Raw genomic sequence first — 121,896 nt, 5'->3', positions numbered from 1 at the left:
CTGGTGGAAAGTAGACCCTATTCACCTGTAGATAAGCAAGCAACTCCACTAGACCAAGTTACAGGTCAGATCTGTAGAGAGGAGGCACTGCACTCAGTAAGGATGCATGTTTTTTGAGGTATTTTCAAACAATAAAACCCTTGTTAACTGCCATACTGTGGAATATTCTAGGCAAAGCATGGCATTCCCAGTATCACATGCAGGTTTCCCTGCATCATAAACGTTACATAGTGCACCTTTAAGGAAATCAACAAAAAATATATAGTTTTACATATAAATTCTTTATTCTAAATCTTTGAAAAAATGTGCCATGACTCAAAATGACAGACCCACAGTAATAAACCGGAAACACTGGTTGCCATGGTGTCATTGATATCATACAAAAATGTAAGATTTTGGACACAATAAAATAAACACTCAAAGTAGCATGCAAACTTTTCAAATGTGCTTGTGCGCATTTTTGTACGGGTAGACTATGAGGGGAACATACATTTTAGTCAGATACTAAAATGTACTGAAAATAGACTTTGGTCATAACATTGATGCACATTTAAACAAGACATTGAATAACACAATTAGACATTAGTCTTATTGATGCAATACTTTCAACTTCACTGTGTATGATCATAGTCAGCCATACTGACTATAAGCACCTACCATTTTATTTATCCTTCAACACAGTTCAAATAAAGTCATGTTATATATGAAATTGCAATTCATTTGACAAACTGCACAGTGATGAGTTGTGTTGTGGCGCTGTCAATCTATTTAGCCACAATTAAGTTTAATTTGGTTTAGTTTATTCATTTATTCAAGCAGGGACCATGTGAAAGCCAGCTGTAGGCCTATTTATGGACAAACATCTTATCTATGTGAGCAGAGCATGCAGCTGAATTTGAGGCATATTAATTGCTGCAATCATGAAAAAAAAAAAAGATAAAAAATAATGTGTTAATATATGTCTATTTGTGACATTTTCTCAACATAACATCTTGTTTTGTTTAGGTGATTAAAAGTCTGGCCACATTCGTTCATACCCTTTGAGCTAATTACCCTCATCTTTGCATCTATAATTTATAAACACATTGAATCGAAGTGTCATACATTCATAATGAGGCCTGTCTGTGGTGATATAAATAAATACATTCAACATGCTTGAGATGTGGATTCTGAAGAATACACTTCATTGAAACAAGGACAGGGGAATGCCATGTAGTTGTGTAGGCAGAATGAAACCACCCACACACTTTCACAAACTCATTTCTTTGCTTTATGTTTTCTAATGGATTGCTGCAAAACAAACATCGACAGCTGTCCGTCACTTTAATATATACTGACAGATAGCCTTTAGTGGCTGTCACTCAAATGAGGACTGGAGAAAAAAACAACTAAAGTGATGTAGAGGTCCGCAATGAGCATCATCTATGTCATATAATCAATATAATAATAAAGAAGATTTTTATATTCCTGTCATTAAAAATGGTATTTCACTTTGTCACTTTTTGAGATAATCATTTGATAAGCTGAGCAGACATGACAAAAATATATGCAATGACACAGCAACGATATGGATTAATGGCATATGTTGGGAGTTTTTTGAAGAACCAAAGCACAAACAAAGCACAAGTAATGACTCCCCTCGTCTATTATGGATAAACAGTTAACATCCTTAACCAGAAAATTATACAGGCAGCCATTTCCATTCACATTTCAAAATGACTTCTATAAATACATTTGTAAAATGCATGAGACATTACACTACCTGAAATATATGGTGTACTCTCAACATGTGCCTGTATATTTACTTGTTTCAGGCCTGATCTTTACTGTCCTTTGAGAGGTGAACATTATAGGAAAAGAAACTGATTAAAATTACATTTACCACATGTATTGTCATAATTATAGTAGCATACATTTTAGTACAATCACATTCAGATTCAAGTTGAATTTTCAACCTGCAGTTCCTTTAAAATATTCTGTAAAATATGTTAGCATACTGATTGTTATTGCAATGATGTGTAACTGAATTATTGTTGTATAGTTTGATTTAGGTAGAAATTATACCATGAAGTTTTTCCTGCCTTATCATTCTCACAGGCATTTAGAATGTTATGAAATCAGATGAATGTAAGCCTTGTTTAAGCCAAGTTTTCAGTCATTTTGAAAGAAAAGTGAAACCATTCCTATAAAAACAACATTGTCCTCTTTTGTGTTCCATCTCCCACTATGCTCAGAGCTCCGTCATGAACTCCATTTTAGATTCAGTAAGGCACTATTGTAATATTCCTTAGGGTGAAAGAGGCAAACCTTCTCTGAATACTCACATCTTAAGAGCAGCAGTACAAATGCAAGGCCTGACACATTTACAGTGTAAACACAAAAAAAACATCACATTCATGGTGTGAGTGACAAACTGTTGTTGTTTAGGAGGAGGATGCTTTTATCTGATGCAGATTTCAAGACCTCAGAACACAATGATAAGAAATGTATTGCTTTCTAAGTTCAGCTATATGATCAACTATTACACACAGATCAGGCATAACACTATGAGTATTATTAGTAATGAATAGACCTCTCTCGATAATTACTACATCGACTCAGTGTATGTTAGATGGAACAATGTTTTTGGGGTTAAGATTTATTGTGTGTATATTTACTTTGCTTACTATTGGCTTATTTTTGGCACTATGATAAGATTTGAGCTGTAGAAGGTTGAATAACTAACTTGACTGATTACAGATACAAACTAAGTACTTAAGTGTTTAATTACATTATTTATTTATTGCCGCTCTAGCATTTTAGTGGCATGAATTATCGTCTATATTTACTTCAGCAATATATCGCACTTGAAAATGTGTTATTGTGACAGGCCTAGTAATGAAACAATCTTTCATTTCCACCTCAAGAGGATCGGAGCACCCAAGCTACTCCCAATTTGCAATCCAGTAAAGGGTGTATTGTATATTTGACAACCAATAAGCTAAATATATCAACTGTAAAACATTACTTAAAGTTATAGTATGTAACTTTCTTTGTGTGAAGGTGAATGAAACAAAATACAATCCTAGATATGTTTCCAAATACTAAAAAGTAAATTTTGCATGGCACCTCTTTAACAGGTTCACCACTTTCTCCCTGGGACCACCACATCAGAGCTGCATTTTAATATCTCTCTAACCCACTCCTCCAGCCAACCACTCGACCATGTGCGTGCTCATTATCCCCGGCTCCACCACAACCTCCGAGGACAAAATGTTCACTTGTTCTTAGATTTATCCCAACCACTAAAAGAATGGAGAAAGAAACTATTATTCACCATTGAACTGTCACAGTGTTACGCCTGATCTATGATGTTGTTGCTACATTTTATCATTGAGAAGCTTTTATGTTTCAGTTCTTTAATACAATCTTGAGTCCAGTATCAAAGTGTTCATTTGATATAGTTGGCACATAAACCATTCATGTAAGGTAATGGCTTTGATAGTTCCTCGTGATCATACGTCTTTTCCCCTTATGTTCCAGCTAGCAAATGTCTTGAGACGCTTAGTCAATCAAACAAAACTCCCAACAGTTTATATGTTTCTCTTTTCTTATTTGAGATTGTCCATGCCAGGAATCTCCCGGCGTTCCACTGCGTAGTCTGGGCTGAGTCCGTTCAGATAGAGGCTCCCGTTCCTGGTCAGTGCTCCAGGGACTGGGGTGAGGGGCAGAGTTAGGTTGGGGTAACAGTCACGCTCATCCCCCAGGTTAACCGACAGGGTCCTTTTGCCTGGAGTCATTTCCTGGTTGAGTGTTGCGTTGATGCCCAGTTCAGATGACAGTTTGCGCTTGATGGACGCCGCGCGCTGGAACTTGTCATAAATGTCCACACTGAGGCGCCTCCGGGTCTCCTTGAACTCAGCCGACACGTTGGCGGTCCATTCTGCAGCGTGTGCCCGGAACTCCCCCACCTGACCACCAACAAGAGGGAAAGAATGATAGTACTACTTTCACTTGATTAATTAAAAAAAAGTATTGTTTTTATTTTGAAAATTACATTCTACTCCTTGTGGTAAACTGACAAAAAATGGCCATGAGTGAAGTTGCTCAAATTGCAAACACAAATTTTACATTAATATTTATTTATTATTTATTACTTATTTATGATTCTCTGTCCAGCATGTTCAAGTTTTACAAAGGCAGCTTGATTGTGACCAATGTTAGACCTGCATCTTTTAATCACGCTGAGAAAACATGACTTTGTTATCATTTCCCCAGAACTTTTGGAGGGAAAATTCAAACATACACATGACAGTTGCACTGTGCAGGTAGGTGGATTATAAGAGCTGCTTTGGAGGTACGACTTATTCAAGATTTTACACACTTTCCATGTGTAATAAGACCTATGTGCATGAAACAAGCAAATGTTTAGTGATTTTGTGCAGCACCATTCTGCAAACAGTATCAATTAAAATAAAAAGTGAGAGCCAATAAAATCTCTGTACCTCTTTCAGAAAAGGCAGGACTTTGAAGAACTATCATAACACAGGCCGCAGATAAACAAAGTATGTCAACAAAGGCAAACTATTTAACCGGTCTATTTTTTACAAAATATACTTCCTAGTAAAAATGTATCATCACTTGTATCCACAGGTTGGTGTAGGAGTAGGAGGACTTTGTACCTGATGCCCTACCTGTTACTGAATGCATATTGAGAAAGTTAAAGACAGTCACATGGTGAGTATTCTTTCTGCATATTCTGTATTGCGATTCTGTCCTGGACTGGTCTGTTATTGTATTAGAGAGTAATAAGTGCTATCAGTATATTTAAACGTGCACGACACAAGAGAGATGGTAATGATTTGTGGGTTTGATTCATTTTAGACAATACAGGACTCTGGAAAACTAAAGACTTTTTTGTGTACTTTATTGTTACCTTAAATCTTTTAAGGACATTTGGTGTTGCATGTAGGCCTAGATGTAATTGTGTAGACTGAATTAAAGTATTAACAATCACCATAAAAAAACAAAAAAACAAAAAACAAAACATGATTAGGCAACATAACAAATCTGCACATTCAAAATGATTTGATCACATTTCATTAACATGAAAAAGTAATTTGTGTTCTGAAAAAATATGTGTAGATGGTATTGAATAGGTTTCAAAGCCTAGACATAATTTTATTGCACAAAACCACTTTCCACATTATTTTTAAGCAAATCCAGCAACTTATTTCTTACAATGTAGCAAGTATCAGTTTATCAGTATCAAAATCAAGTTTATAGTTTTTTGTATTGGAACAACAGTAGTTGTAATGAATAACAAAAACAATGTTAGCTACAGTTTGAAATGTCAGGATTCATTCTCATGTTTTTACAGAATAACTAACCGTGCCCCTGGTTGCAGTCCTGTAGTAGTACCACTATGAGGCAACTTTCTACTTTAAGAATCTCAATATCTTTTCTCCATTGTGTTTTTGTTGGCTCTGATTCCAGCTTGTACCACCTACTCAATATTCAGAAATATGCTTAGATACAGCACTCTCTGCAAGTCCCTTTAGCAGTAACTTTGTTCATAGTTTCTACTTCCCCATGAAAGTGTAGTTTACACAACCTAAGGCTCAGAAGCAGATTTCAGACATCACAATTAGGGTAAAGGCAATTCAGCAAGATGAGAAAGCCCAACAGCATTAAAACATAAAAACACATAAAGATAACACTCAGATCTATGTCTCAGTGGCAGCAGGTGAATATGGACCAGTGGATTCATTCTGCCACTGCATCCAAGAGATCAGAGTGTGGATGCAAAACAACTTTCTCCAGCTAAACTCAGACAAGACTGAAGTCATAGTCTTTCACCCATAGAAACAAAGAGAAAGTGTTAGTAGTCACCCCCAGTCTCTCTGTCTAAAACTTTCATAACTCGCAAGAAATCTAGGGGCAATAATGGACTCAGACTTGAACTTTAACAGCCACATCAAATCAATAACCTCTGCAGCTTTTCACCATCTAAAAACATTGCAAAAATCAAAGGTATACTGTCAAAACCAGACTTAGAGAGACTTATCCATGCATTTGTCTCCAGTAGATTCGACGACTGTAACGGCCCGCTCACTGGCCTCTCCAAAAGAGCGTTAAGACAGGTGCAGTACATCCAGAATGCTGCTGCTCAAGACGTGACTAGAACTAGGAAGTACGAGCACATAAGTTCTGTGCTCAGGTCTCTGCATTGGCTTCCTGAAGCTCAGAAAATAGATTTAAAAGCAGCTCTGCTTGTGAACAAGTCTCTCCATGGCCTAGCAAAGTACATGTCCGACATGTTAGTGTCATATGAACCATCATCACACTTCAGGGACCCGCCTCCTGCTGGTGCCCAGAGTCAGCACTAAACATGGGGAATCAGCATTTGAGTTTTATGCAGCAGATTTTTGCTGCATAAAACTCAAATGCTGATTCCCCATGGAACAATCTTACTGAACATGTGCAAGACGTCTCTACTTTCACAATGTTCCAGACTCAAAACAGTTCAGTTTAGCCGTGCATATGACTGAAAGGGTTTTATTCTGCACTGTTAATTTTATGATGATTATTTGTGATTATTTATCACAAATAATCACAAATAATTTATTTATTTTATTAATTTGTTATATTGTGATTTTAATGTCTTTCTTATTCTGGAAAGTACTTTGAATGACCTTATGTATGAATTGTTCTATACAAATAAACCAAAAATAAATAAATAAATAAATAAAGAACCTTAAGTAATTGAGCTTTTAGAGAATCACTCAACTAGTCCCTCCATATTCTAATTTCAGAGGACAAAAGGGAATAAATCAGCCAAGCTCTTTCTAAATCTGAGCCACAATGAACTTAAAATATTAACTCCAACAGAACAGGTAGTGTAGCTCAACTTGACTTCTCTAAAACAGACTTCTCAGTACTGTGCAGTGTTTCAGTAGTACTAGCCCTTAAATCCCACTGAAACACAGGCAGAGCAACATCATTGATCTCACCTTCATGATGCATTAGGCCTCCTTCTGTTCCTCAGGGCTGTTTATTTATTCATTAACATCTGAAGGGTTCAAAGTCGACCTTTACCACGGCCCTCTCTCCTTTTTTTACACTCTGTTCTTTCTTAAATCTTTACCTCAGACTGACACATTCTCTGTATGGATCCTGGAGCACAGGACTAATGAGGATTTCTGCCACTGCACCTTCTCTGGCTGTTCGGGTCAGGAGATGGAGGCTGAGTTTGCTCTTGCTTTGTTTAAGAAAATAATGACTGGACCACCTCAGCTTTGGCATAAAGGTCATTTACCTAAATAACAATTGTAATAATCCCAAAAATGGCCAATTATATCCTATTACAGTTTCAAACTCCATGTGCATATTGTCCAGTTTGGGAAGGAAAACACATTATTAATCACAAATTGTAGACTAAATTAATTGTAGACTAAATTAAGGTTACGGTACACTGTATTGTCACTGTGGGGAAATCTGTCCTCTGCATTTGACCCATCCAATGCCCCCGTGGTAACTCCTCAGGAGCAGTGAGTACCTCAGCGCAGTGTTTGGGGACATATTTCCATGATATTGTTGCTAGGCTTGGTCAGGATTATCTTAGCTGGAGGATTTTACCTACTGTGCATGTTTTGGTTGCATATGAGTTACGTAGGCGCTAGCATCTTGATCTTTTCTTGTTGTCAATATATATGATGACAGTAAAATAGCATATGTTACATGGCACATTAGCCTCAAAACTGATGTGGTTTGTGCAGTTTTAGAAATATCTGTTGTTCCAATATACAGACCAAAGTAAATAGTAATCACAAGCAGTGTGACAAAAGATTTTAATTAAATTGTATGTAAGTGTTCACATAACATGCTGCCTAGAAGGTGCAATGCATTTATGACAAACCGTTTTTTTGCATTTAAAACTCTGTATGTTCCTGTTACAATCCTTCACTTCTCCCACTCACTCCTTGTACTGTATTATGTAACATTTGTATTCACGTCACGCACCTCTTCTTTAGTTTTCTTGGAGATGACTCTGAACCAGTCTCCAATCATACTGAGCACAGCAGCGAAATACGCCAGGCCCACCAGTATCCAGAACCAGACGACAGGCTTGTAATAGTCCAGGTAAACATGGCTCTCCGCTGACCCTCCAGAGGGACTCTCTGACCCGCCTAAACAGGGAAAAACACAGGACAAGTGGGTTATGCAACATGGTTATGTCAAACACAATTGGTACTTTACACCTGACATCAGCAAAAAGAAGAAAAGGTGTGGGTCAGCATTACCTGCAACAGTTTTGCCAGTTTAGGCTATAGTCAACATGGATTCAAGTTGGTAATAATGTCATAATATTAGCTATTGTTTGGGGGAAATGTAGAGGTAGAAGTTGATTCATTATCCTAACTATTCAATATCTACAGGCATTTTAAGCAGGGAGATGGTTGAATCCAAAGTGAATTTGCAGACACTGCCTTTACCAGAGAACATAATTTGGCCAGCATTGTTATACATTATAGGTGTACAGCGTAACGTTTCTGGTGGAGTGTCTGCTACCTGCTTGTCCCCATGGATATGTTAGGTGTTGCTTGAAATGTTCCACGGTATGACACTATCAACTTTTCTACTGCTAACTTTGCATGGAAGAGTCCACCAGAAAAGTTGCATAGTGAACATTTAAGTATCAAATGATTTGTCCCATTTTAGTCTGGTCTGTACCCATTTATAGACCACATTCCACATTCAGTGCAATTATGGGCCTTAAGTGAGTAACACCAACAACAACAACAAATTGCAAAGGCCTATCATCAATGATACTTTCCACTTCAAGCCAATAATACGACAGTTATCTTCACAAATCTCCACACATGTTAATCCTTGACTCCCATGACAGACGATATGTTTGTGAAATCGCCAGCACACCGTACTGCAGTGGTGCTGAGATAATAGGCCAGTTTAACTAACAGGCCCTGATTAGTTTACTGTAGCAGCGGTGTTGACGCAGGTGCACTAATCTGATCTATAATCATTAGGGTTACCCAGGGAAATTTAATCTACCCACTTATGTTTGTGAATTTTACCATCTGTCTTCCCACTGTTGCTTATCAGGTGGAGTCCAGCTGCTTCCATGTACATCATGATAATATGCTACAACATATGAAACAAATAGGACAGCAGTGGCAGGTGGGAATATTGTTTATGCGTGTCATGCTAATTTTGCAGTCTATGATAACATTACTTTTTTTAAAAATTCAACAGATGGCGGCGTTAAACATATTTCGAGATTGGAGAAGCATTTGGAAAATCTGTCGGAGCACATAATGTAATGTCTCATCACAGCAGTGCCCAACAGCTGATTCAGTCCAAGATATATAGAATAGAGGAGGGAGGATTGGACAAAGTTGTTATTTCCACATGAATATATTGAGAGAGCAAACTGATTAAAAATACTGACAATGCAGTGTCTCAACATAAACATCTTTGCTGAAAACTTCACTGATACTGGTACCTTTCTCTCCGGCCACAAAGTCTCCAAAGCCAATGGTAGTGAGCGTGATGACCACAAAGTAAATGGACTCCAGCGCACTCCAGCCCTCGATGTGTTTGAAGATAACAGCTGGCAGAGCGACGAAGAGGAGGCACCCAAACAGGATGAAGATCAGAGTGGAGATTACACGGATCTTGGTCTGACTCACCTTCCACTTCTGAAAACAACAAAGGAAAATCATGTGAAACACAGCTGCCGCTAGTGTCCAAAACACTTACTGACAGGTTGGCAGAGATGTCAGTCAAAATGATCAGTAAATAGTGAATGTTAAAAATAACCACAATTCGCCATGTACAGGGGAGAAAAGGGCATCTGGAAATACATCAACATTTTACCAGGACAGGTTTAAGTCAATTGTTCTTTGACAAAAACATATCAATACCGTAAAGTTTACTTGACACTAACAAAGATTTCCCTCCTCTCATCCACTCACATTGACAAGCATCATTCATACACCAGAGTGATCAAAGCAGGTTTGTCAAGTGTCTTGCCCAAGGACACAATGCTGGTATTCAAATCATATAGATTTTTTATTTGTGTTAGAATATGTTTTCAACTATACTATACTATACTATACTATACTATACTATACTATACTATACTATACTATACTATACTATACTGTACTATACTATACTGTACTGTACTGTACTGTACTATACTATACTATACTATACTATACTGTACTATACTATACTATACTATACTGTACTGTACTGTACTGTACTGTACTGTACTGTACTGTACTGTACTGTACTATACTGTACTATACTATACTATACTATACTATACTATACTATACTGTACTGTACTGTACTGTACTGTACTGTACTGTACTGTACTGTACTGTACTGTACTGTACTATACTGTACTATACTATACTATACTATACTATACTATACTATATATATAATAACTACTATGTACTGCCAGTTACTGTTGTTGTTGTTGTTGTTAATAAAATTTACTTTTAGATATTAATACTGTCCCACTGAACACCTACACAGATCTTTGTAGACAAACAGTCACTTTTGAGCTCTGGAAATAACTGTAAATTAAAACTTTCAACAAAGTAATTCTATGGCAATCCCATTAGGAAGTATAATCATTGTTTTCAAGTGGCCAATTTATTTCTGTCTCATCTGCCGCTGTAATGGTGCTTGTGGAAATTGCCACTTGATTGCACAATGTCTATTTTCTCCTCTGTGATTTCCCTCAAGATTGTTCATATAGGTCTGAGTCGGTTATTTTCACCTTAGAGGAGTATTTAACTGCTGTCTCTTCTCATCACTGTCAGATGGATCCCAACCAAACATGTACATTTCTCCACATATAATTCTACTTTGTTACATGTACTTGGTCTTGTGGCTATGGGTCTGATCGCGTGCATGCTGCTGCCTCCAAGTGCTCTCACCTGCCTCCCTTTTGCCTTCTGCCCTTCTCTGCTTATGTAAGGCCTCAGAGGGAAAGCTTAAAGATCACAATCTTCACTCTAAGCACTGAACTCCAGTGGCATTTCACTGTACATCAGCAGTGTGGAAGACTCGCTCCTTAGCTGTCAGCAACTAAACATGGAAACTTTTTGTATGTATACACACAAACACACACTTATAAATATATTTATAATTACAGAATAAACATGGGTGCTGGTTCTTTTTAGGCTAAAATTGTACTGATTGTTTCAGTACTAATAGCACAGTTAGTAACATAAAATATTGTACAAGAATAAGAAGGTGTAAAAATTGCAGTCGTGATTTACGGTTAGTAGTAATAATAAATGTGAAAATAATAATAGTAGTAGTCACAAAAACAACTTTTGATCGTAAGTCGATAATAATAATAATGATGCATTGGTCTTATATAGCACTTTTGTGTTTCCAAGTACAAACCAAACCCAGCCCTGCTTCTGTTTAGCATTAATCATTCACTCCAAACACTTGGTCATACTGTATAATACTTCTGTAGCCCCAGCTGCCATGGGGCTACCAATCTGTAACATGGGCCTCCCCCAACAATCAACTGTTAGTCAGTAGGCGAGGTGGGTGACATGTTTTGGCTCATGCACAACTACACTCTTGAGTGGTTGAAGCGGGAATTGTACTGCCAAGCTTTGAGTTTGTGGGTGAACACTCATAACCACTGCCTAAGCATTATTATTTGGAAGTAACAGCACTTCCACAGTACAATACAGTAGCTGTGCAGTAATTGGATGGAGGTTGTATAAGCATTAATATATTCCACTGGGACGTCTACTGCCACATCTTCACTACGCAGTCTCCCCTTTAGCTGAGACCACACTTCATTTGTTGGACCACTTGAACCAGATGCCCCCCTCCATCTCATCCCCCGAGACGCTCAACACAAAGGCAGTAATACATCACTATGATCATTCACCTGTTGTTAGCCCAATGCCAGATTGTTTCAGCTCCACTGGAGCGGGAAACAGAAAAGTCAGATGCAGTATTTTAAGACTGCTTTTTAGTTGACTACAGAAGATATATGCAGTGAAAATTTGTCACACGAATAGGCATCTTCTCCATTTCAAAATGCATTCATGTCTTCATAAATCAAGGTTTCATATAACACAATATACAGTACTAAATAATGGTTTGGTGGCAGAGTCCAGTTCTAGCAGCCAGATTTAGCATGATAAATGGGATAGGAGGTCAAAAGTATTAAAGAAACAAGCTTCAAACCAAAACCTCTGCCACTGTGCGTTATTTGTGGTTAAGCTGAGCTCTTACCTGAATGTGAATGTAAAATGCTCATTATTATTGCCACGACTGTTATTTCTTTGTATGAACTACTACGCTAAAACAACCCTATGCATTTCAGAACAGATGTGTTGTAAACTACAGGCTGAGCAGGCTTGATACACAAGAGGACAGGGTATTTACTTTGCAGAGGAAACTAATCTTTGCAATTTGCTAGTTGCGCTCATTCAGTTATAATAATATATAATTATAATTATAAATGAAAAAAAACTGTAACCCATGGATATTTAACAAAAGAAATACAGAATAGTTGTACCTGCCTAAATGTAGTTCTCTGTGAAATTTTACATGTGCAATAAAGAATGAAACTGAAATCAGTTTGAACACTGGAGCTATAGCATCATGCCCCTTGTGTCAATGGTTTGATTACAGCTCCTGTGTAGCCAGGTGGAGACAACAGACTGAAATGACTGCAAGCAGAAAAACAACAACAAAACTATGCCTTGTAATCAACTCCCAACCTCAGATAGCCCTGACAGAGAAACATCATCTGTCATTCTCTGCCACATAAATGCACAGTTTGAAATCAAGGCTGTGAAAAATCGTTGTCTTTGCACAAACAGTAAACAGTAAAAAACACAAACTGATTGGGAAATTACCTTGTGACAATTTTGAGGGACTATTTTATATTTAGAGTACCTTTTTGTATGTTTAAACTGTTTTTGTTTTTTTCTGTTTAAAGGTACAGGAGGTACAGAACTTTTCTGGTGGAGGGTCTGCGATCTGCTTGTCTCCATGAAGATGAAATTGCTTTGGGTGAAATGTTGCACTTACATAGCATTAAATTACAGGTAACATCTGTGGAGAGCCATCCACGTTCACAGTGAGAATGCATGTTTTTACACTTGTAACTGAATAAATATAACACTGATTTAATATAGACTTTAAGAAGAATATAACTACTTAGTATATGACTCATAAAAAATGGAAAATGTGGCAATGTAATGTGATATATGTGATAAGCTATAGCATCAACTCCTTGACTTGTCTGTAGTGGCTCTGAACAAAAGGCTAGCTCTATAGAGTACATTTATTGAGTTTAAATGGGGCGTTGTAGATTGGATAGTTGGAGGCAGCCGTTTCTCTTGTCAAATGTTAGCTTTACAGAGCTGTGTGGAGTGTAGCCACTGGATTGAGCTGACATTTTATTAGCCCCAATGTACTGGGCCCAGGCTTCCTATATGTCTTTATAAAGTCAGAATGAATTGTGTTCATCTCAACCGCAGCCTGTGTTACCACTGTGTGTTTTAGAAAAGCTGTTATTGTCCCGCTACATGACAACCTAATTAGCTTTAGAGCAAAATGAAATTAAAAACAAATGGCATTTACACAACAATTGGAGCTCTCCATCTAGTTGTTTATACAGCAAAAACTTTTAGAAATAATCACGTTACTTGTGGTTAAAAACACACATGCACAAATTCACATTTTTAAGCTGTTTTTTTCTCAGATTGTGGCCAATTAGACACATTTATTATTCGATTTTCAGGTCATAAATAAGGGAAAAAAACAGAAAGGCACTGAAACTTCTGCTGGTGCCCAGAGTCAGGACTAAACATGTGGAATCAGCATTTCAGTTTTATGCAGCTCAAACCTGGAACAGTCTTAATGAAGATGTGAGACAGGCCTCTACTTTGATAATGTTCAAATCCAGGCTCAAAATGGTTCTGTTTATCTGTGCATATGACTAAAAGGGTATTATTCTGCACTCTTCTCTTTCAATGTTCATTTTATAATGATTATTTATGTTTACATTTGTTTTATTGTGATTTTAATGCATATTTCGTTCTGTAAAGCACTTTGAATTACTTTGTGTACAAACTGTGCTATACAAATAAACTTGCCTTGCCGTATCATGGAAACCCGAAATACTAACCACTCTGCCACCAGAGCTTAGTGCTTATGTTCATGTCCTTGCACTTCCCTTCATATTAATTTTGTGGGCACTGTCACATCTTGCAGGTTTGTATTATGTATTATAATGCATATAATTAAGCTGTCAAACAAGACTACAGTAATTACACCACTTCACTGGGCTCATGAAACTAAACAGGAAAGGTAGAAGGATTTTTTATCATTCAACCAATATACAAATGAGACTTACCACGATCATCTTCTCCACTTTGGCGATGCCCTTCCCAAAGATGGTCCCCAACTGATCTCCCACTCCAGCCAGAAGAAAGCCAAAGAGCGGGATGCCCAGCAGAGCATAGATGATACAAAAGATCCGCCCGCCTTCTGTGTGAGGGGAGATGTTTCCGAATCCTGCATCAAAGGAGAGAAGATAAACCCAGTTATAAATACTATGCCTATGTTTCCTCATTAGTTGTGTTTTGTTTCAGTAATCCTAAATAAGTATATATCTCCAGAGCTAAAAACATGGCTCCACTGCATGATGTCACAAGGTGGTAATAAAGAAGGTGCGCCACTGTGTTTTAAAGTCCATACACTTTCACCAGTTTGGATCATTTCTATGGTCAAAATGCCGCCACATAAGCAGCTAAGCCCTCTTCACCATGATCTAGCGGCTGATACTTTTAGTCTTATTTCCACTGCTCTCCTCATTGAACAACTAAAATCAAGGCCTTCCTTTTACTTGTTTTCATCTTTATAAATTATTTTATGTTGTATGTAATGTGATCTAAAAGTCTGATGCAGATGACAAGCCTATTTCAAATAAAGGGACAAAATACCTGAACGAGAACAGTGTCTATGTAGTTTTTAACCAGAACAAACTTTCCATCTAATCATTATTGAGTTATCTTTTTTTTTGTGTGTGTTTAAATGCTCAGGACATTTTTCAGGCATCACCCCTGTCTGGTCTGTGGGGAGCAGCTCTAGTCAGTCTCAAGCCACATGTTTGCAACCAACATGTTTCTCTATGAGTAAACCCTCAATCAAGCCCCTCATTTCATGATTAGTTTAATGAGCGTCAGGAAACTGGAGTGGTTCAACACATCCTGCCATCACATCACACTTATTATATTACTAATGCAAAATAACAACATGAGCTGCTTAGCTGAATCACTGAGGTCAACTGTATAAAAATGAACTCCAAACATAAATACTGTATTTCAAAAGTTCAATTTCAATAAATATACCCCAGATTGGTTCAAGTTGAGTCTGCTAATTGCTGTGTCAAATGGCAACAAACAATTACTATAACTAGGTCTCTGAGCTGTTGTTGCAAAAACTATCTAGCTAACATCATGGTGGTTAATGCTAATTTATTCATAGAGAGTGGATTATTCTATATTTAGCTTCATGGAAAAATGGTTGCTAACACAGCAATTTCTTTACTGGCATTAAATTGACATTGGCCCATTCACTTTGGCAGAGATGATTACCCCTGACCATACTTATGTACTGTGACCACACTGTGTACTAGACTAGACTTCATTATCGCAAAACACTATTTCATTGGCTCTTTCTAAATCCAACCATCAAACATTTATTTTTCTTCTAACACTAAAAGCCCTTCACAAATTGTTCTTGAACTCATTTAATTCATGTTTTTCACAGAGCCTGATGTAGTAATTATTGTGCGTGCAGAGGACTTGGTTGTGTCTCTAAGGTGACCGATAAAAGCTCAACAATTATGTCTCAACTCATTAGCAGTGACTGCATTAATGTGTACATTATAGTCATTTCATTTCATGTATTTAATTATTCACAAATGAAGAACAATCACGTGGGATGCAAAGCTCATAATATATGCAAGGCACAAGGGTTTTGCACAGATGAAGAGAAGTGTGCAGAAGAGTAATTGAACTTGACAGTATCCACTCACAAAGATGGATACCTTTGCACAATAGATTTTAATAATACATGTGGACCAGAGGAGAACCAAAGACAGCAATGGGCCTGTTCATTATTTACTTTTAAGTAAGGTGTGTTTAAAGAGATACACACAGATTTATAATGCAGATATGCTTTGATCCCCTTAGCTGCCTTCAATTCATCTTTAAGTGGCTTTTTTCATACTGTTTTATAGAGATGTAATGTTTTATCTGTATGTTTATCTTGTATAGTCTACATTGTCACTTTGCATATTGTGCTACTGCCTCTTGACCAGGTTGCTGTAGTAATTAGTTGTTAATCAACCTACCTGAATCAACCTACCTCTTAATCAACCTGAAACTGGTTCTTAATCAATCTGAATAGGTCATGGTTAAAGGTTAAAGAAAAATATTCCAGTTTAGGGTTACTACTATCTGATGAGCTAGGATGCAGCTGATAGTCCATCAAATAAATGAAATAAAGTCATAGTTTTGAACGGAAATGCTGTACAAAATCATTCCCTGTGGCTTTATGTTATGAGCCCTTTTTACCAGTCAAAATCTCTACATTGCATTAATCATTCACTCCTACACACTCCTGTAGCTTCTTCTGTAGTCACAGTAGCCCTGGGGCAGACTGAAACATTTCTGCCAATCTATGCCAATGATCCACCTCAACAGTCAGTCACTCATACCCCATCTGTACTGTGGCAAGGTACAGTGCCCAAGGACAACGACAATATGCAATACAGTTGGTATCTAGCTCATTCCTAAAAAAAAATAATTCTTGTTTAATCAAAATGAGTGATGATATGACTAACTGTCTGATTTGAGATGTGTGTAGGACCTTTCTCATCTTTTCAATAATACATCTGTTTCCCTAGACGGCAGACTTCCAGTGTTCCGGTTCATTATTTACTTAAGTGCAAGCTTGTGTTGTTTACTTTGTGTCTCCTGTATCTAATTATTCATTTCCACTTGTGCAACTCCTCAGTGCAGCAGGTGAATGGGCTGAAGCCTGAGTGGAACTGACAGGTCTGACACCATGTAGCTACAGTAATGGCTGACATGTCTCTCTGTTGTTTTGCTTCAATGCTTTTCCTCTATCTAATTTTAACCCTGAAGACACTATGATTGTTGGCACAACAGAGGTGGCAGGAAGTGAACATTTTGTACCAAGCAGTAAAGGTATTTGCTCGGATCACCATCTGGCAGCGGAAAAAGCCCTCTGCTCTCTTTTGGCTTTGTGCTAAAATAAGACTTTTTCATTTCACATCACAAATGCTTTCTGGGTGAAATTTGCAGACAGGCAACCTGTGCCAACTGAACTGTACAAGAGAAGCTGAATCATTTTTAAAGCAGTTTTTTACCCTGTTCAGCAGTCCTTACTTAATAAAAACATCAGAGGTAGAGTACAATCAATAATGCTTTTAGTCTGTAAGAGTCACATAAAGTCACAGAAGCATAAAGTTAATGTCTCCCATAGTGCTCATAATTACATTTAATATGAAGACTGCACTAAGCTCTTGCTGCATCTTTACAAAGTGATGTTGATTTTGACCTTTGTGGTTTAATCATGGGTAACTCAATAAAACAATGTAACTTCAGGTTTATTTCTGAATCATACACCCGATTAGCCTAAATTTTGCTGTTAAAATCTCAATATTTGAACTTGAATTGTAACTGAATAATAAATCAATGGGAACTTTCAGAACCAGAACTCCCTGTCCATGGATTCACAAAAGAAATTAGTGGCCGTGTAAAGACTGTGCATCAATCAGTCAAATAATCTCTCATAACAACTGAGATTAAACCCATGATTCATCCCCAAAACTCCAGCTAACTCACTCCATCACTCCATACCTTCTCTTTACGGCTGTGGTTTATGTAAAGCTTTTTAAATCTAAATCATATAATTAATCGACTAAGACACCATCACCCCATTATTTCACTAAATGATTAAAGACTTTACACTCTGAGTAGTACTTGGATTTTCTTTCTACTTAAGAATTGCCATTTTTGAAGTCCAGCTTTTAAAATTGGAAATGAATCAAGTTGACATCTGATTTTAGCGTGCAGTGACTGTGGCCAATGCATTTTGCACTGCCCCTGCCTACAGGATGTGTTCAAGGTAAGTAAGTACATGTTTATCAGCTACCCCAAGGACATTTCTATATACTGTATACACTTTGGTGTAGACAAAAAATGTGGATATGTTTTTGTAAAGCCATATGAATTGTTACTGTGTGAGAATATATTGTTTAAAATGGCCATTTCTTATAAGCTTCTACAGAAATGGTGTTAGAACTGGCGCTGTGCTGCAGTCTCACACTGAATAATAAACAGATGATATAACATATGATGACAGCACGTTCATTAAACAGAAACAAACCCAGAGAAAAACACTAATGTCAATCTAGCACAGTTATAGTCTCCATCACTGACGCACAATGCACTTGTCATAAGCACAAGAAAGTCTTAAAGGGATATGGTCATCATGTTGCATTCAAGTGGCACCAGCCCTGATAGGAGCATTAAGAGCCATCTACAAAAGTAGAACAAAATCATGTGCTAAGACTGAACTGAACAGGACTTGAACCGTTTGAACAGCTGAAAAAATAGACACTAGACAATATTGATACTGAAAAATATATAAATAGTATGAAGTTGAACCCTTCCTAAGTAGTTTGATGATGGTCTCAGTCTATAGCAGAACTATTATAAGACCATAATGAAAGTGTTTTTATTGTCATTTATTGTATTGTAATTGGTATAGAGTGTTTTTGTTGTGAACACATATATGGCCTGGCAATATGGTACGGACAAGCTTTGAATGCATGAAAAATAAAACCCTAAAATACTTTGTGCAGCAGCAACTGTAGTGGTAGTAGTGGAAGCAGGGCCGACCATGCCTATAAGCAGACGAAACAGCTGCTTAGAGCCCCAAAGGCCACCAGAGGGACACATACATTTATATTAATATGATTGGAAAGTGTGTTCTTTTTTTGGAAACTAAATGGCACTCAGGAGTTTATACTAGTGTAAAAATCTAAAACGATAAGATGTGTTTTATTCCCAGTAGCTGCCTTGTTTTGTTGAAGTTAAGTTTATCTAAAGTACGGGACAATGCATGAAGAGCCTCAGAAGATAGTTTTGGGGAAAGAGGGACTTTTCAGAGAGAACTCGAATATGTCACCACTTTACATCACTGGACATACAGGATAAAACTGTGAAGCTGTACGTTTATAAATATGCATGCAGGACATACATCTGAGTGGGACAAAGATAGCAGGTGAGTCCATTTATTACATTGGCTGTTTTTGGTTACAGCTGATCCTTTTGTGATCTGTGAACTGTAAGATGATGTGAGTGGAGGCTAAAGCAGGTTACTGCTCCTGTTGTCAGATTAACAATGTTGATTATGGCAGAATCCTCCCTTTGTCACATCTGCTGGGCGAATGAGTAACTTGTGAACGACTAATGAATGTGTTCTAAATACTCATTAATATGCGCATTTACGCGAAATCTCCGCAAATTTCATATGCAAATGTATGTCATGTAACTCAACTCTGGTTTCAAAGCCTAACGATAAACATCAAAATAACATGGTCCTACAAACCTTAAGTCTTTTTGTGGTCTGTTCTTTGAAGATTTTAATGCTCAGTCCATCCAAATGACCTGATGTTTATAAATCTGATGTTATGCCCAGACTATTTCTCTAATGCAGCTTTAAGTTGGATCATTACTTTGTTCTTTTTGAATAATATGTTTTTGAAGTGAGTGTACCCTTTCTTAAGTTCATTTTTTAGCTACTCTATCCAATTCATCATTTTATAACATAAAAATTGGATGTAAGCCCACTTTAACCAAACGGAACACATTAAAATGCACCAGAAATTAAAAAAAAATGTCTAGAATTTAAAAAAGTCTCCTGGGAAGGGCCTCCTTACATGTTTTTATACTGTTATACTTGAGGATATTGCTTTTGTGAGCCAGACAATATTCTTTTTACAACTGGTTAAGATGATGTCTTATTTGGTCAAATATCAATATGTGGCCCTGAAGCGGTGAGATTCCCAACAGAAAATTCTGCTTGGAGCCCCCTAAAGGTCAGGGGGGCTCTAAGCAGGCCTGAATGGAAGTAGTATTAAAAAGAGGCCTGTGTGCATTTTCAACATCAGCAAATAGGTGGATGTATACAACTTGTTATTGGAAAGTCATGAGGCAACTGAGCTGTTTGATTTCCTTTGGCTCTGCTCCCAAACAACAAACAACAGGAGCACACTGCAGGCCAAAAGTGAGTGGAGCAAGAGTAATGATTGTGCTGGGGCTTGGAGCACTCTCACCAATGGTCGTGATGACTGTTCCAGCGAAGAAGAACGAGGAGCTCAGGTCCCACAGGCTCGACTGGTTCACAGAATTTCCTGAAGGATTGACTCCTGAACGTACCGCTGACACCACCTGCTGCAAAGGAAGAGAGATAAACTCAAGTCAACACAACATCCAGGTTACGAAGGACAAATTCAGAGGTAAATCCTTTGGAGACAAAGGCAAAAACTGTGCATAGATATCGCTGTTCAATACTGACAAAATACCTCAACTGTCTTTATTTTTATGATCACAATGATGATCAGACAATATTTTAGCAATCCATCGAAAAAATTGCTTAAATGTGCCTACAGATGTGTCACAAAACATGAACGGGCCATAAAATGAACCATTAATGTGCATAATTTTCACTTAATGCCTTTGTTTGGAATTTTAAACTATATTTTTATATGTACAATATATTTTATATTCTAATATTGTATATCTCCATTTTGTATATACACACATGAAGTATTAGGTGGGGAATAAAAAGTATTTGTCAGTATCCATTCACTCATTTTGTTTTATTCTATAGGAGACCTTGTATTTGAACTTACAACATCAATGATGCAAAGCCACAACAGCTTTACCCCTGAGCCTCACAACAACCCGGAGAAAAGTATACACTGGTCTGTCAGTGAATATCTGCTCTGGCCCTTCTCCACTGTACCAACACAGCACAACACAACACAGCTCTGTTTGATGGGCTACTTCTATAGACAGGCTTCACAGCAGAAAAGCTCCACACATTAAAATAACATCAGCGGCCTGGCAGGTGATGTGTTTGCTGCTTTCTGGCAGAAAAACCTTTTGGAAAAATACTGAAGTACCAGTACCAATGTGTAGACAAGAGACTAAGAGCTTACTAAACCATCATTGGTGAGTGCACAACAATACAACACTTTAGAATAACTACACCTTACAAGACAGACTTCATCACAATGAACACATCAGGCTTTGTAAGTACTTAATTAATAACCTAATCCTAACTTCTACCCTAACCCCTTAATCAAGCTGTTACTAAACCTGGCTGTTCTTAATGAACTATTTGTTCATTTTGAATTAATTCTCACACATTAAGGCTGTAAATAGTGTAGCTACGTCTTCCTTTACACACTACTATGAATAATAGACCAACCAACAAACCAATGCCACCGTGAACTTTTAAAGTTCTCAGGGAAGTAATCATGCAATTCAAAAACAATCATGGAGGAAACATAGGAGCCAGGTGAGGACACTGTGCTGATGTGATCTACAGCTGTTTAGTTTGAAATCCTGTCTAGTCCTACGTAAAGACTCATTAGCATCTATTGTTTTGTGTAGTATTGTATACATCTTTAGCATAGAGCAGAACAGGTGGCTAACAACAAGCAAACTGTGTAAAATGAGTGAAGCTGCCCAATTAGAGTGCAACTAAGTTAACAGGATAGACCACACTGTTTTTCATTCAAGGCTTCTCTGTCCCGACACTGAAAGTAGAGATACTGAACAACTTAACTGGTTTAATGTCAAATATATCAGAGAGATGCTTAAATCGAAGTTGTAGTTTTTCAAGGTCTGAGACTAAAATGTGGCTTTTGGTTTATCAGAATGAAACGTCTTAGAAAACTTACACCTGGGAAGTTGTACAAACAGAACTCGGGAAAGTTGAAAGCCACAAATCATGAATATTTATATTTTCTTGCCACAGAGACCAAGAAGATTGTTTAATATTACAAAAGTCTAAGCTAAGTCTATTACGTAGACTTAGCAAAAGAACTCTTAGTGTAAAACCTCCCCAGCAAATATCATCTACTAATCCCCTAACTGAACTTTATTAATAATTCATACACACATAAATATAATTACCACACACATACTGTACACTGCTGTATTAAAGGAACACTTTGCAACGTATGGGAGTTGTCAACCACCTGATTGTCTCCAAGGAAGTGTTGTTGTTTTGCTTGAAATGTTCCACAGTGTAGCAGTACATCTATCAATCTTACTTTTCGTTAATTACAGGTAGTTTTATTGCAGTTTAACACATTCTTATTGTAAGCGGGGTCCCCTCTCAATTCGTCTGAACTGTAACTCGAGCTATTGAAATTACCTGCTCGTCACCATGGAAATAGATAAGTTTAATGTCAGACTATGGAAAATTTCAGACAAAGCACTTTACTAACTGTCTCCATGGAGACAAGCAAGTGGTGAACTCTCCAACCAAAAAGTTAAATCGTAAACTTTGAACTACATATGCTATTTATCTTTTTACATTTAAATTGGCCCTCAAATTGATTAATTATTCTCATCATTGTATGTCTTAAAAACGCCTTAATGCAAAAGAAGTGATTAACTGGATCAGAGCCCCCATTGTTGGAAGAGCGCTGTCAGCTTTTTACCGTGACTACACTTGAGCACACTGAGACAGAACCAGGGTCAGTCCAATGTGAGGAGTTTGTCTTTGCTCATCTGTCTTCCTTAGTGACAGTGTGGGGAGCTCTTCATTAACGCAGTGAGATAACAGAGAGGCACAGACCCACAGCTTAAGCGGGAATGGATGGTACACCAGAGGAACACGAAAACTGCTCACACTCAATATTTTTCTTCTTGTGTTGCCAAAAAATCCATACACAAACAATCAATGTGGAACTAGATACTCATTTGAGAAGGTACATCTTTAATAGGACCAACCTGGACCTTTTCTGGATCGTTTTAGAGTGGTTCTGATTTCAGAACTAGTAAACAGCCATATGCTTAAACTGAATAAACAGCTCTTATTTTGTGTTGAAAAATTACATTGTATTGTATGACAAATAGTGTTTTAGTTATTATTACTGTACTGAAATTGGCATCAAGTGTCAAACCTATTCCTTAATATTGAAATTAAGTTTGAAATTCAAATGTTTTGTTAGGTTTGTACGAAATCTAATTGGAGGAGGATCTGTAGTGTCGAAAGAGAACATACTAAGATATACAGTGAATGGATGCTTCTTTAAAATTGAGAGTTTTGTCATTTTTATCTAAAATTGAGAAAGTAACCAGCAGGAGTACAACAGGGAAAGTCAACTCGTATAGATGATTGACATTGGAATTGAACCAGCAACTTCCTTGTTCTGAGGCAGTTGGTCAGTGGACAGTAACTATCAATTAAGTATGGACTTAACAATTATTCTGGTTTAAATCCTGGTAACTCCTACTTAATGCTTATTTTAATGGGCAAATAGACAAGTGATTTCATATGGCGGCCATTACAGCAAAGTATCTGATAATCAAATCTTGGCTCAGGTTCATTTGCGTCACAACCCTCTGTCGCCTTCATTTCCTGTCTGATTAATGTCGGTCTTTATCTAATAGAGAAAATCCAAAAATAACAAACTCTGATGAACTATTCATAATTCAGAAACATTTTCATTCTCGAAAGCTTGATTCAAAATAGAAAGTGAATGTACTGTTTTGGCCCTAATGTGTTGTTAATCCAATTGGCAATTAAAGCCAAGTCACATAAAATACAGCTTTTCATTGTTTTTTCTTTTAAACTGGAGCATATGTGAGAATTGGCAATCAAAATCACAGGAGAAATTAATGACTCCTCTTGAATTTGAGTAACAATCGTTTTGAGTACTAAGTCAACAACAAGCAACTGGCGCCCAACAACCAAAAAGCACTTTCAGCAATCATGAGAAAATGCACCTACATTGATGAGGATATAATGAGGATAAATGAAAAGCAAACTGTATTCATTATTCTGGTCAAGCAGAACATCTCAGAAATAACAACCTGGTCTAGAAACAATGCCACATATTGACTTTTATAGGGGTCAGAAACCAGGTAAAATAACCTTTTCACTAGAAACTGCCATAGTGGCCACAAACAACTAATAGGTACAAAGTCGAGTTTTGGAGAGCATAAAAATCGATATTTGTTGCTGACGATAAATTGGGGTTTTGCTATGGAACTTGTGCATTGTTCACCATTTTCTGCATTTCACTATTGCGTTTGTCCAACAAATTCCTTGCCACAATATTACATCATATACACACATTCCAGCGATAGCCTGTACCATCCAAAAATATATATTAGTATAGTCTCACACACACACACACACACACACACACACAAATACAATGTACTGCACAGATCTCTGACTCCTTTTTGATACAACTTTCCACTGAATGGACAATTCATCTTTAAGGGATTCTTCTTTACTTTAAGCTTTCAGTACTGCCTGAGGTGTGTAGCGATTTTGTATCTCCTTGTGCCATAAAGAGCACATTACAACAATGAACTAGTCAACCCCCAACAGTAGCCCATTCACGCACCATAGACTCCTGATTCACTGTGGGTGAAGTGCCTTGTCCAAATAATACACAGTCTTTGTGTCAATGGATAATCGCATTTACTTCTGGTGCCTTCTCAGCCTACCTTGACCAGGTTCTCCAGCTCGCTGGTGTTGACACAGGAGTGCATGGCGAGGAACTGCAGTTTTTTCCCTAGAATGGCCAGTTTCTGATCGCTCTCGTGGGGCTGCTCCAGGGCTTTGAACACTGTGGCTCCAATGATGAGGTACAGCACCACCAGGAAGAAGATGGCTGACACAGTTTTCCACCTCATGACTGTGATCCTGGTGTCACACTCATCGTCCTCAGGGGGGGTCAGCACCACTGGTTTGGTTGAGAAAGACAGGCGCGGCTTGGAGTTGTTGGCAGCAGACTTCGGATCAAGGAGATCAGGTGCGGCCACTGCACAGGACAATGTCAGACATGTCGAAGTGATCATTTCAGTAGATGTATTTTGGCTGATTACACCTGAAGTACCCATCCATTTCAAATACATTATCATTTTTTCCCCCGAAAGTGTAGGGTAAAACCCCCACTCGGTACAAAAATAAGACCATTACACGCAGTCTTCATCTTTTTAGATTTTATATATTGTAAACTTGTAAGAAAGAACCATGTGAATCATTATGGGTGAGAACTGTGCAAGGGTGGTCCACCCTGCTTCACTTCTCAGTCTGAAAAAGCTGCTCCAAAGCTGTGCTCATGGTCATGGATATACTAGCAATGTGTCAAAGGTCAGAGATAGTAACAAGTTAAATAGAAAAAAATAAATAAATAAAATATTGTGATTGTTTATAGCACTCCTGTACATTTGAAATAGGCCGTGGCTCCTCAAATCCACACTCCCCCTCTGTGCGATTTAAATGTCTTTAAATCCATTTTGATTCGCAACACTCTCAACCCAGAACTATCATATCCATTGACTGTCCCACTTGAGTCTTCTGTTCTAAAGAAACGACCCCGGGGCCAGGACTCAGCTGCCACAGAGCACACTTAGGTTCATTCTTTACTCTTCGTTGTACTAAGATGGTATTATTTAAATATAAAATCTACATAATCGGTCTAAACGTGCAACTAAATGCGTAATTGAAACGCAGTGCACGCTGTTTTTTGACTCGGGGGCACAAAATAAATAGGCAAAGGCACTAAGGCGCATTAAATATTCAACAGTGTTTCGCACTCCGCAAACAGCCTGCCCTGCTACACTAGATGCAATTACATAACCGCCCCACGAGGTCTTAATTGTTAGAAATGTATTGTCAACAACTTATGGAGACAGCATGAGGCACACTCATTATATTACTCTATTTATCACTGGCTTTGAAGGTTATATGACAACATGTCACACTCCTTTCTAAACGTTCTGCATCCTTAACCTGAAAACAAATTATAATAAAATTGGAGGTATACAGGCAGATGCAGTTGGCTTATGCGCAAGAATGCAAAACAAATAGGCTATGTGTACTTCCACATGTAAGTTATTAGATTAAGTGATATAAAAGTTAACAAGAACAAAAATATTGTCTTAGATGCACTCCTTCTGAAATATAAAAATGTAGGCTAACCATTGTGCGCACTTACTTCTCTACCATCTCCTCTTTCTTTGTTTTCCCATCGACGAAGCTTCTTCAAGTAAAAAACAAAATCCTTCACAAATCAACGTTGTTTTGCGTCTCCCATTTGCCCGCGAAGAGATGCTCCTGAGCGACACATGGTCCGACTCACAGTGCGCCCGTGCCGCGCTCCCATCTCTGCAGAAAATACATTCAGAACACGGCGTTCCGACCTCGACTAGTGTGAAAACAATCAAATCTTTTTTGACAGCTTCGTACAAGGAATAAGCAAAAACATTGAGCCCAGAATGATGCCTTTGTTTGTCCGCGTGGTTCAGATGAGCAGTGAGAGCGAACTGAGTGGATGAACGCTTTGCGCAGAGCCCTCTCCAAGAGGTGGAGACAGTGATGGTAGAGAGAGGTGCCTGCTACCTTCTCCAAACTTCATCAGTGGTGTAAAGAGTAACTTAACGAAATACCCCGTGTCTGTAGACCAAGGTCGCTGTGACATGATAGTACACAGAGCCTATTGAAATAAAGAGTCAAAATGTGTCAAAAATGTGATTGCTTGGTTGATTAGCTACTGTAAGCCCCAAATACAAGACCAGGACATAGCTCGATTCATTTGTAGATCATTACTAAAGGAGACATTTTGAAGACTGAAAATAAAATCACTCCCTCACTGTTATATTTGCACACTTGTATAAGAGAACTAGTCCTAAGTACTTCAAATGTCAAAAGTCTGTTCCAGTTGGACTAGATATACAATATATTTGAGACATAGGCTTGAGAGTTGTCTTATTAAAGAGATAAAAACACATAAACAACTGGAACATAAATGCTACATGTCATCCTGAAGTATAAATCCAAAGACATGCATCAATGTCACAGTAGAGAAAAGATTTATCCAATACAGTAATGCAGCCAGTGTATTTTATGGACACATTCACCTTGAGGCTTGATGCCTGATGAGGCCCTTCCACTAATTTGATTGTCCACTGACTTCCTGTCCTGTGTGAGTGTGTGAGTGTGTGGGTGTGTGTGTGTGTGTGTGTGTGTGTGTGTGAGGGTGGGGGTGTGTGTGTGGGGGTGTGTGTGTGGTGTGTGTGTGAGTCAGATGTATTGATTCCATTTGCATGAGCTAATACTCCTAATTGAAGAAGCTCAGTCAGCTGGTCCTCCTCACTGCCACCACAATCTGAAATGCCCAAGGGAGACAGCAACAACATACGAATAAGAGCAGAACAACATGTAAAAAAAAAAAAAAAACTTCTGGAAGTTTGAGTTATAAGAAACATGCTCAAAGGAGAGTAGTCATTTATATGTAGTTGAAACCACCCTTTAAAGCTGCTCTAGGTCACTTCGGTGGTGGAGGTTCAGACTTCTGCTGCTCTCCATGTTATTGCTTTTCCTTGAACATTCCTATATGGCATTTACAGAACAAAAATCTCCATGGAGACAAGCAGGACACGCAGGCCAATTAAGTTACAGGTCAGATCTGTATAAAGACATGCCTGCTCATGCGGTAAGAAGGCATGTTTTCACTTCATATATAATAAAAATAGTTGACTTTTCACTTGAAATGGAAAGAATGGCTACAATTTTTGAAGGTACCAGGTCCGACAGTGGTCGTAGTGTTAGGTCCGACTGTGTAAAGTGTTATACAGTATCAAAACATCAGTGCACGATATTTAAATGCCGACATCTTTACAAAGAAATATTTGTCTCCTGTCTCTGTGAACTGTATCTTATTACATCTGAAATTCACCCAGGCCCCAGTGGTGGGTGGGACAGAGCGGGCCACATTTGGTTCAAGACTAATTGGGTGAGTGCTCCACTGAACACCACTGAAATACTGCCATCAAACTTTAATAAGTCTCCTTCCTGCCTTCCCTTGTTTCTGAAAAAATATGTTTCCTATGCTTTTTCTCCAATCAAGTGTAACAGAGTACTGAGGAGTGCAGCTGTTTAAATTAGGGTAAAAACATCAGCTGCCTGTGCTAGCTTCAAATTTGAAATGCGTATTTGTGGGGCAGAGTTGATGGACTTTATAAACATGATGGTACTTCTTACGTCCATTACTATCGAAAAACATAAGGTTGAATTAGGCGGAAGTATTTTAATCTCTGGAGAGGGTCTGACTATTCAAATATAAAAGAAAACAACCAAAAACAACTCCAGGTTTGTTGTTGATGCATGCTTTAATAACATGAAAAATATCTGAAAAGTTGCTGTTGAAAGACACAAGAAATGAGAACTGGAGCTGTTGTTGTGTGCTTTTGTATCAGAGCATCTTCAGAGCTGCAGTTTTTGACCTCTTTTCAGCCTGTACAGTATTTTTATTTGCTTATTCATTTACTGACCCTGTAAATCCTGGCTATTCACAAAGATGATCCCACTAGCATTAATAAGTTCATATTTACTGTTATTATAACCTGCAATTTCTACAATCTTTCTGACAATCATCTGTGCAAATAAGATCAATTCAAAAGCAAACCGTATTTAAATGAACAAGGACTTATCTTTAATTGGCCGCTCAAGTTCACACTTTATCTCATATTCCGCTTGTTGCACACCATTACCCACAAGGTAATTTGCACAAATATGAAAGAAGCCAAACTTCTACTGCTTCTTATCAACACTACAGTACAGTAGACGAGAAGCAGAGCAAAATAAATTAAAGTTAGTCATGCAAAACCTTCGGAGAACATAGCCTCCATGCCCTATTCCCTTGACACGCATATATATTGGTGTTTGCCTTGCCCCCAACATCACTACAAACCGCTGGTGAGACGCTGCTTGACAGTTTAGATCTCATTAATTTTCTCATAAAGACCCATTAACTTGTATTTTTTGCAGATATGGAGAATGATGCCTGCAGCTTAATGTACCATAAGCAACACAAGTGTATTCCATAGTGAGCACTCACCTGCATGTGACCTTTTGATTGATCGTTACTTGTCAGGCTTTGTTCATGAAAGCGTAAGTCAACTGTTTTTGGTTGGACATTTAAAAACAATAAGGTTTGTGCCAAAATACTGAATATTTTAAAGGGCCCATATTACGCTATTGTCTACTCTTTTTTAGAATGTTGTCTCCTCATCACAAACATACCTGGAGTTGTGTTTTGTTTCATTCACACATGTTTAACACACAAAGTTTCATATTTAGGAAAACACTCGGTTCCACCTTGTGATGTCATGTGGTAATACAGGAAAGTGCTCCCCTGTGTTTTTAAACTTGGAGACACTAATGATAAAGGATTACTCAAACAAAACACAACTCCAGGTATGTTTTAGATGAGATAACAACATTATAACATGGCTTAAAGCTCACAAGTCAAATTGTATAATATAGGACCTTTAAGGCTAAGGTGTGGATCCCTAAATCAGAAACATGGCAAAAAGAAAAATGTCTGGCAGCAGAAGACCAAGCCTGAAAAATAGAGATCATAAGAGGGAGAAAGAACCAGGAAACATACACAAATGCACATTGGACATCTGAACTGTAACATCATTCATCATAAACATATGCAATTCTTTACATATAGAGAGAGTAGATTAAATTAAAAAGTAGAAATAATGAATGAATGAATTAAGGGTCACACTGTCTCACATTAAAAAATATTGTCTTCAGTCAACATTCAAAACTATCAATGGATTGCTTTTGACATGGGTATAGGGAGTACATTTCAGTCTGGGTTACTTCACAAATGCACTGTAGCTCTATGATGGAGTCACCCAACACCACAAAAATACACAGAATAGAGACCTTCACTTATATAGTCCTGACCAAACTTACAATAGAAAGATCCCAGGCAATGAAGTATGCCTTTTACATGAATCTTTGGGAGGTCATTGTAGGCCTCTGGACATGCAAATAAGTCAATTGCTCTATATCTGCATTTTGCAGGAGCTTGCTGGTTCAATGGGGATAATTCAATCACCTCACTGCACTATAGAAACCATATCAACCCTTATGGGAGTGGGGACGGGCAACTTTACCTGACTTCACCTTATTTTTTATCAAACAGTAAGTTGACATGGAATTTTAGATTTTAGAGTCAGAACTCCAAACTTTTCTTGAGGCTGTCAAAGCTGAGTCGACTACATTTTCCTGGAATTGTGCATGTCTCCTAATTATAGCATTTATCATGTTATCAAGATGGTTTGACAGTAGGGAAACTTTGTAATGGTGTGAAGTTACTTTACTTTAAATTTTTCAGCAGCACAAAAGGCAGTTTTTTCCAGACAGATTTAATCCTGTGTCAATTTCTACATTGACAGACTGTGGTGAATGAAAGAAAAAAGCTTGTGAACTTTTGTCTGAAGTCTGATTATACCAGGGAGGTATAATTAGAAATTTAAACATGTCAAGTTGTTCCATTCCTTGCTTTATAGACTTAAAAGTGAGAAGAAAGCAGGGAGAGGCAAATCTGCATGAACCAGACTTAATCCACCAAGTATTAGCATATGTGCTGCTGCTCTACTGATGACTCACAGAACTACACCCCCTTTTGTAGTCACACAATCCTCTATTTTTTAATTAATTTTTTCATTTATTTTTTACCTTTGTCATGGGTTACCAGAGCGAATTGCAAGTTGTATTTTGATTTAATAAGTTAACCACAGGAGCAGACAATGTTCAAACCTCTGTCCATCAACTTGACAAGTAAACAACCACCCATTACTCAGGATTTATACACATGGAGATCAAGATGTATTTTTCAATCAATTCCACCCTAATGCATGTGTTTGTGTTTGAGTCTCCCCTTGCTCTAATGCATTGTCAGTGATTTACCTGTGCACAGACTGCCAATTCAATTACACTGAAATATAAAGCCGTGAGTGGTGCTTTGAAGATACCACTTGCTGCAGGGACAGAAAATGAGTTTGGAGTGAAAGACACGTTATCACAAAAAGATCATTATTTACAAGGCCTTTCAGACGTTTGAGCTGTGTTTTAATGTGCAAGAATGCTGAATAAGAATACTTAACGTCTGTGGGTTGGTTCTTAGTCTCAGTGTAAATATGGATTCTTAAAGATGCACTATATAATGTATGTCATTTTCAGGTGTCTCCTAGCCTCCTTGGAGTTGTTTTCTTTGCCTAGAATGTGCACAGAATGGCAATACAGGTCAGTTATAGGTCAGATCTGGAGCAAGGACACTTCCAGTAAGATGTATGTGTTTAATGCCATACAAGGGAACATTTCAGGAAAAGCAACAACATCTCCATTGAGACAAGCAGTTCACAAGTGATAGTGCAAAAATGTCTGTTCATAAATAAGGTAACAGTCTCAAGAAGATGATGTAATTTATAGAAAGTCTGTATTCTAGTTATACTGTTTTTTTTTTCTTGGTAAAAGAACGTTTGGATCAAAGGGTTCAGCTACAATTCATTTTTACTTTTGATTTGTTGGCTATGTTCTTCAGGCCTGGTACCGTTCTTTGAAAAGTAAGGAATTGTTTTCCTAAAATGAGCATGGTATGTTTTGCTCAATCTCAAGTCTTGCCTCTTTACACACAGTATCTTTACCATTACCTTATGTTGTTGGAGGTTTAAACAGTACATCTGCTGTTTTGCTTCTAGTTTGTACCATAATCACCTCAGAGTATACTGTTTAAAGCCCTTGGTCACTTGACGATTTCAAGTGAACTGAAAATAAAAATGACATCCCTTCAGAAAAGACAGAGAGAAAGAAATGTTCTGTCCCCGACTTATAGATGGAAATCCTGTACACCAGCTTTTGTTTGAGTGGATCAATTCAAATCTAAGAGCTGGGTGCATCTGAGCTTTGAGAGTGAGAACAGATTGTTATTTGGTCCGGCTTCAAACTGAAAAATGAATATGAGAATACGTGTCACTGAGCAGAGTACATCTTGCCTCTACTGTCACCTCTCCCACTTTGTCACATAGCTGAGAGTTAATGCAAATACATCTGAGGTGGAGGGTGGACTGCTGACTGAGGCTATTTCACTAAAGTATGAGCATATTGCTACTCACTGGATATAGTGAGGCTAGAAAACTGCATGTGGGAGCAGCCGGCCCTGTCTTGTGATTCGTTTGTGACAGTGGATTAATTCAGTGCAGAACTGAAGAATGAGGAGGCTCTCAGGGGACTCTTAGGTGTGATGGAACACACATTTATCTGCTACAACCTGAGATGAGAGAAGCTTTTAAAGCAACAGAAAGCAACAGTAGACAACACAACACTGTGGATGTGTCACAGTACTACATATACTGACTCCAGCCACCAGGGGTCAGTGTAGAGAGAAAAGATCAACATAACATTTGCCTTTTATTGCAGGTATATTTCGGACATTGCCACAGGTGCTGCCATTACCATTCTGGCTGTATGATTTTGCACAGGGCTACTATATTCTCCACAGCAAATACGTTATGTACAACGCTGTTTAAATACTTCGCCCAGTGAGAGGGTGCATTGTTGACTTGTTGGTGCACATGACACAAATGAATCTACTGTATGTAATATTTTAGCTGTGAGACTTTTCTCTTGTCCATTTAAATGAATGGGATCTCCACTTAACCAGAAGCACCAACCTCAATTGTGGGTTGTTTATTCTTTTCCTCTCATAGTGTATTGGCTCTGCTCTTGCTGGTCTTTCTTCTACATGAACATGTCAGTACTGTGCCATTTGCGTTCACGAGACAGAAGCAGAGGCGCTGGTCCCTTTGGAGTGATATGGAGTGTGTTAGCGAGGTGAGAAAATTAAAGAGAAAAATCCTCCCGAAGGCACGGACAAACAAGGCTTTTCCACTGCAGTGTCCCACAGATAGGACAAGGCTAAAATAAATAGACTAACAACAACATAATGAGTATTTTACACAGAGATCTGTTGGTTAAGACTAAGCCAAAGAGCCAAGATTAAGCCAAAATGTAGCCATCTTGTTTCCTAGGTTACGCAACAAATGTTAGACCTTAACTTGAATTCAGGATTCAAGAGTCAAGATTTGATTGCCACTGTCATGGAAAACAACTAAATTAAGCTCAGAGCGTCCGACATGCATAGTTTTGATGTAAAATATCAAAGGTGCAAGACCCCAGCCAATAACCCCACAAATGAACTCCACTTGTCTACCAAGACTGGCTTACAGAAAACTGACAATTTTCATTTTAATCAGTCTGACCAATGTTGGCTTGACAATTGTTAGAGAAATAAGAGAATCTAGAAATGCATCTTTAATGAGGTTGTCCAAGGTGACAATATGGAAGTCATGGCAACTTGGACAGTCTAATATACAGCATGGAGCTGTATATTAGACAGTGCTTTACACAGCCATTAGAATAATCTTATATTGAATACTATTGAATACTTTTAATCTCATTATGTGTCTTACATTTACACTATATTGTCCAAGCCTTTTTGCACCAAGGGACCTTTACCCAACACTCCTCTGTCTCATCCACCACATGACAATCAGTACAGCCCAATCAATACACATCTCCCATTGAGAAAAATCCATACAATTGAACTGAACTCTGATATTTAACTCTACGCCGCCACATCCTTCAACACCAACAGCCTAAACGACCTCTTGATATTTTTCCTACAAATGCTGATGACATTGAATGCACCATTTACAGCCTGCTTTAGCCTAGGGATGTTATTATGTGGTGGGGGTTTTGATCACGAAGTCCTCCCTCTCCTATCGCAGAGACTTTGTAGTTGCAGTTTTCCCTCTGCACACTCTAGCTGTTCATTATGTAGCCTAGTGGATCAGGCTTGTGTCATACTTGCATCGGCGGCTTTTGTATAGAGCTATATCTTCCATGCCGACATAATACAAGAGCTGATTAGTGTGTTTTTCCCTTCAGGATAACACACACACAATGCTCTCTAAACCCTCAATCAGCAAATCAAGTGTTGCATAATAAAGGCACTGTTCGTTTGCAATAAAAGCTACGTTACCCACAATGCAATGGAGCAGACAGTTTTATTTATGGCTTTTAAAGGGACTGTTGGCTTGAGTGAGATTGATGATGCGCAGCTGCCAATCACCGAGTAGAAAAGGAATCAGTTATTTTGGTGCGCTTTGACTTCAAAACTATCTTGCTTCATAGCCCATTGCTAGAAGAAGTCACAGGGATTGAACCATCAACCTCATGTTTGGAATCTACATCTCTTGAATATCCCTTGTCCTGCTCTGCAATAGTTCCTTTATATGTTGCTGTTGATATGCTTTTTGTCTGCAGGTTTGAAACGGGGTAAAGAGTGGTGAGAGACATTCAGCTTGGGCCTACTTCAAGATCTAAGAGGTAATATGTGTTTTTTGTCCGGTTTTACCTAATTTATAATGTCAAATGTGTTTTTGTTTCTTTTCGTAAGCTGCTAAATAAGATTCTGAACTTTTGATCTCCATAATGCTGATGCTCCATATAAACAAAAACAACAACTCTTGATGATTCTTTTCTGACATTGTCATGTTCGTATTTCTCTAAGAACAATATACAGTTTGAAGAATATGCTGCAGTGTGGGGCTTATTCTGTCAGTGTCAGCTTTAAATCAGCTTATAGGTCGGGACTGAAAAATGGAGCATCAGGCTGCACCATGTCCTTTATGTAAGATACCTTCATAATTACATCATCAATATCAGCACTGACAGATTACATGACAACAACACAAAATCTACTGATGAATCATAAACTGTCAAACTGACCTTTCAGAGAAGGAAACTCTTGATTTATGTTAAGCCGTCTTGACTTTACCATAGCCTAGTTTGCATATTCATTTTTCAGATGTTTTAAATCAGATGCTCTTCTTCATGAAACTTGCACTCTGCACTGTGAACCTACTGTGTGCATGAACAGGGTTTTGAAATAATTATATTTACTGATTGATAGTGTTGTCCAATGTTCTTTGATTTGAAATATCCACAAAATAATGCTTTAAAGTTGTTTCTATTACTAAAACAGCATCAAATCAATCAATCAGTCACTCGGTCATGGCTCTATGTGTATAGTAAGGATAAACGTATAGTATAAATGTGTTGAGGACAAGCAGCCAATGTATGAACAGTGTAAGATATCTCTTGGTTAGAATATGTGTTGGGATGAGTTGCAGCTAACAGACAGAAGCTAACGGTGCTATCATGGTTAATCCCTGACATATTGAACTGTTAACATCTGGTGCTATGGACAATGTGTGCACAGCATTATAGTGGAAAGGCAGACACTGATGAGACTGTGGCTTACTTGCACAGAGAACAATATCCTCAAGCATTCACTGTATGGTTGACATATTGCAATGGCTTGCAAAATGTTTTGCATAATCTGTGATGGTGTAAATCTAGAAGCTGGACTTGTTTCTACTCCAGATCTATATACCTCATTATTGTTCTTGTGGACTTATTATTACAAATGTGTTATGTTGTTTGCAACCACCAGAAAACTGACCTACATTTACATAAAAATTATGTAAAAGAGAAGCAGACAGAAGCAACATTATCCTCCCTGACACATTGTAATTTATATCTACTGCAGAGAGACTATTTCTGCCCAAGGGGAACATAGAAAAGCTCTGTAATAAAATGGCATGGAAACAAAAGTGCTAAAATGGATAAGATTTGAGTCCAACTACAGTGAAAATCATTTTAAAATCCATCATGTCTGCTTCACAGAAAATATATTAAAATACAGTACAGCTCTCGCCCACAGTTTCGCCACAGTAGAGGAGCATAAGTGCTTCATGTGGGCAGGCCATTCTCTTTAAGGGTCATTCAGCTGAGCAAGATCACAACACACATTTGAAGTCTGAGTTGAGACATATTTTGACAATAAATCTATGATTTTAATAGTTCCACATCAAAAAACCTGTACATGACTTTAATTTCTTCTAGCTCAGAAAACCACCTTACCAAACATTATATTATAAAAACAGCTATTTGTGAAAAAAGAGAATGGTATTACTTTTATTTAAAAAAATGTTGGATGAGAACCATATGGAAGCAACTGCAAGAGACAGACAATTTTATCCAATCAGAAATGAGAACTACGAGGAAATAACTGCTCTCTCTCATGGTTCAACATCAAAGTGAGCAGAGCTCAGGCTAACAGTTTGAAACATGTTCTTCACTCCTGGTTCAAAATGGATCGTCTCATGACCATGAGCGCAGAGGCAGTAAAAAAATAAAAAATTAAAAAAGGTTATTTGATGCTGTGAGAAATGTGACACGGACGTAAAAACTTTAGGATATGTAGGTTGCTGACGGTCACATACTATATAGAACCTAAAAGCCTGAGTTGTGAGACACAACATACTGTGAGGCTCAGGTGGAGAAGTCTCTCACAGTGCTTCTATTTCCTTTTCAAGTGCCCTTGGTCAAAACACTAATGCTTCTCTTTCTATGTTTTTGAGTGAAGGAGGGCCTGTAAGAACAAACCATAAATATATAGTGCATGCCAAGCACACTCAGACATGCACTATAGTGTACTATAATAATAGTCTCCTCTGATTTGTCTTTCAGTGTGGGAAGACTTCTGGTCAAAGGCAACTCACTGGCATTTGCTGACATTTAAGTCTATTTTAAAGAATTTATTAAAAAAAAAAAAGACAAATCTAAGAATAACCATTTTTGTGTTTTAGTTTACTGCCCAAAATAATCTTTTTGTTGCTAATGTGATAAGAAATTATGAAAATTCTAATCTAAAAATGAACTACTGTATTGTTATTATTGGTAATACTACACTAGATCGATGAAAGCAGGAGATGATGGCCAATGGCATGCTGACTTGGTGTAAATGTGGGAACGCTGATACTTCTGGTGCTGGTTTGGTCCTGGTTTAGTCACAGTTAAGTCCCAATTTTGATATGATGTTTGTTACTTTGAAAGCCTCTTACATTGGTTGGGCTAAAGGATAACAAGAAGAAACATTTAAAATTCCACAAAAAGTTTAGAATTTGAATGCAGGTGAGCTAGAAAACTAAATATGGGAGGATCAATTTATGAATAAGTTTAAGCCCAAAACCTGTATAAGGCAGTGAATGAAAAGGCAACTGCATTTTGCTCAAATCCATTTTACAATTTACATTGTTCTATTTGTATTGTGTATGTGTGTATATGTGTACGGTGACCTTGAGAGCCTTGAAAGGCGCCTAACAAATAAAATGTATTATTATTATTATTATTAAATCCAACATTATGTGCCATTAACAGACCACTTTTCTCTTGTAAGATCAAGTGGTAATTCCTGTCAACCATTTTATACTGAAAAGCTGAACAATTTCTGCTTCTAAAAATACTAGCCCCGTAATTACTTTGACTTTGCCAGGAAAGAGAGTCCCCAGTTCACAAGAGCTTAACTACACAACTCATTACCACATACATAAATAATAGTCAATATGCAAATGTTGAGAGTGGTAGACTACTAATTAACATGTGGATTAAGTGAGGGAAAACTGGTCAAATAAGCATTGGTGTGTGCTTTTACTTCAATGGAATTATAATGTTATGACTAATTTTGTGCTGTCAGTCAAAAAGAAGGGACTCAGAAGAAGCACTTTCAAGGATTGCCTTTCATCACGATATTCTTTCTTCATCACTGCAGGAAAACTCGGATTTTCCCTACCCACGGATGTTGTTGTCATGGTGATCAGGTCACACTGGGAGACATGTGCGGTGGAGCGTGGCTATTTCATGTATGTTTGTGCGTCCCATCTTACAGTAAGCCGGGGCATTCCAAAACATATACATTTTTAAAGATAACATTGAAGTTTGAATGTTTAATGTTAACTTGTTTGGATAATAGCCATATTATATCATCGTCTGCCCGTTCTTTGCGTTTAAAAGTGTCCTAAACTTTTTAAATTAGTTCATTATTAATTATTATTATAACAGCTGGGGTGATACACAGTTTGTTCCAATGAGACATCAGTTAACATCTAAATGTGGTTAGCAGTTGTGCTGGCTGCTCAAGTAGTTATATTAATTTATATTTTATACTTATATACTATATGCTGTACTTATACTTTCTATATTACACAGAACATGTTTTTTTAGTGTAAAGAAAAAAGAGGTGGAAAAAGCTACAGCTATAACTTATTTATACAGTGGCACATAATTTATGGGAAGCAGGGAACACAGCATACCTTCTTGTGAGTTCACTGATGGGTGAGGGATTCAGTCATGAGGTTGGGATGTGACATGTGGAATATTACACAGACCTTTTTAATAACAGCTATAGGCTAAGATTCAAATTCAGTGCAGTTTTACATAGACAACAATATTTAGACAGAAGTTTTATATTTGATAAAAAAAAAAAAGAAATTGTTGGCAAATTAAAAAAGAAAAACATCACAAGATCATCCTTGTGAAGATCTTGTGGCGTAAGAGCCCTACAGCAATTTTATGTATAAGTAAAGTGCATTTACAGAGGACTCCAGATCGAGGGTACATCACATTTGGACCAGTTTTCACAGCTGTATTATCCTCTCATCTGATTTTGACCATAATTACCTGGCAGCTCTCCCATGTCTGCCCCATTCATTGCACATTTGTTATGTCTCCATCCTTATCAAAGCGCCTCATCTGCTCCGTCAGCCTGAACACCACCATAAAACACACACACAGTCCCATTACACTGGCATTGGGCCTGTAGCACAGTCTGTGTACTCCCAAATCCTCCTGCTTTATGTCCATGCTGTGCCCTTCATCAGCTCCAGAGATCAGGCGACCCGCAGCAGAGGAGGAGAGAGAGCAAGCGGCCCCTCCTGTGTCACTGCACTGAGGTAAAAGAGCAGTATTTATAGGACTTACAATGTGATATAAGACTAGAAGAATGCAAGTGTAGCCTTGTACAGGTTATGGCAGGGCGATATGACCACAAATTTTTAAGAAAAAAAAATTGTGATAAGGATATAGACTAAGTGGTGATATACTTAAGGCTACTTAACTGTGATGTCTATATTTGTGGTTTCTTGTTTTGGACAATTTAAGTCTCATTCTTGGTTTTTAGCCTCAGCAGAGTGTCCACTGGCAGTTTTTGAGTATTTAAAGAGGACTTTTTGAAGCTTTCTACCATGTTATTACCATAGACTGTATATGTAAATGGACATTGCTAAACTGCTAGCTGCCGCGTTCCAAATAGGAAATGATCACGTGCGCACTTCCGGCTCTGGCTTCAATTCACTTTTCACAGAAACCTGTCGCCTCTCTCTCTGTAACTGCTGTCATTTTGGTCTTAAAATGTTTGTACTAACCCATTCTAGATGATCGTGGTGTTTTTATTTATCTATTTTGTCCATGATTCACATATGAACATTAAAAACAAACCTGTCAGGGGAAAGAAGGCGCTAAGCTTTGCAAAGCATCTACTGCTAAATTGTGGGGTGGGCTTTAAGGGACGTTACTTTATTTGACTGGACGCTTTGGGTGACGTCACCCTGACTTAGTCCTCTTCTTTATACAGTCTATTGTTATTACGTTCCCTCATCACATGTATATTTGATTAATATAGTGATCTCTCCTAAGACACTTTGATGAAAAAAATGAATCAGTAATCAAATACTGTGAATCTGTCTATTTATTTAAAAGTCAATATTCTGGTATTCTGGGTGTTGGATGTGTGAGATATGAAATGGTCCAATGATACTCGTGGCGTCTGTGAATCATGTCAAATCATCGTCTTTTGTTTACAAATTTTTGGCTGCTTGTACTGTTGTGTCCTTGTGGTCCCTCCTGTAAGACTGTGTTAAGGTGGCCCAAGGCACAACCAGCTGGGGTCATTCAATTACCTCCCCAAATTAGATTCTGTCTGTAAAAATAGTCACAGGAATGGTGAACATAAACATGAGGTCCAGGAGGTTACATTTGTTGTTGTTGTTGTTGTTGTTGTTTTCCACAGTTTGTGCTGCATAATTTATTGAACTCTGGAGTAAAATATGTATATATATATATATATATATATATATATATATATATATATATATATATATATAAATGGGTATACACCAGTGTACTTGGACTCTGGGGGTGAGCTGGGTTATTTGTCTTGCCCAAGGACACAAACATCATTCATTTGTGGGAGATGAAAGTGCCAGCCTGTGGTTCAATGGATCTGACTGCTTTACCAATTATGTTTTTATGTCGAAAGCAGGAATCGAACTGCCAACCTTCAGTTAAGTGAACAAACTCTCTGCGAACTGTCGCCCCAGTAGCTGTTCTGCTGAGGGGCCTGTCTACCATCTGCTTCTCTTTATGGAGATACAGCAAGGTCTGAAATTTTCCATGGCATTACATTAAACTTATCTGTCTTTTATTTATTCAGTAACAAGTGTTTTAGCTGCTTAAAAATACTTTGAAAAACCTTCATTCTTATCGCGAGCTTCTGAGTGAAAGCATTTTGAGTTCTCAAGAGGGACTTAATACGCAAGAAACAAAACACATTTCCAAGTATGTTTTTGACAAGGAAACGTTATATGGTTATACACATTTGCATTAGAACCTTAATGAGATGCACATTTACTATTGTCTCTCTAAATTGATTCAGATTTTCCTTCAACATGAAAACATTTTATTTATTATTTTCTGTGGAGGGGGTGTGTCTTAACTTATTGATCAACTGCCAACAGTGCTGACTTGTGTCTCATGTCTTGTCATTCTAAATCCACTACTTCCTCTCCCTCCATGTGACCTCTTCACCCTTCAACTCCCATATGACCATCCCTTTGCTGTCTGCTCCTCCTCTGCTCTCTCCTGTCAGAATTACCACGTGTGAAACGCCAGCTGCTGTTCTGTGAAGGACATGTCGGCCCGGTTCACGTCTCCAGAGCCCAACTCAAGAGAAAACAAATGACTTCACAATCTTCATGTTCTATAGTCAGCCAGGTGGTGATGGGCATGGGCACTGCAACGTGATCCAGACGCAGCTAGAATGAACACAGGTGAGGTTATTAAGAGCACTTGTACAATCTCCCTCAAAAGGCCAGAAAAAGACTTTTAAATGGTGCAGGCCACTGTTATTCTAAATTACCTTTACAACTGAAATGGCACTGACGTCGCAGCTGCTGTAAGTGCAATTTCCTCTGCCTACAAACAACTTTCCAATTTAGTGCTTTGCTAAAAAAAAAAAAAAAAAAGAGAATAACAAACACGTTTTTGCCAGCAAGGTTTTGTTTATAAGTGCTTTTTTTCCCCCCTGTCTCACAAAATGATTAAAGTCTTTGCAAAAACCGCCAATAGCACCTAATAGAAACATAAACCATTTGAAAACAGACACTTCAAAAAAATCGAATCTTTAAATTGATCTTTAAATCAAAAGTCAAACACTTCACTGCTACTTGAACTACTTCCATCTATGTACATGTAAAATCTGATTGTTGAGTGTTTTTTTTTTTATTTCCACTGTGACTTTACCTGAATGTTGCTTTTTAATATTGCTTATTGTATCTCTTATATTTTTTACATTTTCAACAAACAGGCTGCAAGTGCAAATTCCCCTGCACACACTAAAATGACATTCCCATAGACTTTTGCAGGTATGATGCTTCCTAAGTGATATTGATTGATCCACTGCTACACGTCATTGTGCAGCATGAGGAGCTAATCCATGTCAAATCAAAGTGATGACCCGCAGGTTAAGTGTTCTCATGGAGTAGCTGTCGACTACAACCAAATCCACTCATAACATGCACTGACAGAGCTACTCCTGACTTCACAGAGGATCAATCAAAACAGTGACACGTGAGCAGTTTCCTTTCACTGGAACCAAAAGAAATGGGTTTTCCTCACTTCTTCTATATGACTCATGAGTTAAAGGTGTACTATGTAACTTTTCTAGGGAGATTAGAAGCTATATTGTTTTGAATCAAATGTTCCACAGTATGGAATCAATATCAAACTTGTAAATCTTGCAATTATTCAGTTGTGTTTACAAACAATGTAAAATTTTAAAACTTGGGCTGGAGGCATTACCTGCTTGTTTCCACGGAGATAGATAAGTTTAATTTAAATTTTCAGGCATTGAAGGTCATATACATATGCCTTTACCTAAAATTGATTCTTAAGCTATGTTATAATGTTGTTACCTCCTCAAAAACATACCTGGAGTTGTGTTTTGTTTCAGTCACACATTTGAGTATTTCTGCATTATTAGTGTGTCTACATCGCCAAAACTCAAAATGCTCTGTTCCACATTATGATGTCATGAAGCAGTAATTTTCATGCTAACAGCTCCTTTTACCTTTAGTTCAATAGAGATTGGAAAATCCAGAGCAGAAATTATCCATTGATTCTAGTGAAGGTGTATGGAGTTTAAAAACACTTCCTGTGTGTTTTCTGTTTTCTGTTTTCTGAGAAGAACTCCTAAATATGCAGTTGTGTGTTAAACATTTGTTAGTGAAATACAATTACCTGTATGTTTTTGATGAGGAAACATTACATCATACATAAAAAAAATTTGATATGGGGCCTTTAATGGAGACAAACATATATACATAGTATATTGTATATATTGTTTTTTTTCCCCTTTCTCTTTGTCATTTTGGATCACTGCAAACCTTGGCATATCTGCTATTCAAAATCAAAAGGGTCAATGATCACAATACGATTACATTAGACTCTGAGTCTCTGCTTACAGACCAACATGGTCTGGTAGAAATTGTACTGGATGAAAACAATGTTGGCAGATTTGCTAAAGACCAGTCATATTTTAAGGATGAACAACACAGTGAACAAATTGGGAGATGGGAAATTGAAAGAAAGTAAATGAAATGTTGATCAGTATTGAAAATATGTCAGCGGGTGGAATAGAAAAGTGTAAAAAATGAAATAATGATCAATAGTGTAAAAAGTACATTTCAAAGTAAAGCCAAGTAAAGTGCACACTAATCAAATCAGTGTAAAATGGATTAACAGAGTGTAACAAGACAACAGTATCTGAGAGCTAAAAGAGTGCATCCCAACACTCTGCAGAGCTCCCAACATCTAAGAAGTAAAAATATCCAAGAACTTTGAATAAACCTTGAAATAGTTATTTAAGGACAATTATCAATGTGCTTGTGGATCTGAAACCTAAAAGCTAAAAAAGCTCTTTTGCAAGAAAATTTAATCAAGGTTGTAAAAATGGAAATCATTGTCCGATCTCCACTGAGGCCTTTTTGGCCATTTTAAAGAGTCAGCTGGACAAACTGAATCAGTAAATGACTTCACGCAGTCTGACCCCAACTGTGACACTATTAAATGAACATTTGACAGAAGATTAAATTAAATGGGTAATACAAAAGCTTAAATCAGGAAAGGCAGCAGGAGCAGACTGAGTAATCAGTGAGTACATCAACAACACAACAGAGATGTTCTTGCCCATCTATGTCATTTTATGTAATGGGATTTTGGACAGTTATTCCTGAGAACTGGCTGTTGGACTTAATTGTCTCTATATATAAGAAAGGGGAAACTGACAAACAATTACAGAGGAATTGTGTTCTTGAGTTGTCTTGGAAAATTGTTTACAAATGTGTTTAATAAAAGATTATGCAAATTCTGCAAACATTAAGCAGGGTTTAGAAAAAAATACTAAACAGGTGATTCATTTGTTTTGCTCTTGGAAGAAGAGAATGTTTTGTGCCTTCAGAGATTACAGCAAGGCTTTTGATAGTGAATGGCAAGATCCTTCTGGTACAAACTAGCTAAAGTAAATATTAGAGGAAAATTACAAACGGTAGTAAAAGCATGCATAATAATATAAAGTCATGTGTAGGTGTAAATGGTATCAATCACTATTATTGATTATTCTGTGATCTTAACTGGAATCAGAATGCAATTGCTCTTTGTTTTGTTTGTTAATGACTTAAAATTCAGTTTCTTTCAAAATGGCTGCAAGGCAGTTAAAATTGACACCTATATTATACTCTGATCATGCTCTGATCTATGCAGATGACACTGACGTTATGCCTACATCAAAGACAGGACTGCAAAACACCATGATTACATGTGTGAATACTCTGGCAAATGGAGATAAAAAGTGAATAGCAAAAAATAAATAAATAAATAAATCACAGTATTTGGCAGAAGATAAACAAACAGTAAAAGACTTCATTTAGTGTGTAAACAAAATGCTTTAGAAATTGTACCCTTTTGTACCTACCTTTCAATTACTAAAAGCAGAAACCTCAAAATATCACTGGATGTCACCCTTGATTTATTTGACAAGTTGATAATGCCAGTTATATTTTATGCTTGTGAAGTGTGAGGATTTGAAAAAAAATATATTTTAGAAAAGTTACAACAGTCTTCAATTTTTAAAATATATTTAGAAAGTGAGAACACTCACTTGCAACAGTCTGGTGTATGGTGGACAAGGCAGATTCCCCATCAACATAACTGTTAAAGAGTATTATTGCCTGGGGGAGATTTTTAGAAAATAATCACAACGAACTGGCACCTGCTCCACCTGTACCGTGAGGGACAGTTCAACTGTGCTCTGTCCTATGTCTGGACCTCACAGTCATTCAGCAGTGTTCACTGGCTTAAACTAACAGTGAAACACACCTTAAAAGATCAGCACATTCAAAAGTGGCAAGGCGAAATCAGGGAAATGTCATCCTGTGATGTTTATGTAGAACTGACAAGAGAGTATAAATTTGAAAAATATTTATTTTGTGAAATTCTTAACTACAGGCAGGCCATGTGTCATTTCAGGACTAATAACATCAGGATTCCCAAGGTCACTGTCAGATGTCTGGAGAGATCAATGAGGATTTGTAATTTATGTCCAAGTAAATCAATGGGAGATGAATTTCATGTTTTGCTTGAGTGTCACATTGTGAGGTGATGAAACTCAGAAAGAAGTACATCCCACAGTTTTCTTCAGAGCACTCATCAGAATATAAACTTCTATAATATAAGCTTTAAGCTGGAAAAAAGAAAATGATGTGTAAACCTGGAGCCTATTTGAAATCCATCCATTTTCTTCCACTTATCCGGGGCCTGGTCGCAGGCGCTGCAGGCTAAGCAGGGACTCCCAGACTTCCCTCACCCCAGACACTTCTTCCAGCATCCTACATGGGACTCCAAGGAGTTCCCAGGCCAGCTGAGAGACATAGTGCCTTCAGCTGCCTCTTCCCTGGGGACATGAATGGAACACCTCCCCAGGGAAGCATTCTGGAGGCATCCGGAACAGATGGCAAGCCACCTCAGCTGGCTCCTCTCAACATGGAAGAGCAGAGGCTGTACTTTGAGCTCCTCCTGTGTGTCTGAGCTCCTCACTCTATCTCTAAGGGAGCACTCATTTTGATTGCTATCAACGATCCTTGTCCCTTCGATTATTACCCAAAGCTTATGACTACAGGTGAGGGTGGGAACATAGATTGATTTTGAAATCAAGAGCTTTGCCTTTCAACTCAGCTCCTTCTTTAAGACAGCAGTCTGATACAGCGACCACATCCCTGCAGACACTGCACCGATCCGCCTGTCAATCTCACGCTCCACCCGTCCCTCACTCGTGAGCAAGACCCCGAGATACTTGAACTCCCCCACTTGAGGCAAGGACTCACCATCCACCCAAAGAGGGCAAGCCATCTTTTTCCGGTCGAGAACCATGACCTCGGATTTGGAGGAGCTGATTCTCATCCCAGTCGCTTCACACCACACCGCTGCATGCCCCCTCCCCTCAGTGCATGTTGTCCTGGCTTGATGAAGCCATCAGGTCAAGATCATCTCCTGCAGCAGAGATGAGATCCTGTTGTCCCTGAACTGGATGCCCTCTGGTTCCTGACTGCTCCTAGAAATTCTGTTCATAAATACAATGAACAGAACCTGAAATGCGAACACAGCCCTTAACAACGGGCCCCGGACCCCATATTCCCGGAGCACCCCCCAAAGGACACCATGGACACGGTCAAATACCTTGTTCAGATCCACAAAACACATATGGACTAGTTGGGCAAACTCCCATAAACCCTTGAGCACCCGATGGAGAGTGTAGAGGTGGTTCAGTGTTTCATGAATCCAAGGTTCAACTATCGGTCTATTATTCTCCTCTCTAGTACCGTGGAATAGACCTTACCAGGGAGGCTAAGGAGTGTGAGACTTGGGTTATATTGATGGAAAAACAATAATATTTTTAGTGTATGTTATTTGGTCATAAAGTGATGTTTATGTTTGTGTTCCATACCAAACCATGAGCTAATTACTAAGTGTTGGGGGAAAAAAACGAATAAATAAATTATCCTAAATAAATGTAATGTAATGTACAATAAAGTGTAAAAATACTTTGGTATAATATTTGTAGATGTTGACATACATTCTCCTTAGATTGGACTCTCAGTTCTCACAGGCACTATAGCTTTATTGAGTGCAGGCTCACATTTTCTTGAAACAGACAGATTTGCATTAAAAACATGATGTTAACTGTGCTTCCTCATTCTACTGAATGACTCTGCTCTTATAACACACAGAGAGATGACCTAAGCCCTAGAGACGCAGACTACACAGAAGAACTATGATAAACCTGTGCCAATATGGAGCCTATAGTAAAGAAATATAAGGTGTAACAATAGCTGGAGAGCCAGGTTTGGAGCAGTTTTGCAGTATTACTACTAATAAATGATATCATGAAAAAGATATCATAAAAAGACACTGCACTAACGTGTCCTGCATTGTTAAATTGTTTTTTATATCCTGTTTTCCCATTTTGAAAACCTTGTGTATTGATAACATTGTTCTAACTACATTAAAACTAAAAGAGCATCCTCTTATGTTGTTATGCATGTACATATTTCCACATAGAGGCTACTAAATGAAGTCCTCTCCCACATGGTTTACAGTTTATGTTCTCGCCCACTGTCACATCCTTGAACATGCTTTTAGTTTCATGTCACTGCGCCTGGAAAAGCCACTCTGTATGCTGACAAATGCTTGTACCTGTCTCCTGTCCATGAATAATTCAGTAATGTGTCGTATTTTAAATCCAAATTCACTGTTTCAACAAGTGGAGGAGCTTACATCAAAATCAGATCAAGTTACTGATATGATGGACTGACAACTAGTGCCACAGATCACTGTAGACAGGTTCTCTGTTCACATCAAGTGCCACCTAAGAGAATATTTAGCTCAGCTGAACCAGATCTAAAATGATGCGAAACCATGGATAAAATAGTTCTAAATAGTAATTAACTCAAAGGATGACAAAAACATTGTTAGGCTAGATGTGTCTCTAAATTGATCAGATACTGGGAGGGGCCCTAGCACCACCAGAGGCAGCCCAGGGAGCCTACAACAGCTTGAGAAACACTGAATCATTAGCCTAGATTTCTTTTAAATTAATCACCAATGACTAATGTTGTTTTTGTTAACACAATGACATGTAATGAAGTAAAACAGCAAGTGGCGTCACGCTGTTATCCTCACATGGATGATTATTAAGCTAATTGAATTTTGTAATTGAACCCATTAGGCTAAATGTGGCCCATTGCCAGGTGTAGCCAACGGGGATTATATTTCATTATGAGATATGAAACTGTCAGGTTTAAAATTAGCCTTCCCCCTTTTTTTACTCTCAATTCCTGAGTTCAACAAAGGCCCTATCTTGTCATGATGTGTGTAATTTAGAGCTGTTTTTGCTGAAAGACTGCCTAAGCCTAATATGAAGAGCCCATGTACCATAGACTGTTGGATGGTTTAAGTAATTTACAGTATGTTGGTGCCCCCTTGTGGAATAGTTAAGTAATGACACTTAATAACTCCCGAGCTACTTGAGTCTATTATTGTCACTTGCAGTCACAATGATACCCCCTTTTGCTTTTTTTTTTTTAAAATCCAGGCCTATGTATGTGTATGGGAAATGTAACTAGACTCCTGTAGGACTAAAGAACAATTAAGTAAGAAAGGTGCAGATAAATGGTAGGGCTAAACTCTTTAAGAGGATCACCCCTTTGCTCCCACTCACTACAGTGGCACTGATGGATAGGGATTACTGTGAATAGTAAGTGAAGTGGGAAATGATTGTAAACCTATATTTTTAAAAACTAAATAAGTGTCTCATAACGCTAAGGGCTAAAAACTGTTATTAGTTTGGATTGAGAGGTGCACATGGTCACAGGCTCCAGTCATCTAGGCTAGTCTGCTTGAGTAAAATAATGCTCCTAAGCTACATGATCTTTAAATCTCTGGGTTAATGAGTATGGCATATAGTATTTTCCAACATTGGGGCATAAATAGGCTATTAGATTTGGATCAAGTATTTTCATCATTGTAGTCTAAAATAGTTAGATCTATCTGTTGTAGGCAATACTTGCTATAAAGACAGTGTAGGTTTTTAGGTTATTGTAAAGAAGTGCCCCTTGTTATTTAGTTAATCCTGAGTCACTTGTAAATAAAACACAAGCATGTGATAGTTGTGTATTCCCTTTTCTGCCTTCATCTCTGGTTGAATCCTCTTACAGGTGGATTATGGCTCTATGTCTACAGTGAGAGTGAGCGAGGACAGTCTTACATCTCACAGTTACACTTAAAACTGAAATTCATTCAGTTTTGTACAGTAAATGGACAAAAGACTGCGCCTGAAATGATTGTAGTCTGGACCTACCAGAAGATGAGCTCTGTCTGAGGTGAGTAGTGGCATGGCCTACACGGAAGGTGAACCTACCTAGTGCCACATGTAGTGTATGTTACACAGAAGGGAATGAAGTAGGACCAGGGCAAAAAGTAACACGATATTTTATTAGTTATACTGCAGTCTGTCTATTTATATATTTATTGTTTTTTAGTTGACTGTATACAGTTATATCCGAGGAAAGAAAATGAACTTTTGGTTTTGTTCTCAAGGCTATACTGCTGATTTAAATGAAAGTGGAGCTTGTTTAGAAAGAGGCTGATAGAGAACAGTGTTAAGCAGGTGTCTGAGCCTGAAGGCACTAATGTAATATACTAAATGGGATCTTGGTTGGTCGTAATTAGCCAAGTCCATGCCCTTTCATCGTACTGAAACCAAACAAACATGTAACATAGATATTATTTACATTTGACAGAGCCACAGATGAATCTGACATGGGATTGCTGCACCTGCTTCTAGACAGAGGGCTTTAGTTTAAAACAGTGGAGCAGAGTCAACCATGTCTCCCTATCCCCTCTGGAGCATACTTTCTGGGCTGTGTGTGTGGATGGGAATGGTGCTGGAGACTGAGGTGGACGCTTTTAACACAACTGGATTCAATGGCGGAGGAACACAGTGTGGAGAGTATACAAACCAAGTAAGAACTTAAACAAAATATGATTATTCAAGAGACGCTTGAGGAGATGTTTAGCACTCTTTTGTTGTGTGTTCAATCTCCTCAAGTTAAAATTGTAATCATAGTACTACTCAAAGTATTCTGGCCTCCTTTCAAAACATCTTAAGACATTGATGTGTACCGTATTGTCTCTATAATCGCTACTAACTGCCTCCATTATCTTCAGATTTTGCAATAAAAAATAAAACTGTTCATTTTAATGTTTAGACCAAAGAAACTTTTTGTTTTTTTTTGTTTATTATTATTTGGAGTGTGTAGATTTAAGAATAAAATAAAAATATATAGCTGCCTTTGTTTAATAGTGCTCTAAGTGCCATTTCTTATTTATTCCATTTGTAACTGTTTTGTTTGATTTCTCCCCCACAGTTGACAGAGAATGGTATGTGTCGTATTGTGGCCTCTTTGCCCCAGCTGAGGGGACAGAGGTGCCCTGACATGTTCCGCTGCACAGATGAAGTGTCGTTTTGGCTCCATGAGAACGAGCAGCTGAAGAGGCAGCTGCAGACCCTCAGAGAGACCGTGTCTGAGATGCAGGAAGAGCTCAGGAACCACCGGTATCGCTTAAAGGTCCTGGAGCTACAGGTCATTATGCTGTATCAGTATGCTGGAAAACTGCAGCCTGTATAAATGAATTTGATCCCCATCATCAAACTGAACATGTGATTATGGCCCAAGTTAGTGTTACACATGTGTCTTGAGCAATGATAAATGGAAAGGTTGTTTTAGGAAGCACTTCCAACAAAATATTTGTCAAATCAGTAGGCCTATGTAAACCACTGCTTGTTAGCAGGTAGAGGAAAACACATTATTAACAAAATTCATCAATATATATTTAAATTTTGTGCAATAGCAGAAGGCATCCACAAATGACACTGCATAATAAACTGAATTGACATTTGACAGCTACATCAATCTGACACTTCACTCCCAAAGTGCCTTGTCATAGCTCATGTCTTAACAGCAGGGTACAGTAACAGTCTCTGCACCTTGTCCTTGACCTTACCTGCTAACAGGATTAGCCATGTTACTCCTACATGTAGCTACATGCGTCTTAGTGCTACACAAACAATAACTCAAACACAGGCCACAGGTGGTCAGGGCTCCTGTTCATCATCTGTGACCACATATGTCTCAGTTGTTAAGTTTGGGAATTTTATGATACCTTCTTTTGTTGTTATATTTGATTCATATAATAGACTAAGTCAAAAGCAAAACCATTTAGTCTCTCTCTTATTAAAGCATGTGATGGTGTGCTGACAGAGTGAAGAGAGGACTCACCTGAACATGTCCCTTGAACAGAGACTTCATGATTTGGAGATGCACTACACTGAGGCCACCAGTCTGCTGCACATACAAGGCACCCTCATACTCGACCTGCAGGTGAAAACTCACATTCAGTCTTATCTTAATTTTTTTTAAATGATTTTAGTGATACCATTACCAATTATCATTTCTATTTCTATTTAATAGCAACTTTATTACAAGTTTAGATTTGGTTAAATTATAATTTTTGGGCCCCTCTGGTGGATTCTAGTTTGATTTAAGTCCACACAGGGCTTGATATCAACTTCTTTACTCACTGTGAATTTTCAGTTACTAGCCAGACTTTTTATAGTGACAATGACATAAATTGTACTGTTTATGCAATGCAATGTTTATTTAATGTTTATGCGTTAAATTGAACTACCCAAATGTGACTAAAAATCTTTAAAGTCACGCCCTGCTCCATCTGACAGTGCACCTCTCTTCAGAACCAGGTCCATAATCTAACAGAAGTGGTGGACCGTGTTAAAAGAAGTCCTGGGTGTTTGGTCAATGTCCCTCACCCCAACTCTCTGATGAGTTCTCATGAGTCTCAGCACCATCCAGGTTAGTGCACTTTGCAACCAGGAGAGGGCGCAGGACACGTAACCTATTGTCTTTATTCTTACCTTGCAGAAACACAGCACATTAGGAACTGTCCAACAGACTGTGCCTCTATTTACTACAATGGAGTGAGGAGATCAGGTCTCTACACAGTGGTGCTGGCAGGAGCTCCAGTGGAAGTCTTCTGTGATATGGATACAGATGGTGAGTGACGCGTCACACAAACTTATTAAAAGTTAATTACAACCTGGTTGTCTCGTCGTTGCCCCATCTGTCTTTGAGCTCTCACTAGACCTGCCATATGGTAAACGGTCACAATTTGTATTAAGGCTAGTTCACTTCAGGGAAAGGAGAGTACTGGTAATCTGTGGTTTTGTTTGACACAATATTTCTACTTCTGTGAGTAACATTTCTATTTAAATCATTTGACTCCTGTTAGTTTCAGTTACTCTTTCCACTGTAAGTAGATCTATTGATAAGAAATCTTTATGTTGACAATGAACATATAATTTTGACATGCACTTTTTGCACCTTATCTTTACTGTAGGTGTTTTTAATGTTGCATTAATGTTTAATGTTTTCAAGATATTTTTGAGCAATACAACTGAATAAAAGCTAGATAGATAAGTCGAAATAGATAGTGAAACATTTCAGGTGAGGCAATAACATCTCCATGAAGACAAGCAGATGAAAGTTAGAGCTTTAATAATCAGTACCTGTTTTAAAGTAATAGTAGATTTACACTTAGGTATAATTTGTGGCTACTTCACCCACCTCTGCAGCGTTTCTCCACAGGTCCCTCAAAGTGCTTGTTCTTACTGCCATATCCCTGTGTGCTTCAGGTGGGGGCTGGGCAGTGATTCAGAGGAGAGTGGATGGAACAGTGACCTTTGACCGGACCTGGGGGGACTACAGGGATGGGTTTGGAGATCTGCACTCGGAGTTCTGGTTGGGGAACGACCACATTCATGACCTCACCTCTCAGGGGGAGTACTTGCTGCGTATAGACCTGGAGGACTGGAGCAATAAACACAAACATGCTATCTACCAGAGCTTCAGGTGATGCACAACCAAGCAGCACTACTAACAAACTGACATAAAAAGATTGTCAACTTCAGATTAGTTTTGAATGGTCTTGATCTATATCAGAATTAGCATAAGACGACAAGAAGGTATTAAAAAGCTGAGCCTTTTCCCTAGTTTATTTTGACTTTGAATATGCTGGTATTGTAACGACACTAACAAAAATTCTTTCCCTTGCATGTTGGTGTTCTATAGAGTGGAGGATGAGGAGCACCAGTACCGCCTCCATGTCTCGGGCTTCAGTGGCTCTGTGCCTGACTCGTTTGGATGGTACCACGACAAACAGAGCTTCAGTACTCCAGACAGTGGCAACATCTGTGCGGAGATCTCCCACGGGGGATGGTGGTACAACCAGTGCTTTTATGCCCACCTGAATGGAATTTACTACAGGGTAAAGTATAAAATACATAGGCTTTTATAAAACTCCTGCGAAAAACACAATAATAATGTTTATCACTTGCAGGGAGGCCATTACAGCCCTCGAGGCCGTGGTCCTCTGGGTCCAGATGGGATCGTGTGGCACTCATGGAAAGACTCAGACTATTATTCTCTGCGTAAAGTCACGATGATGGTTCGGCCGCGCTCCTTCAGAAGCCATGTGTCTCCTTAAAGCACTAAGGCAGTAAAGAGCATTTTGATATTTTACACATGTGGATCAAGGATTGAACTTCATTTGTAGAAGGAAGTGACTGATGAGGAATGCACCTATGATAAAGACATGGAGGAGACATGAGTCATGTCAATTATATAACCTCAAAATGCATAATGTAGCAGTATTTAACTACACTATTTCAGAGAATGAAATGTTTTTATATTTTGTGTGCATTTTTTTTTTTAGAAAATGTAATACATGAAAGAACATACTGGTATTTGGTATTTTCAATGTCAATCTTACCAGTGAATGTACATTAGACATACTGTGTATGCAGCTTATGCTTAACACTTTTTAATCTGGATTGAATCTTTGATAAACTCTAAATTGGTGTTATTCATTTAAGAGAGTATAAAGTTATGACATTCCAGTCTGAGTACAGTGTCAGTTCTAAATGGAAGTACATTAAAAAGGTCTATGAGGTCCACATCCAGCTGCATCTAAAGCCTTCCACAGAAAAGTGAGCGCTAAAAGAGCCCTTTGAGTGAGAGAGTGAACAAACACACTCTTTGACCTGCACAGTCAGACCCCTCTGTGTCTCTGAGCCCAGCGTTTAAAGGAGGAGTCCATTTGGGCAACAGGAAAGACACTGTAAGACCAGTGTATAGTACAGGCCATGCATAAGACACTAACAAAGGATAATACACAACATGTAAACATTGACCAGCACAAGTACAAATCATTGTTTAATAAATCAAACAGAATTTCGTTACATATGGTATAGCTCTATACATAAAACATTTATGGAGCAACTGATGGGCTCAAAGTATATAGTTACATTTCTAGTTTTCTTATTACTTACTCAGAATGTCTTATAAGAAGTCATAAGAAAGTAAAAAGTGTACAAGATTAGACTGATTGCAAGCTGGTGAAAGCAGAAGTAAAATTGCATACATCACATATTTTCCGGCTGTGACCAGAGCTTATAATACATTGTTACATTTATTAGTGCTTAATACACCTTCATATAAAACAACTATTTCTAGGGACACGTTTCACCAAAATCTAATCTTTCTTCATTGGGACATTTTCATTTTTTTCACTTTTATTGTGAGCAAAATTAAAAATTAAGTGTAAAATGTAAACTGCAGTATCACAGTATGCTGGTCAGGGCAGACAATTCAAGCACTTTTGTTTTGTTCAATAATATAAGGCACGTGAGGAGGCACTGGAGGAAGGAGATGGGAGTTTCCTGCTATATTTGGAGGAAGTGCAAAGCTGAACAAGACAAGGCTGGGTCAGCAGAAGGCGTGAGCTAATGTACACAAACTTATACTACAACAAACTACAATACTTAACTTTTCAATTTTATTGTAGAGTAATGTGCAAAGGCGCGCGCAATGTGATGAACTAAAACGTGATTTACCGGTACATAGATTTAGAACACACAATTTTAGCAATGCAAGAAAGGACCAGTGCCTTGACAGAGGTGTTATACTTATTCATAGGTTTCAACATCCTGCTACATGCAACATTTTTACTTTAAAACACTATATTATGGAATGGAAAAATTGTTAATTGCTATACCAGGTTCCTAATTTTTTATCATTCTAAAACCTATGGATAATCAGGTGTGGGCAATATTGACCAAAATGATTTATTTAAAAAAAAATGTATTAACTGAACAGACCATCAAATTAATCATAAAGGGAAGACTACACTCATAGTTTCTGTCTCTTTTTGAGTTGACTTTCATTGTAATTATAGATTATATACTTGATATTCTAATTTTATGTATTTTCGAAACAGCAATTGTGATGTTATTTTGTACTTTTTTGAAACATGTGCAACCTCTGCTTATTGCTTTTCTTAAAAATTTGCCTCAGACCTTTGCACAGTACTATTTGCCTAATTACTTTGAAATTATAGCATATTTTACACTGACTTTGGGTCAAAAAATTACGGTCATCTTCTGCTGCTAGAGCCCTGCTGCTAATTCAATTGCTACACATTGTTATATTTTCTAAGGCACAGGTGAATGAAAGTAAAAATTAAATAAAACATGGCCAGAAAAACATAGTACAAACAGGAATATTGGAGGGGTTCTTGTAGTGTGACAGCCGGGCTTCTCACATAGTGGTGAACTGACTGTGTGCATGTCTCAGTTTTGCTGCGATCTAGAAATGTAGAAAAAAATTGTAGAATGCAATGGTTAAATATACAGAATTGCAATGGTTAAATATACAGAATTCTGTTACTACATTAAAAAAAAGTACACATTAGTTTGTTTTTTCTTATGATAAAAAAAGAAAAGATTTTATGAAGGCCAAATTCCTAGAATTTCTATACCAATATGCCAGGGATATTCAAGCCGTTATTGTTCATAAATAGTCTAGTATGCAATCTCTAAAAGGTGCACTAAGCAACTTCTCTGGGTGAGGGCCTGTCACCTGTTTGTTTCCAGGGAGATGATGTTGCTTTGCAAGGAATGTTACACAATATGATATTAAACTGATCCATCTCTGTGGAAACAAGTAGGCGACTCACTCAACCAGGCCATGTTACAGGTAAGATCTGAGACGAGTCTGCTCACAATAAGAATGAATGTTTTTCAAGGTATTTGAATAAATGCACATCCCAGCAAAGCAACATCTCCACAGAGGCAGGCAGGTGAGGGAGCCTTCGCCCAAAAAAATAGTGCACATTTAATTATTAATATAGTCCATTTATGTTACATAGAGCATAGTATTGTGTCTTGCATCTAGAAGAGCCCATAGACATTTAGTGAACCACAGTTGATGAAAATGTTCCTACCGTCTCGTAAAACTTGATTTGCTCCTCGAGGTACTGCTGCATGACCCGGTTGTAGTCATAGATACGGTTACTATGGAAGTGGTTCATTTCAGCTAAAAAAAACAAAACAAACATAAATTAGACATTACTTTGCCAAACAAAATTCCCCTGTAACTATTATTTTGATTGTAATACCTTGTAATGCATAAGACATGGTGCTGACACGTTTGGCCATGGTCACTTTATCCTGAGTGGTGATTTTACCAGCTGCAACCAGTTTGTCACCTTCCTTTACTTTATCTATTGCAGCCTATAATGAATTACAAAGCATTAGAAACAGATGACAGCATAATTAGGAGATTACAGAAATTACAGTGTACCTTATGAACGCCAATGGTGTCAGGGAAGCAGCCCAACAGACCCTTGTATTCATTGTTTGTTTCCATGACAAAGTGGAGATCTTTTTTAGGCTGAAAAACATTGAAGCATTGTATCACTGTCATATCATTATCTAAATAAGACATATGGGTAAAAGAAAATGGCAGCAGGTTCTCAAAGGGAAACTCTATCACTGGTGATACTTCCTGCTTTTACATTTCAATGATTAAACCAAGATTATACTAAGTGGTCTGTCAATACTAAACTTAAATGTGGAACTAGACTGATAAACAAGCTTGACTGAGCAGTTTCACAGGTTCGATAATGCCCACTATGCACAAATTTATTATAGGTCTACTATATTTGTGCTTGAATTCTTTGGCACCTCTATCACTATTACAAAAGGGTTCTGGAGTAGCACAAACTAACCAGGACAACTCCTCAGTTAGCTGCTGAGACACCAAAAGAAACACACGCCATGCCAAAATGACTATCTGAAGTGAAAACACTTATTAGTTCTAAATTATGATTCCCTTCCAATAATTTAATAACGTTAAATGAAATATCTACATCGAACACAGGTGACAATATTACTCTGTTGATGGGGCACTAATATTCAAAAAGGAAATCCACAAATATCTTAATATTGTGTCATAACTGGCCATTAGACAAATTTAATATATTTTACAAGAGTAATTTATTTTTTGCCCTGACGGAAGTCACTGAACTTTGTCCGTTATATGCATTGACCCGGTGATGACCGCATCATAATTGTATAAATCATGTCAAGACTGTTCTTTAGCATGTATGACAGCACAATTACTAGAAATAAATTCAGCCTTGGGATCTTCCTGTTCAGATTAGACAGGCAGGACAAGAGGTCACGACGTAACACAATGTGATGGTCTGAACCGGAAAAACTTGAAAGATGAGCTATGGCACATGATAAAACAACACAACAACAATTTGTTGTTTAGGAATAAACAAAGTGATTACAGTATTGTGGTGTTGCATGCTGTTGCAATACACAGTACCAAACATCACATACTTGTTCTGCAACCAACTGGGCAATCTCCTCATAGGTTTTTCCTGCCTCTGTCATAGCGTCTGTGAGGGTGGCTTCACCTAAACACAAGTTTTGTAATCAGAATGTTTCTTAAGTGCAGTCAGTTTCAACATAACAGTTCACAAATAGCATTATAATTACAACAGCTACCTCAGCTACAGGTACAGAGCAGATATTGTGTTTTCAAAATTTGAAAAGGGTGTTTAATAATAATAATAATAATAACAGCTTTTAATATGAAAGTTTCTAGACTAAAATGGACTGGACTGCTTAGATTCTGGGGCATTTGGAGACTACTGTATCTTTTATAAACATAATTTACACCTGAATATGTATAATTAGGTAATAACTGAATACCAACAACCGAAAGAGCATTTATAGCAAAAAAAAAAAAAAAAGTAAAATAACTCATACTGGTATTTACCCTGGTAACCGCTGCTGGTGAAAACAGATGACAGGTTTTGGAAAGCCTTGCCGATTCTCTGATACTCCTTAGGCAATGCTATGATGGGACACAAACACAACAGTCAATGTGTTGGGTTTACAAAATAATACGTGTTATGGTAAATAGTAATTAGGAGGCAGAGTGTAAGAAAGGGTGAGAGAACAGAAAACATGCATTAAATAACATACGGCCTGTGCATCTCTTCCAGTGCTCATGGCCCACAGTGAGGATCTCCTTCACACCATCGTCCATGGCTTTCGTAAACCTGCTGAACTGCTCACACTTCTGCTCCCTGAGGGGAAACAGCAAATCAACCCATTTTTATTTAATAATTATGTATTTTAGTTTTTAAATTTTGGTTGTTGTTGAAAGAAGGTTGGACTTACACTTCCAGTGTGTCCAGGTCTGGAGCTTCAGGCTCTATTGTGGAAAAAATCATGACCCCAACAGTCTCATCTTTCTCTGCTTTTCTCTTGCCCATTTTCCAATCCTAAGGAAATAATAATGACAAAAGTACTAAGACAAATTTTCAAATAATTACATTCTGCACAAGAAAATTTGAAGAAAAACATGTTTCACAAATGTGAATTAAAAAGCATCATCAAGAATACTACATGACAGCTATTCCTATATTATGTCAAAATATAAAAGTAGCATCTGAAAATCAGCTCTCGTTTCTGAGTAGATTCTGCAGACCTGACTGGGTGACAGGGACCGAAAAGTTGTACTAATAAAAGTCAGTCAAGAGTGAGACAGTGTGCGGAGTCTTCTTAAAAAAGCTTTCAGTTAAGTGTCTAAAAATTAGGTATTTCAAACCTGATCTATTTGAAAAACAGTGATTTGCAGAACTTTAAGGATTAAGCTGTGTTTCTTTAATGTAAACATGTTAAAATCTAGTACACACCTTCTCATCTTTGTAGGTGAGAAAAAGTTGAAACACTTCACTATTTGAAACAACCGGGTGCCGACACATTCTGGTCATCCAGCCCTGCAACCGCTCCATACGCATTTTAATAAACTCCTCTTCAAAACGTCCTAGACACACACAGGAATTGGATTTTCAACACTTCTCTAAGCATGTTAAAAATGTAAGTATTTCATGTAAGGTACCTGTCACTTGCTTGTCTGGTAAAGATGGGATGGGAATGGCTGACCCAAATTTGTCCAGAAGTCTCTCGTAAAGCCAATCAAAGTGCTTGTATCTGTGATTGACAGGTCTATTTGTGGTCTATAAAACATGAATGATTACCAAAAAAAATGCTTTTGTATACATAATATAATTTAAATATTGTAATTATTTATCTATTAGATTTGAGCCTTTATTTGAATACTTACATTGGGTGTTATTTGATATTCAATGTAACTCTTGAGGCCATACATCTTTGAGCCTTTTTTAGGGTCAGCTACAACACAGTCTAGCTGTGTGTCTGGGTAAGACCAAACTGCGCCAACTTCTCCCATCTGAACATAAATTAAAAGATAACAGATGTTATTACAATAACACTAAAGAGCTTGTTGGGTTTGAAGAGCATACTTACATAAATTGGTAGCCTCTCTTTGCCTTTAGTAAGTTGTTTGCAAAGGAGGTATAGCTCTGGACCAGACTTTGAGAAGGGAAACCTGCCCGGACACAGAATATATGTATATGTAAAAATATGTATGTATTTTCTTACAAAGTCACATGATCATTGTTCTGTTGGTGCGCTCTTACTTATTGAGGGATATTTTCATTGTGTGAGCTCTCTGCATGGCTCCGCCCTCTCCAGCTTCAGACTCCGCATAACCTCCAGATCTGTCGTCCCACTCATCATCCCACTCATCATCTTCTGCTCCTATCACACATTACATATATACTGTTTAAATAAAGCAAGGAACAGTATTACAAGACATGGGACCAGTGCATGCCATAGGACAAACTTAAAACATACTGAACATGTGTTTTTGCCATGTGTCACACTGAGAAAACATTTAGTGGCAAAAGAAGTCTGAACATGTCCACGATTGTACAAGCACATGCTGTTATTTGTTCACACAGATCAAACATTTGTTACTATATGCTCAAAACTTCTAACAGACAAGATACAGGATACCTGTGTAATCAATCAAATAAGGATATGGGCCTTTGGAGAGAAAGAAAAGGCAGGTTTTTAATAGATGTCTTTTGAGTTAACTCTTAGCATGTGTGGATGTCTCATATGTTTTACATTTCCTTTTCGTACAGTGGCAAAAAAAACTACAGTTGTTTTTATGTCATGTATATTGTGCATGATGATAATAATACAGTTAAAATATGTCTTACCTGGCCCTTGATAAGCCTGAGGATGACCATGGGACCCAGAGCTCCAAGGGTCCGGCGCCGCACTCCTTCCAGTCTGAGTGCCCTCTGGGTTGGACGCCCAGTTGTTGGAAGATCCTCCCGAAGGATCGGCATTCCAAGTTGACCAGGGATCATTACCATTACTTGCCTGAGGGAAATAGAGTATGACAATGTTATAACTGGCAGATTACATATTAGTAATCCTTTTTATGGATGGGGCATAAAGGAACTGAAAAAGTCTATTGTTTTTTCGTTTAACTTCTGTGTATCCAATGAAGATTTCAGAATACAGTAACAGCAAACAGTACCAGCAAGTGTCATGTATTAGGAGAAATTTCTATCATGCAGTTAACTTAAGTAAAGGAAAAAAAACTTTATGGCACTGTTGTACACTCTACAACTAAAGAAAATGTTATGGTTTATATGCAGAATAGGCAATGATACAAAACCAATACCAAAATTGCACTTCCTAATACTGAAAAAAAAACAACAAGCCTTGCAACACACATCACTTGTTAGAGTAAAAAATAAGTTATTTATGCAAAAACAACAATATAAATGGAGGTACAGAATTTAAACTTTAATTTAATTCATAAGTAATACCAGTCAAAAGTTTGTACAACTTTCGATATCAAAACGGTTTCCAAACCTTTGCCTGGTATGAAATTAATACTTAATAATAATAAGTAATACAACAAGTAATAATATTATTGATTAAAGTAAGAATAGAATAGTGACATTTTAACTGGTGCTGATTTGAAAACTGTGTGTGCTTGTTAATCAGTAATAAGTGACAACATGCCAAGGCAAACTGATCAAAGGAAGGGTAGCAGAGTCATTTTGGGCTCATTCTTTGGCTCTGCTTTCCACCTTTTACAGGTAGTTACCTCGCCTGGGAAAGAAAAGAAGGGAGAGAGTGGGGTGTCTGGGGTATCAGGCTGGGGACTCAAACCCCCAGTGTCCACCTTGAGAGGAAGAAAACGTGATGGTGATGTTATAGTTAGGAGAAGTAAAAATCCATCTACTCTGTGAGGGGAAGAGTGACTCAATTGCTGATGCGTTTCCTTCTGTACTCTAGAACTTGATGACCTCAAAACATTGGACGAGTCACAATTGTTCCCAATTCTGTCTAAGTTCTGCTTACAATTACTGCCAATGATTAAAAAAACAATGTTACTCAAAACTAAGTGACACCTGGTTTCTTTTCTGCAAAATGTTACAACATAGATAAAAATAAATTAGCTGATAGAAATTCACTTCTGCTTTTTAACTTTTAATAAAACCAACATGAACACAGACCACATACTGACAAATGTAAAGGAGTAAAAGTGAACCTGATTTGGAGGCGGTGCAGAAGCCGGAGCAAAGGCGTCAAAGAAGGACAGGTCTGGAGCGGCTACATTTCCTGGATTGGGAGCAGGAGGTGCTGCAGCGGGAAAAGACGGTAATGATGCAGTCACCTGGGCATGGAGAAGGACGAGCATTAAAACACCAAAGCAGGCAGAACAGATTTAACAGTAAAAACAGACTTCTAGGCAGACTTTTCATCAATGTCATTTAACATAAAAGTAAAATAGTGTATTCATCCAAAACTGGCTCCAAACCATGTGCTATTACTGACAGAGGATTATATGTACTAGACCCCTAAGATATCACTGATGAATTGAAACAATTCAATCTCAATATGATTAAAAACTGATATACTGCACAGAGCTAGCATAACTGCATTAAATGTAGGTCCCATGTAGGTCTATGACATGCATTTGTGCTTTACAAGCCTTTCATGTGCAACACTGGACATTATTCATTCAGCTGGTGATGGTAAGCTACTTTTGTGTCCACAGCTTCCTTTTGGTAGGTAGATTAACAGAAGCAAGATTATGATCACCATTCATTCACTTCACTCGCACATAAGCAAGCTGAGTGAAGTGAAATTTATGCATTCAAATCTCCACTACTATTCTTGAGTTTCAATATTTACTATTTGTATATGACACTACCGGGCATTTTCAAATACACTACTTCTTAATTATCTGTCAGACATATAGGCTGCATTGTATAATGTTGGGCTGAACTAACAGTGTCCGTTTTAAAATAAACCTTAAGTGTATTATGACAGTGAATCACATCCACATGATGAAGTTACTGAAAAAAATTGTCACAAATGCAAACATCGGCAAAACATAAATGGTCCAGTGTTAGAACTTTCAGGGTAAACAAATCTATTTGAATGTCTTGGCATTGCTAATATGTTTAAGAAGCATTGCTTCCTGTAGACAGAAAGTCTGTTCTTACCTCAATATAGTCTTCTGGTACTAGTCCTACTTCCCCTCTGGAGTTTTGTGCTTCCACCCAACCACCTCCAATACTCTACAAAGGGCAGGTGATGTCACAAATAAGTATTTCTTGTAGCAACCCATTTTTCCATGGCAACAACTGTTTGTCTACGGTACGACTGTTTATTTTAGCTGAGAAAAACAAGTCTTGAAACAGTAGCTACAGATTGGATGTACTTTGATTAGAAAACTATGTAGGTCAACAGACATGGGGTGACCTTTGAACTCTCATAGAGCAGCAAGAATGACATCATAGATTTCCTGTTTATACACTGTACCAGTACAGTGTTTTCAAGTGTGAGCATGTAGCCACTATCAGGTTGACTCAATGTCAACACAAGGCCTACCTGATTGGTAATTGTGATTGTCTCATTTTCTTTAACTGTCAACTCATTGTTGCCAGGTTCTGCAGAGAAGTCGTATAAAACTTTTGCCTGAAAAGAGAAATGCAGTATTTTACATATTATTTAAATCTGAGGTCAAACTCAAACAAGTAGAGCAGGTTTTTTTCTGTTTTTGCTGACTCTTGAAATTCCTTTTCATTAGTATCAACAACAAACACAGACAAACACTGTGGTTCAAATTGCAACTCAGTTGCAAAATATAGTATAATATAACTGTAGAAACTCTTGTATTATGGACTACTACCAATACTCTATAACTTAATGTGAGTGATAAGCACATAATATATAGGCTATAGGACTACTGATCGTTGAAATTTAGCTGTCAGTTATTAAAGGTATTAAGATGTATGGTGTAGCTTTGCAGCTTCAGTTTATTTTAAAAGTTGTGTCATTAATATTTCTCATTGATAAAATGTACACCTCCCTTTCTCTAAAAGACTCAATAAGCAAAAATCTGAAATGGACTACAATTCCCAGGATTCACCGGGAGCACAAATGACCCACACTGGAAAGGTAGTAAAATGTCACAAGACACTGCTGGAGAACGCACATTTTCCATGTCGTTAGCATAACTTAAAAAAAAAAAAGATGTGTATGTGCATCCGTGACACGTCTCTACACCAAAGCAATCAAAAGAGAAACTTTCAAGAAGCAACAGACAAATTCTGACTAATAGCTAAACAATCTTGAAAAGCTGCAGAAGTCGGTGCCTCCGCGAGCCTGGCCAGCAGGCGGGTTGCTACAGTCCCTAAAAACAGCAGCCAACTAAAAGCTAAAGCCACACAACACAATTTTTAAACTCTTTATCTGTCTTTACAACACAAATTACCAACCTTTACTGCCATTGTCGAAACAGTTGACCAATCATTACCAAAACAGGCCCAGAGCTCTTAGGATTTCCGCTCCTCAGCTGGACATTTTCCCCGCTGCTTTTGAGCTGAAAAGGAAGAAGCTACCACACTTTTCCTACGAGACAACGGCTCCAGAACAAACTTTAACACATTACAAAACGCGTAAAATCCTCCTGAACATAAAAAACAACTCTAAATCGAGAAATATAGGGCTGATTGTGCCAGCAAGTTGTTTGAACGCGTATGGAAGCACTGACAGCAACGGGGAGGGAGTGACCTGAGAAAAAACCGGAAAAAGTATCACAAGTGACTCATTTGAACGATACAGCGGTGACAAAAGCACAAATGTGTTTCTTATTTTCCACAATCTTTTGAAATATCAATCAACAAGTAACACTATTATTGCAGACATATATATTGTGATATGTAGCCTGTAATGGACATTTTTTTAGTTAGTAGTTACCAATAGTTACCAATGCCAACTGTACATTTTTATCATTATAATTTCTAGTTATTTTCATAGTTAGCTCAAGAAATTTTGTCAAAGCAATTGCTTCTGTAATTCTGATTAATTGCCTGCATGTTGTTGACATCTGGTACAAAAGCCAAAGGGAGGAACCACACGGGGAGGGCCCTTTTGTGTAAGACAATAGCGACCTCTGTTGGTTTAAATATGGCATTACACTAACTGATTATCTGATCTCAACCCAACCTACCTGTCCTGAACTTTCTGGGTTCATTATTATTTAGTTAGTTAAATACCTTTTTGTTCCAGTATTAAGCTATAGTTAGATAAATTTGGTTACAATGATTACATCATAATCATAGATTGTATATATTCAATATACATGACCCCAATCCATGTCATACTGTGGAAGTGTCATGCAGTGGTAATTTCAGTACTTCAGTAGTTTTTGACATCATTTTTTTTTTTTTTTTTGTAATAATTATGAGTGCAGCTACGTAGTCTCTCCTGTAGTGGGCGCTCGACTCTCCTCCAGTAAATGCTGTGAATGAATGTGCACAGCTAGCTTTGGAAATGTTGTCACTCTCAGAATGATATCTCAGCGGGAGAAAGGAGAACTGGCTCGTTTTTATACTGTCACGGACCCCAAAAAGCACAAGAAAGGCTATACAGTGTACAAAGTGACTGCAAGGGTAAGTATAGATAAATATGATAGTGATAAGGCAATGCTAGTGCTTTGGGGTTTTGTTGTTAGCGTTAAGCTAGCTGGATGTTTAGCTAATGATGATGCAAAGATAAGGAATCTGCTATCACGACTTTGTTCTTTTGGATAAAGACCACTTTATTACAGTGCAATAAGACAATTGCGTTGAAGTCATACGCCATGATAAGCCCATAGTTAAAGCGTTGATTTCATATTGATGTAAGTCTGATTGATGTTGCCAATACATGTCCCTTCTTAAGTTAACACAACCTTGTGTTGTCCGTCAATCAGTTCAGGTTGAAATTCTATCCTAGTCTCAGTCTTCTACAGCGGACAAATTGCATTTGTTTATCACATAGCTCTAATTGTATAATGGGATCTGGCAAAATGAAACTTAAAGAATAATGCTTTGGCTAACCACCAGGGCTTCTGATCACTTGACCACTCAGGACAGGAAATGAGCTAAGTGTCAGTAAAAGCCTATGTCTGCTTGTTGTTGGTGATGTCTCCTACACACCCGTGGTATTCCTTATAATGAAGAGCTTTGTCACAGCGAGAGGCTACACTCACATACTCAGTCTTCAAGGCAGAGGTCATAGACAGGGCTGATGGACCAAGACCAAGAGTTTTATTCTGTATTTTTCTGTACAGATTATCTCAAGAAAGAATCCAGAGGATGTCCAAGAGGTAAAATATACTTTCGACCACGCATAAACACCATGTAATGTATATAATGTGTTTCAAAGGAATGTTCTCAGAGCTGAAGGCAAACAGGTAGTTCTGGTGAAACTGTAAAACAGGATAAACCACTGGCTTTCAATTTACTATTGAAAAAATATTGCTCTTTTCTGAACCATATTTTATTTATATAAAAACGCATATATAGAGGTACTGTGGGAGATGCACTGCAGTCTGACTTGAAACCAGCACTAATTTTTAAAGCATGATGCCAATTACTGTTGTTGAGATGGTACATACCTCCGGAGCTTAGCAAGGCTTCAGTTAAGGAGTGGTGATCCATTGCTGTTTCCTCACTCTTGTGGATAGATGCCATTTAACATGAGTATATAGTAATTAACATGTGTTGCCATTTTACATGGATTAAGGAAGAGCTGCTTTCAAGTAAGTCTTTTAGTGTGGCTATACTGTGAAAACTGCATTAGTAACTTGACAGCAAAGACTGTAGTTTTTTGCATTAGTATTGCTAAACAAATCAAAATATTCTTCCAGATAACAGTTTGGAAAAGATATAATGATTTTCGCAAACTTCATCAAAACCTGTGGCAGCTGCACAAGAATGTTTGTAGCCAGTCGGAGCTGTTTCCTCCATTCGCCAAAGCAAAAGTGTTTGGTAACATCTTTTATTATTGTATTCACGTTACTGAGTCTGAGTAGTTTTTGACTATTTCTTATTTTGTAAAATCTTTTTCTGTAGGACGTTTTGATGATTCAGTGATAGAGGAGCGAAGACAATGCTCAGAGGATTTGCTTCAGTTTTCTGCTAATATCCCTGCTCTCTACAACAGTCAGCACATTCAGGAGTTCTTCAAGGTCTGTAAAGCTGAACAACATATTGTTTCAAAGACTTTCGTAGCTAACACATTCTTTCTCCTTAGGGAGGAGAGGTCCACGATGGCTCAGAGCTAATAGGACCTGCAGAACCGCTGTCTGACCTTCTAGCAGACACTTTGTCAGACTGCAGCTCTGATGGTAGGCCTGTACTCTATATCAGTGGTCCCCAACCTTTTTTGCACCATGGACCAGAATAATGTAGGTTTTATTTTCACGGACCGGCCTTCTACGTGTGGCAGAGAAAAATGGCAAAAATATGTTAGGTGCATAAAAAATACAACTCACCATACCGCTGCATCAGTGGGAGCCCTGTACTTGTTTCTTCTTTCCTTCTTGCTCACATTTGTTTCTTTCAAAAAACTCTAAATCTTATCTTTTAATCCCAGGTGCTTAGTCTCCATGTGCCAAAGCAGTTTTGAAGGTTTCATTTGCTTTTCCCGCATATTACGCAGAGTGGACTCAGCGCGTGAGAGTTACCTGTAGTGACAAACCCATATTTTAAGTAGGACTCCTGGTATTGTCTGTTAAATTTAGCTTTCTTTTTCTTGGAGGTCGTAGTCTCCTCTTCTGGCTCCAAGAGCAGATAATATACTTGCCACTACATCCAATAGATTTCTGTGGCGATTTCCTATCAGGATTTTCTTTATATATCTATGGACGAGCTTATTAGCACGTCATGAGGGACGGGTGAAAGTTACGTTGGAGAAGATGCGGTCGCTGATAAATTATTTACTGTTTTTGTGTGGCCCGGTAGCAAATGCGTAATGGACCGGTACCGGTCCCCAGCCCAGTGGTTGGGGACCACTGCTTTACATGATATCATATGTATGTATGTGTGTGTATATATATATATATATATATATATATATATATATATATATATATATATATATATATATATATATATATATATATATATATATATATATATATATATATATATATGTTAGTATATGTATGCATGTTAGTGTTTCTTACTACTTAACCAAATGCCTGTTTTACAGTACAAAGAGACATTAGTGGTGCAGAGGATTTGACTCTCACGTCGGATTATGGAGGTACAGTTCAAAACAAAATGAAATGTGTAACACATTTATGTATGGTTGTATATTACTAACTGTTTAACACTGTTCCTTAGGCCCATCTAGTGACAGTGATCTGACCTCCCTTGCTGTAGATACTGACTCTTTGGCTGAGATTGATGATGGCATGGCCTCAGGTCGCACTTCCCCAAATATACCACAAGGGGGAGCCATTAACGTTAGCAGCAGTTGTAGTCCTCGCTTGCCCTCCTTGCGTGACCGTCGAAGCCCATCTCCTGCCCCTGTGCCAGCTTCTTCTGCCCCTAACCTAGAGGTCACCTGGGCAACCAAAGCTCAACTTTTTTCAGGAAGTGTGAAAGGAACAAACAGTGGAAACTCTAAAGACATAAAGTCTGATTATCTGGACAAAGCCAGTGAGCTCATCTCCCTGGCTGTGCAGAGGGAGATAGAGCAGGACTACCAGGCTGCTTTCTCCTATTATCGAAGTGGAGTGGACCTGCTTCTTCAGGGAGTACAAGGTCAGTTATGGCTGCTCAGGTTTAATCCTATGTCAAAATTAACTTCTAAAAACACTTGCATGACATGTGAAATGTCACTATGAAGAGGCAGGGCCTATCAGCTCTATAGTTTTGAACAGGAAGTCAATGGACCTATTTCTATTACTAAGATATTTTAGATCAATATTTCATTTTACCATTGACAACATTTAAAACTGTGATTTACTTATGTAATACATAATGCCAGATAAATTGCATGACAAGTCTTCTTTAGAGAAAATAGTGGCAAACAATAAACAAACTGTGATCCTTTTTTATCCTTATATGTTGACACTGATCACATATAGTTTTCTTCCCACAGGTGAACCAAGTGCCACACGGCGTGAGGCAGTAAAGAAGAAGACTGCAGAGTACCTGATGCGAGCTGAACAAATCTCCTGTCAGCATCTGAAAAGCAATATGGGGCAAGGATCAACACAAACTGTGGTAAGTGGAACTCTGCAGTTTCGTTCATCTTAAGTCAGTGCCACAGACTCTATGTCTATGGTCAGTGCCAAACATAACTCACAGATGTTTCGATAACCGTTTTAGGCCATGGCAGCTCAGTGCTGCCCATCCTCTAGTAGAGATATTCCACATCCTTCATCAGAAGAGCTCAGAGTCTACAGAGTGTTGGGGATTATTGATAAGGTCAGTATGTACACATCTGCAGCTGTTCTTTTCTGTGTCCTTTCTTTTTTTGGCCATAGCTTTAATTCAAGCTATAAACGTAGATTTTGTGATCATTTTATAAATGATGAATGTGTTTAGAGTAAGTCATGATGACCACAAGGTCAGTTTAGGTTGCTGGTCTCCTCAACCAGCTGCCAACAAAGCAACTTCACCACTCAGCCATGAAATGACTTGGCAAGCAGCTCAGAAAGAGCCACACAACATTGAGTCAATGATGCTCATCCTATACACACACGCACCCCAAGGAAAATGTTGATACAACCCTGCATGAGTTAATGTGCATTTGTTGACATCAAATCAGTGTCAAGTAATTTCATGGAAACACAACTGAAATGTAATATTTTTTATTTGTTAAATGCTTCGTGCCTTTACACTTTTAATGGGGACAGAGGGGACAGATGGAGAGAAGTCCTCACCCTCCTGCTCCCCTGTCCTCCCCTTCCCTGATGTTTGTGTCTTAATTATATTAGCGCCTGGCTAGCACTGCCGCTCTGTTTACTCACAGCTCCATTCATATCCATTTAGCCTGCACCTGTTTGGTCCCAGCCGGGGTCACAATGAGAGCGCGCACCTCACAGCGACACACCACAGCTCGTCCACATATGCTCGTGCTCTCCCAGCGGGAAGGAGGAATAGAGATGTTACAGAAATGAGGAAGAAAATGCATATTATTTACTGTGTTGTATTATTACATTGTTTTAACTAACCTGTTATGTTTAATATTACAATATAGGCTATGCTATATTTTAAGCTGAGACTTTTTGTCCAGCACAGTGGGATTTTTCCTACCACTGCCATCCTTTCAAGCTCCACATTTATCTTGCAGTGCCCTCTGTATAGGTCTTGACCCAGTGTTTGAAAAACACTACATTGAGGAGCTTCAGCACTACATCATCTGAGTATGTTGCAATTAATGGCACTCCTCTGTTACAGGTTCTTCTGGTCATGGACAAGCGAACACAGGAGACGTTTATTTTGAAAGTAAGTTTGGTGCATGTGTGTGTACAGTAGGACTGTGTGTGCCGGCGCCCCCCTCTGTGTGACCGCTGTAATTGATTCTAATGGGCCTCTCCCTGTCAGCTCCTCTGCTCTCAGGTGTGAGACGTGTGCCAGATGCCAGCACACCGCATGGCACAGATCACTACACAACCATATGCACACATACATGCACTACATATGCACACTTACAGGCACTACGTACACACACATACATGCACTACATATGCACACATACAATGTGAACTTTCCGCGTGGTGCTGATAGATTTAAAGTCACGCGCTGTGTGTGGTCTGATGAATCCAGTGACTTTGGGACACACATGGGGCAAAGCTGGCACTTGGTTAATGTGAGCTTTCTCCTTTGCCTCTCTGCCTTCTGCTTATTCTTAACACAACCTGCAGCCCTGCCTCTGTACACTGTATGCCCTTTATATTTGGGGTATCTTTACTTTACCTCTTTGTCCTTTTATGTCCTCCCTGTAGTTTAATCGTTCTGTCCACTCACCCACAGGGACTGAGAAGAAGCAGCGACTGTGGGAGGTCCAAACGGATCATCATGCCTCACTCTGTTCCTCACATGGTGCAGCTTAAAACGTTTATTGTTTCTGAAGACACAGTTTTTCTTTTACTGCAGTATGCTGAAGGTAACCACCCCCTCACATAATCTAGTCAAATCTACTGATACCATATGTTTCCATAAATGCTGTTGAGTATGGACCAGGCCTTAAAGGTGCACTATGTTACATTTATGGTGAAGGGCCCACCACCTACATGTCTCCAAAATGTTAATGCTTTGCTTGGAATGTTTCATAATATGACATTAATCACATCTATACAGCATTTATTTCATGTTTTATTGCTCCAAATACATTTAACCTCCTAGGACCTGGCGTCCACATATGTGGACAACACATTTTGGGTTGTCTAGGCCACAATGCAAATTTTTACAAGAATAACAGTATACAAGAACAGCAACAATGTAAAAAAAAAAATCAATTTAGAATATTTTTAACAATTTAGAATGTTCAGAATATTTTTATTTTTTAATTTTTTTGTAAAGGCATATGTCTTCCTGCTCCTGTCAGCAGCACTTCACATGAGACACATTGTTCCAAGAGGCACAGTTGTTGTTTCTCATTTAGTTTTTACATTCAGGACAAATGTTGCTGTGTTGAGGCATCATTATTCAAATGTTTTATCAAAATGATTAAAATGTCCACATATGAGGATATTTGTTTTACATCACTTTTCTCAGAGACTACATAATGTAAAAAGATAATTCTTTGTTTTTACACTCATCAGGTCCCAATCAGCCTAAATAACAAAGAGAAATTGATAAAGCATGTGATGCAAGAGCTCGGGTCTTAGGAGGTTAAAACATTTTGAATGGGGTCACTTCTCCACAGATTTGACCTTTATCTTGGTCTGGTGGCCTTACCTGCTCATGTCTGTGGGGAAAACAAGACAATATTATCTCCATGGCAGAAGTAGGTTGCGGACCCCGATTGGTAAAGTTACATGGTACATCTATAAATCAGACAAATATATTTTTTAATCAAGTCCCATTAGTCCCTACTTTAGCCTGTCTATTGCTTTGTTTCTAATCCTGTGCCCTTGCTCCTCGCAGATGTGTGATTGTGATTGTTGCGAGTCACAGGTCATTATTTTGAAAAGCAGGTGGTGCTTGGCTTCATTAGCAGCGCCACCACCTGGGCCTCCATATATCCCACTTAGATCGTGTGAGGCCCTTATGTGTAGACGAGTGAGTTAGTATTTGCAATGCTCTCTGACCTGTTCAATCTGGTGGACCCCCATAGCCACCATGTGCAATATCAGTGGACAGTTACTCAATATTATACTTTAAGGGTTATTACAATATACCTGATTGTTTTATTAAAGAGCGGTTCATAATTGCCTAACTGATCCAAAAGCTGGCCTGGTCCCACCTCCCAGTGTTTTGCTTTTAACAGTTTATCAAGGACAGAGGACGGCAGTGACCTGAGTAACATTGGACAAACGTGGGACTAGTTTTACTTTGAAACCCATTGAGTTAAATCATTATCATCATAGTGAGCTCACTATCCATTCTCATCACAGACAACAGATGCTAGCTTCCAATTGTTCATACTACAGCTGTGGACATTTACTCTAAGTTTGCCCTTGCAAAGAAAGTCAAGATGAAATGTATCTTTAGTTAGTGCTATGTTAATATAGCCTCACCTAATAACAATATTTATTGAATGTCCTATAATAGGTCTTGTCATTCTGTCTACCTCACTTTGAACTGAACTAAAGAGAGGACCTTTGGATTGCATTTTGTGTGGTTAAAGGAGACATGTGATTCTTTTGGTCAATGATAAAACAGGTCCACTGACTTTCTGTCAAAAACTGCAGAATTGACAGCATCATAGTACCATTTCACCATAGCAAGCAGCAGATTTTCATTTCCTTTTTTATTGTTGAAAAAATGACTATATGACATTTCTGAACCCAACATGTTTGACCAAGAGTCAGTAAAGTGGGTCAATCAAAACATGGTGAAAAGCTCATCAAAGTCGATTTTACATACATACCATTTTAATTTAGGATTAGGGGAGAGATAGTCAATATTCAGATTGATTATTGATTTTTCATATTTTTCAACAACATTTTCATTTGATTAGTAGAGACCTTAAACTCTTGTCATGGCAATTGTCTCCATGCTTTATGTGTGCAGGTGGTAAGCTGTGGTCTCATGTTGGAAAGTACCTGCGCACCTCCAGCCCAGAGGAAAGTTTTGATATTCCTTTCATCCAGAAAAGCCACATAACGGCTGTGCATTCCCCCCAGCATGCATCAGCTCAGACAGGGGAGGCCAGTTCAGACTCTGGGACTATAGCAGGACTCCCTAAAGAAGGAGAGACTATCTTTACATGTCCTCTTAAAAGTGCGCTCCCACCACGAGTCGAGGAGCTGACCGGAGCCCATTCTGACTCTGCAGCTACTTCTGAAGATGAGTGCACCAAGGACACACAAGAGGACAGGGTCACCAACAGTTATTTAGCTCTGTGTATTGAATATGAACAGGAGAAGGTAGAAGTAGATGCCCTGGTGGAGGAAGAGGAAAGGAGTGAGCAGGAGATCTTATCACTGGAGGTGCCTAATGCGACCACTTCATCTCGTTCTCGCTCCCTGCTCAGTAATGACAGTCTGTCATCACCCATCAGTTCTCAGGAGCTGGGTTTCTTCACAGAGTCATCCGACAGGAGCGCTCTGACACAGGACACTGAGGGCCCGGACCACAACGACGTGTTCAGCCCTCTGCCCTCTCCAGCTGTACCTCTGTCTTTAGACCAGTCCAAGCACACACCCATGGAGTTCTTCCGCATTGACAGTAAAGACAGTGGCAGTGAGGTGCCCTGCGTGGAGATGTCGCACAAACAGCGGGCCCTGTTGTCCACCTCAGATCTTGGCTCTGAGGCCACAGAGGAGCTTCCCGAGCTGGCTCAGGAAGTGCAGCCTCGCTCTGAGCTGTGGGGCCTGGAAGAGAGTGACAAAGACTCCCATGAGTCCATCCCTGTCATCTCCTTTAAAGAAGCCATAGTGCAGGAGGAGGGCCATCCCCCCGACCTTCTGGTCAACCTGCCTTTAGTGACTGGAGCTGTGGACTGTTCTCAGGAGGAGGTCGACTCCTCTGGGGTTTTTCTGGGTCTAGAGGTCTCAGTTTCTCCTCAAACGTCCATTCAGCCTGATGTTTTACAGCGCCATAGCCAGCCCGAGGAAGAGGAGGAGGTTTTGTCCTTCTGCACAGCTTCTGCCACTGGAGACACCACATCCTCATCCCCCTTCATGTCCTTATGGGACAACTTTAACTTAGCGTATGGCGAAGAGGCCTCAGAGAGAATGGACGCCACAGGCCAAAACGACTCCACTCTGTCAGTGAGTGACTCTCTGAGAGAAACCCTGGAGTCTTGTTCATTGAACCAGGACAGTCCTGACCCTAGTGTGAGCTCTGTGCCCCCAAGGACTGACCCTGAGGTGTCAGAGGCCACAGAGAGTGAGCTGGGCCCAGACCACAGCTCTCTCTGCGCTCAGGAGACTGAGGTCAGTGAGTTTGATGGACACGTTTCACGGCTGTTTGCGGAGCTGCAGGAGATGTCTGAGGCAGCGTCTAAAGCGCTCATTCCAGAGGAGTTTGTGAGGCGCTGGGCCTCAGAGCTGGTCACAGCCCTAGACTCTCTGCACCGGGAGGGCATCCTCTGCAGAGACCTCAACCCCAACAACATTCTACTCGACCATCAAGGTATTACTTTTTTGTCTGAAAAGAAAATATTTACAGCTTACTTTTACAGAGCAACAACAGTGCATCCATCTACTTCTGATTGTACAGAGCTAATAACTCTTAATAGCTGTGTCTAAAAGCAGGATGTGCATTCAGCAAAGTGCAGTTAACTTTTGTCCGCTACTCATTTAATCTATTTACACAAATATGAACTGTGCTCAAAAGGAAAGTGTTGTTTTAGCGAAGGTCACAGAATCCTCCTCGACGTCTTCTTTTGTGCTCCTACAATCATCTCACTCCGCCTCGTTATCAACAAGCGCCTAATTAGCTGAGTGGCTGTTTTCCTCTGCCTGCTGGTAATTATTGTTCTAAAGGGCCCATCACCGATGTAGTGTGGTGCATCTGTCTGGCTAGCCTAGGCTAATGGCCACAGTTACCTAATGACACCATTAGTTCTAATGATAGCGTTAACGGGTAGCGGCTAAACAGGAGTAATCGCCAGGGCTGTGTGCTAGAAAAGTAATGTAGAGACCAGGCCCAGAGGATCCCAGCAAGGAAGGGCTCTTGAGAAATGTGCTCTGCAGTTTGAACAAGATCGACTCAAAGTGACCCTCCACTTTCTATCATACAATATACAGAAGGTTCTCTATAACTTTATTGTAACTCCATAAATTTAAACATCCTCGTATCCTTGTCTTCAGGTCATATTCAGCTGACATACTTCTGCAGCTGGACCGATGTGGAGGAGTCATGTGACAAAGATGCTGTGGCCAACATGTACTGCGCACCAGGTGAGTATCCACATAGAGAGTTTAATCTAACTATATATATATATATATATATATATATATATATATATATATATATATATATATATATATAATTTATTATTACTTTGCAGTATCTAAAAGTTTTATCCCTTTTTATCTTTAATAGTAATATTAATGGTGTAAATGAATATAGTTATTTTTCAACAACAATGAAACATGTAAGACAAACTTCAAGTACAGAAATGCATTCTTCTTGGCTAATCTGAAAGATTGAAGCTCTTGTGCTGTCCTGTAGAGGGTGCTGTTGTGCAACATTGTGCTTGTGTTATTGTAACCCTTTTGTGTTGCCTGGAGGGAGCGCGTGGCATGCTGTTTAAAAGCTGCCTAAAACCAACTGCTGCTACAACTTCAACCCTCTGACCCCTTCGAGCTCTTCTGTGTTTGTGTGTGGGTAAATATGAGCTTGGTTAAATCTACTCTAGACTTAATATGGGTTTCTTTTGTGACATTTAATAAGACTTAACAAGGTCAAAATGTGCTTGGATTCTACATACGTTAGCCCTTACTTCACTAAAACCATCCTCTCACATTCGCCCTCTCCACTGAGCCAAAAAGGTCGCTCTTAGATTCAAATCCTCCTTGTCTGTATGTATGCCCCCTTGTAATAAATCTGAAAGCGGTGAACACTGCATCTAATATTCAAAGTATGCATTTTATCCCTAGAGCCACAGTGTAAAAAACTACCTCCTAATGGACGTAGAGGCAGGGACATGCAGGAGTTCGACAGGAGTGGCAAGTGACCTAAAGACGCTTCAATAGAGAGAATATTTACCACTCTACTTGGTGACCAACTGTGATTCTCCTTAAAGAATATTTGATTTGTTTATTTTTACATACATTTTATTATGTATTAAAAGTCACAGTTTTCATAATTAACTAAATGGTCCTTTTAAGTTCTATAGAAGATAACAATTTTTATTATTAATTCTATATTTGCTGGCATATTTTAAGCAGTACAAGTCAACTGACTAAAATGAATTATTTAAGTTAACATTTTAAGTTAAATGTATATTTTTTCCAGAATGAGTTGACTCCAGTGACCATTAGAATATTTGATTATATTGCCCAGCTAACAGTGTAGTGTTTGTGTTTTCTCAGTCCAGATGTGAGGGCTCTTGTTAGTTAAACGACTGTTAATCCCCTGTGGCTTTCTAATGCAATACACTTATTCCCCAGTAGGAGGTGTGTACTGCCTCTGATCAACACAAGTAAAACTCTACCAGTATTAGATGAACATTTTAAAATTCACATTTTTGTGTGTGTATTGTGAAGAGCCCAAAGCCTATGGCAGCAGTTGGAGTCAGTGTTTCTCTACCCTTTACTACTGCTGCAGATATACACTACTTACTGCACATACAGAACTGAGGATAATGTATATCTGCAGCAGTAGTAGTAGTAGTAGTAGTAGTAGTGTGTGTATGTGTGTGTGTGTGTGTGTGTGTATATATGTATATATGTATATATATGTATATATATATATATATATATATATATATATATATATATATATATATATATATATATATATATGTGTGTGTAGTAGTAGCATGTATGTGCAGTGGTAGTGTATATATGTGCAGTAGTATATATGGTGCTATATGTAAGTGATCATTCCACGCACATGCACTCTAGCGTGTGCACTGCCCTTGTTCTGTGTGGCTGTTTATCCAGACAGGGTCAGCTCCTGTGATGGCTTCATTCCTGATGACAGATTTATGAGTGTTTGCCAGAGAGCCAGCAGGGGGTCTACACTGACCGTATGTGTGTGTGCATGTGAGCAGAAGACACTAAACATGTTTTTAAGCACATTCACCAAAACAGGAGAGGGGCCGGAAAATGTGCTATTTACTCTGATCTGAACAGCAGATATTTTTTGTTTTACTTAACAGACAGACAGTGTTTTTCAAACGCCTGATAGATTCTGGTCCATGTCAAAACTGAATAAAACTGAGAAACGAAAATGTTTAAATTGGGAGATTTTGAATCTGTAGGCAAAAGCCTCAAAAGACCCCAAATTTATATATTTTTTATCTGAAAATAGTATTTCTTCCTATAACTAAACAACTTTTTAATAGTTAGAGATTTTAATATTTGTTTGTATGACAATATTTGGGTATACCTATCGAGCCTAATGTTTAATTTAAGATTAAAATTTTGTATAGCTTTAGTATAACTTGTATTTTGAGTTTAATCTGTCCAATTTCCGCACAGTAAATTACTACTACTGTACCACACTTCGAGTAAGACTACTCAACCTCAGAGAACAAAGTCTTCTTCTTCTTCCTATCAATGTGTAGTTGACTTCCTCTGAGAACAATACCTGTGGCTTCAGCATTTAGGGAAGTGTATCTAAGAGGAGAAGAGAGAGAGTTCCTTATCGTGCCCAGAGGAGCAGAGCTGTTACTAAGATTCACATGTGGAGAGGGAAGTTTGTTTTTCGATGTAAAAGAAGATGTCATAACAACAAGTGCAGCATTGTTTCACCAGGCTGAGTTTCCTCAGTAGAACAGGACTGTAAGATTGAAGTGCATATGACAGGTTAGAACATGCATCAAAACATAGTAAGCATAATTATACGTTATAAGATTTTGCTAAAGATCTTGTCTAGTTTCCCCTAGTTTGACAATTTTTTTTTTTAACTCTATCACTTTATCTCATGATTGTACAGATATGGTAGGAGATAGCATCCATAGCTGTTACCTAGCAGCTACGATGTTAACAAGGGCCAAACCTGTCTAAATTACACAATAGTTATGATTAGCCCAATACAAATAAATGACAATGGCTTTATTTTGTTAAACGAAGGTTTAAATTGCCCCAGAATTTTGGATGAAATTTTGTGTATTTATGACATAGGTAGAGGGATTCTATTTTAGAACTCAGCTTTGCTTTCTGTAATTTTCAACTTTTCTTTAACAGGAATCTTCACAAACTGACACTTGACTGGTGTAAAACTATGATACATATTTATCACATGTACTACCCCACCAAAAAAATCATAACTGTAAAAACCTGTCATATACACTTTAAAGGAATAGTGTAACAGTGTGGTTGGAGCGTCCCATGGCCTGTGGACTTGGTTAACTCCTTGTCGCCCTCCTCGTGCGTTGTGCCCGACACCCGTACATTGCTCTGACAGAGTGGTAAGTGAAGCCAGCTCTCTCCGCTGCTCTCTCCCTGCAGCTCCTCAGACATTAATCTATTGTGATGACATCGACCTTGCTCTGAGACGTGTGCGCTTCTGTGTGAGTCCGGCATCCTCCCTGCAGCCCATAACCAACGCAGGTATCACTAGTGCGCTCAATGACGATCTGCTCTCCTTGGCTGTCAAAACACGGGTGCTGGGGAGCCCTGAAGACCGGTTGCTCAGTTAGTTTTTGTGTGTGTGCGTTCGGCCCTAGCGTAGCCGTGCGCTAACCTTGGCTGAAAGAGAGCCGCACAGGCCTGTGGAGTTCCCAGGAGCCGAAACAAGACAAGGGTGGCTTTAGTGCGACCCTAGCTGAGGAGGCTGATCTGGGGCAACGCATGGCTGTGACCCAGGATGCCTCCGGGTGACACCCCCACACCCGTTTTAGAAATAATAAGACTGAAAGGGAAGAGGACATCTGGGATACAGTGGTTGAGCTGGGCAATAGTGCAATGTGATTTGTCCCTTATCATATTATATTTGTTTATTTAGTAATAAACATATTGTAAATTTAAAGTAGGGCTCATTACTCAATTATAGAGGAAAAATATATTACAGTTATGAGGGCCATAATTGAAATCACATTATTTGAAACGGTTATTAATGAACTGTCAAAAGTCAGATGTAGAGGAAAATAGAACAAGTAAGGACCAATAGGAAACAGTAAATAAATAAGGCTTATGTTAATTCGTCAGGGACAAAATTGTGAGCAATATACTTGCCCAAAAGTGATGCTTTTGAACTCCAAACACACCACGTTGATACAAGTTTATATGCAAATCAGTGCTTAGAGACAAACATTTGCTGTGGTCTCTTGGTGAAGATGAACAGTTGAAAGAAAGAACAGTTATTATTGCTTATTTTTGGTTGTTTATAAATAAAGCAATATGTTATAAGAGATCTCATGATATAATGTGGTATTAATAGACAGCTGGATATCAGTGATTCACATGATGTTGCTGTTTCTTGGAGAGTTGTGTGTGTTTGAGGTCGGGTCATGCAGATGGTGTGAAGTTGTAGTGCAGACGGTTTTCTCAGTGGAACAGGTTTTATTATGCAAATCACCTTTTATGAGACGCACATTTGGGTTTATGTGAGTGACAAGAGAGTGGCAGCATGTTGTCTTTTTTTGTCTTTTTAAGAATTTATTTTATTTATATAAAGTTGATACACAAGAGAAATTACTTATGCACTTAACGCACAACAAAAATTGAATAAATACTATTAAAAAGTAAAAGAATCTAGATTGTAAAATAAATAAAGATCTCAGATGTGTCAGATTTGTTGATTTTTAGTTTTGATGTGTTTTGAGACATTTGTACAATAAATACATTTGTGTGTTGTTTCAGAGGTTGGAGGCATCAGCGAGGAGACGCCAGCCTGTGATTGGTGGAGTTTGGGTGCCATTCTGTTTGAACTTCTAACAGGCATGGTGAGTAGAAAGTTTGACAAAATATTGGTTGGTCTCTGTCGCTAAGGTGTTGTGGGACATCTCTGGGTATCTCCGCTCTGCTGCTTTATAATGGTGCCAGCTAGTGTGTGATTTTGTATTTCGTTTGTAAGTGTAGTTGTGAATAAGGTTCGTCTTGGCTGCTGTTTCTTACTCTGGTTCTCGGGGAGTGCCAGGGGTGTTGGTGTGACTTTCTCACCCAGCCTGAGCTCCATCTGCTGGGCCAGGAGGTCAGCCCTCGCGGGTCTCTGTGCTGGCTCTTGGAGCTGCTCTGAGCTCTCAGCACACGCCAACCTCAGGAAAGGCGTGGACAGCAGTGACCACCAGGGCAGGCCTCTAGACACCACAACTCGTCCTCAATCAGGGACCGTCTTCTTCATTAGACTGTAAAGGAACGGCACCAACTTTTGTCCTTTTGTTTGAATTCAACAGTTGGATCTGCAGCTGCTAGACTTTACTAATTATACCTTAGTGCTGTCTTGGAGGTCGCACAATAGCACACACCTGGCTCGATCTCATTGTATATTACATTTGAATACTGTGTAGCTGATTGCCAGTGGGCATAACCACATATCAGGCATCAGTAGTTCCCATCAATGGCCCAGACAAGAGCAGGGGGTGTTAGGTTAGCGTTTTTACATTCAATCAAACACACCCAGTTACCTGGAATAAAACCTGCGCGACACAGATGTCTCCTTTGATGATTATGTCCTGGCAGCGAAACACTCACTGCGGCTCTCACTGCGCTCTTGATCCTTGCAGGATAAGATCTTGCCTGGAGCAGTCTTGACTAAAGCTCGGATACCAGCCAGAAGTCCTGCAGCACGTAGCAGGCGGGAGACACACAGAGGGGCAACTGACTAAAAAACAAACACTCTTTTTTCATTTAAAAGAGGCGCACTGCTCCAGACCAGCTCAAGGATGCACTGGATACATGTATATTCAGCAATTACGCTCTTTATTGTCAATTAGTCCTACAATAGAGCAACAGACTGTGGACAAAATTGCACTTAAAGCTAATTTTTGTGATTTTAAATGGAGCTGTGTGAATGAAATGGCAGTTTGACCTGACCAGTAAACTTGCTCTGTAAAAACAAGGCACATAATAATTAGATAATCCTTTTCTGCTTTATTACATTTTTTCCGATTGTTGTGTTGAGAAAGCAAGCGAATGACGTCTTTTGTTATAGTTGATGGCATCAGTGTTGTTTCAGGTGCCTGGACCCTCCTATTTTGACTCAGTTTGCATAGAGTTGTTTTGATCGGCTTTGTTTTCATTCATGGACTGTTTCTTTGCTCCCTCCAGTCTCTGCTGAGGTGCCATCCCACTGGCATCGGTCGCCACACAGCGCTCAATATTCCCGAGTTTGTCTCCAAGGAAGCCAGATCTCTGCTGGAACAGGTAAGGACCAAGAGGAAAGTCATGGTATTTAAAGGTGCACTCTGTAACTTTTGTGCTAGAGGGTCTGCATCCTCCTTTTCTCCATGGAACTGTTATTGCTTTGCCTGGAGTGATCCACACTGCAGCATTAAATGTGTTTATCTATGAAGACAAGTAGGGGACAGCACTAGGTCAAGTTACTGGTCAGATCTGTAGAAAGGTGAGCTTGCTTACAGTAAGAATGCATGTTTTCTGTAAAAAAAAAAAAAAAAAGCAATTAAAAATATAATAAATACAAGATGAATTCTTTTAATACCATTTTTTTGAAACATTCCATTTAATGCAGGTAATGCACAGTGCACCATTAAATCCACTATATGTTTTGTTGGTTCCTTTTTTTGTAACTCAGCTGCTGAATATGTTCCACTATGATTTGAGTATCTGTTATTACCTCATGCCTGACCAATGAGTGATATATTTAGTCTCACATTTGGGTGTCTGCTTTCACAGTTACTCCAATACAACCCCACAGAACGACTAGGGGCCGGAGTGGGAGGAGTCGACGATATCAAGTCCCACCCCTTTTTTTCCAAAGTGGACTGGACCACACCTGATGCAGCTACGTAAATGCCCGGATGTACACTATATTTGAACATTTTTGATGAAGTTGTCGCCTATTTTTTATTTCACAACTTTGATGCAGGGATTATCTTACTGTTTGTGCAATAATTTGTGTATTTACATGGTGTTTTCATAGACTTTTATTTAATTTAACACTCCATGTAGCATCTCACAGCCAAAAGGAACATTTTATAAACTCACTGTAGGCTGTTTGTTGATTAAAGTGATTGCATTTTTCTTCTTTCAATTCCCAATATCTCACTTAATATCTTTGTATATTGTTTAAAAATGGCATTATAAACATCAAATTGAGCCCATTGTAAGTGCCACCATAATGGACTCTATGCAAGCCAAAATGATGAGATGAACTGTGTGTATCAGTGTGTGGCAGTCAATGATCGTGTATTGAATATGTCGTAATAGTGTTAGAGGGATAAATGTTTAATATATTGTGATTGCAGTTAGGGACACTATGTGACAAAAAGCCAAGGATAATGACAACCTGTTTTAAACCAGCCCTTTTTTCATTTTTTTATGAATGGTACTTTTTCTGTAACACAAAATCATGTGCATGCGAGAATATAATTGTGTAATGAAATCTATGTATTACAAAGACAACGCTAACAACAACAACAACAACAATAATAAATATATATTGTGGTGCGCCTAGCCAAGAAATAAAACACTATCTGTTATACATAATTCTTTTTTCTTTAATTATGCCACAAATGTCTTAACAATCATGTTTCTTGCCAACAATGACTGAATAATATTATAATAATTACTTTACAACTCCAGTTTATGTAAAGTGCTATAACACTGCATATACATATTGTGCGCTCAATTATACCACATTTATATTTATTTCTTTGCTCATGTATGTGGTGCCTGTCTTTCATCTATGGATGAACTGAGACCAATAAACTAACCTGGATGAGAGCTGAGGGCAGTGTCTTGTCTGTTACTCTGACTAAAGATGTGGAAGTAGCTGGAGGTGTTTTTTGTCAGGGGACCACCTGAAGCATCAATGATGGCTCTAGAAAGCTGCTATCGCTCTTAATGAGTGTCACTGGAACCATCATACAAGCTGACACAGACACTGAAGGTAAATCCAGCTGTACTTTGTCTAGCTGAAAAGAGATAAGAAATTGATTTAAAATTAAGTTCACTTTAGATTGCAGTTAAATGAAAAACTGATTGTTTGATTGGGAAATTAAAATGGGTCTTATTTATATAAAACTGCCAACCCTGTTTGGAAAAGCCATTAATGTTTTAGTTTAGCAGTTAAGATTTTCAGTCTCAAATCACCAATGGTGATGCTTTTGAAAGTATCAGATGTGGACTGTGATCTTAAAAAATAAAATAACAAATGAAAATACAATACTAACAAGAGCCTTTCTCTCAAAAAATGTGAAGCCCTGTTCTACAGGTTTCAGCTTTTTATTATATGGTCTCATTTTGAAGACCATTCACAATATAGATATTGCTTTGAATTAATTGCTATAGCAACAATCCTAACTTCTCATCTTTCTGAAACCCATGAATATATTTTAATAATGCATATAAACCATAAGCAGAATACATCTGAAAAACACATACTTGGACTAAAATGGTAAAAACAAAGAACACGACGTAGCTTTGTTGCTCACAGAACGTGCCATTTAGTTTCAGAATCAAAGTAAATATTTGATGTGAACTTTGTGCATTACTGAAGAGTAACCGTGCAGGTCATAGGGCAGCAGTTAGCAGCGCTGCCTGTATCCTCTGCTGCTGGCCTCTCTGCTTCAGGAGCCATAAACTCTAGTTGATTAGAGCTTGACTTGGGACCTGTCTCATTACACACACTTTGAGGGCCAGAGGTTTCAGCAGCACAGGGAGGAGCACTGTCAATCTTACTCAGAGTGGATAAAGAGGTTAGTCCCATTGCACTGTTATGCTCTATGACATGACAATGTAGGGCCACAACAATATTGATATTATAATATTATTCAGTACTAATACATGTTTGGGTTTTGTAATTTTTAAATCTGTGTCTCAATATTGCCATAACAAAAGTTCTATATTTTCCAGGCTTTTGTAAACTTTTGGTTTTTCACTTTGTGTTAAAATAGATGAGTCTGAATGAGTCTTTGGTTTACTACTAGATTATGAATACGAGTGAAATGGACTGGTTTGAGTCCTAAAATCATTGACTACATGTTTAATAAATAAGATGAAAGGTTAATGCCTAATAATAAAATATAGGAACAAAGTATTTCCTGCTTTAGTTCAACTCATTCAGATGTAGTTTCTTTTTGCTGCTGCTGGTAATACCTACTTAATTTCTAAGCACACTTTTTGTCATCTATGCCCCAACCCTTTGCGACTTTTTGTGCACAGAGCTAGCTAAGGGGAAGTAACTGTCTTCTCCTAGGCGAGATTAAGAGGACATGCCAAGGACTCCCATGATGCACTGCACACACCCTTCACAGTGCGCCCTCAGAGCATCACGCGACCCTGGAGGCTAAATTGACCTTTGAACTCCCCTCCAACTTCCCGGACCTCCGTGTCTTTCCCCCCTTCCCTTCCCTGCGCTGTTACGATCTTGTCTCACTATCGTTTTCACACTCTAGCAGAAGTGAACAGCCAAATGGCCTCTGTACCATATATGTACCCTCATGTGGCTGGTGGTCAGGGCTTGTTTTTGTTCTGTGACTTTTGTTCACAATGCCCCATGAGGACTGCTATTGCCCAGGGAAGGACAAACTAGAGCCAAGCTGAAGAGTTTTGCTCTCAGACCTGGGGCGTCTTCTACAGCTTCTGTCAGAGCCATGATGTCATTAAGAGGAGACAATGCTGCTTTAGTACAGCCCAGTAAACACACTAAGAAAAGTGCAGGAAAAATATGAAGGTTATACAGGTTAAGTTAATATGAAAAAAAAATCATATACTATGAAGTGCCATTATTTTTAAGCTTGTTTTCAAATGACCAAACAAAGCATCAGTCTGGATCCAGCAAATATTAACAAGATGCACTATGTAACTTTTCAGGTGGAAGATCCCACACCTGTTTGTTTCCATGGAGATGTTGTTGCTTTGCCTGGAATGTTCCATGGTATGGCATTAAACTTATCTATCTCCACGGAGACAAGCAGATAACGCCACCAGTTCTAGTTACAGGTCAGAACTGTGGAGTGAGGTGACTCCACCCACCCATGTTAAAATTTAATTGATGTGTTTAGCAATGAAAATGTCTGTAATTGAATAAATGCAAGGTGTACAAGTTTAATGCCATACTGTGAAACATTCCAGCCAGAGCCAGAATATGGTGCAAAGAGGTTATAGACCTGTTCCCCAGAAAGGTTACATATGTGCCATTTTTACATTACAGTAAAAATATTAAAGACATAAGCAACTGGAAAGAGACAATGCAATCAGACTATATTAGTTTCATGAATGTGAGGCCTTTCCAGAGCTGTACACACTAAAGTAATTAAAGACCTTATCATACAATTGAAATTAGAGCTGTAACTGTTAAATCTGGGCACTGTTGCAATATACGGTCAAATCAGCATTTGTCACTTGAGAAAAAAAATGAAAGGGCTCTTAAGATGTGTCAAGATAAGCAGCTTCCAACAAAATTTTGTCTGCAATTGTAACTAAATCCAATATATGGTAAAGCACAGCCTCCAATTAGCAGAGGAACAGGCCCGAGGGCTGGATTAACTGTAGTCACGGACCCTGTGTGGAGTCCCTGTATCTGTCCACCTGCAGTAGACTTCATTAGCCTCAGCTCTGCTCTGATGCTCTGACATACAGAAGCAAACATCAGGGGGTCGTGGAGGGGTCAACAAGGGGTCACCACAAGGTCAGGGAGGAAAACAGATAAAGTAATTAAGCAAGGGTAGAGGCTCAATGAGATCAAAACATCAAATTCAATGACAAGTCACTGTTTTTCTTGTGCTGATCTCCCCTAAAGGACTATTACCATATCATGAAGGGCATCTGGCATAAAAACAGTTAATATGCAAATCACCAGGATCCATGTGCTGTGGTTACACTGCAAGAAAAAAAGGGATCATCCTCGAATTTGAAATTGAATTAGTATTTTTTGTAATTTGACCTCTTTGAAACATAGGACCACATCAGTTTTTAATATAGACTATTCTTTTAACCATTATTTTGTCATTTCCTGGTTTAAAATATAACTTTATACAGTAAATATTACATTTGATTGTCATAGGTATACAAAAGAATGCACATTATCACCCCTTAGGTACTTCAAACTCACTTGTAGGCCTATACACTAAATTTGTGTGAATACGAGGGGATAGAGGGGAGATGTCTCAGCAGCTTTCAAGTCAAATTACCCAGCATGCCTTGCTGCATGAAGCTCACCTGGAAGTTATCTCCCCTGCTCTGAGCACTGTTGTACCTCACCTTCCCCGCCACATTAGATTGAACCCTCTTTATATAACCCAGCCTAGTCTTGTGTGAGTCACCATCTCATATAGCTCAGATGGTAGAGAGGTCCCACCCGGTGCCCAAAAGACGTGTCACTACTAATCGCTCCCCCCCGACCTGAGCCGCTTCCCCTCCTCCTCCTCCCCCCTGTCTCGCTGCAGGCCACCGGGGTGTGTGCACAAGGGCAGAGCGCCAAGACCCAGGCATGCCGTTAGCAGCTCACTAACATAGCATTAGCTCGCCCCTCATCTCAGTGGGCCCGAGCTGTCTCAACTGTTTTCTCACGCTCTGATACACACACCTTCTGCGCGCTGCTTGTTATCCGACGAGCCCCCCCTCCTGTCCAAGGACCCCCCCCTTCCTCCTCTCTGTTTCTCTCCCCTCTTCCCCCTTCTCCCTCCAGGCTGGTATCCTCCTCGCTGCCCCTAGAGGCTATTGTTATGAACATCCTCAGCAGGAGATTATGACAACTGCTATTGATGCTCCTTGAGGACATGGGGAGGCTCTACAACTTGTAAGGCTCTGATTCAGTACCTGGCTCTGTTTGTAGAGTCATTCATGTTCACAGGCTGAAAGACTGTGCACTACATATATCTTGTAGACTCAAAGAGAATTTCATGGTAACGATTTCAAAAGGTTTTGCCACTCATCCAAAAAATGTTATTGTCTTTCACTTTAATAATAATAAAAAAAAGTCTTGACAAATTTTATATGGACATCATGACTGTTAGGACTCTGACCACACAACCAGAGGATTCAAGTTCAATTACGAATGTGAGCATCCTATCCAACAATGAGCATATGATATATCCCTTTATGTTTATAGGTACATTATGTGACTTTTCTGGTAAAGGGTCCACAATATGGATCTATATGTATCTATATCAGATTTATTCAGTCAAACATGTTTTATTGCTCAAAAATACCTTGAAAAACCAATCAGACTTAAAACAACTTGACCTTGTCTCTACAGAGAAAGACAAGTTTAATACCATAATGCCACTCTCCCCCAGAACAATTACATAGTGCACCTTTAACACATGTGAATACACTCAAAAATAAAATGAAAAGCTGATAATGACATCAGCGTGTGTGCCATCAGATCACTTTGCTTTTCCTCTCACGCCGGGGATTGTGGGGGTTGCCGTGGGCGACCTGTAGGCTACTGTGACAGATAGAGGGTCCTGGGAGACTGCGCCTTGAACATTACAGTGGGAGGGGGATCTCTTACATTAATCTGTCTGTTCCTCTGAGGGAAAGTCTTTTTGGCCAAGTCGTGCATTCTGCTACTCTCACACACAAACACACACACATAAATCCACACACAAATGTCCATATACACACAAAATCCTATCGATTTTTTAACTACAGTGAGGTATCAGGTTATTTTAGTTAAGTACACATTTGGAACAAAACCTATCCATCTATTTATCTAAAGAACATTTTATAATCCCCCATAGGTCAATTTGTGCATTCAAGTTGCAATAGCATCTTTCAATACTATTGCAACTTGTCATGTTAGTTAGATGTTTCCCCCCTTCAAAAAAGGGCTGTGCAGGGCGGTGAAGGACTGTGCAGGGCTGTGCAGGACTGTGCAGGGCTGTGCAGGGCTGTGCAGGGCTGTGCAGGACTGTGCAGGGCTGTGCAGGGCTGTGCAGGGCTGTGCAGGGCTGTGCAGGGCTGTGCAGGGCTGTGGAGGGCTGTGGAGGTGAGGGGTGGTGTTATGGGGCACTTGCGGGAGCACCCAGGATCCTTGGAGCTATGAACCTTATGGCATGGCCTGCAGTCAAACAGATGCTGGCGCCTTGAGCAGGGCACAGAGGAGCGGCGGGGACGTGCCTCTCCTTACAGAGCACCCTGTGAGCGTCTGTCTGACCTGCCTCTCAAAGAAAAGAGCCACGTGAGGTGGGTATTAAAGCTATGCTAATGCTCATTATTTGTCTTGTGGAAGATGTTGATGCCTGGGATGCCAGCTGTTACAGAAGTGTGTCTTTCATTGTCACATGTAAGTAAGCACAAAACTAAAACAAAGTGGCATTTCTTCTGTTTGGTTGTTTTCATTTGTAATATGTCAATTTTCTTTTAAACCAAACCATCCAGGCATTAAACTATAAAAAATACACAATTGTCTTAAATAGACACACATGACACATTGTTATTCACTCACTATTATATTAATTAGAATTAATCTAAATGTTGAAGGTTATTATTTTTCATGCCTTATTTAAACTTATACCACTTGAACAGTTGAAAAATGGCATCTACTGGTTGTTTTCAGGCTATGGAATGTGATGACATCATACTCCCAAATGGAGCACAAGAGACAGTTTTCCATGTTAATTACAGGGAATCAGTTACTAAACTTTAGTGCTTGCTTTATATAAAAAAAAAAAAAAATAATAAATAAATAAATAAAAAACATGAAAAAAAATTGCAATATTCATTTTCGTTACCCTCCATCTGTATTAAATATATTTGGCCTATAGAATATTGGGATGTCATTTGAAATCCAGCCATAGTGCTAGCTTTACAATCATAAAATATTGGGAAACGATAGCAACTATTTATTTTTATATAGACTCATTAATTTGAGTCTGTCCATCTGAGATTTAGTGTTAACACATTATAAGATACAATTATTATATGAACAAAACCACAAACATCTTTTCACAGTTTTATAAGTGTAAATTATTATTGTGATTCAGCAAGGAGACATCAGAGACCCTGATCTAGCTGTGTTTTGGAAAACTGCCTCTCGTGGGTGGAAGTAAGTGGATGAGGAGCCTCTACCAGCTCCGTCCTCGCTGTCTATATCCTCTCTCTCCTCCATCTGTATTTTTTCAAGTGTAAGTGATAATATCCTCCCCGTTTTTCTCTGCCTCTCAGCGGCTTGAGTGATTTGCTAAGGCGTTGTGCTGGTGTAGCTGCGTGTGTGTCTCGCATTAGCCTTTTTCCATTAAAGCAATTTGGCCGCCCATTGTATTCCTGAAGAGGACCTGGGAAGTCACTAATGGTGCCTTGCGTCCACACTTGGTTCACGCACACACACGTACAGACACACACAGATACTCGGGTCCCTGCTTCTCTCTCTCTTTCGGCGCGTGAGCTATCATCACCTGTCACCTGATTGCTGTAAAACACACACATTAGCATAGAATGAGCGGCATTATCACTCCTGATTACAGCACAGTAAGAGGTTTCATAGAAAAAAAGCACCTCACACCTTTTCCTCCACAATGCCTCTGCTATGAGCTAAATGCATGTTGTCTAACACAGAGACGCGGGCCTGAAGACTGTTGATGGATATAATGGGCTCTTGTTGTGCGACTGCTCACATTTGTCATGTCAATACTAATCTTTTTCATTTAGGTAGCACAGTGATCCGCCCGGTGCTATCAAACCCTGTACTTTGTGTCCGTTTGAAAAGGCTATTACTTAACAAATGCATTGAGGAAAAGAGCAGCGGGCACATGAGGTTATAACGACTGTGGTGACAGGGCGGAGGTGGTCTTTAATGCCCCACCCTAGGGAGAGTCAGAAGACATTATTCTACTGCAGTATACCCATGTTTTCTTATTGTAACACTGTGTATTAACATGTTTCTGATAAGTATAAAACATCATTTGTGTGTCCAGGTAACGAGTAATGATCACAAAGCTATAACACTATTCATGGGTTTCAGAATAATGACAAATTAAGACCATCGCCATAGTGATTAGCAATTTAAAACAAAATATATCTTTTGAATTTGAAAATGTCATCAAAGTGAATGTTGAAACATGAAGCTGAGACAATAGTCTAACACATAAATGCTGTCAGTAGAAAACTGTAACCTTACAAATTTCAATATGTTTTTATATGGTTAAGCTTAAACCCTCACTTGGCAATTACAAACAATAAGTTAAATAACAATTTTACTCATTTTAACTAAACCCTTAGACAGCATGACAGGGGTGGTAGCAGAGTTCGCAGCACATCCCCTGTCTGACGGCAACAGGAAGTGTCAGAAGGTCAAAGGTCATTTCACTGTGCTCTTTTGCATGTTTTCTTAGGTCCTCCTGATGCTACAGTCTGGTTCAAATCTGATGTAACAAGTTAGAGAAGGAAAGACACTTACAATGCAAGTGAGTAACAATGCCATGTCTGGGTTGTCTGGGTCTTGGCTCAGGTTAGGAGTTAAAGAGCAAAGGGAGTTTTGGGAGAAGAAAAGTGGGGAAGTGGGAATTTCCATGTCAAAAGTCAAGTTCAGTGTACATTGTGCATGTAAAATGTAGCTAAAAAGTAACTGATTAGCTGTAGCTTCCTTCATGTTTTTGCTTTGCCTACATTGTTTCATAGTATGACATTAAACTTGTCTATCTCCATGGAGACAAGCTGCTGACGCCATCAGGCCAGGTTACAGATCTGTAATAAGGTGACGCCCCTTACTCAACAAAAATACTGTTTCAAGCTATTTAAAAAAATAAACAAATTATTATTACATTAAATACTTATATATAAAAGTTGTTTTTTTTTTTTGTTTTTTTTAAAGAATGATGAATAAAGTATAAAGTTTTTTTGGCACTTCGGTTCATTTGCCCACCTGCTACAGCACACACACATACACACACACGCACACGCACACACATGACACATAGAGGTCTGTGATAATGACATAATTGTCCCGGAGCACGCAGCCATGCAAATAGGGAAGATGGTTTGTGTTGCCATCCGCAGGTCTCTGCCATCTATTTCCATTATTCTAATGCACTGCAACTGATGACCTGCTCTCACACAATTAACAGGCAGCCAGGGAGAGGCCCGGCAAGCTTTAAGCAAACAAGAGACTGTGCGTCGCTGTGTCCTCCTCAACTCATGCTAACTTCATGTATCTTTTGGAACCTTTGGAGACAGAGCCGGGCTAGACTGAGGCAAAGATGAGAAAACGGTGCATTTGTGGCCAGCCTTAAATCTGCCATTTTCAGCCCGTCTTTGTGTGTTCTTGGCCTGGTGTGTTCATGTGTGCCGTGTGGGTGCTGTGTGTGTTGGTGCTGTGTGTGTGTGATCTTAGGAGAATGGGCTGTTGATTCTGCTCTGTTCCTTGGCTCTCCGTTTCATGGTCTTGGCGTAGGTCTGCTCCCTGTGATTGGATCGGGGGGCTTTTGTGGTGGCTGATGGGACAGAGTTTGGCCAAGTGGCACACACTGAGCACGCTCCGTGGCGGGCAGATGGACGAAGAGTGAAAGAGCTGTGATTTCTCATTGTGTCCCAGCGTCTTTTGGGGTGTGTGCGATGCCCCAGAGCACCGGCTCCGTCCAAGTGCTCTATTCTCCAATCAGTGGCCACCGCTTCCTGGGTCCAAAGACACGCCTCTCCAAGATCTCATCCCATATCAGAGCACCACTGGTCTGTAAGCCTCTTACACAAGAATTATACAGCAACCAGAAGCTGTCTTTGTTCAAGGCCCTGTCTTAACTGGAGACAGTATTTTATAAAAAAAAAACATATATAATAGAGAACATTCACACTGAAGAAAGAAGTAACAAGACTACTGACAAAGGAGCTGGCACACACAGATGTTACTGTAATAGTGCTGTTACATGTCTGTGAATCAGCATCAGCGTTTAACTGAAAGAAAACCAGTGATCTGAGCCTACATTTTTATCACAACAAACTGTAGGCACTATAAACGCTATGTTGTGGATATGATGCTTGGTTTATTTATACCTGGGAAACCTTCCAAGCAAATGTAGTTCATTATATCAAACACAATATTATACCAAAAATATTCCTGTTTGTCTTCAGGAAAACCAGATTGTCATGTTATGTTTGATAACATAATGCATTAGTTCAAACAACAGTCAATGATTAATTGTCATTTTTCAGTATTATGAAAAAGCTGCAAAAGCAGATGTTAATAATGAGTGTTGGAAATTAGTGATGTAAACATTTGTATAAACAAACATATTTTCAACCAGATTTAAAAGATATAAAGGTTTAAATGGCACTAAAAGTTGCTCTTAGTCCAACTTAAGCTTCAGATCAATGGGATTTATAGCACAAGAGTGTGTAACAGAAATTTTTGATCTACTACCTACATACACATTTTACACATTTAACAGTATTAGGATGGATGCTCTGATTATGACAGATTACTTACACCCATGTAAAAACAGGAATTAGTACCCAATAAGAAGTGCTTAGAGGGCCTAAAACATCAAAGATAAACATCAGGCCAAGGGCTACATTATCACAGCATGATACCAGCCCACTTTAGCATTAGCAACACCCCTGTCCAAAGTTAGCCTTTTGCCATCTTTGGCTGCTCTCGGATGGACATATTATAAGACGTCTTTGGATAGAAGTTATCAGACATGAAGAAGACAGGTGTATTATTACCTTTTCCCCCCTCCTTTTTCTGTTTAGATGGCCTTGAAGCTAATGGATAACATGGGTAAGGATACTGGGATGCACTGGGACGGACCACTGGACCATCCTGGACATCATGAGACACAGAGATGCTGGAGCATGCTGGCACCGGACCAGACAGCCCTTTAAATCTGCCACTATGGCTAATCTCTAATCTGGAGATTTACTCTTTTATCTGTCCACAGCTCAGTGTTTGTCCTTCTCCCCTGCTCTGTTTGCTCTTCCCCTAAAACAGAGCGATCTGTGAGTATTTCAAACATACATTTATTGCTGAAATGTGTAAATGTGGTATTAAAGATGGACTAATTCTTGGTACATTCATCTACACTACTCTTTGGCCCTGCCCCCTTCATCAGGTCCCCAAAACACACTCTTTCAGACACAGTCCCAGATTTTGCAGATGGGCACATAATGCACAATCAGCCAAACAAGACGGTTTGATTTCTGTGAGAATGTTGGACTCCTGTCTCTTGGAGGGCTTTCTTGGTGGATGCTGCTACCAGAAGTCACTGTGTGTTAGCTCTTCACATGAAGCCAGCACCAGTCACTTCAAATCCTGATGCTTCCTTAAACTAAACACATACATGCCAGAACAGTGGAACTGAACAAAGCTGCACTGGGCAAATAAACAATGCCAGATCACCAAAACAATATTCTAGATAGAGATAGGCTAAACTAAGCTAGGATTTAGAGTAACTAAAGCTTGGCTTGGCTTCATGGGTTTGGAGTTGGATGTAGCATTTTGTCTGTTTGCTTCTCAGAATTTTAAAAATGCAAGAACGTTCAAATCCCACTGATAGCACTAAAACCAAGATGCTTTAACAAACTTAACCCAATGTGCAGCTGCTGCACACATTGTTTTACTGTTGGACTGTAATGTGATGATATTTTTTTTCATGCCCCCTCACTATAGACTTTTATAGGTCATCCAAATGTCCAGTTACAATCAGGCCCGCCTCATAGGCCTGTTCCACACACCCCACATACTCTTGTGTGTTAATGAACTGAATATTCTTCTTCGGCCTTCTTCTAACCGCTGCCTAAAACAATGCCATCCTCATGGCTGGTTCCCTATACTTGGGAACTCACAGCAATTATGCCCAATCAGAGGGCCTCAATAGGAAGCGACTGGGGCTTGTTTGTGCCTCTGCGGTCATTAAGAGGGGGCGAAGAAAAGAATTAATGACTTAATTGAGGAGGAGAGAGAAAAGGGGATCGCACAGACTCTGAGAGTGAGAGTAGCGCATGAATGGGGTGCCTGGAACGCTCCTGGAGCAGGGGATTGTGGGATTGCTGAAGTGTGTCAAGATTTTGGTCGTTCTCCAGAGCAGATGGTGGCTTGTCGTTCGCATACCATCTATTCTCCTCTTTGTCAACCCCGAACGGTTTCTTTTGTTTTTACAACATCACTTTGCTATAAAAGTTCAGCAAGGAAAAAAACACTGTGTTCCAGTTTGTCTTCTATAACAGTCTCAGCGTATCTGCCACTTTGAAAAGTTTTGACAAAATCAGTAAGGGTGCAGTGTAGTGGTTGGTGTGCCAGGCTTGGCGCGTTGCTATTCATTCCTCTCTAATGTGGCAGGGTCCCCCCACTGCCAAGCTCCCATTCCTGGTCCACCGACTCCTGATTACTGTGGATAAACACGCAAGAGAAGCTGCACCCCTCTCGCCTCCTCCAGCCCCTCTCCAGCCCCTCTCCAGCCCCTGTGGAGACTTGAGAGATATGCTACCTCCAGGAAATTCTGGCTCAGCTCTCTGCCTCAATTCCTTTTCCCCATCCAAGACTTCAAAATGACAAAGTAATCACTCGGAAAAGCAGAATTTTTGATTGTTAATGCCACAGGGTCTACAGACGTGACGATGGCAAACCACTTTTAACAGTTTTCCTTTCATGTGTCCAGCTTCCTGGAAGCGTTCCCCATCTGTAAACAACAACAGAGGCTTATTTGGGAAATGGCTAGCACCTTTAACAGGGCTGCATAATTAATGTATGCTAATGCTTACAATGTATTCAAACGTGATCCTTTTAGACAACAGCGCTGTTTACCCCCTTATTATGCCCCCTGATTGGCCACTCCACACTGGCTACAGGAGGTGAGGGCTAGCATACCGCGGCTAACACAAAGACGTAGTATTAGCATTACAGAGAATACCAGGGCATCACATTTTAATGCAAGAACTATAGCCATAACCTTTGGGGCCTATATCCAGCATACCTCCTACTTTAAGCTTTTCAAATGTGTCCCTGGTTTCTGTTTTCGGACACATCGTCTCCAGTGTCTTGGTTGGTTCACAGGCTTCTGCTCTTTCTCAGTAGACGTCTGAAGAGCCCTCAAACGCAGGAGAGGAGATGGGGACAGGTCATGGGGTCATTGGGAAGCACAGAGGAAGAAGAGGAGAGCTCTCTGTCTGCAGAAGTGAAGGATGGCTGCTAGAGAAGGGCCTCCCATTGATAGAGTAAGGACCAGGTTGGCTGTACTTGAGAGCCCGAGGTCTCTATGGCAGGAGGTGATGTTGGAGAGGCAGGTCGCACATTAGCATGTGTTTGGTTTTTACTGGGTCTCCGACGCTCCCACAATCCAGCCTCACTTGGATCGCTCACTGCCGGAGAGAGATCTAGAGGAGGGGAGAGACACTTTCTTCTAGCCAATACTATAGATTTCATTCTTTTCTGTTGATGCTGCTATGCATAGTTATAACCACTTATCCATTATCACTTATTGTAAATAATAGTTTTCTGGCCCTATTGCATTTTATTTTATTCTCTTTGCCCCTTTGGTAGCTAACTCTGTTCAAAGTATCGCTGATATTCTAGTTACATTTGTTAGCTTCTAGTGTATTTTTAATATATTTTATCTTTATTTTTGATACCATATTTCTAGTTTTTGCTGTTCTTTAACTTTACATTGCAACACTGGAATTTCTCCATTGTGAGACAAATAAAGGTTCTCGTATCTCATCTTACTTGCCGTGATTGCTGATTCTTTTTTTCATACACTGCCTGGCCAAAAAAAAGTTGCACAGTCTAATATTTGGTTGTTCCGCCTTTAACTTTGATTACGGCACTCATTCATTGTGGCATTGTTTCAATTTCGCTTCTGCAATGTCACAAGATTTATTTCCATTCAGTGTTGCATTAATTTTTCTCCAAGATCTTGCACTGATGATGGTAGAGTCTGACTGCTGCACAAAGTCTTCTCCAGCACATCCCATAGATTCTCAATGGGGTTAAGGTCTGGACTCTGTGGTGGACAATCCATGTGTGAAAATGACGTTTCATGCTCCCTGAAACACTCTTTCACAATTTCATCTTTCATCTTGAAAGTGCCATCAAGGAAGAAAAAATCCATTGCTGGAATAACTTGGTCATTCAGTATATTCAGGTGTCAGCTGACCTCATTCTTTGAGCACAGGCTGTTGCTGAACCTAGACCTGACCAACTATAGGAGGCTCGTACCTATTTGCTTAGCTAAATCCAGGTGGCGACTTTTTTTTGGCCAGGCAGTGTAATTTCTGATGTAAGACCTACACCTGTGGGTCATAATCACTCCACGTGGGTGATATAAAAACATATTTCAATGCCAGCTTCTATTCCTTTGTTGCTTTTGTGAAAACGTTGCTCATATGAAGATCGCCTCCAGCTAACTCCTCAAGGTGACGCAGTCTGGGAACATCTTTGAACTTCACCAATGCCTCTTTCTGAAGCAGCAAAGATCAGACTAAACGCATCTCCCTTGTTTTACCGCAACTTATCTCATTAAAGATTACCTACAATTATGGGCAATTAATCATCGCAAGGTCAAAAATATGTAAAACTGACCAATTTTAGGCCAATAACAGCAACCGAAAATACAGTACTTCAGAATGTGTTCATCATATCACTAATAATCTCATCTTTTGTTTGATAATAAGCTGTGCTATTTGAAATTGGGAATAATAATAACGGCTATTACAGGTTATGGGGCTGCATTGAATGCTTTGTGTCGCTGAAACACTGTACAGAGGTTGTGGTTAAAGCGGGCAGCGCAGAATAAAACAGAGGTCCTTGGAGTTATTATGCCGATAACAAAGATGCCATCGAGCAGGTTAATCATATGCTTTAGTCCAGCACGCCCTTTCGCGACACTGGACAGATGTAGATTTTCACAGAGGTGTAATAATTGAGAAACTGAATAGGGAAATTTGCATTTAATTATGACATGTTGGAGGTGACTCGGTACTATTAAGTTTAAATTGCAATGCTGGTAATATGTAACGCAAATATTGTATACACTGCTAATCAAATAAAACATTTTTGATTGCATTAGAGAAAACAAAACAATTAGAATAAATCCACTTCTGTGCAAAGAAAAGTTTGAAAATTAACTTGACTTAATTAATTGAATCCAAAAAAACACAAGAAAGAAACCCAAACAAATTGCCAAGTTGGTGCAGTTTCTTTGGCCTGTTCCTCTGCAGCTGGACTGGATAAATGTACTGAACAATGTGCACAGACGGGACGATGACAAAAGCACGTTCTTAACACAAAACAATGTGGTGATACTCCAGATCAGACTTGTCTCCTCATAGCTGATGATAATAGCTGCAAACAAAGATGCGGGTGTGAAATGCTTCAGCTGAGTGTGATTACAGCTGTGTCCGTCATTAGGCAGCCTCTTTAATGTAATTGATGGAGTGGATTCTCATAGCGGACCTCAATGGACTGGGCAGGGTCTCCTGGTTTATTTGGACTCATCTGCATTTGCTTCGTGTGTGTGTGTGTGTGAGCCAGTGTGTCATAATTAGGACTTCACACTCTTCAGACACTTAGAGAAAAGAGCAAAACAAAGCGCTGTAATCAGAGAGTGTGTGGATCACATGTCTGAGTACACACTGTTACACACTGCGACAGTTTGAGCAGTATGTGTGTGTGTGTGTGAGAGAGAGAGAGAGAGAGAGAGAGAGACAGAGAGAGGGAGAGAGAGGCAGAGAAAGGGAGAGAAGGAGAGAGAGTGTTTGCGTTTGCACACGGATCCTGACCCTTCAGAAATGACACGTTTTCTCGATCTCGCCCAGCCTTTCCCCACACATTAGGTGCTTACAAAAGACAGAACACTAATGCATCATCTAATTGGCCTAGGCTCCTGCCTGTGCCTCTCCCTCCATCACTCTATTAGCTCAGTAATTACCCATATGCCTCGGCGAGGCGGGCGTCCAGATAATGGCCGCCTCAAGGGCCCTTGAGCACAGCAGAGAGGGGCCACAGTCTGTCGCCGCGGGAACAGCTCACTCTCCAACTATCTGCATTGGGAACAACACAGGCAAGAGTCTGGCAACTTAAGGCCCCCAAACCCAAACTTCTGCGATCAGAGGAGGGTGGACTTGGGCCGGATGGATCTGATCAGATTATTCGTGTTTGTCTACTACAGGTGATTCTGATTGTGGGTTTGTTTCAGCCAAGAGTCCTGAGGAAATGCAACCAAACATGGTAAATTACACATGGGCTGCCAATCTTGAGAGCCAACCTGAAGTGTAAAGTTTTAAACTGAGAATAAATTATTCCACGTGCTTTTGGAGATCTGTAAATTTGGCATATTGATGTATGAAAGGCACTTGATGAAAATGTTATTGATTAAACATTATATACAATATATACATAAGGTAAAACAATACAATCCTCTACATGAGGTAGAATAAAGTTGCATTTGGTTGTGTGAGATTATCACTACGTGTCAGTTTACTGGTAGACTAAATCAAACAAATTCAAATAACCCTCCATTAGCACAAACACATAAATGTGATTTAGCAATTGCCTTCTCTCTTTTGGCAAATCTCACTCAATCTTTTTTGAAAATGTAAATCATAATTCCCAAATCTTCAGCCTCTTAATTGAAATCACATAATCTGCTGGAGAATGGGTCTGGCTTCTGTCATCATGTCCCAAAATGCCCACTGCCAGAAAGAGTATGACAAAGACACTCTTAAATAATTCCCTCTTTGCAGCATATAATATGGATTACACTGCTCTCTTGGTCTCATCTCAATCTGGATATCCATCGATCTAAACCAGTGCAGATTTTGTGACACTCAAACTGAGCTTTATCTGTTTTTCATATCACACAAATGTATAAATAAAGCGTTGAGTAGTAATGCTAATATAGGCCTAAGAGGGGCGAAGGCTGTGGATCTGTGGACTTAATCTGGGCTTGGCGGGGGTAGGTATCTTCATAGATTTGACAGAGATCACAGTCGGCCTGCGATGGCTGAATTATCTTGGCGCATTGTGCTAATCTGTTGGCATGTGCACCACGGTAGACTAAGGTTCAAGTGGGAGGGATTAGAGCAGATCGCAGCAAAGCTGGTCTTGTAGAATGAAAAATATTTTTGCACTGACCAAAAGGGCCACTGGATGCGCCCTCTCTCTGTATCTTCAAATCGTCTCTAGAGGGGAAAGTAAAATAGTTCTCAAGGAAATTAATTATTATTGGTAGTAAAATGTGAAGTGATTTAAAATGTAAGAAAACATGATGACAAAACTAATGACTGAATGACTGAACTGAATGTATATCTGTCTCATGTCAAACACAATAAGATTTATTTATTATTGTTATTGTTTTACCAAGAATGTTGTTCCATAGAATAGCACTAACTCTATCTATCTCCATGGAGACAAGTAACTGATGCCACCAGGCCACGTTACAGGTCAAATCTGTGAACAAGAGACTTTGCTCACAGTAAGAATGCATGGTATTCTTGAGCAATATCATACTATGGAATATTCCAGGCAAAGCAACATCTTTATGGAGCCAACTACTGGTTGCCAAAAAGGAGAGTTGCGAGGCCTAAAATAAATACATGCCTTTAAACTAATTAATAAATCAAAAAAGAAAAACATTCTAGTCTATAGTTTAAAAGTTCTGTTATGCAAAATTAATTAACTAAATTTTAATGAAATCTAATATTCCCTCATAAATCTTAAACTGTCTTTGAATGCAAATAAAACGAAGTATACGATTTTTTTAAAAAAAAAACAAAAACCCCAAAACATTTAAGTTACACACAAGCTACAAATCTTTATACACTAAATGGTGCATTCATTGAAAGAGTTGACACTTTTGGATTTTGGCTTGATGAAAACTTATCCTTTAAAAAACATATCTCAGAATTATGTAACTGTTTAAAATTTAAATTAACATTTTATTACAAAAACAAATATTGTATCCCAATAAATTACAGAAAAGAAATAGTGCAAGCAGCCTTCCTCTCCATACTGGATTATGGGGATGTGTTGTACATGCAGACTTCAGGCTTTGAAACCTTTGGATCCACAGTTTCATTCTGCCATTTGTTTTATTTCAGGGGATGGATTTGCAACCCATCACTGTGTTCTCTATGAAAAGGTGGTTTGGCCATCACTATGTGTTAGAAGAACAGCACCATGGAAAATGTATCTATAAGGGACGACTTCAAAACCTGACAGAAAACCTCACCTGTTTGTTAATCACTGATACCAGAACATTTAATACCAAATCACATGACTGTATAAGGACAAGCTGCACCAGAACTGAGACGGGAGAGGCTTTTAGCTGTTTTGTTTCACAAAAATTAAATATATTCCAACGAAAAGCAAAATTGGATATGTTGGTAACACACAATTTAATAATCTGATAACAAACTTTTATACACACATCTGCACCTGTTTTTCATGTTAATGTATTTGTTTTGTTTGTTTTTCTGTTTGTATTGTATTTTAAACAGGATGCCCATAAAAAAGAGAGCCCAAGTGCTCTCATTGATTTCCCCTGTATAAATAAAGATAAATAAATGTATGGACCCTTTAATGGACCATTGCATTGTGCAGGTTTTTTTTGAACCACCACAATTGTTTCCCATTAAAGATGACTTCATGGACACCGTGTTAGCCAATAAGGCTTGTAACTTTGATAATTGTTGGTTGCCGGTTCAAAGCCCCACACTTTGCTTATGCCTCTTGATAATTCTCTCTGGAGAGTGATAAAATCTCTCAGGATAAATGAGTGATTGGACTGGAGGACTTCTGAAGTACAACTCAGCAGTCCTTTAGCTGCTCATGTTGGCTAAATGGAGCTGTGGAGTTGGGAGGATGAGGAGGCTGCGGAGGCCAAAGGTCATCATATAGACCTGCAATTGGTCCACTCTTGGAGTTACGAGCGACCAATCACGTTCTCCACAAATCCTTGACCCCCGTGCCCCGAGATACAGTAAGTGAGGGCCCATTTGCTTTCAGCCAACCACAAAACCTTAATGAATCCTAATTGAACAATTGCAATCTCTCCAATGATTTTATTTGGTTAAGTCCAGTGTGACCGAAATAACATGCTGTACTTGTCTTCATGTAAATGTATTATTGTTAAGTATCTGGCGAGTGCTGTTTCCGGCATTGGATAAAAAAAAAAATCTCCAATTATGAATCAAGAAAGATTGATTAGTGGCATATTTCTTTATTCAACCGAAAACGATCTTGTATTCTTTTGGATCTGCTAATAAGGGTAATAGGTCTTTAGATGTCCTTTTAATTATCTTCAGTGTAGCAAGCAAGATATTCCACAGCACTTGTTTAGGCATCAGTCCAATTAAAATAGAATTCCCTATCTTTCTCTGGTTTATTACATTGCATTAGTGAACCATGAGTGAACAATAGGGCCACTTTAACAATGCATTAACAATGCTCAGATGACTCTTTGACTTTTGTCTATTACAAAGTCTATAAATATTCCTATTATAATTAGTAGTAAAGAAGAAGAAGTATCGCCAGTTTGTACTAAAATGAACTTAAAGAAGAAAATGTATATAAAAGGCAGCCATTTTGCAGTTTATTTTTGCTTCTGGCAAAGCATCATGTATAGGCCAAAAGATAAAGTTGCCCAGTTTTTCATAACAGCAATTAAAGTGATCCACACACACTCTTTTGTAATGTCTATGTTGTATTTGTTGCCTGTGTACCTGCCTAGGGACAACAGATGGAAATTAGAATTTTTTGCTATAATCTGGCATATTTACACTGTGTTTACAGATGTTCATTAATATGCACTGTCACTATCAAATAAATAATTAAATAAATAAAGCCAGGTGAAAAAAGGTAATAATGATGATACTGCATTGGATTTAAAGTACACCTATCTAGACACCAAAAACTCTTTACATTGTACTTTTCATTCAAGTAGCCGCATCTGCCCTGGGGTAGAGCGACAGAAGCAAGGCTGCCAATCAGCGTCATTGGCCCCTGACACCACTACCAATTACACACCACCACATACATGACAAAGTGGGTGAAGTGTCTTCCTCCCAGTGTCTTCCTTAAGGACGCAACAACAAAATGCACTATAAGATCTCTTTTGTTAAGGCTCTTAGAAACAACTGGACCACCCAAAAACACACAATAATAACACAATACTAGTTGATTGGAAGTCAACAAGAAGGCAAATCCTTAATCCACTGTTTATCATTATGGTCCAAAATTTCAAAATGTCTTGTAATTCACAGAAGAAATGAGCAAGAACAACAGCCGCCAGATTTGAAGAAACAAAAACCAGATTAGTGTTAATGTCAAACGATTACTGCCCAAGTAATGAAAAGGATTGAAAATGGCGGGATTACCCAACCTTTACAACAGTCCTTTTTGCAGAAGGGCATCTGGTTGTCAGTTCTACACCTTTAGGCATTTTAATAGGTGCGAGGAGAGGTCTTTAGGATCCTCTTCTAAGACTATAGTGATCCTGCCAGGCCCTTTGAAGGCTCTTGGAGTGGTCTGAAGGGGTTGGAGTGTGTGGGCTGTACCAAGGCTTTTTAGGAGGGGTCCGATGTAAGAATGAATAGAAGAAAAAAGAACAGAGGGAGAGATTTAAGGACGCTAAGCAGATCAGGCTCTTTGTGTGCGGTCAACTCAAGCCACTTGAAACTTTTTCCAAACGTATTGAGCTAATTCTTGCAATCCCTAATGCTTGGCACTTGTAATGCTGTGTGTAAAACATTTATAATACACACAACCAAGTCTTAGACATTTAGCACTGGTAGGATCTAAATGTGATGCCACTGGTCTTTGCAGGAATTGAACCACCAACTTAGTTCATTGTCAAGTATTACCTTATCCTTCCTCACTACTGGGCGTTTATGGAATGTAGTAGTGATATGTACTTAAGACTTATGAATAAGCGTTTATTCATGCTTCATAAAGGCTAAAAATGTGTAGTTAAGTGGTGCCAAACTACATCTCATTTGCACCTACTCAAACTTTTGTATGCTGCTATGCAAGACTCTAAAGTGAATTTAACTGTCTTTAACACCACTTCCACCCTCGCAGCATCTTTTATTTACAGATCAACAAAAAAGAGCGTCAATAATCTGTTTTCCCAACCGATTTTTAATCACTCTTTCAAATATTTGTGTGTGAAGTCGTGTCCTTTAGGATTTCAGATGGCCACAAACAAGCAGGAAACAAAAAGGACGAACAAACAGATGAGGCATAGACACAGAGTGGTTTGAGGATGAGCACTGCTAATCCTGTCCTCGCTAAGGCAAATGCTAATGCTAATGCGAAGGGCTGTTTATCAAATATGTAATCGACATTAGTTAGAAAAACAAGGATGTGCCAGCGCTCTGCTCTTTGTTCCGTGATGCTGGAGGAGGGAGATTAAGACAAGCTTTAGCCACGCTCAAATGGCTGCAAGGAGAGGGCCATAGATGAGTGCACAGTTAAGACAAGGATGATTTTAATTAAGGGAAATGTCATTAGATAAGATACAAGAGGCTCAAACATGCAAACTATGTATCAAGAATATAAAACAACAATGGAAAAAGTACTATTAAAGGTGAGGTATTGAACTTTTCTCTTAGAGGGTCGGCCACCTGATTGTTTCTTGGGAGATGTTTTGCTTGCTTTGTATGAAACGTTGCACAGTTTGGCATTAAACTTTTGTATCTGGAGACAAACTGGTGATGACTCCAGGCCGAGTAACAGGTCAGATCTGTGAGGGGCCAAGCAGGTAGCATACTCCCCCACTAGAAAAGTTACACACAGCACCTTTAATGTAAATCGATATATACATAAAACATAAAAAATGATTCCAATCATAACAATTTAGTTTCACAAATTCCAAAAATGTTTGCTAAATAATGTAGGAATCATCATCAAAGTACATGAAGCAAGTAAGTAATTAACAGAATCTGTAAAACTATACATTCTTTCACATAGAAACACCCTCATACGATAATCCCAGTGTATCCATATTTACCACAGCACATCCCCCTGTGCAGTTTTAGGGATGTTGTCGGTAGTGTTGCGGGGCAGTTTTCGTGGCTAAATGTTTACTGGGTGACACTGGGGCACCCCTCTTCCACTGAGCGCCTCCCTAGGGCCACCAGGAGAAACAGAGGTAACCTATTTTCTTTGGCAAGGTTTATCCGTCACCAGGAGTTTGCAGTTGTTGTGGATTGTATTGGCTCATACCTTGGAGATAGTGGTAGTCCTTTAGTGTTAACTGTTGGTGTCTTTTCACACATTATTTTCCCGTTTTAGTTTGCATCTGCTTGGGGGGATCAGTTGCAGGTTACTTAGTAAATTAGGTCAATGCAAGGTATTTCAATATAGCATTCGCCCGCAAACAAAATGGTTTGCTTTGACCAGTGCAAATCTGTTGTTCAGTCCTTGGATAAGACACTACAGCTGCTTTGTATGAATGCTATATAGGGCCATATGTGCAGATTGGCACCATGGCTCTACTCCAGGACAGCGATGGCTATAGAAGTAACCACTGAATGAAGTGAATAAACAAAAATGAATGTATTTGTAAAGCAACTTTGAGACAGGATTCAGGAGTAAGTCTGGTATATTTGGTAAATGGTAAATGGTCACATATTTATATATAAAAATAACCTTCAACTCTTCACCTTCAAGGCACTCCAAGCGCTTTACATCAAGGAACCAGTCACCTCTTCACACATACACCAGTATATGAAGACACTGGGGGTGAGGTAGGTTAATGTGTGGGAGCTGGAATTGCACCGCCAACCTGTGGGTCAGTGGATCTGACCGACTGATGATGTTTTTTATGTTGAGAGCGAGATTCGAACTGCCAACCTTCACATCAGTGGACAAACCCAACTCAGCTACTGTGTTTTTTATATATTTATATGTAAAAGGCACTTATTAAAAATGTTATAAGATAATGTATTACCTTAAAACAACTATTCAACTCCTTTTAACGTTAAACATTTTTTATTTATTCTAGCGATGGTGTGACATCCTTCTCTAGAGCCAATATAAAGGTGTTCAAAAGTACAAGAAAAACTGGTATAAGGTATTATAATAAAAGCTTTAAGTGTAATGCACTTCCGCATTACTGTAGACAGCCAGGTTTATGCAAATCCTTGATCACAGGTGGTCTCTTCTTCTCCTCCTCACTCTGCGCTGACCTTTGCCCTCTTCTTCTGCTGTAGCGTCTTGCAGCAGCCTTCAGAGCGGCCTGGAGTCATCTGTGCGTGGCTCCCATCCAGGATCCAGATGACACCTGTGAGCCTTGGCACCGCTCCTGTTTACCGTAGCTGTTAGCAAGCTTTCATGTCTAACAAAACAGCAACATCACATTGTGTTTCCTCTCTATCCCTCTCCCATTCTCCCACCTCGTACGACTCCGGCCCACCTCGGCGCATGTAATTATTTGTGAATGTCAAGGATATCCGCGAGGACCCGAGCGCTTCTCTCCAACGCCTAGCTGATTTCTTCATATTGTGTAACATTTTTGCACATTGTCGAAGAGCACTCATAAACATACTTCATACACAGCATCTCTGAAGTGTATTCCATTGTTCCTCAAGAGGAGAGACAAGGGCAGGAGCTCTCTACTCGGACACTGGCACATCTCCTGAAACAATGGCTCATTCGCACAAACATTTGAAAACGCCGAACCTTGACCACTTACGGCGAGAAAGGAAATTAGCTGCGCACAAAGCTTTGGCTCTCATGTACAGCCTAAAACGCACTCTCGTCATCGCAAGTGGAGGGGCTATTATAAACAATTATTTTAGCCCTTCACGGACAGTGCGCTCTTTGTGATGCACAGTGTTTGGGAGCAAAGAAGTACAGGCGGTAATCAGTGGAGGAGCACTGTGGTCAAGGTAAGGCTGCCGGCCGACCTGTACATGTGTGTGTGTTTGTGTGTGTGTTTAAACATCACTGAATGGTGCACAACTTTTCATTATAACAAATATACCACTTTAATTTGAGTATTTATGTATATAGTTTGAGGATTATATTGTTACAGCTGTTACTGGGTTTGGACAAAAATATTTAGAGTGTCTAACTGGTAATGTATTTTCACTTCTGTGGTGGTTGCATTTGTGATGTACAGTGAATATTGGTAGTATCTTTGGTACAAGGATTAATGATCCTATGGTTATGAAGTATCACAGGTTGTAGATTCAACTGTCCCGAGGTTAGTTTTGTGCCTATGAGCATGGCACTTTGCTAATTTTACTTTCAATGTCTGGAGGACTGGGGTATGTTTAGTTTCTTCTCCTTCACCAGTTTTCTGAAAGACAAGACTGACCACTCAAAACAAAAACAATCTAATACACAACACCCATTCTCCCATATACATAATCCTTCTTTATGGAATTGCATACTGTATTAACTTAATAATGACCTACATGTAATTTGTAAAAGGGAAGACAAAGGCTAATTTTGGAAGGTTGTCTGTGACAGAGGACACTGATAAGAGACAAAAAGAGGTGTGAGACGAGTGGGTGGACACTGGGCATGGTGGCAGTAGGCACAGGGGCTTAATGAGAGGTGAGCCAGAGGAGAGCCAGAGCAAGGGCAGACAGTGGAGAGGTGAGAGAAGGAGGGAGTGAGTGATAGATGGTGGGAGCAGCACAGAAAGAGAAGAGGAGGGGGCAGACTTTGGAAAAACACAAGCAGTAAACAAAAAAGCCAAGAATAGAGTCCAGGTGTGAGAAGTGAAGAAAAACAGGTGGTGCAGGAAAGACAGGGACGGAGAGGACACGGGAGGACAGAGGAGGACAGGCGAGGACAGAGGAGGACAGGGGGAAGAAGGTGGAGGTGTACAGCTGCGCATCACATGGGACTGGACCAAAACACCTCCCCAAGGTTCTTTAGCCCAACTTTTACTCAACTTTTTGTGTGATTACAGTGGAATAGAAAGCAAAATATCCCAGATTACATCCTTTGCTTGAGCAGAGTAACAGTACGTGAGATAATAGTGTGTAGATTCCATAAACATAGTAAATTATTGCAATGTGATTTTGTATTTTTGCTGATGTCTTGATGTTTTTATGTGCATTTTTTGCTGTATTAGTGTTGAAAAAATAATTGTGAACGTCTATATTACAAAGAGGACAATTGATATTAAGCCATCAATCCGTATTAACAGGTTTTTTTTATAAGGTAATGTCATTTAATACAGATTAATTGGAATACGGCTTGACATAACTTGACAGAGATTACCCATTTACCTCTGAACTAAAAGATACAGGCCATATTTATCTCTATATACATTCATTTTGAAATAAGTATGCACTGAATTTCTTTGCTTTGCACTACAACTGTGAAATATAGCATTGACCCATAGTTGTCGGTATTAGAATAGACACTTTGAACTTCCACTGACCTAACCTGACCTAGGAGTCTTTCTGATTGGCCGTTGCTTCATATCTGTAACCTATCAACAAAGGATACACTCTCCTCAGATACAAAATGGCTGAATGGACAACGAAGATAAAACTTGGCTTGATACCAACTTGTGAAGGAGTTTGGGACAACAGCAGCGCCACCAGTCGCAGCCATCACCCCCTCCACCCCTCCACCCCCCAATAAAGGTGATGTATGGCCGGGGGACGGGTGTGCCCTTGTCATCGCCCTGTGTGTGAAAAATGCTGATTGATGGAAGTGAGGAGAGGATGAGGAGAAGGAGGAGAAACGAAGCAGGTGATGGGGAGGTGACAGTGATGGAGGACGGGTACAGTACGGCGCCACATCTCAGACAGCTGTTTAGCGACGGGGGCTAACAGCGGACCACGTGAGGGGACGCATATGTGAAGGTGGCAGAGCTGCAAGAAAGGTGAAGAACAAGCATATTTATAGACAAGGAGGGAACAAGGCAGGGTACTTATGGCTATGTTTGTTTCTGAATGTGTGTGCATTTGTGATTTATGTCAAAAAAAAGTACTTAAACCAGCAGAGACTAGTGCTACGTGATGAGTAGTAGAAGGTAGCGGTGTTGGCACAATACCAGAATTTCAAACTTGATTTCAATACTAAGGAATAGGCTTGATACTCATTAGCGCTTTCTATACCACAATGATGCTTTTTAGACAATAAACAGTAATTTTCTACATAAAATAAAAGCACTTTCTTCATCTTACAGTATGGTCTTATAGTACCTCGGATAATACTCAAAATAAGGTAAAATTTTGTCCTATTCATGTGATTTTCTTTAATTCTTTATAGATACTTGCTCAAATGATTATCTAGTTTTGATACTAGTTTTAGTACTGATTAATATCTGACTTTTGACAACCCTAGAAGGTAGAAATGGGGAAGAAGAGATGGAAAGGCTGAGGTAACACGTTCTACTGAGCTGGATAAAAATAAAGACAAAGGCAGGTAAGTGACAGGTAAATTGTACTGCTGTGCCACGGATGCCTTTAGCTCAGTTATCTGGCCAACGTCATTAGAGGTTATTATACAAGAACAGTAGTATAGCCAGGTTTGGGTGTATTGGTCTATTTTACAATAGTAACAAAGAGGATTAAAAAAAGAATATCTGTAGAGCGACTGCGTGAAATGTCTGGGTCGTGACTGGCTGATAGCAAGAGACAAGCATAGAAGGAAGGTAGAATACAGTTTCCCTGGTTAAATTTACGTTTCATTAAAGGGACAACGTGAAACTTTTTTGTGTGACATCCAGTGTTGATCCATGCATTTCCAGATAATAAGATATTACCACCGGCACCATAGCAATTAACAACTACAGCACTGTTTCCCTTTTGAATCTATAAACAGGAAGCTGAACCCCATAAATAACTTGACCAGTCTTTGGTGACTCTCACAATAAAGAGACAAGGCTCGACCAAACCGTGGCAGATGAGGTGGTCAAAAATCACACATCTAAAGTAAAAAGCTTGGGGATGCGCTTTAGAAAAAGCTCCTCATCCCTTGTAGCTGGTGTCCTTTAAGGCCCGGCTCTAGCCTGCAGTGTGCCCTGAGGCGGTGAGGCCAGCCTGTGTGTGGCAGAAGCCCAGATCTGCTCCACAAACACAGCTGAAGCCCAGGGGCAAGTGCTGCTCTGGGCCATCACACCCAACTCCCCAGAGGCCCCTTTAAGAGCAGCCCCATTATGTGATATGAATAGTGTGTGGGTGCGCTTGGATGTGACTTTTAGCCCAGCAGGTATCCAAGGGCCGCACATAGGATGAAGAGGGGGGTGAAGGTGGGTTTAGGAGGTGTCCAAACCCAGAGCTCTGTGGTGCACTGTAGGACGGAGAGGGGGTGAAGGTGGGTTTAGGAGGTGTCCCAACCTAGAGCTCTGTGATGTACTGTAGGGTATATGAGCTGTATCTGTCACAGAGGAGGGTGGCAGACCAAAAGGTACAGACATAAATCACACAGCTTGTGTCACTCATCATTGTCCGATAACAATGTCTGACTGCGACCTACACATCAAGAGCAGGATACAAGACAATACACAGACCATAGGTCATTCAAATAGAAGTTGCAGTGTATTTTCTTATCATTTACATTGTTGATGTGCTCTTGAGTTGAGGTACCAAGCCCCAAAACTGTTACAGGTTACACTGATAAAAGGGACAATCTGGTAGTGTCATTTGAGCATGTAGTGTGCCATGTATACCATGTGCAGAGACACAACATACATGATATTCTTCTTATATATTTAGTTTGCATTTTGAATTTGAGTGAGTTTAAATTTTCCACCTCCTAATAGCTAACTGCAGGTCAAGTATCATAAATCTGGACCAGCCTTTAATTAATTCTCTTATAATTTTTTTTATAGCTAGATTTTGCTTTGTAACATTTAGAGAACATATTTTGGATTTCTACATTTTCTAAGATAATCATTGTGCAATAGAGGCAGATATGCTAAGTCTGCTGCCAGGGGCCAGTAAAAGTATTAGTAGCACATAAAAAGTATTTATGTTTTTATTCTTTTGTTCAAATATACATTTTCAATCACACTCTTTAAAGTTTGTGGGCTGACAGTGAATTTACTGTATGCAAGAGTGGCGTGCTTACATCAAGGCCTGTGAAAAAGCTTGAAAGCGGGACAAGTTTAATTGAGGACGGGGTGAGCAGGACATGCGTGGGGGTGAGAGGAGGAGAGGAGGGGTAAGGGAGGTCATGGGACACTATGAGGGGAGATGAGCGAGGAGGAGTGTGAGGAGGAGTGAGCGGAGGAGAGAAGAAGTAAGGAAGGTCCTGGAACACTAGGGGGAGAGAAGAGGAGGGAGGAAAGGAGAAGAGAAGGGAGGAGAGGAGAAGAGGATGGGTGAGAGGCAGAGAGGAGAGGCGAGAGGTAGAGAGGAGGGTTGAGGGAGGAGAAGAGGGGTGAGGGAGGTCCCGGGACAGTGCACTTGTGACATAGAACAGTATTGACAGGCAGAGCTGATGCCCCTGAGAAAACCTTCAGAATTCAATCTCATTGATTCTCTGAGAGGAGCGGAGGACGAGAGCCGCTCTATACCCTGAGTCACACATGCTCTTACACATGCCATGTCCACACCACTGTGTGCGCATCTGCTGCAGAACAGAAGTTATGTAGGGACATCTGATATGTTTGTTTTTTTCTTTTGCAAAAAAAAAAAAGAATTATGTGCTTGAATTCTCTGATCAAATGGGTACTTAGGTTACCCACACAACATTTTATTGCATAAACAAACTATTTTATTTTTGTACGCAAATGAAAATGGTAACACTTTAACTACACCTAATAACCCTTTATCATTCTCAATAAATCATAAATAAACTATTATTCATTATGAATGAAGTTGCTTTATTGAGGCCAAATAAGTTAATTATCATAAATTATAACTCTGCTAATACATTAGATCAGCAATTCTTTAGCATTAATTAGCATTAACATATTTAAATGATTTGTGAAAGGCAGCTACTGACTTGACTTATGTTTCAAGCAACCCCAAAACTGACTAATAATTAGCAAAAACTTGAGGATTTAATTTAATCTGATGATTGCAAGATTACCATATAAAAATTTACAAGTTACAATATCACACCCGACAAGGCTTTGGTTTCTGTCTTCTTCTGTGTAGCCTGCACCATATCACAAGTTGTTCTAGCTGAGTCCATGTGAGACAGACATGAGGAGGCTGTGGTGACTGGGTGGCACAAAGTCCATGTGTTGTACGACCTTGGTCACTGCTGAGGGGACCTAGTTTCTTGCCAAGCCAATCAATAAGCTAAACAGGCGGAGGATGGCTATTTGGAGCATGGGAAGCCAAACTCAAATACTGATAGGTTATCTGCCTGTCCCAGCACCACTTCTGTGCAAATATTGGACCAGCACATTTTTCATGGTGACTTGCATTTGGAAAAAACGGGGTGGGGGTGAGGGGGACAAACAGGAGCTTTTGGGGGGGGGGATAGAGCAGACATGGCTGAGTGGGTATGGAGCAGACTAATTCACCCCTCCCTCCTCCCATTAGCTCTCCTTATAGCGCCAAACCTTAAAACAAGTGGGCAACGCTAGACTGTCTGAGGTCAAGGTCAGATTGGGGTTTACAAAACAACAAAAATAAATGCACCATTGGACTTTCTGTGTAATAATTTAATAATTTAAAGTAATACTGTGTGTGTATGCCATTAAAATATCCTTATGCATTTTTTATTCAAAATGTAACTTAACTGAACTTATACATTTGAAATAGTATTAATTATTTACTCAATTTGGTCTAAAATAACACAAAAGATACATTCATTTAAAGTCAACATTTCTTTGTGTGTGTGTATTTGGGCTAACTTATAATCTTAAAGGGCCCATATTAGGCTATTGTCTGATCTATGTTACACTCTTATTTCCTCATTGCAAACATGCCTGAAGTTGTGCTTTGTTTCATTCACACATGTTTAATACACAAACCCTGCATATTTAGGCTGAATTTGTTTCTCAAACAGAAAACACTCTGTTCCAAATTGTCATGCCATGTGGTAATACAAGAAGTGCTCCACAGTGTTTTTAAACTCTGTACATCTTCACTAGAATGATTTGGATAATTTCAGCCCTGGAATTGAGAATCTCCACTGAACTAAAGGTAAAATGTAGCTGTTAACTTAAAAACTACCGCTTCATGACATTACAAGGTGGAACAGAGCATTTAGAGCTTTGGAGATGTAGACATATTAATAATAAAGGGTTACTCAAACATGGGTGAATGAAACAAGAGGCAACCTGTTTTTGAGGAGGTAAAAACATTATAACATGGCTTAAAGCTCACAAGAGTCAATTTTGTGTAATCTAGGACCTTTAATAAATATAGAGGCTGGTGAGATAGTAAACATTTCAGCCCTGAATGTCTCATTGATGTAATATAATGTAAATAAGCAGCAGGTAGGACTTTGGCTTTACCTGGACCAATGCCCACTCTGATTTTACAAAGAATATATTCATATTTTTGGTTGCTTAGAACATTAAACTTAAACATATTGTGTGAATATGATAATGAAACTGCATTTCTAACAGCTGGCTGGTGTGACACTTCTTACACACAGACTTTTTCTCTGCGTTTACTCCAAGTCGTCAAAGCATTTCCTCTGCAGCGCTTTCATTTCATTTTCACCTGATGTTGTTTGAATTAATCCAAGAAACAGATTAAACCTGTTCATTTATTTCCTCATCTGGAGAGAAAAACATGTGGAGCATCAAGTCTTTGATTTGCATCTGTCCAATTATTGTTTTCCAATACTTGTATAAACATCCAGTTTTATCTTTAAAAAGTTACAGAAAATACTAGTGCTATTAGTAGAGGTTGAAGTAGTAGCGGTGGTAGTAGTAGTGGTGATGGTGGTAGTGGTGGTAGTATTTGTGGTATTAGTAGTAATGGAGTAGCAGTGGCAGTAGTGGCACTCACAGTTGTCACAAGCACAAGTTACAAAATGGACTACCACTACTCCTTCTCCTACTACTACTACAACTACTACTACCGTTGTTACTAATTCTACTGCTACTGCCACTACTACTACTACTACTACTACTACTACCAACAACACCAACCTTTAGAATCCAGAAGTATTTAATAATGTAGGTAATGCCAATTTATGTAATATATTTTGAAATATAATTTGAGTATCTCTTCCTAACAGTTGGACTAAGTCTTTAGCAAATCAATACAAGTGTGAATCTCCCACATGAGAACTGAGCCTGGGATTTGCGCGCTGTTGTCTAAGTGATCTGTGGATGAGGGCAGCTGAATGTGATCAATAATACATGAGTGACACATGCCAACCAGTGTCTCCAAAAATCCCTACAGATCCAACTCACAGTTTTAGCCTGATTTGTGAGTGCAGTACAAGTACAAAAGTGTGGTATGACAGCCCTCGGAGATACCTCAAAGAGCAGAGGTGGAAGAGGGGAGAGAGAGAGAGGGAGGGAGGGAGGGAGGGAGGTACATCAGGTGTACAGGAGTCAAAGCCAGCTCGTGTTGGGTACAGCACAGAGCGGAACAATGACTTCAAGAGAAAAAAACATAAATTATTAGAGAGGAGCGATCAAAGCACAACTGTGACATGAAATAAATGAATGAAAATATGGCCATCTGGACCAAGGCTCTCACATCCCCAAACAACACGCTTGCAGAGTTGCCTTTGTGTTGTTGTGTCCTTGTTTCTGTCTTTGTACAATGTGCAATATGTAAAAGCCACAATGTTTTATTATTCACAGTTGTAAAAACAGATTGCATCCAACTAGCAGCTTCTGGTAAGTGAGTTATAAGAGTGAAAATTACAGAGATTACATTTTGATCAAGTTTGGGCTCTATAATATGATTTAGCACTCATCCACCAAGGTCAGAGTATCAGTTCCACCTCAAACCAAATTCTGTTGGGTCCTTAGGCAATACACTTTACACACTTTGCCTAGTATGAATGCGGTGCGTGCACGACTTGTTGTGGTCAGAGGAGCCAATGGTGCAAATAGGCAGCCTTGCTTCCATCAGTCTGCAGCTGTAGCTACAATAGTATCAGTCTCTATTTCTATCTATCCATCTATCTATCTGATGGTCTGCTCTGTCCTGCATGGCTCATCTCTCACTTTCTCCCCTTTTCATTCGGTGTCTGGTCTGAGTGACACTGGCCGGGGTCCCTGTCTGACCATCTGCGCGACTTCGCCACAGAACTACAGAGCCCATGTGTCTGTGCAGTGTAAACCTGTGTACAGGAGGAGAATACTCTGAGCCCGTCTTCTCAGGAGGTTAAACATGTCTGCAGTTGTGTGTGTGTGTGTGCATGTGTGTGCGCGCGTGTGTGTGGACATGGCACTTTCTTCGCCAGGTAGACAGATGCTGCTTAGTGGCTTTTTCAGCTCGGCAAAGTCAAAGAGGTCTCACTTTTAACCCTTTAATATCTTGACTCAGAAGTGGACAATAACACTTCAGTACTTCAACATAATGTCAGTTAAAGATTCACTCTATAACTTTTCTGGTGGATGGTTTGCCCCTTATCTATATCCATGGAGACAAGCAGGAGATGATGCCAGGCCAAGTTAAATGTCAGATCTGTAGATAGGCAATCCCATTCACAGTAAAAACGCATAGTCTTAGAGGTATTTTTGAGCGATAAAAGAGAAGCAATTGATCAAATGCAAGGTTTTATGTCATACTGTGGAGACAAGCAGTTACACGGTGCTCCTTTAATGTCATTGTATAAGATCCATTCATTTTGCTAAAGTATTGCCAGTTAAATTAGCTTAACACTCTTGCCAATCTCAAGCCTAAATGGGAGGTATTGTATCAGGAAGTGCATCTATTGTCAATCCAGTGCTAAATCTCTATACAAATCACTGCACATTGGAGACAAAGATTATTCTGTGGCAAAATCTGAAACAATGAAAGCACTCGTACACTTACACAGTACACAGTTAAATTAAAACACCCACGTTCATCAATAAATGCACAATAAAGGTGAACATGTACTGAAGATACACATCCAAGTGTATCAGATGACAAACAGTGTTGAGCGGGGTCAGCTGCCTCCACTGTCACCACTACATGAGGATTCTGGAGCTCCTGGCAGCCATGTTTAATACTCTTATGTGTCCCTGTGGTCCCGCTTTTGTCTTTCCTTAAATACAGGCTTTAGTCTGAGCAATGCAGGCCTGGCTGGAGGAGCTTAAGCTAACCATTTGGGTGCAGAGTCCAGAAGAGCCTCTCCACCTCCTACTGAGAACGCCGAGGACATGGGGCAAAGGGGGGTGTTCAAACTCTCTTCTCACTGACTTAGCACTAGAGTCATCTTCATACATTTAGATATTGTTTTAATATTTATCTGAAGCGCATTTCATTTCACACACAAAGACATAAGAAAGCTTTGCTAAACAAGGGAACAAAGGGAGAACAGAAACAATATACTTCAAAACAAAATAATGCCCGAAACACATTCTGTACTTTTAGCTTGAGGTGTGATTTTTTTTTTATAACTAAGCAATTAGTTGTAGGGATCATCTGTCGCAAACTTGGATAACTAAATGTCAGACAAAAAATTGGTGTAACATAAACATGTCCCAAATGCAAATGATTGTCTCTCTGCATACATACAAGTACAAGTACAAGTTCAATGTCTAATAACAAAATGAAGATGAAGTCCATAGGTATCTAAAACCAAGTGTTGTGTTTTGGGACAGGAGTCTTTGTGACTTTTGAATGATGACCTCTAATGTTCCGATGGCCTTGGTTCTACATTTGTCCTCTGGATGTTCTGCTTGTAAACAGACATTGTACAGCCATAGGCCCTGGTGTAACGGCATATTCTTGTTGTCATGTCCTCTGTTTCTAATTGATTTCATATATGACCAGAGTGAATTGTCTTGTGCTGGGCCTCTTCACAAATGTGACTTTCTACAATGTGTGCTGTATCTCTGGCCTCTTGTCTTGGTCACTTGTGTTCCACTGTTCTTGCCTTGATAAAGCCTGTTGGATGTGTACTTGCTCACCCTAGAGGATGCTGGGTATTAGTGTTTTTTTTCTGAGGAATCTGCAGTCCAGTTCCTGTTCCTCAGAGACCAGTCTATCAGGCTACAACTTCCTTCAGTGCCTTGTTAAAAGATTAGAAAGTGACATAGCTTTGTAAATATCAATAAGAGGCCATTGTCCCTTGATGGCCATTCTCTTCTCCGTCTTCTGTTACGTACTGTATCTAAAGCTTTCCTCTGTTGCAAGAATGAAACAAAATAGGATCAAATCGGCTTAGACTGTTGAGACAAGTACATCTAAGAGAATCCACAAAAGGATGGGTGTAAATGGCGGATTCTTGCAGCTAAAAACTTATCAAGCGCTGGCTTTGTGCTCAATCCATTTAAGTGAGTCCCTTACATGGCCCTATTGTGTGCCTTTAATGGTGCAAAAGTGACTTGTGCAGGGTACTGCCTCTTCATGGGGATTACAGCTAAGTGCTTAAGTTGTAGTGAAACCCGGATTTACTGATGGCAAAGAGAAAGGGCTCAGGGAAGGGAGGGAGGGCACCAGAAAGGACCCTTAGTAAGGATTTGTGTCAGGACTGTGTTACTGCTGCTGTAAGAGTCAAGAGAGGACAACCGTTGCTCTCATGTCAGCCAGAGCTCAGTGCCTCTGCGCCATAAAAACACTCAAATACATGTTCTCTTTTTATCCATTTTACTTTAGGCCATCAATATCTTACAATAAGTGGCATTTGGTTAATCAGATACTCACAAAATATGCATAAGTCACAAAATATCTATCTAGAATGCACAAAAGATGTTTGTAATAAAGCAACCCGCAACCAGTAATGGTAAAGTGTGGAAGAAGAAATAAGTATATCCAATTTGTCAGACTGTATAAAACAATAATAACTGCCTTTTAATGACTGACTATTGCAGGAACTATAAACTTGTCATCTGCAGAGATCAGAGGTGCTGACTTGCAAACAGGTGATCTGCTCTATATTAATTTAATCTTTCAAAGCTGCGACGCCACAATGAGTCCAATGACAGACCAGCGTTGGGGGGGCGGGCTCTTCTCCTTACCTTGTGTGGGTGCGTGCATGTCCCTGTACCAAAGCTAACAAACTGGGTAAACTCTACAGCACCTGTCCTTATTGTCCCGTGACTACCCACTGACACTCACACACCTTTCCCTTGAGCACACAACATCCAATACTGAGCAAAGATGAAGAAAGGACCCAGCCCAACACAGCCTATTCAAATACAGACAACCAGCGCCGTGTCTTTTCTTTCACTAAGCCTTGATATGTTCCTCAAAGGCACAGGCGTCCATTGTGTGCCCGGGTACCTTTGTTGGCCTGTGTTTAAGCAGGCCCAGTGCTTATAATGACGATGATGGCGCTGCTAATGATGACAGAGATGATGATGGCTTAAGGAGAAGCAGCTGCCCTGGGCGACGAGAGTGTGGCAGACAATCGCCATGTTTACTCAAGAAAAGGTACGCGTTGAGTGGTTAAAGTGATCCTGAATGGTAACTGACTCGTGTTTGTGTGTGCGGAAGGGAAAGCAATTAATAGGTTTATGAGCCTGACAATGTGCTGCTAGCCAATGGGAAGTTGTTTTGCAGAAGTGGTAATGATTAAAAATGCAAATATCTAACTGCACCTTAAACAACTGGTGGTGGTGAGCTTCAACACACAGACTTTGTGAGAGGAATCTGTCTTATCTGTATTACTGCAAATACCAGGCCATCATCCGTACTCGCCTGACAGTTCCTTGCAATAGCTTTAAGCCATTCCTGGCCTCTACTTAGTCCACAGTCAAGATGATAATTGAGCAAATTAAAAGTACACTATGTAACTTTTCTGGTAGCGGCTGTGACCTGCTTCTCTCTAAGGAGATGCCATTGATTTACTTGGCATGTTCCACTGTATGGCATTAAACATATCTATCTCCATGGAAACAAGCAGATCACGCCAGCAGGTCATGCCAGTAGGTCAAGTTACAGGTCAGGTCTGTGGACAGATAACTCACAATAAGAATGCACATTTTTCTAAAAACACCTTAACTCAGGTTTGTCCAAACTACAGCCCAGGGGCCAAATGCTGCCCATCAGACCAATTTTTGCTGGCCCTCATGCCTAAACTGACCCAATTAATCAGGAAGTATTTTTTACTCCAAACTGAAGGGATTCTACCTCTTTAACCTGAATAATATTATATTGCACTGTGACACAGACCTACAAATAATCTTCCAAGTCTTATTAACGGTACAATGGCTCTGTCTCACCTGTGTTAAATGCATCACTTGACTCCTGTATTGACACTGGTTTGTGGCCCTCCGCTTCAAATATGTTTCAGTTTGCGGCCCTCGGTGGAAAAAGTTTGGACACCCCTGCCTTAACTGATTACATGTTAGAATGAAAAGTTGAATGAACTACACCCTGCAACACAGTGATATCTCCATGGAGACAAACAGGTTAGAAGTTACGTAGTGCACCTTTAATGTAATCACTGCTTAGATTAATCATTAAGCATGCAAAAATATAGTTTATGTATCACAATAGTTCACATAGTATTTCACTGTCGAGCAGCAAGAAAAGCCAGCTTTTTTTTAAGTAGAGAGTGATATGAGTAAGCAGGTTTCATAACTGTTGTTTGGGCCCATGCTTTTTGTGTAATCTTCCTGTGCCAAAGACAAACACATAATCCTGCTGTGCCCCTTAACGGTGTGGTGCCATGACCTGCTCTTCCATCTTACAGCATTTTTCCTGGATTTGCTGCTGACGGTCCCCTCTCCCTCTCTCTGTTTGCCGTGGCGACAGAGATATTTTTGCGGTCTACTTAAGCCCTACAGATGCTGCTGAGAGGCTCCTTGTACTGGCACTGCTGCGATAGGGCCAGCGAGGTTAATGCACCCGGGGAAGGAGCCATGACCAGCTGTTGGCCTTCTAATGTTGGAAATCTCATCTCTATTCTTTAGCCCTCCCAGAGCAAGAAAGCCCAAGCAATAAAATGCACGGCAACATTGTGAAACATCTGTTGGGAGTATTTCAGAGCGTCTTAACTCATCTGAAGCTACAAAGGGGCGACAGGGACTTAGGAGGAGATAAGAGCAGATAATGGCCCAGTGGAAGAGACTCCAGAGCTGCAAATGCACAGTCAGAAGGACCACATGGCATTAAGAGGGGCAGAGGAGGAGGAGGGATATGGAAGTAAATGCCACGGCAATAGCATCATAATCCTTTGTTTAGATTAAGATGTAGGTTATACTGGGGATCAGGGGGTGTAAATTATAAGGGTTGAATGAGTAAAATATCACTTTGCTTCAGTTCTTCAGTTCTTATTTAGTCACAGCAATTTTGACAAGGAAAGTTTTATGAAATGGTGGCTTGAAAGACGTCTTCTTGAATAAAGGCTGGTGATGCTGGTGTCAAAATACAGTAGAACAAGATTGTTTAGCATCAAGACAACACTTTAACAACAGCTGGGCAGCATGATGGCATAGTAACAACATAATAAAAAGGTAACCAGTTTGAGTTCTAGCTTTTAATTCTGTCCTTTCTAAGGGGCCAAGCCGAAAAATTATTCTGACCTCAGTGTGAACATTTTTTAGTTTTTACATTTTTTATTATATGACGACTGACTTTGAAACAGACGTTCAGTGGTGGCCATTATGATAAGAACTACATGATTATTAGATTAAAATTTGCCACTGAAAAATAAAAGACAATAAGTTTTGACAACCAAGTAAGCCACACAATCCAGCTATAATCAAATCTCCATAATGGTGTGTCCAGTGGCCAGCCTACAGTAGTGATGGTGTTGACAGATGCCCATGGGTGCACATGCTGGGCTGCTGAGTGTTCTAATCACATGCTCTTGTCATGTCGCCTGAAAGTGAGAAGTACCAACAGCTGGCTTCAGACAGGCCGCGCGACAATGTGTGAGCCCCCTGAAGCGTCTTTGGCTAAATCAATATAACTCTTTAGCATTCGATATAAATTACATGCGGATCCTTTTACCATACTCTAGAGGAATGTGTAGATGCGCTATGCTAAGACGCTGGGCGACCGTGTGAATTTGCAAGCTTCTAAATGAGCGTGTATGCCTTTACTTTATGTGTCGGCGCCACTCGCTCTGATAAAAGCCCTGGACGCTCAGCTGTTTATGCCTTCGCTCACAGGATTAATCAGACCCTCCAACAATGACATCCATACAACTTGCCCGACCTCCGCTGCACCTCCCAAATGTAACAAGGAGGTATGTGCCACTATGTACGCGGGCATGTGCTTGATAACTAGAGTAGCCTACTCCATACTCCACTCTATGTTTTAACTCTGTGGTGACAGGTGCGGCAGGAACAATAGCAGTAGCCAGGAGCCAGCTAAAGAAAAGACGACTGGTGAGAGAGCGGCTCTCAATCACATGTTTGAGCTTAATTCAGAGTGTCCCCTGGAAATACTGCAGCTACTTAAACCATTGTGAGATGGTGTTGTGTAGATGGAGAGATAGATCATGGAGTTCAAGTCCGGGCTATCTTAGTGCCGTGACAGAGGTAAACATTTTCCTGTAAATGTGATTACCTCTCGCCAACTAACTGAAATGTGTGAACTGAAATTGCAATTTGAATGGGTGGAATTAGCAACAGATTGGATATATAATTTCCTCTATGAAACAGGAAACCAGCTCACATTGTTAGCATGTCTTGTTCATATGCAGTTTCTATATCAACCCTATCTCAAATGTTAATGCTCCTGGATGAGTTAAATGTGCACCATGAATTGAATCTTGATTTTAAAATAAAAATCACAAATCTTGCGATATGTGACAGAAAAATCATAATATTTTCCCAAAGACATACTGCCATTGTTGCTGCCATACTGTGAAATAAAATAAAAACTCTCCTTGTGATTGCAAAAACAAGATGTCAAAGCACTTTTTTGAATGCACAACAGAAACGTTTTCTGCCAGTATGGCTGCAGTTCAACATGAGGGACTGGAGTAGGATATTTGTGTTAATAGTGTAATGTATGTTTCCTAGGTGAGACAGAACACAGACAGAATTGCCCCTTAGTCTGTCAGCACAGTGTAAAATTCATTTCTGGCATCCAAGCTGCATTATAAATATCTTTGTTGTTTTCTTGGTACCGTCTATTTATTGAGACAAGAGCTGTGAATAGACAGTCTTGAAATATTAGATGATGTCAATTTCATCTAAAAAAGCTCCAGCATGTTTTAGAAAGCAACCTAACATGAGGTCAGTGCTAATAGCATTCACCTGGAAAACACCCAAAGGTGATGGGTATTTTTAAAGCCAGGGTATTTTTAAAAATCAATTCAAGACAAAGCGTTATTCTCAGTGCCAAATTGCAATTTCTTTTTACCGTTCCAAAGGTAGTACCCCTTGCCAAGTTTGTTCCTTTTTGAATCTTTTCCAAACTCTAATGAATCATACAAGTCTTGACTCAGCCTGTGGTAATGCTACAAATTTGGTTATAAAAGGTATAAAATATGTGCTACATTCTCCAGATGTTTGGATGAATATCATAATCACTTGACAACCCCATCAGTTTTTCTTTCACAATGATTAAAATGTTCTGAATATTTGTTGAATCCTCACAGTAGAAAATGATGTCAATGGCAGACACACACATAGGATTTGGCAGCAGAAGGAAAAGTAAACACAACCAGCTTTGTCTGAACTTTGCAATAATTTCATGTTGATCAAAAGCATTTTTAATGAACATTTACATTAAATTAAATTTAAATTCAGTTGTGTGTGTTTTGTACAAAAAAAAAAAAAAAAAAGAATGTTATACTCCAATATTGGAAGTGATGCTGTTGCGATGTGTGTGTGTGTGTGTGTGTGTGGGTGTGTGGGGGTGTGTGTGTGTGTGTGTGTGTGTACTTGGCAGTGTGGTGGTGTCCAGGTGCAGGGCTGGGCTGTAATCATGTGTTGTATGGGTTGTGCTCAGGATAAACAGGGTTTACCTCCCCTCTCTCCAGGGACCTGCACTTCCTGGTACTCTGTGTAATAGGAAGAGACATCACTGAATGACAACAGCAACACAGAGATCAAACAGTGGCGCTTCGCTGAGTCAGGGCAGAGACAGACCAGCGGGCGACCTGAAAACATGCCTGACTGCAACTTGAAAATCAATGGACCACAAAAACAGGAGGTGCACTACAGGGGTCATAGGTTAATGTGTAGCAGAAATGATATTTAACAACTTTATTCAGTCCAAATGTTAAGATATTACAAATGCATAAAGTTTGATTATACAATGTGATTTGAGTTGCACTTTGAGTCATGCTGAATTAAAATGTCACAAATCTGTATGAATCTGAAAGTATTTTACCAGTGAATTTACTATCGTTGAGAATTCCTGAGATAGATGTGTGCAAGAATAGTACATT

General features: G+C 39.3%; 4 protein-coding genes across 8 annotated transcripts; 2 read left to right on the top strand and 2 right to left on the bottom strand.

Annotated features, from left to right (window-relative positions):
• Positions 1-3,567: 3,567 nt before the first annotated feature.
• LOC117392822 (potassium channel subfamily K member 2-like) lies at positions 3,568-26,580 on the bottom strand. Its single transcript, XM_033990979.2, has 7 exons — positions 26,363-26,580; positions 24,867-25,183; positions 20,441-20,558; positions 14,420-14,580; positions 9,503-9,698; positions 8,002-8,168; positions 3,568-3,950 (listed from the first exon to the last, which is right to left on the bottom strand). Coding segments are annotated over exons 1-7 (1,320 nt in total). The 5' UTR covers positions 26,364-26,580; the 3' UTR covers positions 3,568-3,590.
• A 22,877-nt stretch (positions 26,581-49,457) lies between these two features.
• si:ch211-203k16.3 (techylectin-5A) lies at positions 49,458-53,345 on the top strand. The gene is made up of 8 exons (XM_033990587.2): positions 49,458-49,541; positions 49,947-50,162; positions 50,841-50,960; positions 51,332-51,449; positions 51,519-51,650; positions 52,289-52,505; positions 52,725-52,920; positions 52,993-53,345. The coding sequence occupies exons 1-8, from the start codon at positions 49,458-49,460 to the stop codon at positions 53,137-53,139; spliced, it is 1,230 nt and encodes a 409-aa protein (XP_033846478.1). The 3' UTR covers positions 53,140-53,345.
• A 509-nt stretch (positions 53,346-53,854) lies between these two features.
• On the bottom strand, positions 53,855-64,001 carry snx9b (sorting nexin 9b). 4 transcript variants are annotated; one of them, XM_055232254.1, is made up of 20 exons: positions 63,694-63,966; positions 62,804-62,890; positions 62,416-62,490; positions 61,455-61,580; positions 61,008-61,085; positions 60,103-60,268; positions 59,894-59,923; positions 59,515-59,635; positions 59,342-59,423; positions 59,139-59,264; positions 58,914-59,031; positions 58,708-58,838; positions 58,190-58,293; positions 57,992-58,095; positions 57,783-57,860; positions 57,341-57,417; positions 56,295-56,384; positions 56,110-56,224; positions 55,936-56,027; positions 53,855-55,298 (listed from the first exon to the last, which is right to left on the bottom strand). In XM_055232254.1, the coding sequence occupies exons 1-20, from the start codon at positions 63,703-63,705 to the stop codon at positions 55,251-55,253; spliced, it is 1,860 nt and encodes a 619-aa protein (XP_055088229.1). In that variant the 5' UTR covers positions 63,706-63,966; the 3' UTR covers positions 53,855-55,250. The 4 variants fall into 4 exon arrangements, with proteins under 4 accessions (XP_055088229.1, XP_033846636.1, XP_055088230.1 ...); XM_033990745.2 differs by lacking the exon at positions 59,894-59,923 and having other exon boundaries at positions 63,694-63,962; XM_055232255.1 differs by lacking the exon at positions 61,008-61,085 and having other exon boundaries at positions 63,694-63,962.
• Positions 64,002-64,686: 685 nt separating this feature from the next.
• rps6kc1 (ribosomal protein S6 kinase polypeptide 1) lies at positions 64,687-82,392 on the top strand. 2 transcript variants are annotated; one of them, XM_033990806.2, is made up of 16 exons: positions 64,687-64,869; positions 65,532-65,567; positions 66,111-66,231; positions 66,316-66,431; positions 66,497-66,590; positions 67,457-67,510; positions 67,591-68,013; positions 68,354-68,478; positions 68,584-68,682; positions 69,658-69,705; positions 70,234-70,366; positions 72,439-74,004; positions 74,685-74,774; positions 79,350-79,432; positions 80,757-80,852; positions 81,342-82,390. In XM_033990806.2, the coding sequence occupies exons 1-16, from the start codon at positions 64,729-64,731 to the stop codon at positions 81,456-81,458; spliced, it is 3,342 nt and encodes a 1,113-aa protein (XP_033846697.1). In that variant the 5' UTR covers positions 64,687-64,728; the 3' UTR covers positions 81,459-82,390. The 2 variants fall into 2 exon arrangements, with proteins under 2 accessions (XP_033846697.1, XP_055088054.1); XM_055232079.1 differs by lacking the exon at positions 66,111-66,231 and having other exon boundaries at positions 64,774-64,869; positions 81,342-82,392.
• The last annotated feature ends 39,504 nt before the right edge of the window (positions 82,393-121,896 follow it).

Source organism: Periophthalmus magnuspinnatus, chromosome 24 (assembly GCF_009829125.3).
Source record: "Periophthalmus magnuspinnatus isolate fPerMag1 chromosome 24, fPerMag1.2.pri, whole genome shotgun sequence".
NCBI lineage: Eukaryota > Metazoa > Chordata > Actinopteri > Gobiiformes > Gobiidae > Periophthalmus > Periophthalmus magnuspinnatus.
The sequence above is the reverse complement of the archived record's forward strand: the minus strand, read 5'-3'. Positions and strand labels throughout refer to the sequence as shown.

Excerpts from the sequence above, each read along its gene's own strand:
- rps6kc1 (XM_033990806.2), top strand. The coding sequence starts at position 64,729 with ATGTGCACAGCTAGCTTTGGAAATGTTGTCACTCTCAGAATGATATCT. Across the intron at positions 67,511-67,590 it reads TCTCACGTCGGATTATGGAG|GCCCATCTAGTGACAGTGAT; the intron begins GTACAGTTCAAA and ends ACTGTTCCTTAG. Across the intron at positions 74,005-74,684 it reads CATTCTACTCGACCATCAAG|GTCATATTCAGCTGACATAC; the intron begins GTATTACTTTTT and ends CCTTGTCTTCAG.
- snx9b (XM_055232254.1), bottom strand. Across the intron at positions 58,839-58,913 it reads ACCAGACAAGCAAGTGACAG|GACGTTTTGAAGAGGAGTTT; the intron begins GTACCTTACATG and ends GTGTGTGTCTAG. Across the intron at positions 57,861-57,991 it reads CTGGAAGAGATGCACAGGCC|CATTGCCTAAGGAGTATCAG; the intron begins GTATGTTATTTA and ends GTCCCATCATAG.
- si:ch211-203k16.3 (XM_033990587.2), top strand. The coding sequence starts at position 49,458 with ATGGTGCTGGAGACTGAGGTGGACGCTTTTAACACAACTGGATTCAAT. Across the intron at positions 51,450-51,518 it reads TGAGTCTCAGCACCATCCAG|AAACACAGCACATTAGGAAC; the intron begins GTTAGTGCACTT and ends CTTACCTTGCAG. Across the intron at positions 51,651-52,288 it reads CTGTGATATGGATACAGATG|GTGGGGGCTGGGCAGTGATT; the intron begins GTGAGTGACGCG and ends TGTGTGCTTCAG.
- LOC117392822 (XM_033990979.2), bottom strand. Across the intron at positions 14,581-20,440 it reads AACAGTCATCACGACCATTG|GATTCGGAAACATCTCCCCT; the intron begins GTGAGAGTGCTC and ends CCTTTGATGCAG. Across the intron at positions 9,699-14,419 it reads AAGTGGAGAAGATGATCGTG|AAGTGGAAGGTGAGTCAGAC; the intron begins GTAAGTCTCATT and ends TGTTGTTTTCAG.